Source organism: Bradysia coprophila, chromosome III (genome assembly GCF_014529535.1).
Source record: "Bradysia coprophila strain Holo2 chromosome III, BU_Bcop_v1, whole genome shotgun sequence".
Lineage (NCBI taxonomy): Eukaryota > Metazoa > Arthropoda > Insecta > Diptera > Sciaridae > Bradysia > Bradysia coprophila.
In genome coordinates this window covers 4,629,269-4,752,770 of record NC_050736.1, presented here as the reverse complement: position 1 = coordinate 4,752,770, position 123,502 = coordinate 4,629,269, and the positions used below count along the sequence as shown (strand labels likewise).

At 34.9% G+C, this 123,502-nt stretch overlaps 10 protein-coding genes and 1 long non-coding RNA gene across 16 annotated transcripts; 5 read left to right on the top strand and 6 right to left on the bottom strand.

Annotated features, from left to right (window-relative positions):
* Positions 1 to 2,150: 2,150 nt before the first annotated feature.
* Positions 2,151 to 59,434, top strand: LOC119078951 (breast cancer anti-estrogen resistance protein 1). 2 transcript variants are annotated; one of them, XM_037186699.1, is made up of 5 exons: positions 2,151 to 2,751; positions 33,549 to 33,692; positions 40,721 to 40,939; positions 57,100 to 57,650; positions 57,709 to 59,434. In XM_037186699.1, the coding sequence occupies exons 1-5, from the start codon at positions 2,680 to 2,682 to the stop codon at positions 58,742 to 58,744; spliced, it is 2,022 nt and encodes a 673-aa protein (XP_037042594.1). In that variant the 5' UTR covers positions 2,151 to 2,679; the 3' UTR covers positions 58,745 to 59,434. The 2 variants fall into 2 exon arrangements, with proteins under 2 accessions (XP_037042594.1, XP_037042602.1); XM_037186707.1 differs by lacking the exon at positions 2,151 to 2,751 and adding an exon at positions 31,972 to 32,798.
* Positions 23,932 to 26,378, bottom strand: LOC119078964 (glycine receptor subunit alpha-4). The gene is made up of 8 exons (XM_037186717.1): positions 25,663 to 26,378; positions 25,317 to 25,503; positions 25,152 to 25,261; positions 24,982 to 25,098; positions 24,836 to 24,918; positions 24,463 to 24,774; positions 24,209 to 24,405; positions 23,932 to 24,147 (listed from the first exon to the last, which is right to left on the bottom strand). Exons 1-8 carry the CDS (start codon positions 25,830 to 25,832, stop codon positions 23,998 to 24,000), a joined length of 1,326 nt encoding a protein of 441 aa, XP_037042612.1. The 5' UTR covers positions 25,833 to 26,378; the 3' UTR covers positions 23,932 to 23,997.
* Positions 51,079 to 52,061, top strand: LOC119078974 (uncharacterized oxidoreductase TM_0325-like). Its single transcript, XM_037186729.1, has one exon. It carries the CDS (start codon positions 51,160 to 51,162, stop codon positions 51,964 to 51,966), a length of 807 nt encoding a protein of 268 aa, XP_037042624.1. The 5' UTR covers positions 51,079 to 51,159; the 3' UTR covers positions 51,967 to 52,061.
* Positions 59,435 to 61,592: 2,158 nt separating the features above from the next.
* LOC119078939 (insulin-like growth factor-binding protein complex acid labile subunit) lies at positions 61,593 to 63,955 on the bottom strand. The gene is made up of 3 exons (XM_037186689.1): positions 63,672 to 63,955; positions 63,195 to 63,610; positions 61,593 to 62,583 (listed from the first exon to the last, which is right to left on the bottom strand). Exons 1-3 carry the CDS (start codon positions 63,901 to 63,903, stop codon positions 61,594 to 61,596), a joined length of 1,638 nt encoding a protein of 545 aa, XP_037042584.1. The 5' UTR covers positions 63,904 to 63,955; the 3' UTR covers position 61,593.
* A 734-nt stretch (positions 63,956 to 64,689) lies between these two features.
* On the bottom strand, positions 64,690 to 68,593 carry LOC119078931 (E3 ubiquitin-protein ligase ZNF598). Its single transcript, XM_037186676.1, has 9 exons — positions 68,139 to 68,593; positions 67,915 to 68,060; positions 67,783 to 67,844; positions 67,617 to 67,654; positions 67,473 to 67,559; positions 67,263 to 67,387; positions 67,087 to 67,199; positions 65,199 to 67,024; positions 64,690 to 65,116 (listed from the first exon to the last, which is right to left on the bottom strand). The coding sequence occupies exons 1-9, from the start codon at positions 68,343 to 68,345 to the stop codon at positions 64,892 to 64,894; spliced, it is 2,829 nt and encodes a 942-aa protein (XP_037042571.1). The 5' UTR covers positions 68,346 to 68,593; the 3' UTR covers positions 64,690 to 64,891.
* A 5,688-nt stretch (positions 68,594 to 74,281) lies between these two features.
* Positions 74,282 to 89,941, top strand: LOC119078897 (protein trapped in endoderm-1-like). Its single transcript, XM_037186629.1, has 6 exons — positions 74,282 to 74,693; positions 87,419 to 87,543; positions 87,684 to 87,829; positions 88,603 to 88,703; positions 88,763 to 88,865; positions 88,930 to 89,941. Exons 2-6 carry the CDS (start codon positions 87,459 to 87,461, stop codon positions 89,566 to 89,568), a joined length of 1,074 nt encoding a protein of 357 aa, XP_037042524.1. The 5' UTR covers positions 74,282 to 74,693; positions 87,419 to 87,458; the 3' UTR covers positions 89,569 to 89,941.
* LOC119078925 lies at positions 81,180 to 93,915 on the bottom strand. Its single transcript, XR_005088086.1, has 3 exons — positions 93,797 to 93,915; positions 85,331 to 85,342; positions 81,180 to 81,190 (listed from the first exon to the last, which is right to left on the bottom strand). It is a non-coding gene; the product is annotated as an uncharacterized LOC119078925 (long non-coding RNA).
* Positions 93,309 to 95,306, top strand: LOC119078907 (calcium and integrin-binding protein 1-like). 3 transcript variants are annotated; one of them, XM_037186648.1, is made up of 7 exons: positions 93,309 to 93,452; positions 93,513 to 93,604; positions 93,669 to 93,774; positions 93,837 to 93,959; positions 94,033 to 94,057; positions 94,118 to 94,227; positions 95,130 to 95,306. In XM_037186648.1, exons 2-7 carry the CDS (start codon positions 93,519 to 93,521, stop codon positions 95,238 to 95,240), a joined length of 561 nt encoding a protein of 186 aa, XP_037042543.1. In that variant the 5' UTR covers positions 93,309 to 93,452; positions 93,513 to 93,518; the 3' UTR covers positions 95,241 to 95,306. The 3 variants fall into 3 exon arrangements, with proteins under 3 accessions (XP_037042543.1, XP_037042551.1, XP_037042535.1); XM_037186656.1 differs by having other exon boundaries at positions 93,315 to 93,439; XM_037186640.1 differs by having other exon boundaries at positions 93,397 to 93,604.
* Positions 95,307 to 97,524: 2,218 nt separating this feature from the next.
* On the top strand, positions 97,525 to 101,180 carry LOC119078884. Of its 2 annotated transcripts, XM_037186619.1 has the most exons (6): positions 97,525 to 97,679; positions 97,747 to 98,109; positions 98,175 to 98,213; positions 98,284 to 100,157; positions 100,248 to 100,436; positions 100,508 to 100,671. In XM_037186619.1, the coding sequence occupies exons 1-6, from the start codon at positions 97,638 to 97,640 to the stop codon at positions 100,518 to 100,520; spliced, it is 2,520 nt and encodes an 839-aa protein (XP_037042514.1). In that variant the 5' UTR covers positions 97,525 to 97,637; the 3' UTR covers positions 100,521 to 100,671. The 2 variants fall into 2 exon arrangements, with proteins under 2 accessions (XP_037042514.1, XP_037042504.1); XM_037186609.1 differs by having other exon boundaries at positions 100,248 to 101,180.
* A 3,753-nt stretch (positions 101,181 to 104,933) lies between these two features.
* On the bottom strand, positions 104,934 to 112,949 carry LOC119078870. Of its 2 annotated transcripts, XM_037186597.1 has the most exons (7): positions 112,751 to 112,932; positions 112,384 to 112,460; positions 111,102 to 112,285; positions 110,400 to 110,470; positions 110,021 to 110,337; positions 105,730 to 106,037; positions 104,934 to 105,661 (listed from the first exon to the last, which is right to left on the bottom strand). In XM_037186597.1, exons 2-7 carry the CDS (start codon positions 112,447 to 112,449, stop codon positions 105,088 to 105,090), a joined length of 2,520 nt encoding a protein of 839 aa, XP_037042492.1. In that variant the 5' UTR covers positions 112,450 to 112,460; positions 112,751 to 112,932; the 3' UTR covers positions 104,934 to 105,087. The 2 variants fall into 2 exon arrangements, with proteins under 2 accessions (XP_037042492.1, XP_037042484.1); XM_037186589.1 differs by lacking the exons at positions 104,934 to 105,661; positions 105,730 to 106,037 and adding an exon at positions 108,917 to 109,644 and having other exon boundaries at positions 109,713 to 110,337; positions 112,751 to 112,949.
* A 2,865-nt stretch (positions 112,950 to 115,814) lies between these two features.
* Positions 115,815 to 118,433, bottom strand: LOC119078861. Its single transcript, XM_037186577.1, has 4 exons — positions 118,250 to 118,433; positions 117,154 to 118,129; positions 116,858 to 117,094; positions 115,815 to 116,706 (listed from the first exon to the last, which is right to left on the bottom strand). Exons 1-4 carry the CDS (start codon positions 118,299 to 118,301, stop codon positions 116,136 to 116,138), a joined length of 1,836 nt encoding a protein of 611 aa, XP_037042472.1. The 5' UTR covers positions 118,302 to 118,433; the 3' UTR covers positions 115,815 to 116,135.
* Between the last annotated feature and the right edge of the window lie 5,069 nt (positions 118,434 to 123,502).

The window sequence follows — 123,502 nt, the reverse complement described above, 5'->3', positions numbered from 1 at the left end:
GGGATTTTCCAAGCGATCTGCGGTCAATCATTTTATATACGGACGAAAAATGGCGTTAAAAATTAAGATAATTATTTGACGACTTTTAACAATGTAAAAATATCAATAATTAATGGACTTTTGGAGTCCTTCGGGGATTTTTAATCATAATTTGATCTACAATCAGAACAAATAGTGACGAATTTGTTTTTTTTTAAACACTTTTTTGGAAAAACTGCGCATGATATACTCGTCATGGTCTTTGTTTTCATTACGATATTACATACGACGTCAGGTGTTAATCATCACTATTGTCAATATTTGAGAATTCCGATTCAAAGTCAATAGATCTGCAATATAGTCTCTTCGATAGTCTTTTAAATTACAAGGATCGAAAAACGACTATTATAAATTCGAGGTGTATTTGTGAAAGGAGGTTTGCAATTTATTTTACATGCTACATGCGTGGAATGCCATACTTTTCATGTTTCAAGCACTTCCTTCCCTCAGTATACAAAATCCATTTCCTAACTGATGTTAAAATATCGCGACTTCGTCGCATATTTCCCTCCGTCGTTTAGGAAAAACGTTGTTCCTAACTTATGCTGAAAGGCTTTTTTAGCGAATGAGAAGTTTCCAGCACGAGCCGGAGGCGAGCATGTGTTAGGGAAATAACTATTACATAATTTAGACACTCGGCATGAAAAGTACAGATGCGTACATAACTATTTCAGTTAGCCTCGAACTAAAAAAAAATGAATTTGTTTCTTTGGTTAGTGTGCGAGCGTGTAACGTTTAGGCATATTTTAGATATGCGAATTCGATTTAAAGTCATAGTTTCGATCTAAGACGAATGTATTTTTTACATTTTTTGTTCTTCAGTGATAACTATCGCTGCAGAAATACGTGTGTTAAACAGTCTTTTATTCGCAAATCAATAACATTAATTAAATCGTAGTTCAAATTCGCGGTAAAATTGGACGCACCACTGAAAATATTAACGAACTCACTAAGTAAATTATTCGATTCACAGCAAAATTGTTACTCAACTTTTGGCACTGAATTTTGTCACAAATTTAGTCTGTTACCTATTGATTTACAGTAATTATTTGACTTTATAAGAAAGAGCTTGTTATTTGTAACAGATGAATTGTTTGTTGGGTGCTTGTAAGTTTACAAGGTTTGGTCTTCTTTTACTTTTCAGAATTATAATTCACAGACAGACAGATACCCTACCAGTCGAGGGGCACAAATTTATAGAAAATCCGTTAAAAAGAAAAGTTCCAAAATTTTACGAAAATAACTTAATTTCGAAGAAAATCCATAAAAATCCTCAAGAAAATCCACAAAATCATAGAAAATCCTTTAACGAGCTCAAGAAAATCAGATACAAAAAGAAAATTCTTGAAAATTGAAAATCCTCTGAAAATTCATTTAAAATAAATAAAAAATCCTCTGAAAATCCTTGGAAAACGATAGGAGAATCCTTGAAAATTCTCAGAGGATTGCTTTTTTGAAAATCCTTTGTCAACGAAATTTACAAATATCCGTCACTCACTACCAGATACAATTATCAAATCTGCCATGCATCCTTCTTCTGACCATATTGATAGTGCAAGTATTTCCCCATATTCAAACGAAACCATTCACCCGTCGTTTTTTAGCTTTCACAAAACTGTTAAGCACGCAAAGCATGAGCCATCAGGCATCCGTGGATCATTAGAATCAGGTTCATTAAGAGTCCCGACATAGAGCCATACGGCGAAGAGTTCTTTCGAACGATTGTACAACAATTGTACCAGAAATTTCATTGTAAATCCAAACAAAATCATCGCACATGTCCGTTAACAAAAGAGAACAATAGAATTGTACAAGCCGTACATATTGATCAAAGAAAAAGTCCTAAAAGCTGCTATGTATATAAAGTTCAACATGTTTACAACAATTACAAAAGATGGAGCAACGAACGATTCGAATTCGAAATTTCAGAGAGCGCTGGATGATTTGAGAGAGAAAATGAAACGGAAAGTTCTCAGAGATGGTTCACGTGAACGAGATCAATTTGCTCCAAGCCAATCAAACTATAGTATTTGGCATACGTGAGCGAAAAATAGCAAAATAGAGGGGCTCTCTGCAAACTTTCTATTTCAGTATAGAGCTTCGTTATATGAAGAATAAACAGTCTTGAATTGATTGCACCTTTTAACACTGTTTTTTTTTCGCTACCAGTAAAACATTTCGCCGGTATTTACAAACATCAAAAAAAAAATGTAAGAAGAGAAAACCATTTAGGTACTTTTGTTGAGTTTTGTGTGAGGTTATTCGTACCTTTGTGTAACGCAAAAAAAATAAATTGTTATCGTGGCAAAATAAACGTTATCAGAATCTTTGTTCGTCTACGACAACAAAATGAAATGGATGTTGTATTGTTGTATGCTGGTGAAGTGAACCATTCTATTATTGTCGGTGTCGTGAATTTTTAAACAAACACGGTGTATAAATATGTGCATTTTTAACGATATATATTACCTGTGTCTCACGTAAGAAATGATTGATAGCGTTATCAAATATTAATAGATAAAGTTTGTGACGATCGTGTTGTTGTTTTCCTGAAAGCATTGGAAATTTCATAATTAATTTTGAGTGAAAAAGGGGTTTGGTGATTTTTACAAAATATAACAAGCACAGTGTTACGATAAGATGCCGCAGTTAATTAGAGATTTGTCATTAGATGGAAGACTAAATGGAGGAAAGCCAACCAGTCAACAGCAGGTAATGTGAAATGATGCCCTACAGCTATAATAAAACAAATATGCTAGAAGTGTGATAGACGTAAAATTATAGAAGTTAAGAACATCTGAAAACGTTCTCAACACCAATTTGTTGTAATAAAAGAAGCAATCCAATTAAAAAGTTTCTTTTATCCCAGTGAGACCATAAATATTTGAAAAGGATATGTAAATGTAAAAGTATAATGACACTGTCAAGTACATACACCATTGCAGGTCTGACGGTGAATTAAGCATTTGAGGTGGAAAAAAATTTATAAAGGAAATGTTGAGGTTGGGGTTGACGGAGATAAGATAATTGCAGGAATTCGTGACATAATTGACATTAATGATCACGGCTTATCATAATCGTTGAATGCCTAGAGAAAACTTCTCAATTTGGTATGTTGTAGTCCGAGCAGAGCGAGAATTTCATGCCAAATTATCTCAAACAGATACGTTATTAAGTTGCGCGTGTCGAGAGACGAAAATGCGAAGTAAACTTTAGAATACCCTCAGTTTCGCCCCTTGCTCACTAACATTTTTGTAGTTTCAGCTTTAGCTTGTTGTATTTGTCAGATTCTCATCGTTTCATTGAATCCAGTTACCGAACATAATTTTTGCATTCAGCGGACAAGGACTCGATGGTACAACTTTTTCGGTATGAAACGACCGTAGCAAAGCTATGTGCGATTAAATAGTCTGTAGTCTGCACCGGTCGGCCGGGTCTAACAAAATCATTTAGGCATTAAAATTTTACGCTTTGTCAGCGGAAAAATGTCACATTCTTAATTATTCATGCCTTTCGGATAGAAGGGATTTTGGATTCGCGAAACTTTTTATTGTTTCCATTTTCAATTCTTTTATTTTTGTTGCAAGGATGAACTATATTAACAATTACCAATATCATGATACCGTTCATACAATATTCAGTAAATCGTTTTGAATTATAAATCGTTCGTATTAACATATAATTAATCACGACCACGACTGGAGTGACCTCTTTATATTAATAAAAAAGAATTTATTTCTGATCTTGATTAGCAATATATATAGAGTAAAAAATCGTGTGTTTGCGAAACAATAAATAAATTACGCCAAGAGAAAATGTAAAGTTGTTTGTACATTTAGTTCTGAATGTGACCATACGGTCTTCACAGACATTGTTTGATCAGCTTTAAAGAATAAAATATCGCAAAAGTTTCTGTTCTATGGCTTCTCCATCTTTTGCTACTGAAATTAGATTTTTTCATATGTTAAGATAGGCTTTACATGCGGTTACTTCTACCTCTATTTGAATTTTTATAATTCCGCTCATTTGACTCATTTATTGAGCATTTTAAATGACCATACGACCGTTACAGGGTGACGGTATCTTAAAGAATGTTCGATTTACTCTCACATTTATTTACTCGTGCAAACCTGATACAACCGTATCACCTCTAGCTGTACGTGTACAATGTCAACATTCCCGACATTCTCCCATAAAACCAACTGAAAACTTAATCGAATTTCTGACGAAAAAAATATTCTAAGATGCTTATACAGTTCTACCAGTGGAATGATTTTTTACCTGTACCGCAGCGCTGAACTGGTATATCTCTTCTGTGAACCACAAAAAAATCATTATAAAAATAGAGAACTCTAATTTACACGAGATCGCTAAACAGATATCATTTTGAAGAAGCTCAAACGCGACTGTTTACGCTATTATATATTATATTCCAGTCGGTTATCTGTTATGTGTGTTTTGTAATTAACTGAAACGTCCTTGAGTGTTAAGTATACACAAGTTCGTTGATTGTATGCTATACCGATTGAGGTTTCTTATATCTTAAGCGATGCAAATGTATGAAGATGTGTTGTATACTTAAAGTAAAGCATAAAAAAGCGATTTTAACGTTGAAGGTTTCAGATAAGAGAAGAGATTTTTTGCTTTTAATTTAGTTTCAATAGCGGCACTTCAATTTAAAGAATTCAAAAAAAAAATGTCGGAGAAAAAGCACTCCACATTGATGCATGTGTTCGATATACTCAACAGTGTGGAATTGTACTGGATGCAAAATCAATTTTTATCGCGAACATACAACCAATTTTTCGTTCTGGCTTATGTGAAGCGAATTTATAATTTTGCAATTAATTCATTTGCCATTTACATGCAGCATGTAGTTCTTTTAAGATAAATTAACTGATAACAAAATAATTAAAAGAAACACAATCTGTTGCGCTATAGTTATACCTGTAATACATATTGTATGATCGCCAGAACCTACCTGTTAAATATACATTGACCCAATATGACTCAATAAGTAAATAAGTGCTCGAATATGAATGAGTTTTAATGTTTTTCACGGGCCACGAAATGGCCATATCACGCATTCAGATATTGTTATGTGATGTCTTACTCACAAAAATTTTGTTTTTTTTTTTATTTCTTTCGTGAATAAACCACGAAAACAAATTTCCCAACGCAGATCCGCATAGTTTGTCGATGGAATATGTAAAAAAATGAATTTGAATAATCCTTGATTTATGTGACACAATAATTATATTAGACTTGACGTTCCTCTAATTCAAATTCATTCAACCAAAATGAATAAAAATAGAAAAACAAATCGAACGAGAATGACCCATGTAAAACATCTCACTATGTTAAATACCTACCTATTACATAGAGCCACTTAACTCATTCCAAATTATGACATTTCAATGTTCAATTTAATTAGATAATAAAAGAGATCTTTATTCCATTTTAATAAAAAAAGAGAAAGAAAATGAAGAAAAACGAGAATAGTCTAAACATTACTGCCTTCCACTGTGTAATAAATTAAATACAAAATCGAACGAAAACAAACCGAAAGATCAATGCATCTGTGAATCGAAAAGAAATATTTATTAAACATTCCAGGCGACTAAACTATGATATATACAGATTGACTGGCGCGCCAACGCCAAACGAGATGATGAGCGTCTATGCTATTTATTTAATTAAACCGAATGATATGGACTTGTCTGTGAAACATAAACTAAATTACTATGTTCTTCCACCAATATTCTCATAATGAATTGATTCAAAAACCAAAAGGAAAGTGCCTTTTAAACGAATTGGAGCATCACCAGAGATCGAGATTTGTTTTATTAGATTTGTGTAATCAAAATGATTTAAAAAAAAAAGAATTTCGAATATTCTTGCTCGATTGTGGGCTGCTGCGCTATTTGATCTTTCCTATTGATGAATTTTATTAAAAGGTTATGAACCCATAAGTTATTATGATTGAGCTGGTTAATCTTTTTATTGGTGAAATCGTGAGTTAATGTTGTTGATAAAGAGATGAGCGGAAGAAAACAAACGGAAATCTATTTACGACAGTGAGTTTTTTTTTGAAACCTAATCACTTGCAGTGATTTAGAATTAAATATTTTATCGTGAGACCTTCGGAACTTTACTTTTATTTCGTCAGGGAAATTCTCTGGTAATAAATTCCTTCTCTGACAATAAATTCCGTGCAACATTAGTTTACGAAACTGTGAGATACATAATAAGAGCACAGTCCAGAACAAAGGTGAAATATCTGAATTTTGCATATGATCCCCAGTTGCACAGGTGAAGTTTAAACTGATTTTCCTAGTTGATGTACGGGTAGCTTTATAAATGTTTGTACATAATTCAGTAGTTCAATGTTCAATGGAAATTGGATCGTATTACGAGGAGAGTATGCAGACTCCGTATTACGGAGTGCATTATCAGATTAAGTTCGTATTTTTGAAGATACTATTAGATGATTTCTTCATATTCTTCGACTATAGTCATCGACCTGGTCTGGTTTACAGAAATTAACACTAAAGATGTCTTGGCACCAAAACAATAGGCGTCTGTTATTGTGAAAAGTTTCGAAGAAGTTTTATACCTTTATTTGTTCTCGTCGGTAAATTGTATTTATTTTTATGACACAACTTGACCATTTCAGTTTTCTTTTAAGAAATACCTAAATTGACTCGAAAAAATAATTTAAATTAAACAAACAATGCACTCAATTGTTTCGTAAGAGAAATGTCCATTCGATGATGTTTTGTACCATTTTTAAAATAAGAAAAAACAAAATTGAAGATCAGACAAGAAAACCGAGGCATTGACACGCAATATTTGCGTAACCGTTGTTTGAAGTTATTTGTACAGTTTGTCAATATAACTTTATTGGTTTGTAAATAGCCCAAGAATTTTGTTCGGTTTCAGTAATTATATCTTGACAAGAACAACGCATTAGGCGAAGAATTTTTTGTAAACGTTTTGTTTACTTAAAGTAAAAGTTTCTTGAGTGAGATGGGGCAATTGGATGGGGGCAAGGCCAACAGAATTTCAACAATTATTCGAAACGAGTACTTGCATACAAACAGTACAACATGTTCATTATTCATCCGATCTATTTATTGAAAGGATCATGTTTATATTCGTCTGTGGAATTAATTAAGTCAATATAAGTACAGATGGTGCAGACTGTCATAAAATTTATTGCCTTGCACGTGCTATCAACACTCCAGTTAATACGTTCACGTATTCCGCATAAATTAGTCATTTTCAAAATATTTTATTGGTAAAGTATATTAAGGTAGGTAGTACGAACAACGAGGAGATTAATGATTCCCCTGAAATGAAACGGTTTTATTTGCATAATATGGCGGTATGATCATTAAACGTTTCACCTGTGGAATTAGCTTCTTTTCTTTCACTACAAGCATTAGATACATTAAACAATAGCTTTGTTTCCAAGCAGAAGACTTATCACAATTTAGTTGTTGGTGGTGAAAGGCTTTCATAATTTTTCCAAACTTTTAGGTAATTTGCATACTTCTATTAAATACTCTCAATCGCATAAGAACGAAAATTGCGCTGTGTTGTGTCCTTATAGCCAACCCATCTCAAATTATTCAAGCGTTTGTATAGTTTCTGTACATAAAATCGGGATACTTAATTTACATGACAAATTTTCTTAACTCCACCCAGGGGGTGCTAGTAACAAGCTCTTTTCTAGTACTTCTCTTGGTACTAAAAAATGGTTTTGTCGTAACATGGTAACATTGAATATAATTATTAACATCTAATTCTACAGCGTAGGCTTGTGTTTTCTCGGAGATCTGTTGTTTTGATTAAGTGGTAACATTCCTCATTTTACTCACATGAACTAATTGCTTATCGAAAACTTCAGCCAAGCAAGCAATAATTTTTCAAAGTTTGGATAATTTAAAACATTATCTTTCACTTTGTCTACATCCCTTTTCAAATTGCAACATTTCTTAAGATAGTTGTTTATCAGATTCAAATTTATTAATCCAATCAATGGAACCCTTCTTGTGTAACTCTACAAATATCGTCGTAATCGTATTGTTATATCGGTTTTAAGGCCTATTTAATGTTCATTATTTTGTACGGGTCCCTGCAATAAATTACAGGATATCTGAAAAGGTTATTTACAAATCATTGTAAAGTCACGAAAATCCTTTTAGGATATTTGTTAAGTGGAATTGTGTTGCCGTAGACTTTCAATATTTATTTGTTTCGATGCATGTGTGACCTTTCTGGTACATAATCATTATCTTTAAATAAAAAAATAAATTTTAAGTGAGGTATTAGAATCGACAATTTATTTATATAAATTTGTTGTTTTCTCAATTTATTTATACCACAGCCTAATTTAGTCTTCGACTTCGACAGAAAAGAAATATATATTGAACAGGTTGAATGGAACATGTATCACCAAGGTGGTTACTCTACAATTATTTCATTTGAGACATACGAAAAGGCAGCGTATAAAAAGCACTTTTTTATTGAACTCACCATAAAAGGAAAAAATTATATGGTGGAAAGAAGGTCTTTTGGAGTCGTGTATTGCTAAATTTTAGAGTTTTATGGAAATTTCTGCTTTAGATACAAATCAATTGCGTTGAAATAATACACAATATCATTTGCATTAAAACTATACATTTATTATGAATGTTTTTGAGGTCTGTTTTTGTCGATAGAAGCACATACGTTAGCATTTTGAAAGTCATTTCGTTCGTTTTCAGTTGACGTTCTCTTGAGACGAGAAACGACAAGGAAAAAAAGTTGTGTTTGTGTATAGTAACAGTTTGAATCAGAATTTATATCGATGTCGTTCTTTAGGTTTAAAGAAGTCAATATCACACCCAACACTCTCTTGCGATGTTGGGATACATTTTTTTTTGAATGATTGGTTCACATTTTAGTCAAGAACAATCAAATATCATCGGTGGGAACAGCAATTGGTAGTACGGTATAATCATCGAATCTGTTACTTCTTTCGCTCAAAGCTTAGTGTTTCATACAAAATCTTTTACTTTAATCGTTTGTACGCCCAGTACATACAGTTGGGTGTAAAAACGTATGAAATAAAATATTTTGTATCTAACACTAAGCTTTGAAAAAAAGAAGTAATAGATTCGATGATTATATGAGACCATATTGGAGGTCATGTGTCACTTTCGTCACTGCGGTCTGCAACAGGTGAATAGTAGTTTTTAGGAAGGATTATACATACATATATCATCAATTATATGTCCTACTCATACAGGTCATATAACAATAATACCTGCATCCGAAAGGACTTTGTCGTTAGCCGAAATTAGATTAAAAAAAAATTATTTTGTGACATTCCCGTACAGTTTCTGTTATCGTGAAAAAATTCAAATGCCATTGAAATCTTTATAATCCGTACTCATTCTTCTCTAAAAATACTTGACTGTTCAACGCTTAAAACTGTTCATACACTGTCAATCAAAGGTCTTCTATAATTTATACAGTTCTTCAAGAGAGAATCGATATCTTTTAGACGTCTCCTTTTCTCTAAAATGTAATCGAAAAGACAGACTTCGAAAACAGCAATATCAGAACAATCAATTTCCACATTCCACAAGCATTTCCTACCAACGTAATTCAACGTTCAAACAAATGGTTGATCTGCAATAGTTACCGGAAGTGTTCGTTTGTACGCATGTATATTGAAGTTCCGTTTGTTATATTTATTTTGTCACGAGACTTTCTCGAAGCGCTGTTTTTTGCTGTATTTCTTTTTTAGTACAAAAACAATGTGGTCACAAGTTGTGAAATGAATGAATCACAATCACCGCATCGTCGCATTTGTTTATTTATTAGTCATGTTGTCATGTTATCGCAAAAAGTATGATTAAAGGTAAATTTTGTGGTTAAGGTGCCATAAATGTTTGTTTAGCTGAAATCAAACAATGGCAAAACAAACAACATGGAATGCCTAGCAAAATTTACAAAAATAGGAATGATATTGTTGTTGTGTCGTATAGAACATTCCACGATCAGAGTTGTATGTAGTTATACATTTAGGGTCGAAAACCGTACTTTAAGAGTGTGAACTTCATTCGACGCATCTAACACGTGAGTTCCGTTTTCATGTGCTTGTTGACGTCAGCTTTGCGGCAGGATCCGGTTCCTATTTATGAGGTCGTTCAAAGTAGGGCCTGATTCATGAAAAGTACGGTTTTCAACGCATAGAGCATGTAAGTAAAGACCATAACTCATCTTCCAGTGTTATCATAAAAATTGTTTGTCTTTCGACTTCGGTTATTAAAACTATGGTGAGTAACATAATTTTATTGTGTTTAAATCTACAGCTTTTGGACTGTTGTTTCGATATATTTAGCTTAAATGCTAACATTTGTCCTACTCTTATTGGTTCGAAGAAAGTAATTTTATCAAAGTGGAACAGAGGTTTTTTAAGTAGTTCATTTCGTAGCGTTACAACGATAAAATGAAAGATTTTCTAGTTTTGTTTTCATACAGACGAGACTTATAATTTATTTAAAATTTAACTCAAAATGTCATCTATCCAGCCACCACACCACAGACATGAACACAAGTATCTCGTTTTCTCTCTATGTAATAGAAACGTGTCGGTGGAAATGAAAATGGCTGTTGATAATAGCAATAAAATGAAATCGGTTCAAGTTACATATAAGGTGTTGAATGTCATATCGCCACACAAAGAGACCTGAAAATAACCACATAATCGTTTTTTAACATTTTATTTGAACCGAAACCAAATATCAAACTTTATTATCAAAACAAAATGATTTCGACGAACTCGGATTTTGGCACCGAAGCTCCATTTAAATCTTGAAACCACAAAATTGTCTCGCAAGACGAGATAAACCTCAATGTTATTTCATTTGAATGATTTTATTACGTTTGTTATGCGATTTATATGGTGAAAAGATTTTTGTTTTGGTTGCATTGGTGGTAAAAGTTAGGGGGTTTTCGGAATTGATTTTAATAAACTTTATTAGTTTGCCAATTAAATAACATTGGCGTCATTTAACGTAATGGGGATAGCTGTCTGGATTTAAGCTGTAACAGATACTGCAATCATTAAATTGAGCAAAATCAAGGTTTATTTCATTGAATATTTTGATAATCTTAAATCGAGTCGGTATAATTTCATGCAGTAAAACGAAAAAGCCATCAACATCTTTATATATATGTCTCACAAATTTGCGAGATAATGTTAATGTAAAGTTAATACTTCTGTAACTGGAACGATATATATTTCGCTTGTTAACTACTAATAAAGCCGCATGCACCATTCAATGTTATAGATATACCACCTGTCGGTTCCTTTGTACTTTTCGCTTTATTACAGCCATCATGCCACCAAAACATTCTGACAATATAGTGACAATTCATATTTTTGTTTGTTTATTTTATTTCTGCGTGTGGTCTCTTCAACTTCTTTTGTACGTAATGTTTAGACAACGTTTGAAAAGCAACGATAATTTTCTATTTTATCGCATGAACAAGTGGCTGATCTAGAGCCGAGAAACATTTTATTTGAAAATAATAAAAATGTTTCAACGAATTTTATTCCATTGGAATAATAAAGACTGAGTGTTAAAACTGAACACAAATCACACCCACTACACAAAAATGACAATGGGTTGTTATATGAATTTCAAAAGTTTTATATATTTACGTTCCTATTTTTCCATTCAATATGTGGGGTTTTATTTTTAAAGAAAATATTTATTTCACATTTATACATGTTATGCATTTTTAATCATTTTTTCTCTCCTCATATAAATACATTTTGGTTCAGAAAAGAAACAACAAAATTAGAATAAAAATTCATGATATTGTGATAAGGGTACCGACGCATATTTTATATTCGATTTATATGAATATAAACGGGTTGAACGCGAGCTACAAAATATCAACTAAAGAATTAATAATCCGAAATTACCATTTCAATTGTGTATTTAAATACCCCATTAAGTTCGAAGACCGAAAGAATTAATGCCTTGTAGAAATGGCTAGTCATCTCTTGCGGTGAATTCTAGCTTGGGGGCTACTTATGTATCTAAAAGCAAACATAGTAACAGATTTTTTCAAATCTTGTTAAGCTTTGTATTACGATTAAAAACATGCATTAAGCTCAAATGATGCTCTTAACACACTGACAACACTCCCGACTCCCGACACTCCCGACAACACAAACATTCCTAACCATGTTGACACTCCAAAACAACACTGACACTCCTAACAATACTTACACTCCTAACACCACTGATACTCCTAACCCCACTGACACTCCCAGTCACACCGGCACTTCCAACCAATCTGACACTTCCAAATACACTGACATTCCTAATCACACTGACACTACTAACGAAACTGACACTCCTAACCACACTGATTCTCCAAGCCATTCGTATACTCCAAACACTGACACTGACACTGACACTGACTAATCGTAGTTCCTACGGAATGGTTGTTCCGACGTAATCGTAATTCCTAGGGTATTGTAGTTCCTGAGGAAACATAATTCTTAGAGAATCTTAACTTCAACTGAATTGCAATTCCTAGATAATCGTAATTCCAGGGAATCGGAATTCTACTGAATCGGAATTCCTAGGAAATCGAGATTTCTACCGAATCGAATTCCAGAAAATAGCAATTCCAATTGAATTGTAATTCCTAGGCAATTACTATTGAATTACCTAAAGAATTACTTGGGAAACGGAATTCATATTCCACGTCAACCCAAATGAAGCTTTGATCTGATCGCCGCTTCCCAAAGATTAAACAAAAAACAAATATGAGCGGACAATCTGAAGAGTCTTCGCCCTCAACGACCGAGTTGAACATAGCAATAACAAAGGACCATAATTTTTTTTAATTGACCTAAAAATTAATAGTCGTACCTACAGACTAATGTATAGATTTCTCTGTTTCAATTATGATATTTTCCGAGTTATAAATGAATGTTCAATTGCAACGTGATACGACCATTTTGTCTACATCATTTCTTATTTTACAATTACCACGATAAAAATATTAATTCATGCTAATCAATATTAATTTATGGAACGAATATACCCTCCGGTTATCTTCGCTTTTGTTTCTTGCATGTTGTTTGTGTTTACGATATTGTATTGCTTTGCATTACGATTAAAAACATGAATAAATTATTTGAACACGTATCATTAAGTGGAGTTTTTTTTCTTCTTCTTACGAGAAAGGATGGATGCACATTAAAAACAATCCAGATTTATAGTTGAGACTCGAATGATCAGAAAAAAAAGTTATTTGATTGAGAATTATACAAAAATATTAATAAATTGATCTGGGGCCACTTTCTTCGTTCGTTGTGCAGGTGTAAAATAAATGAGTTTCGTTTAATTGCTATCTCATATCGAATTTAAGTTTTAACGCTGACATATTCTCTGTGATTATGACAACCAGTGAACTAGCAAAGTGACTGTTTTCAAATTATCGGTTAATTTTCACAGAATCTATTATTCTTTACTGTAAGACGAGAACAAAAAAGGAGTGTCCCATAAAATGTAGTCAAAGAACATTTTTGTTTGTTTCGTCGAAATGCATCTATCATTCACATATATAAACGTAATGCTATGCTTACACAGACGTTGCATATGTACCGACGTTTGATATATTATATTGCAACAGAAAACGTCAAGAGGAGTAACTGATCTTTTTGTAATTTTACCGACGACACTAAAACAACCGATGAGTGTCTTCATATTGCTTCGAATGCAACATAACCAATATTTTTTCTTCAGTTAAACATTTTTCGTTTTATTTGATGCGTGTACTTGAACGGATAGTATTGAATTTGTGAATGACGGTAAATCTAAGAAGATATGGTTTTATGGCTTAACGAATTTATTTGATTTGTCACATTCAGAACTTAAGATTTATTTGGTTTTCGTGTTCCAAAAGAGATAAAGGAACACAGTATACGATAAACGTCTAGCTTATCGTCACATAAAATTTAAATTGATTGAATGTGTACAAGAAACGTTTTAAAGAAAGATATTGATCATCTTATACGTAAATGATAACGAAGCAGTACAAGGTTGAACACGGCTAAATTTGCACGATGTTGATAAAAGATTTATTTTTAATTTAACATTTTCATTAGACTGTTCCAAGAAATTTATCTCTTTCATAAGTACATCGTTTATTTTCACAGTCTCCTTAACCCACAGATGTTATCCACTTACACTCTCGGAATTTTGAAAACCGACACATTTTCTGTTTTGTGGTTTATTGGTTTTTTGTGAATTTTGCATGTATTTTCATATGGAGAAATCAGAAACTCAAGTAAAACACATGAACAGAAAATGTGTCGGTTTTCAAAATTCCGTGCTTGTAATAGGTAATGGCTTAGAAGTACTAGATTTATATGTATGCAACGCATCATGTACTAGTTGTTTAAAGTAAATACTCAAGTCTGGTACTTCGAAGTATAAGAAACGCAAGTAGGTTGAATTGAAGGGTTAAACAAATTTTCAAATTAATTTAGTTAGTTGAAGGATTTCTTAGTATCTAGTTTCTACTTAGAGTACACCAGATCTCATTCACGCCTAATCTAATCCAATTTTAGCTTAACTAATTCTTGCAATCCTAAAAACATACAGAAACGATTAATCATATTGAATACCCTTTTCAAAGTTAACTGATCGTAAATCAGGCAGTTACCGCACAATAGATATGTGATATATGTATAATTAAGACGTAACATTAAGCGTACACGCTGTATATCGCACAGACTGTTCCACAGCTAACGATTACCAAAATCCACTTGTACTTTACCAAAACCACCATTCGGGTAAACATAAACATGCTATTGTAGAAACATGAGAACCAAGAACCATATACAACTTGAAGACGATAATTATTTTTAGTTCTGTTATTTTCGTATCACATCCAATTTATCGTTGAGGTGTTAAAATTCCACAGAAAAGAAACTTTCGCTTTTTTATGTTTACCACAATGACCACCCTTCTTTCCGTAAACATCTATTACATGAACATTTTCAGTTTAAATATTTGCCTAACAATAAAGTCTTTTTAATTCTGTTTTTTTTTTTTCTATCTTCATTCCTCTCCGGAATGCCTCTCCACGAAATGCGATACTTTTACAAGCAAAGAAAATAAATGGTTCTTAATGTTAACCATGTTTTAAACTAATTCCATTTCGTTTTTTTTTGTTTGTTTCCATTATGTTTCTTGTAAATTATGTCTCACCGAAAATAACCAAGATTTATGAATGCACTTTTTTGAAAATAAAAGGAGAAAAAGACAAAAAATAACTGAAAATAATAGGAATTTCAAAAATCTTTTTGTTATTTTAATTTAAGCTTGGCCATTCTTAATGTCGGTAGCCTAAACTGTGCACATTTTATAATTGTTATTTCCTTTTCCAATTCATATTCCCGAACACCGACCAAATTCTACGCATTTCAGTGTGTAAAAACAACAAACGAATTTATTTTCGTATCTTATGGCCAGCTCATAAATAAGTTGGTAACATAACCCAGTTTCACTGTTGTGACCATTCCATATACGTCGTAGCATTGATTTAAATCGGATCGTGTATGTTATTAGCTATCGGATCTTTATTCAATGGTCAACATCTTTGATTTGCATTTATTAGCTATATAAAGTAGTGCTAAGTAAAATTTATAGAAGTAGATGAGGCGCCGCTATCACACGAACATTTTGTAGATACGTAACTTTCCACAAGAAAAATGAAACAGTAAAACTGAAATTGTATAGCCAAGCTTCACAGACTCTTTTCACATCTTAATTTGAAAATTTTATTATAATTTGTTCGGGAATAAAAATGTGTTTATACCCCGTTCTATACATTGTTGTATACCATTTTGTATAATTTTATGATTGTTTTCCAAATCGGAAAATGGGAATATGAAACGGGAAGTGCTCGGGTACATGTATGTAAATTTTATATATGAATTCCCAGTATAAGTAAAACACGACGCCGCCAAGCATTATGAATGCAAAGTGGGTTCCAATGGAAGCACTAAACGTAAAAGAGTGAACACTTAACACTGATCCATTATAATTTCCATAACGAAATTAAATTTCGTTAAATTACATTTTATTATTTCGAAGCATTGAAACGCTGGAGAACGGAGAAAAGTTTATAACTGGTTGCTCTTCAAGCATCTCGAAAATTGCTTCATTTTTCAAATCGTCAATTATTGCTTAATGGATTTTGAAATTTTGTTGTTTTCGCCCAAGCATCGTAAACATTTTCATTATTTTAGCATAGGCTTAATGGTACTGAATGGTATGAAAATGTTGAGTGTTTAATACATAAAACACAATACATTAGATAGAAGTGTGTCGTATGAACATAAAAACTTGTCTAAAATTTTCGTTTATTCTGAAAGGGAGCTGGATCGTAGAAATATATTGCCAAAGGTTAAGTACAAACAGTATTTTTGTTACAAAATATTAATCTTTCAACAGAAAAGATTTAGCTTGTTCATGTGCTGAGAAATCTCTTCTCGAGAAGCACTTACGTATATCCGAAATTACAAATTAATGCGTTCAGTACCTACTCAAATTTGAGAACCACACCACACACACCCTCTTAACACAACGAACACAAAAAACCACTCTACGAATTTTCAAAATCCTCTTGCTATGTGCAGATTTTTATCTATATCTGCTTAACATCACATCGAGTCTCGAAACCAGACCATTTTGTATGGAAATATATCACTTAAGTAACAAGTTTTGAGTTCAAAGTACTTGGAAATCGAGTCGCAAATTCCTCCATCAAATTGACCTATTTCGTTTGCTGAAACTATTCACCGTATTCAACTTTAATTATATTTACATTTAAAACTGCAATGCATCTGCATTACTCACTTCAGCTCAAATGAGATTTGGATGAATCAAAGGATATATTTAGTCAGGGAAAGAAGCGAATTCCAAATTATAACTTTTTATATTCCGTTGAGTGTTGCTGTGTGGGGTACTTTAAAAACAATTCCATCCATCACTAATGTAATCCATTCCACTTAAGTGTATACAGCGTAAAAAAACCTATTTCTCGTTAAAAACCCCTCATCAAAAATAAAATCATGGACATACATTGTGGTACAAAACTATATTTTCATTCAAAATTACCATCAACATTCAGCACTCAACCAATTCAACACAGCATCCATACCATACACAGATTGGTACTTCCACATATATATAATGTATCCGTAGCATACATTCGAGTCGAGTATAATGTACACATAACACGAAAAAAAGGGAATTTTTATCCTAAGCCATTTAAATTAGTCTTTGGTACACTTTCAACATTTTATTTTCGTTTTGCTGCTGTGCATAAATGGTTTTTAATTAAAAACAATTGCACTTAATCTGCATACAGGATTGGCCGGATGATTGTTTGATAAATAGCTTTATACCTATAACGTTGCTGAAAAGCACGAGGTATACGTTGAGTGAGCTGGATAGTGTTTGTTTTTGGTTTGCATGAAGTTGCAATTTTTAAGGTCGCTTTGAAAATGTTTGCACTGATGTTCGTGTATATAATACTATGGTTTGGTTATACAGCACACAGAATGTGTTCGTTCATTTTCGACTGCGTATTTATTCTTTTAGCACGCAAATCGCAATTCTATTGGGGTGTCGCGTAAGCAATTACAAAAAGTGTAAAATCAAAGTTGGTAGGACAATGCAAGAGTGATTATGGGACCGTTAGACCTAGCAAATGAGTCTCAGATGGTCCGGGTTAGAGTGTTTTATACAGTCCGTTTCTTTGTCAATAAAAATGGTTTTTGTTCCATCAACAACACCTCTAACATAAAATAACCTTCAATAACAAAGTATACTGCCAAAGATGCCTGTCATCTCATGGATAATAATTTATATTCAATTTTTAATAAATATCTAAACATTTTTCCATTACTGCATTATAGTGCCATGTTTGCTTGCTGGTATAGACATACTTCAGGAAATACCTACCACGTAACGGTGTTACGTTGATGATCTCGTTAATTATGTCGTTGATGCAAGTTGTAGGTTAATTTCCTATTGATATACACAAGGTACATAAGTATGATTTAAGCACTAAGAAATCGTGCTTCACTACTTATGTTTTGGTCGTCGGCTTTTATTTACCCACAATGTCAATGATGAATGTTCGTTGAATTAACAAACAAAAAAAACCATGCATAAATGGCACAAAGTGTAAAATATTGCTTTTTAAATACTTCCATTTAACATACGATAGAGTCAGAGCATAACTCGTTTATAATTAGAATACAGTTTTGGTTGGATTCACTCGCAATCATCATTTTTGGATTTAGAATTAGTCACATATTTTCAAAATTAAAAAATATTCAGAAATGTTTAACCAAAATATGATAGCAATAAATTCGGTTTTGTGTTAAAATATGTGCAATCAGAACTTTCTTTCAAATAATATTTTTCAATTTTTTATTTCGTTTGTATCGTTATGCTGATGAGTTCGCTCGTTCGCTGAGAGCTCAGATTAGAGTATAATTATTCTGTAAGATTTAATTTAAAAAACAGCAATGCAGGACTGCGGGTTGTGTTTTTAGAGAGCCATTCTGACACTAGCCACCATTGTTTTTACAGTTTAATTGTAATCTAATGATTCCACTGCCACATAGGGTGATAAAATGAACTCATTAATTGAGTTAATTGAAAAATGCGATATAAAATATTGTTAGCGCATCTATGCTACTTATCATCCACGTACAATATTCACGATATCTACTAAAAAGCAACATAAAATTTATATGAAAGCAATAAAATTACGAATTTCCTCGGAACTCATTTATCTTATCATAAAAATAATCTCGAGTATTACTTCGTCTATATTTTACTTCAAAACGTTGAACTACGGTCATGGTGTGTACTCATGTACATTTTCAATTTTAAAAGTCGAAGTATAAATTAGAGAAAAAAATCATTTCAATATATCCTGACAGGGCATATTTTTGGATAATTCATTTTCTAAATTTGTGGAAAAAAATTTGCGTTGCTACTGGAAACATTTTGGAAAGATTTTAGCCCATTTTTTGAAATTCATATTACTCAATTAGTAATACTCATATTACTAAGTGACATACGTTTGGCCGCGACATTCTTCAAATCCACTTTTCCTAACTAGTGTTAATATATCGCGACTTCGTCGCTTATTTCCAACGTCGTTTAGGAAAAGCTTTGTTCCTAACTTATGCTAAGAGGTTTTTTTTAGCGAATTCAATTCAAGCACTCGCCTCCGGCTCGAGCTGGAAACTTCTCGTTCGTTAAAAAAACATTTTAGCATGCGTTAGGAAAATAACTATTTTACCTTGAAACCTTTGGTGGAAACGTAAACAAATGTAGATTATATTGTCTTCCACCTTTTTGACATTTGCACGAAAATGAGTCATAAAGGCTAAATCATGGTAAAAAAATGTCTCATCCGAAAATATATTACTAAGTTCCATCGGTCTTTTACCAAATTATGAAAAATAAATCTCGCAAAAATAGGCTCTGCATCCAGCGGTTTCTGGTTTCTGTCCAAAAATTTGTCGACAATTAATCGACCTATAATGCGTGTTGAGGAAGAGAGTACACAAATGTGTCAGAGTGTCTGTACAGTTTTAAGTAAACATTCCAATACTGTGAGCATTCATTTCTTATTTTAATGTTTAAATTCAATGTCAAATAAACGAGAGATCGTAACCATAAAGGTTTGTTTTATTAAGCAAATCGATAAACTGTTTGAGCATAATATTCTATTCAAATTTATATATGGAGTGTATGGTCCGAGTAAAGTTTGTTTTCTTTACCGAGAAATACATTTATTTGCAATCAACATTTACTTAACAGAGTCCAAGAAAATAGTAAAAATTTCTGAAGTGGTCTGACGATCATCGCAAAGTTACACTAATTGCATAAGAAAATCGAATTCAAATCCAACGATTTGTTAGGAAGGTGTAACGATAGACGTAGAGTACATTGTGGTTTGATTTCTCCAGTTGATAAATAAAGAAAATAAATCTTTCGTTTCCTTCATTTAGAAATCACACAATCAATCTGAATTGTAATAGTGAACGAACATAACGACGTAACGCATTTATCTCAAATCTAACGCCTTAAAACTAAAAGGTATTTAATCGATATTAATCAACGACTATAAATAAAAATACATTTCTGCATGTGAAACCGAGAGCAAACACCATTATTAAGTGTATGAAAATCGATTTATTACTTCCGAATCCTCGTATATTTCATAGGTTATGGTTGAACAGTGTTTGCACGCCTTCAGGCAGATCATAATAAATAAGTAAACGCTTTCTCAGCTCACATTATAATGCAGCATTACTTGTGTAGTGTGTAACAGTCATAAATCAAGTGAAATTGATTATTCTGGTTCGTATGATGTGCTCCTATAATGTATAACTATTGTGATGATAAGGAGTGTATATTGATTCGGTGTCAGACCTAACTATTGGCTTGCATCGGAGAACTAACTCTTTATTTGAATTGGCTACGAAAATGATTGTTAGAAAAATTGCTTTCATATTTCCATGCACATTATGATCGTAAGGGATTCCACATTCTCTAACATAAAATTTTACGACGTGTGTGGTTTCGAAAATCAATCATCGCCCTCAACTCTTCCTTCTTCATTAAACACATGAAAATAAGTATTTCTTCGACTAGAAAATCCTTTTCTGTTTTGTTGTGTTTATGCTATCCACATTGTGATGCATCGTAAAGCAAACTGTTCTAAAAATGTATTAATTCTAGATGAGCAGTCCTCAGCATTTAATATTTTCAAACAATTCTAATTTTGATACAAAAAAAAATTAATTAGATACGAGCCGCATATTTTATATCTTGCACCCCTTGAAAAATATCACTTTTAGCATTTTTATTTGTTCAACATTTTGAGTAACAAAAATGTGTTCAACTTCTAATGGTTAATGATATACAATAACATGACATAACACAACAACCGCACGCACTATCAAAAACAACATCGCCAGAAATACTTCTCTCATTTAACGAGGGGAGAATTAATTTTTCTTTAAATTAAAAAATGTTAAATTGTGATTAATGATTTTGAAAATGGAAACCTTTTTTTGAGGAAAAATTTCATGTTGACCGAATTTTTATCATCTAAAGCATCTGTTCTACTCAACCATTTCTTTGTTATTATAATTGCAACTTTACAGCGACTCGGGTTCTGCTATTAATTATTCTTTAGGTTTTGTAAAATTGTTGTTCAAATTAACATTTTTTCGTTTGCTTTATAAACACTGGTTTCAGGTGTTCCACACTGATATTTTCAATTTCGACGCATTATTCAATATTGCGTTTTAAAATAAAATCTCTTTCATTAAAGATGAATTCTTCATGGCTGAATACCCGAATATAATACGTGGTAACGAATACCAAATATGAACCCTCATATTTCTACATGAAAAACTAATTAAAACGACAGCGTATGTTTCAATTAAAATACGTACGCATTCGATAACGTACATACGTTGATTGCTAGACGCTAGATAGATATATTCCACAAAGAATGATAACGTATGTAATGACGAAGTGAAACATCACTTAACCGTTGAATTAATTACAATTTCGAAGCGCTCCGAATTAAATTAAAAGTGTTTTAATGCGGCGTGCACAAAGCGAGTACACACACGTTTCATCGTCTTATTGGCATTTTAGCGATTTTATTGTATGTTTAAAAAAAAAACTCGAGATGCTATTTTTAGCTCATAGTAAATTTTACGTTACGGTACGGATATGCTTCTGAGTTTTTAATCAATTTGGCTAATGAACCTTGCATTACGTATAGGTATTCGTGTGGGCTTCTTGTTCATTCATAAAAAATGTTAATAAAAACAGAACAAAACGATATACAAACGCCGCCGCATGTAAAACGATGGATGGAATAATAAAGGGCGAAATTGCTTTTTATACTGTATAAGCTTGTTATTAAGCTTGCTTCATTGGCTCTGTCAGTAGCTACCGGGTATAATGCTACTTTGTACTCACATTTTTTATTTCATTAAAAAATTTGTGAAATGAATCAAACAAAATAAAAAAAAATTGTTTGTTTAATGCAAATTCATTTTACCCTTTCACGGACAGAAACAATCAAATTTTAGTTGAATTGATTGTTCTTTGAAATCAATTGGATGTTTGTTTCTTTTGTCTTACTGTTCCGATACAGTGAAAACCAATCAACGAAATAAACAAAAGCGAATCAGTTAGGGTCGATTTCCATTAAAAATCGATATTTTTCATGATTTCAGTTGGAGACAATTTAAAATACATTTTAAATGTAATGTTACACCCAAATTCATCTCAAAAACATATGCTGCGCTCCCTCGCCGAGAACAACACAAATCATTTAACCATTATGCGAAGACAGGCCTATTAAATCTCCTCGAGAATCGTTTTTAAAAGAACTAAATCCACTTGAAAACTCATTTTCATTTTTCAAAATTGAGTTATAATTATTATTACCAAGCTAAGCCCGAATTGCAACCCCTATATGAATCGTTTGTACAGCATTGTAAGTTCTTCATGCACAGCATAACAAGCCTCGAGTGAACGAAATTATTTTCTTTCTAAACAGAAATGCAAAGAAACCGTCATCGTCACCCCTATTTGTTTTTATTTAAGAACGCTAGACTTTAATATACCAAATGACACGTGACTTTCGAGGGCTAATAAAAAAATAAATATGCTCTGTCAGGATGCTGGGGTTTATACATTCGAATGTAAGATTATATATACACAGCAGAAAAATCGAAAATGGAGATCAGCTGCATTTTATGCGTCTATGAAAACCAAATGCCTCTTTTACGAGTTTATGGAATTTCACTTAAAACATATTTTTCGTATGGAATTCTAAGTATTTAGGGAAGGGTGCGAAGTGTATTAACAATACTTTAATCATGTAGAATATGAGCAGAAAACCAGACGACTCATTATGTAAACAATTTGTGAGCTATATAAGATAAATGACGTTAAAGTTTTACAAAATGTTAATTGAGAAGAGAAGTGTCAATTTAATTATTTGGTTTAGTGTGACTCAATTTACTTACATTCAGTGTTGAATATTAACTAAATAACCATTTAGCTATGAACAGAATTGCTCTGCATTATCAGAGACTCAAGCTGGATTTTACTATATTGCATTTTCAATTATGAGAATCGTCAGCGTGCAAAAAGTTTACTTAAATCGGTTCAAGGGTCAATGTAATTAAAGCGAAAGCTGCAATTTCAAATATAGCCTGGTTCGCATCAGACAATCGTAGCCCCGAGTCAATAGATATTACCATAATGGTTCACAATTTTGCCTTCAAGTTTTTCTTGACTCTATTAGAAAAGTTGGGTTTTCAGTTGCTTGTCGGCTCTTATATTCACGTCTGTTGTACACCAGCCAATAACGTCATTTATTTTTCATACAAGTAATTTCTTTTACGTTCCATAAATACCGCATTGTCACTTTAACACCTCGGTAAAATCATTTAAAAATGTATTTGTCGAGTACGTGAGTTTAAAACAACAAGTTCTCAATATTAACATATAATTACAATGCGAGACAAACAAGTGTTTTAATGCATTGTGTGGTGCCTTGTTTTACTCTATTTCTTTAGATACAACGAGATCGATCGTGGTCGGGTTAAGAAACTGGAGGTGTCATTATACTGGTAGTTTTTTTTTTTACATTCGCTGGCTACTTGCAGTTCCACTTTTCACTCATCGTATGCAAATTGATACGTTTTTCTAAAAGAACTGAATCAAGATATGAAGAACAGGTCGAAGTTGTTCATTTAATGCTTTCGTCATACAAACTAGCTTCACGTTTTGAAATTTATAAAAATGTTGTCCAATATGCAACATTCAAAATACAAAATGACAATGGGAAAAAAAATCGTGAACACTTGTCGATGTACAGTGCGGTCTCTCGTCCATTGCAAAACGTATCGTATTGGGGTGCCACCGATGGCCTATGATCTCCACTCTGCATTGAAATAAAAAGATTAATTTCAGTGCTAAACAAATAATGACCCTGTCAAAGCTACCTTGTTAGCTTCGTTTAAGTTTTCGTCCGAATATCCTTTCATCACCTTCGTAGCAACTGGACCCATATAATTGTTTACCACTGCAAATTCCATGAGTGATAGAAAGACGAATACCGAGCATGATGACATCCAAATATCAACAGCTTTCACGTATGAAACTGGTGGTAAGGATTTTTGCGACTGCGTGTTCTGGGTGGCTTTTTAAATGATTTGATATGAGCAAAATCGTTTAATTTAAACCTAAGCATTCTCACCTAATGTTAGAAGAGAAGTTACGCCTAAAGTAACACGAGCCGGAATTGCTTCTGGTTTTATCCAAAACGATATCCATGACATCACCACAATCAATGCAGACGGAATGTAGGTGTGGAATAAGTGATAGCCGAGACGTCGTCGCAAATTGAAAACAATTGCAAGACAGGTAAAATTACCTGTGGAGTATTCAATTGTGCAATCCGTCGTATAATTGCTCGATATGTCCTGTTGCGGCAGTTCGATATCTTCGTTCACAACCAGTGCGTCAGTCATATTCCAAATGAAAACAAGATCTTTCACCGTATGTGACACTGTCGATGGTACAATAAAGTTAGTAACAGCAGCTGGTATAAATAACTGTTAGTTACGAACAGCTCTCAATCATCATGGAACAGACTTGAGTATCGTGAGGATATGACTCGAATTTCATGGCACATGATAGAACTAGTGTCAATCTAAAATGAAAAAGGTAGTCAACAGTCTACCTGAATCTTGGTAACTCGTAATTTTCCAGTTACTTTGACATGTATAATAACGATTTGTCCTGATACAGCCACAGATAATGGTTCGGTATGCTCATTTCATGGAACGTAACTTTTTTGGCATTTTTAAAAAAACAATCTGGTCTCCAAATGCTGAAGTGAAAATTGATAAATTCAGTTTCACAAATCTAATAATACATTTTTACCTGTGCAACCACTCCACATCCAATATTCGGTACTCTTCACTCATATTTTCCGGTAATCGTAAGCGCGGATCACGCCATGTTTGAGCCAGAAATATGTCAGTTACATAAGTCTAAACGTTGTAGAATTAATATCATTGCAAATAACTATCGAGCAGTCAACATTACCATCGATTCTTCATTTATTGAATCCAAAGATAGGACTGTAACGTGAAAATATACAACTGTCGGTTGACCCAATAATTTAGGGGCTCGATTTTTGTCGTATTGACGAGATGGTTTAGGCAAAATGTCACTTAGTGATAAACTGGCTTCAAAACGTTGGACGAGTTCTCCATAGCCCGTCGTTTCATTGCTTAAATAGAGAAGCAAGTCGGTAGGCATTACTAGTTGTTTCTAAATGAAAATCATCTAAGCTGAAATCACTCATAAATAGCATAATACAACTGGCAGTTTAATATAAAGATGTGGTTAGTAAAAAGAAAAAAAAACTAGGGCGATATACTGTCCGAACCTGTAAACATGCGATGTATATCCCATTGTGATTGAGTCGAATACGAAACACAGCAAAATACTTAGAAATTTTGCTGAGTATTTCATTATATAACCAAATACGATCCGGACGATTGTTATTTTCCTGAATGAGTTTCTGGATTTTATAACACGATCGTCAATCCATATCATAACTTTTTATGGTTGCATGCGGCTTAATAATATTTTTTTTAAATTTTACTTATCGTGAAATACTTTTACGCGACCTGTCCGTTGTAACGTTTAGAAAATTTGACACAGTTTAAATTTGAATTAATTCAAAGTTGACTTCATTTCGATAGTTTCGATAGTAGAAGAAAAATGAATTTAAATTGGCTACTAATTCAATTACAGAAAAGCAATAAAATCAAGAATAAAATGCCAACATAAAATAATCTTTTTTTGCTAATGCACCCTCGTTTAATGACATTAATTCGTTTTTATTCACTTTGCCGTATATTTTATTCGGTTCTTGTGTCACGAACAAATTTTTAGTAACTCCAACACAACGATATCCGTTTCCATGTTTGTAACGTTGACGAAAATTATTTAGGCCCGCTTATTGTCTAGCATAAAGATCAATTTTACGAATTTTCATAGTTTCAGACATCCGTTAAAAAACCGAAAAATGTGCAATTTGCATCACAGATTGCAGCGCGACAAAATATTTTACAACGACTGAAATTTTCACATGCACTAATTTAATTTTCCAATCGCAAAGAGAGAAAGTATTGGAAAACCGCTTGGTAATTCCGTTTGGAAAAGGTACCGGCACAACTACCGACTATTAAAGTCCAAAAGGCTTTAAACTTTTTAGTTATCGCACATTAGTCCTGCACGAATTTGAATATAAATTTAATATTTGAGAATGATATTAAAATTATAGGATTTTGAGGCGAATTGTTGTTGAAGTAGAAACCTTATGAAACCCGTGAAAGTATCATTAAAACTATTTCCTCTCTTGTTTAACGTGTCACTTAGCTTTTGATTCAAAATCTATTACTTCATTTATTTTAACGCACAGTTTATTGTAATAAGACAACACAAACCGGAGGTCAGAGGCCTTCGCTGTCAGAAACACTTCACTAGCCGTTTCTGAAAGACGCGAATAACAATTCCACAATGACTTAAAAATTGTAAATCGAAACGTAGAGATTCCCAGGTACACATTTTCTAAAATGGGCACTCTATGGCTTCGTCTTGTAGCATACAAGTTTTAAAAAAGAATTTATTGGTCATTTGTGTCAATTTTACATTAATACAACCTTTTAAACATATCCAATTGCATTGTTTTAATTCTAGTGTTGGTTTGAAGAAAAAAAAAATTCTGTTACAACAGTGTTAATTGTGGCAGAAGTTCATGAATACCTTTGAACGGAAAGGTTTATTGACAAGAGGGTATATGGCTTAGCATTGATAGTGTACGTACTTGTTCAGTAGTCTTAGGTAAAGGAACGCGGAGAAAATTTTACCTATTTTTAACTGGTGGAATGAATAGAATCTCAACGATTGTTTTACTAATTAGAAAAGTCTGCTAAATACATTCATGAATCTCGCAACATCACTACATTAAAACACGATTTCAACCATTTGAATCTGTAATCCAGTAAATCCACGTAGTGTGACTAAATATTTCATTTTGTTTTGCATATTGGTTTCCAATATTATTACATAGAATAAGAATATTAAATAATTTGCGTAACATATCCGCACCATTCATGGAATATTTATTCCGGCTACCAAAGCAAAATTTGAATATTTTAATTGCAATTTGAGCCCCAGAAAATGTGTTATGGAATATTTTAACCGAAAAAAAAGTTATTTAATTACTATGCATTTTCAGTCGGACTGTTATGGACATTTACAATTTTTAAAATGAATTTAATTTTTGATATGCGGTTGAAACCTAATTATTTAAAGTACTTGATGTATTTAATAATGATGGTTTCAGGTTGATGGGCGGGATGTTGATTACAAAAGAAATTACGTTACCGAGCAATTTAGAGTAAATTTGAAATAATATTTTCACATATTTTCCTGACGGTGGCTATCACCTAAGCGCCAGCCAATATTAGGAATTTTAAATTAACACACATTCCACTTTTTCCACACATTCCATTTCTTGGCAGTTGTCAAGCAGTAGTAGATTAATTCCTCTGTCGTAATTTGCATAAGAAAGAAATTCTGATCGAAAACACATAAAAAACTACCTGTCGAAAAATGACAACGAATTATTTGGATAGTAAACAACTTTTATATGACTCCAATATGTTATATATCTTATGCAAATTATTTGTAAGAAAAGTTTGTTTTGCAAATTATTAATTTGTATCTTTGTCAATTAGTTTCTTAGAAAATTAAAAATTCCTAAAAACAAGGCATCAGAACAGTCGGAGCGTTTGCTGCGACTTAGCCCCGTACAACCCGTAATCCTATTTCGTCCGCAACCATTATACGTCCGTAGCCCTAATAAGCCCGGAACCCTAATACGTCTACAACCCTCTAATGCGTCTGTTACCAAAATGCAAGTCAAGTTGCGCATTGTCAAATTTACTGAAACCGTTCATTTTTAAAATTGCGCATAGCGCAATTGCGAAAGCCCGTACGAAGTACCTTTCAAATAAAACCAACAATTTACGATATTATTTTAGAAACCCAAAATTTTTTGCCAACTTTCCATAGGGTATTCAATTACCTCTCAAATGAAACAAAAACTATCAAAATCGGTTGAGATTTACTCGATTTATGTGCAAAAAGCACTTAGGGCCGAGTAGCGGCCTTAGTGCAAGGGCCCAAATTTGAAACTTTTTTTGCCATCATTCTATTCGGCATTCAATTATCTCTCAAATGAAACAAAAACTAGCAAAATCGGATGAGATTTACTCGATTTATGTGCAAAAAACACTTAGGGCCGAGTAGCGGCCTTAGTCCAAGGGCCCAAATTTGAAACTTTTTTCGCCACGTTCTTTTCGGTATTCAATTACCTTCCATAAAAAACTAAATCTAGCAAAATCGGATGAGATTTACTCGATTTATGTGCAAAAAACACTTAGGGCCGAGTAGCGGCCTTAGTCCAAGGGCCCAAATTTGAAACTTTTTTCGCCATCATTCTATTCGGCATTCAATTATCTCTCAAATGAAACAAAAACTAGCAAAATCGGATGAGATTTACTCGATTTATGTGCAAAAAACACTTAGGGCCGAGTAGCGGCCTTAGTCCAAGGGCCCTAATTTGAAACTTTTTTCGCCACGTTCTTTTCGGTATTCAATTACCTTCCATAAAAAACTAAAACTAGCAAAATCGGATGAGATTTACTCGATTTATGTGCAAAAAACACTTAGGGCCGAGTAACGACCTTTGAGTCCTCCCAACAAGCCCACGTTGCATCTTACCCAAAAACAATGTTCAGCAACTTTGTTCTACTCGTCAATACCTTTCATTTGATATATCACAAGCAGCTATTGCGTGCGTATTTCGGTAGATATCGTCGAAAGACTGAAAAACACCTATAGGGCCCTAGCTCTGGAAGGGCCGACCCTACCATGCCCATTTTCGAACTTGACCTTACTTTTGTCGATACCAATCGGGGAAAAAAAGAATTTTGAAAAAAGGTTGTGATTTACTCTAGCTAGAGGGGTCACGGACGGACGGACGGACGGACGGACGGACGGACGGACGGACGGACGGACGGACATTTTTTTTATTGCGGATTCGTCATCTATGAACATAACCAAATGCTTTGCCCTTACTGTCTGCTTCCAATTCGACGTGTTACAAACGGCATATTAATCTTATAAGCCCCCAGTACTTCGTACGGGGCTAAAAATAAATGGAAATGCAGCGTTAAGTGTTTCTTTTGCAAATTACGGCAGTCCTGGGCGGTACTTTGTTAAATACCAAACTAATTTGTTTCAAGTTGTTTATACAAACTTGGTAAGGTTCAAATTTTAAATTTTACCCAAAAATTGAATTGTCTTTTCATTCTTCGACTACAGACTCCAAGTTAATGGGTAATAGGTTAACACTTGCTTGCACAATGTAAATATGTATTTGTAAAAAATCTAGTGATATGCAACAATGATATGAACATAAAAGGGAGAGGGTAGTAGTTCCGATCACCTTTTTTTCAGAATATTCTGAGATTACTTTGCTCTCTACTCTACACAAATTTACTGATTTACTGGATTTACTGCGATTTGCTGACTGCGAAGTGAGCCCCCTCGGCAGAAGGTTACATTTTAAACTGTTACAGACAGCAAGCATATGACCAGTATTGTTATCGGGTCTATTACTTCCATTGATCAAAGTATTTTTAATCGATTATAACATTTGAATGTTTCGTCTTTTACTTGCTCCCCGTTTTAAATCCTGTACCCAGAGCTTGTCATTATTTTTGTCGTCTTTATCGATAACAGATGAATAGCCGTATTTGAATAATGTATTGTGTTATGCTTTCATTGCGTAAAATAGAACTTTCTTCAATCCTATAAATATCACAATTATACCCATTAACTTGGAGTCTGTAGTCGGAGAATGAGCCAATTCAGTTTTTGGACAAAATTTAAAATTTGATCCATTTCAAGTTTGGACAAAAATAATGGAATGTGTGTTAATTTCTAACTAACAGTGGCTGGTTCTTAGGTAAAAAATGTGTTTGGGAAAATTTCGAAATATTTCAGGAAGTTCAGGAAAATGTGAGAAAATTTGGGAAAAGATGAAAAAATGTTTTTCCGAAAATAGTCCCTGAATAGTAGCCACATAATTTTCACGTTTATTAAGTGTAAAAGCATACACCATTTCCAATAAACTCATGCATAATTCATCTATCACACATATTCCTTTGCCAACACATTAGCTAGCGTTAGTGCACAATTTAGTACTGTTGACTCTCGAGCTAATAACACCAAGACTATAACGAAAACTATTATATAGATCCAGCAACTGTTCATATCTAAAGTATGTCATACAATTAGATCAGCTCTTGAAAACAAATGTGAATATTAAATTAAATTATGGAAGTTAGCACAATGGCAAAGCAATGGATAGCAGAATTATTCTCTTATTCAGTCCTTACTTATCTGACATTTTTGTCTGAATGCCTGTGTCGATGTCTTACTAGATGACAAGTTGTTTCAATGCAATTATTATTATGCACAGAAACAGTAAGCATAATAACATTGAACGAGTTGTGTTAATTTGCTGAAACGAAAGCAGTAGCTTACACAAATGATTTATTAACAAAGATTGTTATCTAAATAGATGATATGACTGACAAGTACACAGTTGAGTTAGGATGGTTTTTACAACATGATGTTCTCGAATTCAATTATATTTTACAGCGCCGTTGTTTTGTCTGTAAACTTAAATGCCGTGTTGTGTAAATGCTATCTGATGGAATATTATCTACAAGTTTTATTAAAATATCAAGTTGTGAGGAGAATACAAATTAGGCGGTCTCGTGGAAATGAATAATTTTTAATTTTTAAGTAACTTCGATAATCTTTGCTATCTACAAATCACTCAGAATTATTATTTTGTAAATAAATTTCCTTTAAAATGCATATAATTGTGAACATTATATGCTACGCCGTCACTATCTTGGAAAGATATAAATTAAAGAGTCGGAAGAGTCACATCAAACGATTGAATATTTTCTGACTCGACTTATCCCAATCCAAATATTGACTGTCCTAACTCCAGATAGGTAAATAGATTTCAGTTATTTTTTATCTCTGGTAACGAGATTAGTTACGAAAGCAACTCAATTTTCAATCAGACATGAAATTCGATTGAGTTATCGATCAACCATCCAACACTGAAAACTAGACATCAAGAAATTGTAATAACAAGAAACAAGACCGTCCCAACATATTCGAATCGCTCCAAAATAACAGAATTCATAATGCATCGTCATCATCACACGTCAAAATAATAAGAAACGGCCTCTACTCGTCTTACGTTCAAGTCAAGGTCTGACCGATTGTTATAAACGAATATATATACAAGCTCATCGATCATCTGGACCAAAAATGCAAGTAATGCAAATATGCAGCATGCTAAACACAGTCGTACATACACAAACGTAACCTCTCAACGATTTGTAAAACGTAAAAACTCTCCAACACCCGGCTCTTGTATCTGCAGTTCAGTTCATTATAGACATTGTGAACATACATTTTATGCTCTTTAGACACGTATATATTATACACTAGCGGCAAGCATAGTTTTTTTTGTTGTTGGAGAATATCTCTTTCAATATTTTCGTAACTTGACTTCAGTCTCAATCGAGCCATTGTCGTGTAATGTTTGTTGATGGATTAAACGGAATTTGTTATTTAATTCACGTATTAAAAATTGCATCGAAAAATTAATGCATTTATTATATGACCAAAATGGACCATTATACCGTGCTAATGTAAATTAAAGTGCATTTCTACATTAAAAAAAAATCATTTAAACAACCAGTTTTAATGTTGTGTCCGTTCGTGATTACGGATAGCCAATATATTAAAATTTTTGAAAAAAGAAATTATTACCCGTACTAGTTGCGGTATTCAGCGTATATTGGTTCATTCAATTTAACTTAATTATTTCATCTCTGGGGTATAATAAAGAGTGAAATATATGGTTTGAGATAGCCATTCGGATTTAATGTGGTATACATGAGAAGAGTGGCTTTTTGTGTCTGCCCATTGTGAAAGAAATAATCGGCAGAACACCGAAGAAAAGACATTTTGATAAAGTGTAATGGAAATGTAAAGAAATGAAATTCGGATTTAATTTTTATATTTAAATGCATGATGAACGGTTATTATTGTAGGAAAGGTGAAAAGGTTTTATGCTATGTGCAAAAAAAGTAAAAGAAATAAATTTTCTTTCAAATCTGTGTTATTGTGTCGATCAAATTATATCTGAAGCGAAATAAAACATTGTGATTGTGCATATGCTATCGGAATGTTTTATGAAATCATGAGTTAGATCTATAAATTGCAAATCTTTGTTTATGAGATATTACTATTTGTCGACTATAAAGATTTAACGACTGCTTGAACATGGTACTTAAAGATTTGAATATGTATAAGGATTACGCAGCCGTAGGGTCGCAGCAACAGCCGAAGGTAATTTGAGTAGAAAACTTTTATCTCTTTTGGAATACTGAAGTCATCAGTTTGATTAAATAGAAATATGCTGCAAAAGATAGCTAAATATGGCCTTTCAAATTCACTCGAACTAGATAAACATCTCTTATCGATTATAGCCATGGGATATAAATCCCACGAATGTCGATAGGTCATTGGATAATCTTTGTGACTTTTTGGGATAATTCTTTTTGAATGTCAAATGTGTGCAACCATCCAATAAGGTCATTCATTTTGGTATTCAATTCAAAAGTTTAGAAACTCCAACAAAGAAAAACACATTTCACAAGGCTTAAAACCGTTGTTATACAAAGTGCCTTAAGACAACATTAGTACAAATTTAATAGGATTGAAAAGATCGATTTGATTACCGTAATTTATTTTCCCAAAGGATTATTTCGGCTATATCACTTCTGTCGCACTAGATGCTTCTGTTTCGAAATCGACAAACGATATCAACTTAATGATATTGTAACAAAATGCGAAGATAAAATTTCCCAATGGAATTATCTAAAACGATTTCGGTTCATAGACGGTTCAAGACTGACAAAATTAATTATTCTTGAAAAACGTCTTTGTTATCGGGCTGCCTCATAAAATTCAGTTAAAATTTGTCTGAAACGTAGAAATATGCTCCGCTTCGCATAACAACCCATTTAGTTTCCCCATTTTAAACATATTTCCTAATTAACATCGAAATTAATTAATTCAATTTTATGTAAATTTCAGAAAATGTACGCGAAAGCAATATATGAAAATATTGCCGAGAGTCCCGATGAATTGGCATTTAAACGAGGAGACATTTTAACCATTATCGAACAGGATACGGACGGCATAGAAGGTTGGTGGCTGTGCACATTACGAGGCAGACAGGTAATAAATATTTATTTTCTTTCATTTAACGTGCTGCTATGCGTATGTGTGTTTGTCTTTTATATTGTAAAAACAGGATCGGGAGGTTTTTTTTTGTGTGTGAAACGATGTTAATGGGACATTTAAAAAATGGGATCGGAATTTCGGCCGTAAATAATGATTGCTATTTGTAAAAGAACTTATTTTGTTTCTGCATACAATGTGAATGGAATTTGATTATTGGTTGTTTTGCACATCAATACCGAATTTTGTGGGACGATTTCGTGTTTAGGTTGTTAATGTGATTTGGTACACAGAGCCGTAGTTAGATTCCAAAGTCAGGTGGGGGAGGTATTGGAAAAATTATAAAATGACTATTCCAGGCGGGCTACGGCACTGTTGTTACAGTAAGTGAGTAGTATTCATAGTTGGAGTTTTGTGCGTTTGCTGTTTTTTATTGCGACTCCTCATACTGAGTAATGAATGATAACCAGGAACGGTTTGATACCTGCTATCGACAATCGATGAATAAGCCATGAGATTTGCCTGGAGTTCTCCCTAGAGATATAGAGAAATATGTGATAAAAAATTCGAGGTGATACGTTTTGTATCAAACACTATCAAATTACTTTACACAAACGAATTAACAGATTAACTCAGTCTGTTTCGATACACTTACCATTTCTGAAGTACGGTGCTTCACGGCAGTCAATCAACCCCACAAATTTTCTTTTGTTCTGTCTAAATTACTTTCGTTATCGCGAGTGCGGCAAAGTTGGTTACAAAAAGTTCATTACACAAAATATATATCTCAAATATGACCATAAACGGTCTTTGATTTATTGGCCATTCCCGATGAAAGCGCTTTTCTTTCAGGCTTCTCCAGATTGTGTTTTTCCGAAATATAATGTCGACATCATCAATATCATAAAGTACCAAAAATATGTTTTCCCAAATCCTTTTATGTAGTGGAATGTATTGAAAATGTTTACAATCCATCATTATTAGAGAGAAAAGTCGGTGTATTTTATGGTTTGTATTCTCCAAGCGGATACAGAAAAGGCATTAAAGTAATTGGTATGGCTTTCTGATTTTTCATGTTCATCGGTCAAATAACATGAACAATATTTTTCAATAACTTTTAAGATGAAGTCAAAGGGAGCATTATGAAGCCACAGGAACTTTACAACCAGATTTACCTTTCATATCATTTTTGGCGGGGACAGAAATTCCTCTAATTTAAATCATTTCAAATTTTGTCCCATTCCAAACAATATTTTGATTTGTTCTAGAACACAATTTTCAATTATGCGTGGTCATGATCCGTAAAACAATTTGTCTGAAACCATGGTCTATTTATCAAATAGTTATTTTAGTATTTGGTTACGTATAGGGAACAATGTGTATAACAGAATAAATCAACCCCCTAGACCCATTGTCTATAATCAAATAATACTTTTTACACACACACGAAATGTATGTTTTGTAACCGCAACTAAACTCATCAGATGTGAGCGAATTGGAACCAGACGTGCACAGGGGTACTTTTTTTATAAACATTTTTATTAGATTTTTTTCTCATTTTGTTTATTGTTTACTTTTGTATAACCGGCTATGAATTCCATTCTATATAAAAAATCGTTTCTTTGCGTGTTATAGGTACTGCATAGTCGGAGACCGCTTGTTTGTTTTGAACAAAGATATAAAATATCAAATAACCAAACTTTGCACAATCGAAAATTGAATGAAAATATTGTATTGTTTAGTTGTGCAGTCAGAGAAAGGAAGTGACGATAGTTTACTCTGGCTGAATACGATGGTTTCAGTGTGTATAATACAAATTTAATGGTTAGTCATATTTGTAGCGGAATGAGTTGGAAAATTGCAACAGAAATTAATCTGTTTTTTTTTTTGGGTTTCCAGTTTCCAACGTCTTCGAAGATCTGTTTCAATACAATTTGTATTTGCGAAGTTTTTTGTACGTGCTTTGATTATGTCTTATGTCTGAGTTATTTTAATGACCGCTTGTGCAAATTACTCTCTGGCTGATTCGTAAGAAATGCGTTCAAAAGTTACGTATAAAAAATCTTTTGCGAAAAAAAAAATTGCTAAACATTGATTGTTGCGCCTTCAGATCAGTTATTTTCCAATTTTAATTTCACATAGAATGTATGAGCGTTCACGAGGTAAACATTACGTAACTCTTTTCATATTCAATTAAATTATTACCCATTTTAATGCAATTTTGTTCACTTCATGTATCAGCGAACAAAGAGCACGTTTGTCTGAATAAAAACACGTGCGCACTGTGCGCTTTTAATATTGTACGTGTGGTTCATTACTGTCTGAAGTTAGTTTTCAGACGTACAATTTTTAATGAAGTTTTCGTGCTACTGGTGTCAGCTGTTCTCTAGTGTTGTGACAGCAAAATATGTCTTGCAATGCTCTCCAAGGATGCCACACGGCTACACCATCTGTTATCGACAAAGATGACACAAATATATTATGAGCTCTACCTAACATTGTCTTATGTAGCAAAATACAAATGAAGTAATAGATTTTACTTCAGTTTGTTGAAAACTAATTAGATCAAATCAAGTAATAGATTCGATAACTGTTGTAATGACTATGCGTTAAAAGGTTAATCAGGAAATGAGTGACATAAAAACTAAATGTTTATAGACACATTACGGATACGTATAATGTAACAAACGTTAATACGTGAAGTGATCAACATTGAATGATTGATGCATTCAATTCCTTGCCATTCGGGGCACTTTTGATTCCATGTTTTTTAAAGTAGAAATCTTCCAATATCTGCAAGCGACACTTAAACGTAAACTACCACTCTCTCCCTTGTGATAGAAACCACAATTTTAATACGGTATGGACGTTTTAATTCATTTAAGTTCTCCCCACACGTCTCTATCGATACTCGCTCTTTCTTTTTAGTTGACCCTTCAATAACTGAAATTGTTTTCCATTCTACAAATTGGATAAGTTTCCAACTACCCACCATTCCGTACATATTTTACTTCTTTTAGTTAGAAGTTGAATATTCTCGACACAATTCTTATGAAATGAAAACTTTACACATAAAGTCGATATAAAACGTGCCAAAAACTTCGTGGAATGGTTTAGTATTGCTGAGCATTTTTTTTTTATTCCTGTGACATAACAGGCAGTTCATATTTGATTAAGTCGAACAGATAGACGTTTTACATTGATTTCATAATATTAGACTCGCACGACTCAGAGCTTATTGATATAAATTTAACATTGGAAATGATGTTCGTACAATCTGTTACGTAAACATTTGCATTCCCTAAATATTGGTAAATCTGATTTGGCGAGGTGTTTTACATTTGCCATTATTTATTTATCAGGTGTAGCACAAAATGGAAAGCAAAACAAAAGCGCTCTCACGAAATGCTGGTGAAAAAGTAATTACATTTTTAAGAGACGGATGTTTGATATTCGACTCTGTTCTTTTTTTACGGACTGAAAGTTCCGTTGTTAAACCTAAAGTCAACAATTTCTCGGCTGTTTGATTATTTAGCATAGAGGTGTGGCAGAATACTTTCAATAAAAAAAGACGTAAAAAGGATGTTAAATTGAATGGAATTAATGAATTCAGTTTTCTTGACAGGATGGCAGTAGGTAAATAGGTTTTTTTTTTGTATTAAACAGAGAAAAAAAACCATTCGATCGAAAAACGATAAAGTCAAACCGAATAGCTTTTCGTCCTCGTGAAAGCGCTTGTTTAGAATTTTTACCATCTCGTTTATAATCCAATCGAGAGTCATCAATAAACGTTGAAAGAATGTGGATATGTGTGTTGATAATAACGCAACGGTAATAAAGGAAAGTGGAAATCTAAAATGGTTCGTCATAAAATTTTTACAACGCCTCAAACCATTCGGTTTCATTTTGATGTAACACTCAGGATAGGAATAAAGAAAGTATAATGGCGAAGGAAAGCTGGTTTTAATAATAATGGAAGAGACATTCAAGCATTAAGTATGCACTTACATATTTCGATCTCAAGGGACTATGAAAAATATAAACGAACAATAAGATGCATAAAGTGCATCGTAAACATCGCCCCAACCTTGCTTTGTTCGAAAGGTTGCAAAAGCTGGTAACGTTTTGTCTAGTAAAATATTCATTTTCGTAAAAAAGCACTGTAACAGGAAAAGAAAAAATTCTCCAAATGCTTGGCTTGAAGGAATTTAAACGGTCTTTTAAAGTACTTTAGCAGTTTTCAACTCTTCGAAAAACTCTAATCATTTTCTTCAAATTAGTCTTTCATAGATTGCGTATCTCCACAAAATCTGTTATCTCTTTTGTTCAACATACCGTGACGTGGTTGATGACAGATCTTTTACTTCTTTAATTTTACTAAATAATAAGAAGTCGCTGGTCAGACTTCTTTTCTAATTTTTGTAGGCGTTGTCGATAGCAAATGACTCAGTCGTTCATAAAATGTTAGCTTGGTATCGAGACATCGAAACATTATTTTCTGGACGTTACCACAATGCCTCGTTTTGCGTCCATAGGAAAATCTTCTTATTGTCATTCAATGCACTGTATTATTATGAAGGATTTCGAAGTATTGTAGTTCGTACACTCACTTCCTTTCATTCTTTATTTCGTTCACAACGTTGAGTGCTGATAAGGTGATGGCCTTTGTAGTGTTAGAAAAAGTCGTATTTAATGTAAATTCAGAATTTTATGACACTCTTGAACCGGCAAGTGAAAATCTGAGAAGGACCACACCTTCCTTTGTTATGCCGTCAAAGAACGGAAGCATATTTAGGATGCTGGCGGAATATTACGTATTTGTTCAAAGGACTTTAAACGTAATAATAACTTTGCCATAACAGTAATTGTTGTTTACTATCCGCACCGTTTACCACCGTTTTGTAACCTACAAATATGTTAATTGCTTATGGGACAAATGATTGAAGTGAAGCATCCAGAATAGAATTTATTTGTAATATCCAACATTGTTCAACCAAATTGGAGCAAAATGTAACCAGTTTTGTCACTTTAAAATCATTACATATTCATATCATATTTAAGTGATTCCCTTCTGGTGAAATCCATTTTAAAGGGTGCTAAACCCATTAAACAAAACAATGGCAACTTCCAAAGGTTCTTTTAATCACACTATGGATTTATGCTTCGAATGTTTCCGTTTGAAATGGTAAGAAGTATAATTCTAGTGCTTTGTGTGGCACAAACTTATATTACGGCAGAGAAATTATGGGTGTTATGCTTTCGTTGCTTTTTCCATTTGCGGGGAAATTTAACTTCTTTTATTTCCACTCTTTTATTGTTGGTTGTTTGTCTTACACGTTATTCGACTTTGCGGCACTTAATCATACCACAATATAAAAGTGTATATGCCGACAGTTGTGTACGTACCATCATCCCTATCTTCTCGGGAAAAAGGTCAACATTTTGACAACAGTGAGGTGCTATTATATATGATTGCAGTTTGGGTCGTGAAAGAACTGGAAAATGCGGAGTAGAAGTTGTATGTTGTGTTATGTTTCGTTCTATGGAAAGTTATGGGAAAAATGGCTGCGAAGCTGTGTCAGGGATAAATCCGATGCTTTTAATGGATTATCATCGCATGGTTGTATGTGTGTTACATAAAACATGAGCATACACAATCTCAACAAAATTCATAAACAGGTACACTGGTACACAGTATAAAAGCGTCAACACATTTCTTGTTTTATAAACTGAAACAGATTAAATTATTTCACTGTTTAAATTCCTGTTCTCTCCGGCACTATGCCATTAAATTAATCTCTGACATCTGTCACAATCCCAACCTTAATCTATCTACGGAGAGCATTGTAATCGTACATGTTCCGCTTATTTTACATTCAATGAATCTGTCTAATCGAAAAATCAATGTGTTAAATACTCGTTTGATATGATTGAGGAATTAAAATCAATAGATTTATGTGCGCGAAGCGTTTTGTTGGCTCAACAAACGAAAACGGTCATGTTTTCAATGGGAAACTAAATTGTCTATTGTGTTGGTTTGATTGAGAAACCAATTGGAAATTTATTGTTTTTATGTATGATTAACAGAGACGTATGTGCTTGAAATTTGCATACAAAGTATTCTCAATTAGGAAGGAGAAATTAAGGTCATGCGGAACATTAGTTTATGTAACGTAACGATCAGAAGAGATGAATTATTTCCGATCATTTCTTTACAATAGTTAGAGTGGATTTTTTTATCCCTCAGATTCTTTGCAAAGAAATAAAGTTTCGAGGTCTTATTAATTGCATGTTACTTGTGCCACATTTTTCATATTGAAAAAGACATTTCTAAACAGCGGATGTCATCATAAACGACACGTATCTGTGAAATCTATTTCCTCTTCTGTTTTTACATCACTCTCGGGATTTTTTTTTTTCATCGCTGTCTCCGCAACTTTTCCGATACAATAATCAATTTCAATTTTAAAAAATCAATTGGAATTGTGAGCAATCAGTATCGATGCAAGGGTGTGGTTATAATGAAGAAAACCGTTGAATTGACACATTGATCAATCATTTGCTGATCAGTAAAAAAGAGTCATTTAATATTCTGTATCAAATCAAAAGGAAAGATATCATCATTACACCAGTAAGATGAGAACAGTGTGCGACGGACATGCATGCAGCAACTATATTCAGATTCGTTGGTTTTTTCTGTGATGAATTAATAATGGAAATGATCGTAAATATGAATGAAGAGGTTTACCAACGCAATCGTTAAGGTAAAGAAAATACGGAATTAAAAAAAGTCTTCTCGGTATTATGTCTTCAACGTTTCTATTTCACCATGTAATTATTGTGTTCAAGAAACTGATATCTCTCATTTTACAATTTCATTTCACCAGTGAAATACAGAGTGTATTTGCGGACGTAACGAGTAGTAACGATAGTTAACTCAATCAGTAAAAATATTCGTCTTTGACTCTTACTTTTTCAGAGTTTTTTTTATACTAAATTGAACCTTTTCTCTTTTCCTCCCACAGGGTATCTGTCCCGGTAACAGACTAAAAATCATTCCATCCTACGATCCGGGCTGTTACACACCTTCGCCAGTCTCATCACCATGTCCTTCGATTGGCAGTGCCAGTTTTTATCACAGCACATCGTTTATGATGCATTCAGATTTATATGAAAATACATCCGGCTTGATTCATGGTCAAAAACATGGAAAACGAAGATCATGGCATATAATGCCGAACAAGGTGAGTTATTATACTGACTCTGAAAGAAATGCAAAATTCGTTTTGTTTCATAGTTTTGGCTCCAACATGTTCTGTGTGTTGAAGGAATGCCATCCGTTATGTAAATTTAAGATACAAGACGACTGAACACAAAACTTCGGATTTTTTTTCGTACAAAAAAAAAACAAATCTTCATCTTGTTACTAACGTGGCTTTGAATATATTATCATAAGTGATCGTTGTATTTCGGACATATAAATTTAAGTCAAAGTTTAAAGTGACTTCGTATATACAACACATGGTCCCATCAATAAAATAGTTATTCTTCATGCAAAACAATCTCTGCATCGAATTGTTATGCACATATTCAATTCAGATAGATAGATAGAAACAGTAAAGTTTTCACCCAGTAGATGATAATATCCAAATAGCCTAAGGCATGGGTGATGTTAAACTGTAAAAACAAAAGGAAAACTTTTTATCTGGAAACATTTTCAAACTGTGAATCGTATACATTATACGAAGAAACATTATACACTGAAAGTCTAAATTTAGTGATATGCTGCTTTAATTTGGTAAATTGGTAGATGACATGGGTTTCGACATGTGTTAGAGGTTGGTAGATAAAAGATTAACCTCATTATATCACATACATTTTGTGCCTTGGATACGAAATTCAGATGTCAATATCCCGCATGGATAAATGAGGTAAATTGATGGAATGTGAACTGGTGAAAAATTACATTTTGATGCCGAACAAGCTCCAATTTGTATACATTCCAGAGGAAGTAGGAGGTGGATGCATGATTTCACAATGCGGTTTACGTTACACAACGACATGTTGAACTATGTAATTGTTTGATGTTATGTTATTAGCACTGTTTACCTGCAAATAATCAGCGAATGGAACGTCTTTTCTACATTTCAAACGCCCCCAGAAAATGTTTTTAGTCTCTTTGTAATAACAAGTAATAACCCAATCGAATATTGATATCATAAATCGTCCCTTCCTCGTCGCTATAATTACACTACGTTCCTATATCTATAAATGCCATAATTCTCAATGACTATGGCGTCTGAAATCCATTAGATCAATATTTACAACATAAATTGGACTGGCGATAAAATAAAATGTTCTTCATTGCCAACCGTCTAACGGTGTACGAATGATCCGCATTCAGCTAAAATGCGAGTAGTAGAATGACATAGCAGTTAATAAAAATACCGAAAGGAACTCCAATTTGATTCGAATATGGATAAGGGATTTGTTCTATTATTATGCGATGACATCTGTGCGGTTGAATTGAATGAATCAAAAGGTTTTAATCAATTCAATTATTTGCGCTAAACACGAATTCCCACTTTTATTACAACCATAACAATCAACATTGATTGCAAATGAGAGTTGAACAGATGTTTAATCCATTTACCGAACGACATATCATGCATGCGTGTACGACGTACACTGTAGAATGTATGTGAAACTTGAAACAGATCATTTTACGTATTAAAACGTTTTTCTACCAAACCGAATCGAAACAAGTATACTCCACATCAAGGGCGTGTGTCTGTCTAATCAAACAAAATGAAATATTGAAAACGGTTTAATAAAGACGAATTTATTTGAAAGTAAGATTTACTGTGTCGTTCTTGTACATTGTGCTTCTGTCGTTTGTTCGGTACTTACGTAATTCCATATTCATTTTAGCAAACGCCCCATTTATTAAGCGAAACATTTAAGGCGTCTGACTGATTCAATTTACTTATAAAAATCAAACAATCAATGGTATCAGCACCATCGGTATTTTAAATAACCAGAATTACCGACCTCAAAACAAGTAGCAAGCAAATGTTGAAAGCACAATTGTTCAAATAATTCGATCGATTTTCACCTTCATTACGTACCAGCGTAAATAATTCTAGAAAATATTTCATTTAAATTTAACAAAACTGTGTTGCAATATCAGTTTGAAAGCAACGAAGAAAAAAAAAAATCCATTCATTCAAACATGATAACCGATTGTACAATTTCATTGAAGAAATCTAACCCAAATTAGCATTGGCAAATATTTATTCAATGAATTGAAATCAATTTCTACGAATAAACAAATTAAATTGAGCGCAAATTGTACAACAAGTTTTATTGGAAATAATATTTTCCTTGCTGGTGACGGACAACGTCAAGCACTTCATTGAAAAGCCAATGTGCTAAAGTTTTATTGAATGCAGTACACAAGTACAAAATCACAGACTGTGTAGGATTACTTGAACAAAAGTTGGTGGCTAGCATTTGTGTCGCGTAGCTTTAAAACAACTCAGTTAAATAAACGGAATGAGAGAGGACATGATATCAGAATTAAAACTTTATACAATTTTATTGACATTATACATGAGAATTTATCACACATTTTGCAATCAGACAAACGGAGAAGAATTTCTGTTCCATTCACTTGTGAAACATGTATGAATGTTTTGGTTGTTCGGCTCAAGTGGAACGAATTTGTTTTTTTTTATATTATATGAAAAGCGATTTATGATAATTCAAGATTTATTATATTAAAATTGGAACATTGTGTCGCCATCCATATAGCGTGTATATAATAGCATTATCTTATCAATATTTTATTGATAAAAAAAAGTTTTCACCAAAAAAAGAACTTTTTTCCACAGAAAATGTGTGTCATAAATTTCTTTTAGTGAAATAAATTTATGTCTACAAACAGTACACATATAAACTCTATACAAACGGTATATTATATACTTACCAGGGGAAAAAAAGTATAAACTTTATCTGGTCATATATTTAATATTTACACCAAACAATCTGTTTGTGACGTACAAAATCTCAAGCAATCTTGGGAACGAAAACCTTTTTTTTTTATTCCGTAATCTTTCTTATTTATCATGTCTACCGTGCATTTGAATGTGGGAATATACGAGTCCCTAGTGAGTTTCGCCTAGGTGAATAAATATTCATAAAATATTGGGGTTGACAAGTCCTTAATTTTTCATTTCCAACCGCACGTTACTTTAGGCATAGATTTTAATTTCCTGATTTATGATGTTGTCGACATCTCAGCAAAATTTGTTTGAATACATGAGAAATTACAATTGAAAAAAAGTTGAATTAAATTTGGGAGCACAGCTTCAGCTAATGGTTTCCCACCAATATAACTCTCTTCCGTCTACAAAACATCCCATTGGACACCCCACAACCGAACACCTTACTTTCAATGGATATGTTTTCATCATAATTTAAACTTTCCATATTCCATAGCTAACAAAGGTCTGGTTTAATTGAGCAAAATCACAACTTCTATTGTAATTTTCCGAGGCGCACCGAAATAAATTGCAACTGCAAACAATTTTCAAACTTGTCTTTTTTCTCCTCCATACTAAAACTTAAACCAACTAATAAACCTTCCATACCCGACCAGCCCAGACAAGTTTTTCCATAATAACACCCGTTGATTATATATTTTACAAATGCAACGAATGACTCCCTGGCGAACTAATACCATTTCTGTTCGAGAAGAAGACGATTATGTTGGAAGAGAAGCAAAAAAAAACTTATTTCCAAACCCATAAATGGTGTTTCGAGTGAATGTGTACATCGCATAACGAGCATCTACATTTTAGATTTTGCTGGTACTGATAATACACATTTGTGGTTCGTTGAATTTACAATACCCAAAGCATGATGTATAAATTTCAATTCTTGTGTCGTTACATTTGGGTACAAAACTATCTTTTGAAAGAGACTTTAAATAGAAAATGTTACTCGGTATGACTATGCGATCGTAGATAAGAAAAACGAAAAGAAAAAAAAATCACAAAATAGAGTTGGGTTATCCTCAACATAATTTAGAGTGAAATACTCATACGACTGTCTGAGGTCAGTATATGGACTGATTTCATTTTTACACTTAGCTCCGAGCTCCGATAACAACAAAGTGATTCACAAATAATTGTCTGCGTTTCGAAATTTACTGCTTAAAATCCTATCGTTCGACAACTTGTTAAAAGCCATCACACCCATCCTTTACCAGTTTAATTGATCCGTACTGTCGTTACGTACAAGTATAACAAGAAAATGTATTCAAACGACACTGTTGGAAAGAGTTTATCTGAGAAAATGGTTTCAATTTGAATTAATATGTTACTGCAACTGTGAACAAAGAGTGATATCAATTATGTCTGGCCATTCTTTTTAATATGAAATTGAAATTGAGAATTTCGAGTTGTTTTCAGTAATATGTAAATGGCAAACGTGTTCTGTACTACCAAAAACTACACATGGTGCTTAATGTAAAATTATAATTTCTTTATACTAACATAATACCGTCATGATGCCGTACACGGGCGCTTTCAGTTTGGTTTCATATAAAACCAGAAAATGTTTATAATGTTTGTGTGTTATACCTAGCGCCACTATCAAAGATAAATTGTACTTTATGTCTATGAAATTTACATTAATTTCAAATTAACATTTTATGCCTATTACGTACACCATAAAGACCGTATTATATATACAATAATGTGAAATGCATAATATAGCGACTGTGGCAAATGTTAAAATAATGCAACATGCATATCAAATGCAATTATAAAATGTGAATAGACAGACATGCCTATATCTGTTTCTATTCTATGCTTTACTGGGTATAATGTAAGTTTCTTTTAATTGTGGTTTGAACTTAAATGGGTGATACTTGCTGTAAGGTTAATTTATAAGTACGTACAAAAATTCACACTTTGTTTTGTAATTAATTTTCGAAGATAATTATCGGTGTGTATACGGTGTATTGTGGTGAGACATTAAAGGAATGTTTTACTAATTATTTTACAGTGGAAATGAAAATTTTTGGCATTCTTCAGTGATATGGTCTCACATACAATGTTTGTTAACGCAAATGAAGTAAAAGATTTTGTATCAAATACTTGACGATTATTTATACAAAAGAAATATCAGTTTAAATGATTAAACCGTGGAGTTCTTTTCGCTTCTAAACGGCTAATGTGCAGAGGAAAGTTTTGAAATTCATTCTATAAATAAAGGAAGCTTGATATATACCTTATTGCATCGATATCTTTCGATGTTACATTTTCTGATTACTCAACTAAATCACCTCGTTTAAGGTATCGTAATTACCCGACAATGTAAGTGGTCAAAAAATTATCACCGACATTTCGCTTCGGAGAAATCTCATCGCCATATAAGCATTCTGTTCGAATTCATATTTGCAGACAATGAATCACGAACAAAGGCCCTGTACTGTATGCCAGCCACTGGTAAACTGTTCGGTATGCAATTAACATCTCGGTTATACCCAAGATCAATCGATAAAATGCTATTCCAATAACAAAATGATTTTTCTAAGAATCTTCGATATAACATAAAATAAATGAAACGTTACGTATCGGCGTGCATCATTTATTTATTCAAGACCATAGTTCTTCATTTCGATATTTCGGTTAAATACAAACAAAACAGCATTTCTGCATTTTATTATTAGTTTATATTTTCTCGATTGCATTCCTTTTATGTAACATTTCATTTCTTTTTACAATCATTTCTGCAGACGAACGCTCTATTCGTACAATACGATTACTTGCATTTTTTTTCTCGTTCTTCTTATTTCTTTTCAGTGTTGTGACAGGTTTGAGGCAGAACAGCGAGATATAAAAGCTATGGTTTTGTTATTCTAAAAGGAAAACGAATAATTTTTACATTTCGTATCTCATTTCTAAAATAGGAAGTTAGCGGTGCACAAAGGAATTTTATGCGTCATATATCGCGGTGTATGTGATATGATTATTGTAGGAAGAATACGCAGAATCATGCTCGTTTGTATTTAATGCAAGAATATAAACATCACGTTGATCGCATTTCGTAAATTCGGGGGCAAAAAGTAACATCTTCTAACAGAAGAAATTGTCAAGTCACGAATTATGCTTTTGGTTAATAAGCTGTGTTATATTTATAGCTCTGTCTTTTGCTGAGATCAATCTTAAAGTTAAATAGCTTGCAACAATGCCAAGCCCTTGATAGGCACATGACAATTTTCCCTACTGCTTTTTTTCAACATCTAAAAATTTCTCGCCTACGATTCTAACTAAGAAATCTCTCCTACGCAATACCTGTTGGGTAATATATAAACGGAGTTATAGCGACGGATTTGCGTAAAATATACATGAATAGAATATGAATATATTTTTCCAAAAGTAATCACCGAATTTCGAAGTAGACTTAGAATCTATACCCTTCCGGATATGAACCAACTAATGCTTTGTTTTCTCACATAATCCGAAAACGATTCGATTTATACGATCAATATAAAAATCATTGGGAAAGGAAATTTGGAGTTTGAAAATTTTACTTCATTGAGTTTTCTTCATGAGGTTTCCCAGCGGTGCCATATATTTTCTCAACAAACAAATCCCATATATTATTGAAAATCTTGTTACCTATCAGACGGGAGTGTTATTGAGATTATTCACGATCGGGGAATTGGTTTCGGTTTATTTTCTTCTTATTTTTTTTTTTTTTTATTTTATTTCTCGGTTATATATTTCCTTTAAAATACAACCGACACCGACTGAAAATCATGAATAAAATTGTAACAAGTGACGCAAAAACGAAACGACCCAGCGAATAAGGAAAAACGAAAATCTTTCTCAGAATTTAATGTATCAAAATCCGAACCAAGAACAATGGTTTTATTGTAATGAATGCCACTAAAATGAAATTAAGTTGGGCAATAAAATTTTGTGACCGATATTTTCGAGTAGAGCTGAACATTTTGCTTGTTGTTTAACAATAGCCACGAGACACACAAAAAATAATGTAAAAAAGGTATGCCATAAACACGGACAAAAGATATACCTGCGGAGAAAAGTATCGATAGACTAGGCAAAGACTGAGAGCACGCACGAATGTGTTTTTTGTGTCTTAATTACGTAGTAAATTACATGAGATATTTTACGTAGAAGTAGATACCGCAGAACCGCAGAATCAACCGTAGAGATAAAACGATGCTAAATTAATGCAAATTTTACTCGCATTTCTTGTTTTTCCATAATATTTCTATTCATCTCTTAACAGCACATCATCAAATTAGATTTTTTGTGCCATGCCTTTTAACATGTTCTACGTACAAAATGTCGGCAAAATTGCTTAACGAAACTAACGAAATTTTGCGTACGGCACATCTATCTGTCTGACTTTAACATAAATCTTCTTTTTTTCCTCTCTCTTGACACAAATTTACCCTTGCTGCACATTAAAATTTTTCAAGAATTTTTTTTTGTTGCTTCTCTGCACTCGCCTCTCAACGAAATGACATTTTGTTCCTCGAAAATATGCACATAAATTACAATTTTCGAACCTTTTATAGTGAAAAATAGCAAAAATCAGATCTAACATTATTTGTTGAAAATCTTTAACTTTTTATTCTTCTTTTTGCGCAAACAATCAATGTTATGGATAGCAGATGTGACTCCAGCCAGTCATCTGCCAGTTCAAATTAGGTGCGGAATCGGTTTATATAAAATGTGAATTACAGTGGCAAGGGCGTTCGGATTTCGAGAGTTTGTTTGATTGCAGTGTTAAGTAGCAGAGTGTCGAGGGTTGTTGAATTCAATGACCGAATTTATTTCATCTGATTTATATTCGTTTTGTGTTTCGGTCCATTCAGAGATTAATCTATTTTTTACCATTAAAACAAGCCCAACTCAACCCACCGAATTACTTTTCCAATGCTCCACGCAATATTGAATTCCAGTTTCCAGTTAAATGCAAAAAATATTCCGCGTAGGATAGATTCAATTTCAATATTATGGCAATATCCATTTCATGAATTAACTAATAGTTGAAAATAGCATTGTAGACACAGTTTAACGACTGCATGTGTAGGGTGTTTATATAGTTTTATGAATGCAACGGCATGTCAATGAATTGTTTCATGTTTGCAAAAATTTACACAAAACGGATAGTGGTAACTCTCTACATGATAAAAAAAAAATTCTAGTAGGTAGGAGTACGAGTGATACCTATTCACATGCTTACTGAAGCGTAAAATTGAGTCAGTATATTGCAAATTGAGGTTTTCATTGTCAGGTGTTGGCTGTTGTTTTACAAAGGTGTTAAGCAGAATTCTACATTTACTTTAGTCAACCGATCGAAACTTTCATGATAAAAACTAATTTGCGATGACAAAGCCATTAGTTCATTGACGGTAGCTAAATCAGTTACTCGCTGTGAATATTCACACAGCAAAGTTACAGATGGTAATTATATGCAGATGATATGCCTCTCAGCTTGATGATGAAAATATTTAATTTGAGTTTGCTGTATTGTCATGACGTTAAAAAGATTGAAATGGGGTAAAGAACTTTGGATTAATCAAGTTTCTTGCTGCTTTATATTTAAATTGAAAAGTTTCACAACTTATAGATGGGAGAGCTCTAACAAATTTTAGTCATCACAAACTAGAAAATGCCTCAAACTGAATGGTAACAGAATTAAGGTAGTTCATTTTGAACAATCTCGTTGCTTATTAATTGCGACTTTGTACGAATTGTGGTGTTCGTAATACTGTTTTCCTTAGTCTTCTTCCTGTCTCATCTGAGCTATACTTTCCATGGTTCTACTTTTATGTTGTTTCGTATTTTGTTTTCAGTTGACTACATTACCATCTATGTACATTACAATAAGCGGTAGGAAGCCATATATAAATTAAACAAAAAAAAAACTCAAGATATTGAATCCGCTGAAAACAATAAACGAAACAAATTACTTTCTGTTCACGTTCATGTCAAAATATTCGAAAGGACAAAGACTTAATCCTGAAATAACATTGTTCTTCATCGGAAGTCGCTGTACGATGTAAAACATACAAAATAAACAGATAAAAATCGATAAAGTGCACGCGATACTCGAGTCTAGAGTAATATCTGAAGCGTTTTCTGCAAAACAATATCGTGGCGAAATTATGTGATGCAATATAGCATGGGATGATATAGTATAAAGTTATGTATACTACACACTGTACAGTATAATATTAGCAATGTTAAGCTCTCCGAAAGTGAACATTTATTGAGAAAATTTTTGTTGGAAGTTGGAAGTTATTGTTTATGTCTGTATTTGCCACATTTTGGCTGTTACGAACAAGATGTTATAATTTGCTACATTTCCTTTGTTCGAATATTCTCGCTTGTCGTTTTACTGCTGTCTTTTTGTTTTATTTTTGTCGAGTAAATTTTGTTGAATCAACAAAATAAGTTCAATATTTGCGAGCGTAATGTTATTGATGGTATCATTGTTACATAAAATCAGCCACTTTTATTTTGCCATGTTTTGATGTTGTTTCGTTGATATCTGATCGAAAATACAGAAACATGAAATTACGCAATCTGTTCGTACTGAAGAAAGTGCTCAATGTTTCAAAGTAGATTAAATTTGAAGAAAAATTCAATCTGAACTTGTTCGACGATTCAAAGAATGCTATCGCACAAGTGAAATGTTTTCTACTTCTTGGAAACATTGATAGGTGCTGCTTTATGATAACTAAAAAAAACTAGTTTACGTAAGGCCGAAAATACGCGAGAAGTTTTGCGTTGTTTGGATAGACAATTATGCTGTGTTTTCCATTGTTTAGACTGTTAATATCTGATTACAATGGAAAACTCAGCATAATTGTCGATTCCATCAACGCGAAATTGCTCGTGAGTTTTCGGCCTAAACGTTTTTCATGCAAAATTTCACATTTTCTCTCGACACCAAGCCAATTTTCTAGATTCAATTTACTAGTGGAAGTAGAGTTTACTCAGTCGCTGTCTTTTTACTGATAACAATTTCACAATTGAAAAAGAACTAAAAGCAGTAATAGCATCAGTAAAAATACTAAATTCTTTTAATGTCGACAGCTGATTGACCTTATCGATGCCCTCAACTTTCAAGAGTTTTAAAGTAACATTCTTAATCTACAAATAGTATCATTTTCAACACCACACCTTGCATATAATATGTACATTAGTGACTTCCTTCGATTTACTCGTCGTCGTTGTGCGCAATTTAAATTTCGCTGTATCATTGCGTTCGAACGTCTCAATGACATAATCTTTCTTCGTTCTTCTCACATTACAAGATTCTTTTCTACTTTACTTTGTTATCATCAGTCCGTTTTGTGCGTTTGACTAGTTCGAAGCGAAACTGTCTACTGTCTAGCTGTTCAGAAATTATGTCATTTCATGGTAAAGTGGTTTTAATAACCGGAGCGAGTTCGGGTATAGGCGCTGCTTGTGCAGAATATTTCGCTAAGGAAGGGGCTCTGCTCGCTTTAGTCGGACGGAATGCAGAACGATCCGCACGAGTAGCCGAAAAGATTAAACAGTGTGGAGTTAAGGTCGCGCCATTGGTCATTTTGGCAGACATTTCTGTTGACTCAAAACGCATAATCAACGAAACCATAGCCAAATATGGTCGGTTGGATATTTTGATTAATAATGCTGGATTTTCAATTCCCGGAACCATTGAAAACACAACCGCCGAAGATTTCGATTCTGTTATGGGTACGAACGTTCGTGGCACATTTCTTCTAACACAATTGGCCGTTCCATATTTGATTGCAACTAAAGGCAATATCGTTAACGTTTCGAGTGTTGTGGGCTTGCGCGCATTTGAAGGAATTTTGGCGTATGCTACGTCCAAGGCGGCTTTAGATCAGTTCTCACGCTGCATTGCACTTGAATTAGCTAGCAAGGGCGTTCGGGTGAACACAGTTAATCCGGCAGTAATCGATACAAATTTTCATACGATTGAATTCGGTTTTGCCCGTAGTACATCAGAGTTTGTGGCTACGAGACAATCACATGCTGAGATGCATCCCATCGGTCGCTACGGACAAACGGAAGAGGTTGTTGCTGCTATTGCATTTTTGGCGAATGAAAGTGCTGGATTTGTGACTGGTGTCAATCTACCGATCGATGGTGGATTCTCAATTAAATCGCCATTGGGTGGAGATCCAACTAAATTGTGGAAATCATAGTTTTGTAAGACAGTTTTCATTAAAAATTTGTTGTTATCTTCCTAATAATTCGTTGTTCACATAAAACGTAACAATAAAAGTTGATTGTCTGAAACCATTGTTATTTTACTGTTTGTACAAGGCATCGTGGGTATATACATTGCATGTTAGCTTCCACCATCGATACCGGTAATTAAGTGCCTCAAAATCACAAGAAATGCTATTGGAGGGATTCTTTTGAAAAACAGCCTACCGAAATCGGACGCATTTTCTATTGGAATTTTTTATATGTGCCTAGAAAGGACTTCGACCCTAGTGGCCAAAACCACTTTCAAAAAAATTCTTCGAAGTTTGTGTGGCTGGTCAAAGGTGAGCAAAAACCGAAAAATTGCAATTTTCTTACAAAAATTGCTCCAGTTACACGAGCCGTACATGGTCGTGTGGGTAGTCATTAGAAAGGTAATCACATGTACTATTGAGCCGAATAGGGTCTTATTGGGTTTAAAATTCATCCACACTGAAATATGTGCAGATAAAGTTTTTAACCGAAGACGTACACTGTTCTTACTGAAATTTCTCGAGGTACACAAAATGTACATGGTCGTGTGGGGTATCATTTGAAAGGTAATTTTATGTGCTTTTGAGCCAAATAGAGACTAATGTGGTTTGGATGCATCTATGATGAAATATGGACACTTAAACATTTCAACTTCTTTTTCATCGCATATGTATCCAAACCACATAAGACCTATTTGGCCCTATTTGGCTCAAAAGCTCATAAAATTACCTTTCAAATGATACCCCACACGACCATGTACATTTTGTGTACCTCGAGAAATTTCAGTAAGAACAGTGTACGTCTTCGGTTAAAAACTTTATCTGCACATATTTCAGTGTGGATGAATTTTAAACCCAACAAGACCCTATTCGGCTCAATAGTACATGTGATCACCTTTCTAATGACACCCCACACGACCCTGTACGGCTCGTGTAACTGGAGCAATTTTTGTAAGAAAATTGCAACTTTTCGGTTTTTGCTCACCTTTGACCAGCCACACAAACTTCGAAGAATTTTTTTGAAAGTGGTTTTGGCCACTAGGGTCGAAGTCCTTTCTAGGCACATATAAAAAATTCCAATAGAAAATGCGTCCGATTTCGGTAGGCTGTTTTTCAAAAGAATCCCTCATTGCAGATGTAGCTATCTTTCTTCATTTCCTGACCATTATAATTTATTAACATCGGTTGATCTTGTTCAAAATGTCTACCAATAATTACGAGTTTTGCAAGACTATTAGAAATCGGAAAACGACTTCTTCGTATAATGTATGAGTTTGGTCATTTTCAGAAGCCAGCCGATATTTTCAGTTCCATTAATTTTAGATATGAGATCTGCGATGTATCGTGATTTTCTCTCCGTAAAAAAAGCAAACAAGTCGGCAATTTATTAAATTATTCTCAACCAACTTTGCACGTCGATATCAAATTAAAATTAAGTACACCAGTCATGTAACACACGACCCACCTACCGCGAAAGTAATTTTATTCGTCCAAACTATATACCAATTTGATTAATGAATATTTTCGCCTGTTTTATATTGACTTCTTTTTCTTTATTATTTTTTTTTTGCTAATAATTCGTAACATTATTTAGACACTTATAAGTCCATTAAATTTGAATTTGAGCAATTAATGGTCATAAATTGTATTACCTAACACAAACGGTTGGGTGTAGTAGGTACTGGGCTTACTACATACCAATCTAATAATCGTATATGTACTCAATAACTCGTTTGCGAATTTTAATGATTGTGATGCTGGCATATCTTTTGTAGTGCTTTCATTGGAATTAATTGCGAAATTTTCTGAAATTGATAGAATGAAATATCAAACAATGAATTTTGTTATCGATTGAATTACGATGGGATTTCATTCGTTGCCGAGAAATATAAACTGAAAATGGAAAAGATGCATTTTCACGATGGTCATGGTTTTTTGTACATTTTGTTACTGTCATCAATCATTTTATTACATTCTCTTCTTCTGTATACTTTATTGTATCAACAAGGGCACCAATGGAAATATTTGAAAGAAGAGCCATTTGTCATTTAGGATCATTCCTATGGGGATATGGGTTGCGAATTTATGTTTAAAATTGTGAAACAGTATTTTTCATGTTTGCCGTGTGATTAAGATTATTTTCTCCGCTCAAAAGGTCAAGAGAAAACCATGTTTTCTTCATGACAGTTCCACCTGTTTTGACAAGGAAGAAAATATGTATTTTCTGTCCCGAGCTGTCACCTTTGTTTTTGTTTTGAAAAATGGTGGAACAACGATTAATCCCATCTTGCACATGTGGATGTTGTTGTGTACACCTCTCGGAGAAATAAGAAAGTTCCAACTCGCTGTTGTCTGTTGTTCTCTTCGTTCTTGTTGGAATTTTCTATTTCCTTCCCTCGGTAAACAAATAACTATTATTTGAGGGAGAGTGTTGTAAAAAAATGGTATGGCTTATGTTTCCATGAACTTTTGCTACAAAAAATCTTCAATTTCCAATTTGATACTCCTAAATTTGTCTAGATATCCACCTTCATAGCTTCAAAGAAAGATGTTTACCTAGCTCGTGCATGTCAATTTGATTTCCAGATTTATTCAACACGTACTAAATCATTCATTTAATCACACCATCAGCTAGTCAATTACAACCCACAATGAAAGACCCACACAATTTTTTTTTTCTTTCTTCACCGGCTATAAATTATCGAATAAAGGAAAATACCGTGATTTTTCGATCTGATAGCAAAAATAATAATAATTTCACATCAACATGTGGGAAAAACACCTTATGTTCGATGGTAATTTCCGATTTATTAAAATGGTTTTTCGTGTGATTCCAAATAAAGACGAGCAATGCCAGTATGAAAAGCGTGCGTATATCTATACCAAAAAAAAATTCCTCACAGCAAATTTTTCACCCTAAGCAAATAACATCCGAATATCCATATAACCAAAATATCACTCCAATGCCTGTGAGGTGAGTTACCTAGCAACCTACTCACATTTGCCAAATTTATCCTTTGTGTGATACCTTGACGCCGAGTACTATCGTGTAGGATGTGTGTATACAGAAAATGTTTTATGCATATGAATGGCACTTATACCGGCTTGTTGTTTATCACCCAAATTGAATTGATAGAATAAAAGATGCCGAGTTTGTATTTATTATTCAATAATTTTTCAATGTTTATTGCGCTGGATGTTCATCCTGTAGATGAAATGGTAAATTGGTACGGAAAATCCAATTAAAATCATCATTGGAATTATTACGGTCCAACAGAGGTTGAAGACCAATCAAATAATTTGTACATTGCACTTCGGTAGAAATCTACGGAACGTGTTATTGGGAATCCATACAATAAGCATTTGTCGAAACAAATTATCTTGAAGACTTCTGATGTAAATGGTTTTGTTTTGCATATCAACCCCATTTCTATTCATGTTGTCTTACTTTAAATGGGATTATGCAACATGTAGGAGTTTCTGATGCACCTCTGATACATGCGATTTTTCGGAATAGATAGGGGGTGAGTCTGTATGTCTTGAACAAATATTTTATTTTCAACAAAAACGTCCCTTTTGAGTGGGACAAATAACCGTTTTTAATTGGAAAATGTATTTGGCTACAGATGGCAAATTTACATAAGAATGAATGTGACGGTAATTGCCATTTCGCAATAAAATACAGCAAGAAACCATGTTAGCAAAAACGTTTGAACAGTTTTGTTGAATTAATTATTTTGAACTCTAAGATTGATCAGACTTTCTGAAATGTGTGACCCATGACATGGCTCCACTATTGACTGTTTCGAGCAGCATTTGATTTCTTTACTATGGTTAAATTGGTGCATAGGAAAATCTTGTTGTGGGAGGTAATATTTCGAAGTCAATGAATTACTACCAGATCCTTGAAGACAAATGAACCCACAATTTACCACAATAAGCATCCCCACTCCTCCAATGCTGTTTTGAGGAGTGAGGTTACTCATTTCGACATTGAAGATTTCGGTTTCACGAGGGTTGACAATGTGTTTTTACGAAAATTAAACAATCTCTGCAAAGCCTCAACAAATCCGATAATTCTTGGATCTTAAAATTGTAATAATTAGTAAGATTAAACGTTAGTCTGAAGTTGAAGAATCCGTTGAATTACCTTTATTTTCGGTTGTTTTTCGTTTGATTCATAGATAATAACATCATTTCCATCTTGGTGTCTACAAACAACCCCACAGAATAGAGAGTGCATTTCGAAGAAAAGAATTGATGAGATTTATTATATTCCCGCTTTTCCATTTCCTATTCATTTTTCCTTTCTTTTACAATTGCACCCTATTTCACAGACCGCTTTTCTTCCGAAAAAAAAAACCACTCTCACCCTAACCACCAACTCACAAACGATACATGCGCATTGTAGTTCGCAACAAACTGAGTGTCTTCGTACGGTCACGTTCTATTTACCGATCTTAATCACAATGTTATTCACTTGGTTTTATTATGTGAGAGGAACCATTTTTCCAGTTTCATTTCATTGAAATTCACAACAATTTTTAATTGCTTGTCCTCTTGATTTAAAGGATTTGTTTGAATAATAAACGAACAGTCTTTTTGTTGCAATTGAAACAAAAGTTTTTCCTGTTTCTGAAGTGAGTCCTAGGGATACTGTGATTGCATTCAGTTAATGGAAATTATCGGTAAAGTGAACATTGCACGGAAACTTTTATTTGTTTTTGTTGGATGTTGAAGTGGAATTGAGAAGTTATTGTCGTTTGAATGGTTTAATTTTCGTTTCTTGAATGAATCGGTCTGTAAAGGTACTGCACTAGTATAGCATCAAGTTTTCAAGAGGTAAAATTCACTTATGCAAAACATTCTTTGTTTGAAGTCACAAGACCATTCTAATTTAAGATATTGGTCATAGTCCACGTGATGGAATGGAGTTAAATGATTCATGGAATAAAGATTTCGTTTGAATTTTTAAGCTTTTATTTAAAATGGCGTTGTTCAATTGATTCAAAAAACTCATAAAATGATGAAATATTAATCAGACCGCCGCTGGATGTTACCAAGTTTTTTCTAAAATCAAATATTTTGTTGTTTCAGGTTGTTACTCCTCAGAAATGTGGTGACGTATACCTCTACGATCTTCTACCGACACCAAATCGCAACAACAGTCCATATCAGAATTTATCAACGATGTCCGACCAAGATACGTACGATACACCAAAGCCAGCCGTGCAAATAAACTACGATTCTCCACGGTCATGGAGTCGAACTCCACCAAGAGATAATCGTTTGGATGATTCGTACGACATACCTCGTCCCTCGAATTTACTGTCACAACATAACATCACACCGAGCAGCTCCAATTCATCACTTCTAACCAGCGACAGTTTAAGTTTATCATCATCGAATCGATCGTCGTTAGCAAATATGCCGGACTATGATATACCGCGACGAAATCCACCTTCAATACGGTCGCTTACACCATCTGCTCCCGCACAAATGTCACAAGCCAACAGTTCATTTGACATACCGTTGATTCAGAATCAGGGCCCAATAATTACCACAAAGAAAGAGCTTCCACTGGAATTGTCATCAGCCCTGGACACATTGGCCAAATTACAGAATGAAGCTACATCGACTATTTCAAGGTAATGTCCTAATAATGGAAAACAACTTCAAAGTCTAACTCATTCGATCTCCTTGTAGACTTTTAGGATTTGTGTCACCTTCATGGCGCACCAAAGAGAAGCTGGAGCCTATTCTAATGGACTTAAAACTGGCTGCCGTAAGACTTCGAACAGCACTACACGATCTAGCTGAATTCGGTGATGGAGCTTTGGGCAATGCAGCAAGAGCCGATGATAAAACACTAGCATTAAAACTGAGACCACTGGTTAAGGCTCTACGCGATGCCGACAGATTAGTTCACGAAGCATCCCAAAGTTTAGACTCACAAGGCTGGACAGTTGACGCATTATCAAGACCTGAAAATTCACAAAAACAACCTGGACCACCAGACAGTTTAGACCAATTAATTGCTTGCGCTCAAACATTAACCGAGGACGTTCGTCAGTCCGCATCGTTTATTCAGGGAAATTCAACGTTGCTCTTCAAAAGAGCTACACCAGTCACATCACCACAAGACGGCGCCAACAACAACGAATGGCTAGAAGACTATGACTATGTCAGTTTAGAATCCAAAGAAAGTTCGGCAAAGAAAAATGCTGAACTACGAGATGCTCTACCCCAAGACCTGCAAACAAAGTTCGACGATGTTGTGAAGAATGCTGAGACGGCCGCAATAAATAACGACAAGCCCGGTTTGAATCAAAATGATACATCGTTAATTACGTACTATGCCACCCAAACCGTTACACATATGGGATATCTGACACAAGCAATTGATGCATTCCTTCAAACAGTCGAACGAAATCAACCACCGAAATTCTTTCTAGCTTACGGCAAATTCGTCGTACTAAGCGCCCACAATTTAGTCAACATTGGCGACATCGTCCATCGAAATGTGTCGAAGATGGAGATAAAAAAGAGCGTGCTTCAATGTGCGGATTCATTGTCGGAAGCACTAAAAACCTGTGTGGCAAAAACGAAAAAGGCGGCTCAAAACTTTCCCAGTGTTTCTGCTGTGCAGGAAATGGTTGACTCCGTGGTCGATATCAGTCATTTGGCATACGCATTAAAAGTAGCCATGTTACAGGCGACACAACCAGTTTCGAATCAGTAATTTGATGGGGACATAGATGAACACAATACACCTGGAGTTCCTACTAAATGTACGATTTGCCGATCGCTCATTAAGACTGAATAATGAACAGAACAAAACGTGTATGCACACATCGATGAGCGGTACAGAGCACGTTGAAAGAATTGATTCTTAAAGCCGTTCCGTTGATTTCTACTTTCAAGTCAATTATGACAATGTGAGAATTAAACCTGGCAAAACCGCTTCATAATCGCTTCGAATTTCTCTGAGTTCAGAGAACTGTGCAGTCGCTGTATTGTGGAGTACCGCAGTTGCAGGTCCAACAGAGTCTATGTGATATTCGTTTCGTAGAACTAACAACATTCATTCACTAACATTCATTGTGTGACAATGTTTTTTTCACATGAATTCGACGACTTCAAAGATTTGCTACCTTCGGGTAAGTTGTTCTGTTGACTTAATTTTTTTTTTGTTACATCTTCTGCACTTCCATATAAGACCTACGTTTCATTAATGGGAATGTTTTGTCGTAAAGAATTTTTTTTTTTAAATAAAATGAACTGCCAAAACACATTAGAAACGAAAAATTTGAAGAGGAACAAACGCGAATAAAAATTTACAAATTTATAACTAACAATAATCGTCAAAGAACATTAAATAGAATTTTTAAATGTGATATCGTACTCAACTTTTATAAAAACAAAACTAAAACCATATTCAAATGAAAGTAAAATCTTAATCGCTGAATAAGAAAATGTCTTTTAATAAAAGTTGTGGCTGAAGTGGTAAATAATATTTAGAGTTTAACAGAGAAAGAGTAGTCGTTGGTAGAATGCATTTTCTTTTGAATATGTGTAATTGCGATGGATTAAAACAACACCGAAAATGCTATTTAATAGAGAAGTTGAAACATACTTTCCAAAATATATAAAATTACGTCGACGAAATGTGTAGAGCTATAATAGTCAATAATGTGTAAGCTTATATTCGGTTAAATGACTTAAGTTAAGCGAGAGCGTATATTGCCATAAGATTGTCGTTTATATATTGCAATTTCTTAAAAGTAACCACTAAACCTTTCACAGACGACACAGCGCATCACACGAGTGCAATTAGAAAATCTGTTTCCATCTTTCGATCTAACAATTTCCAACATATCCTTTTTTATAAAATATGTGTGTCGCTGTCAACAAAACAGATAATTTAGTCTACTCGTCTGCAAAAGGTTAGTTATGCCAATCACAATATAGTGTTTAGTCAAACAAAATGTAATGCAATTGCGAGTGTCTATTGAAACTCGTGCAAAAAAATGAATAAAAATGTACTGCGAGTATAATTATTATAGTGCGATGATTCGTCGTTGGAAGATGTCTGATCCAATAAAATATTTGAAATAAAAACTTAAACAAAAAATGTGTTTTTTATACGTAAGACCTGCAACTTCGCTGAAGGCGAAAGGACACATCGGTTGGCCTGTAGTACTTCATTCTTTGTGCTCTATTTTTTGGTGATACAACTTCACTCTGGTAAAATATATATGTACGGTATGAGCGGTATGAACGGCAGGTTGGTTTACACAAAAAAGTGCTAACATTAGTAATTTTATGACGAAAGGTGATAGAATTATACAAAAATCTGGTACATTTAAGCGTTAGTTCTCATACAACATTTCCCTATGTTAATCATAAGATTTCCATTTCCACATGGCGTGACCGAGTCATATTCTAATAACTGAGTTGCTTATGTTAGGGCAACGCACTTCAAGCAAAAGTTCTTCGAGTGCTACTATTTTGTATGAAAAATGTTTCCAGATTTTTTTACAGTGCCAAAATTTGTGTCCCGTTTCAGAACTCTATTTATTTAGAGTACCACTCATACTTGAAGTGCGTTGGTTAGGGATTTGATTCGCGTTTAAATCGACGAGTTTGCTAATAACTGTCCTTTTTCAGTCAACCCGCTCATCTCCAGCCTTTCTAGTTGATTGAATTGTATTGTCTCTTGTAGTTAGTTAAGTCTGTCACTTGGAATTCGTATGGTGTCGGAGTCTCGGATGACCAATTTCCACAATCTAGTGAATGCAGTTGGATTACCGACTTTTTTTGCGTGACGACCCCAGTGAAAAAATAGCGGTATGTGTAATCACTATCAACCAGGTCCTATTCTCAAAACTGTGTCAATTATATTTCAAATCTAGCTTCACGGGAATAACGACATGATAAGTCGGTGAAACATATACGCTTTGAGAATTTTTATAGTTTCGACATTATCCAAGCTCCATCCATTATTTGGTGGGAAAAAAAAATTAAAAAAAAGATATCGGTGGTACAATGAGCTGAATAATATTTATAATTTAGAGTCGTATTACAGTAATCTTCTTCTTAATTTTCCGACACTGCAATGTTAGTGTTTGTTATTGTTGTCGAAATAACAACAGCGATGAAAGACTTGAAGAATCACCGTCTCTTAGATTATTTTTTAAGATATCAAAGATTGTATCCAGTTGTCGACATGATATTCCAGGATGCTAACTTTAGTTTGGAAGGTATGGCATCTAAATGACTAGTTACAAAGACTTAGAATTTCACGAATGATTAAATTTATAAAATCTAACTTTGGCAGACTTTAGAAAATGTATTTATACTAAAGGTTATTAGTTTTCACTTGACTGTAACCTGTTACAGACGACAAGTATTATTATCGGGTCTATTACTTCCATCGATCAAAGTATTTTTAATTGGTTTATTTCAAATCTTGTACTTCAATTTTTTTAACGTGCATTTTACTGTATAATCTACCATATTACCCAGAGCATATCATTATTTTTGTCGTCGTTATCCATAACAGATGATTGATAAACTCAGCGGCAATGTTCACTTCAAAGAATTTGTGTATATTTCGACAATACGAAGCTCCCTGGCTACATCAATGTCCTTAATACAATCATTGCGCGAATTCAACACACATATAGGTTTCAAACCGGCGTAGTATGGATTATCGCGTGTTCGCTTGTAATCAACTCCTTTCTGCTTCATCCAATCTATAATATCATTTAGGCACGGACATTGCCATGGATTTCCTTCCAGTGATGCTTTCACCAAATTTCTGAATTCATTGTCGACTTCAGGGAAAAAAGTCAATTTATTGTGAGCAATGTACAGTTCTTGCAGCAGAAGAGTTGTGTTAAACAGAGAAGCAGACAATTCTTCAATGTTATTGTGATCGATATGTAGTTTCTTAAGTGCTGTTAGCGGCAAAAGTAGATTGTCATCGAGTCGAACGATCGAATTGAACGACAGACTGAGGTAGTCGATATTTGGAATATGATTGAATGTGTGGGGATGAATTTCAAGCAATTTGTTATTTTTGAGGAACAGCTTGCGTAACTTCCGTGGTGACATTGAGTGACCAAACACTATTCCACTAAATGATTGCAAGGCGTTCCCTGATAAGTCCAACTCCTCCAGATTTTGCAACTCGTCAAATGTCCGTGGTTCTATGCTCGAAATGTCATTGTTCAACAAATACAATTTTCGCAGGGCATTCAGGCCATAAAATGTATTTTCCATCAAATCTTTAATGCTGTTGCCAGACAGGTTCAAAATTTGAAGAAAATTTAAATTCTGGAACGCATTTGAATCGATCTGTGAAATGTAATTCTTGCTGATATCGAGCTCCTTCAGCACGGTGGAGAATCCATCAAAAATATAATTTTGGATGTTTGTGATGGAATTTCCGGAAATATTCAACGTCCTCAGAGCTTCCAAGCCGTAGAAGCAATTTCTTTGTAGAGTTGATATAGTATTTTCAGACAACGTGAGTGTTCGGAGGCCCTTCAGCTTATGAAATCCGTTGGGAGGCAACTGGAAGTAACATGAAATGTAAATATTGAAAATGGAATCTGAATTTGTTGTGTTGAACCAGTGAAAATGACTAAGGCTATAAACTTATCGGTAGACCTAGCAACGATATAGATATATAGAGATATCTTTCTAACAGTGGAGATAAGCGTATCGTACCCATGAAAAATTCAGAAACGAACCCCTACCCAATTTTATCCCCCGTTGAATTAATATCTAAGTAAACGTAAAGTGCCTGAGTTAGTCTCCGTTTAGTTGGTACCAACAGAAATACCTCAGCCGCTCACCTCCATCTAAGCCCACCTCCATAAGCTGATAATATATGTGCAAAGTAAGTGTGTGATTTAGGAATCCCTACCCTATAAGAGCATTTTTGAAAATATTTTTTTTCATTGCTACCTTCATCGTCTAACAGATATATTTAAACAGACTGTAAGCATATCAAAAATCTATTACTTCCTGAGTTCTCAGTATTTCAAACAGATCAACAGAAAATGTTATCTTCATTGTGTCAGTATACATTGAGCTATAAAGGAATGACTTAGGCAGAGCTAATCCCTTAATTTTTTCACAAATGTCCATAACATATGTCAAAACCGACTACGAATACTTACCTCAACTAAAAAGTTCTCATCCAAATTCAAGATTTCCAGTGTAGAAAGATCGCCCAGGTCAAACAGATGTGCAATACGATTGTTGCGCAAATCGAGTATTTTCATAGATTGTAAAGAGGAAAATGCCACCATTTCAATATCTTCGATTTCATTGTGAGAAAAGTTGGCAACAGATAGCTGTGACAGTGTTCGCAAGCTATCCTGCTTTAACGAAGTTAACTGATTCCAGCTAAAATCGAGAATTTGTATATTGTTCCTTCGTGAAAACCAACTGTTTCTTAAAATCGAAGTGTGTGTGCTCGAAATATTCAATTCGATCAATTGAGAGAAGCCACGAAAACCATATTCTGCAACATCAAGACTCCCGGCTTGTGATAAATCTAATCGTTGTATGTACTCCAGACCTTGATCATTTTCTAAGGAATATATTCGAATGCTACACTTCATGTAGTGATTATTATTGCTACTATCACTGACCTGCAATCGTGAACGTATCACCGATCTTATTAATCACTTTTAAACGTCTCCAATCGAATCTAATATCTGACGATAGCTCATTCATTGAAGAAACATTTTTACACTCAACAAGATCGATCTCACGTGAATTAAAATCGTTATCAATGCGAACATAGACACACTTTTTCGCGGAAACTGTCTGTGAAGTTGCCAAGATTGCAGTAAAAATCCAAATTAATTTTGTACAAAACATCTTTCTGCATAGCGACTATTCTACTCACTGGCGAATACTTGCCTTCTTCGAATTTGCATTACGCAGAACTGGTTATATTTTTCTTAAACTAATGCTCATTTCTCTTATACACACAAGTCGACGCTCATTTGACCTCATCATCGTTGTTTTTCAAATTTAATCTCTGACACATCCCAATAAGCTTCTGAACTGTGAATATTCTCTCCCGAAAGCAGTAAATTTCAGTGATTATCTAAAAAAAAACGTTCTGATCGAATAGTCTAGTTTTCTAGTTTGTCTAGTTTTGTTGAGGCGAGCGCGATGTGAAGACGAGTTTTTAAGGATTTTACACATCATTTTTCACAACGCAGGCCAGAAAATAGTTAGTTTCTCACCTCCGCTGAATCTTTGGAAGCCTTTGTTGTGAAAAACGTTGTGAAAAACTCGGTGAATAAGTTAGAAATTGTATTTTCTCGGGTGACTTATAGCCAGAGCGTAGCGAGGAAAAACACCCTCCGAAATGCATTTTCCAACTTTTCAACGAAAGAAGTTGAACAAATATCTATTTCATCCGTGCAAATATACAATAACCATGGTAAAAACAATAGTTGAGAAAAACAACTTTTCTCACCTGCACTGTCATCAGAGATAGTGTCAACAATACGCCATATTCTGCTCGTTTTTGAGTGGAGAAAACGAGGTTATAAACTCTGCACGAACTAAAAATATTTTCAATTTGGCCTTACAATCTTAAGGGGATTAGCTGTACCCGTACCCATCCCATCGACATTAAACAAATAAAAGTTTGATTTCTGTACGAATTTTAATGAAAAAAACATTGGTTGTATGCATGTCATTTCCTTAATCTCGTTGATAACGGGTACAATAATTATTTTAATTTTCAAAAAATTTATTTTCGCGAACAGGAAAAATGTTCCTTGTCATTTCCGTTTTATTTAACAAAAAATATATTTAAACTCTGCTTCAATAAATTAGTGTAGAAATTTAGTTACTTATTCCATGCGCTGGTGCTGCTAACCGTATCTTGATTGCCAAGTTTTGGGAAATTATTTTCAAGCGAATGTGATTGCAAATGCGAGGATAAATCACTAGGAACGAGTACTTGTTTGCACGTAGCACACACTTCCAGTAATGAATTTTGATTTTTTTTCGTTGGTTTTTTGTTTTTGCTGCCAGATGCCTGCTGTTGTTGCGAATGGACTAAGTACAGCTCCTGAATGAAAAGAAATTTCAATTTAGAATTTTATTTAGAACTACACCGAGACTGGCAATCGACACCAGACAAAGCCACTCACCTGTTGCTTACTGATGTCCGGCAGTAATACTAACAATTCGGGGAAAATCACATCGAATTTATCTTTCAACGCAAATTTACAGTGTTCGTAATATGGTAACGCGTGGTACGATCCACTGATAAACATCTTCGAAATTTCTTTGAATTGTTCCACCGTTTCTGGTTGCTCGTTTTCTTGGAAATGTGCGAACAAAGCCTTGTTTCGTTTCGTTGAATTTTTCGGAGGAAGATAATGGTGCGTTGGCAAGATGGAGTAGCTTTCTCCCAATGAGCTGGTGAAGGTGAGATTATTTGTTGGCTTAACCACAGAATTTAGGGTGACGGAATTGAAACCGGGCGGAGGTTGGGTTGGCTTCTTTCTCGATTTGTCGAAACCGGGAGGAGGAGCTGTTTTTGACGAATCGGCCTCGGAAACCGGATCTTTAGCATTTTTCATTATGTCGATGAAACTGATTGCCATGTTGTTGTTGTTGTTCTCTCTATATTTTGAATCGTTTGCACTTAAAGACGGGAAATTGTTTTTAGAACTAAACGCTGGCACAATAGTTTTTGACGACTTTTCACTAGGGGTATCACTTTCTCGTTTGACGAATTGCAATTTGCTGGAGTTGGTTTGAATTGTTGGATCGTATCCATTGATCAAAGAGCGATGCTTCGCCGAGACAACATTCAAAACACTTTGTGAAGGCACACATTCGGATTCATCGGAATCACTTTTTGCAAGTGGTTTGGATTCAGTTTTCTTATTGACTTTTCCTTTCGGTACTACTTTCTTTTCCGGAACCTTTGGTTCCTCCTTCTTTTCGCTCACCTTCGGTTTTGCTTTGTCTTTTTTATCGGCTGCTTTCCCATTGCTTTTCACTTCCGTTTTACTTGTTGTTGAATTTGGTTTCGAATCAACTTTCACCGATGTTGTAGCTGTTGATGCTGTTGATAGAGGTGGCGGAGCTACCTTCGACTTTCTACTTTCGGTAACTGGTTTCTTCGTTGTAATCCACGAAGCCGAGGCCGCAACATCTGTACCATTTCCTAAGGCAGGGAAATTATCCTTAGAATTGAACTTTGGAGCATTCGCTGCTGGTTTGTTCGTTGAAGGAACAGACACGCTTTCACGAGCAACGACTCCTACTTTGGTTGCTGAAACACCAGTACCAGCCGACTCATAGGTTTGATTGACAATTGATCGATGTTTTGCGGAAACGCTGTTGTGATTCACAGGCACCAAAGGCACAAAGTCGCTATCAAGATTAGCCTTCTTGCCCAACGACGGAAAATCTTTGGCGCTTTTCGGATTAACTTCAGGTTTCTTTGTTGTTGTTGAGGTAGATGGACGATTGGATAGATGTATCATAACCTTTCCAGAGTTGGTGCCGTTCGACGCATTGCTACCGTTCTTGAACAAGGCACTGGCGTTGTAGCCATTATTGTTGTTGTTGTTGTTACTATGCTTATGAACTGGACTGACATCGGAACTGCTACCGCCAAGAGCGGGAAAGTTTTCTTTCGTTCTAGCCAGACCACCGGGTCCGAACGTTTTGGTTCGTATCGAAACGCTCGGCCGAACGCTAAACGTACTTGAACTTGTGCCAGCTAAAGATGGAAACTCTTGTTCGTTTTGCGCATCGATTGGCCGTGGTGCATGTTGAACTATTGATGAGTTTTCATTGTAATGAAATTCCTCTTCGACGGGGTTATTGTTTCGGTTGGAGCCGCGTGACGATTCACCCGTACGACTTCGAGGTGCTAGAGTGAATTCGACTTCTAAGGTACGAGCTTGTTTCGTTGCTAATTTACCAATTGACCTGCTGTGCGTACTTGCTATGTGAGCTGCAAAGTATGCAAAATGCCTTTTAGATGGTTAATTCGTTGTCATGAAATGAGTCAATTACCTCGTAAGTCAATCTCTGATCGAAATACCGATGTAAACTTTTCTTCAGCACAGCTTTCTTCTTCACAGAGATAATGATGCGACTGGAAATGTGCCTTCAGTGCGTCGTAATCACTGAGAAAAAGATTTTTTTTTAGTAAGTGTAACAATGGAATGGTGTTCCAACTGTCGACATACGCATAGTAATGATTTAGCCCATCAGCATCACAGAAATGACAATAGTAGTGCTCTCGCCTAAGATGTCTGAATAATTCATCACGATCCAAATATCTACGGTCACAGAACTCGCACATAGGATGACCCTAAGTATAAACAATCGGTCAGTGTCAGCTAATCAAGATATGCTTTGAAGCATCAATTTCTTGCGGCAGCGGCAATAGAAAATACCTTATGGGATGTGTTGTCGGTATCTCCACGGCGTCTATGCAATCCTAAATTGACTCGATTGTAACACTTCCTTTCAAATGAAAAAACCTAAGAAGACGAAGTAATGAATAGACATTTCGGAATTTTCAATTTCTTTGAACTCACTGTCAAGTTGTCCGTACATATGTCACAGTAAAATAATTCTGAAATTTAGAAGAAAAAAAAATGTTTAAACCGATGCCGATGGCTTTACAGCGAGACTATGAGTCCTTAAATTCAATGAAGCAAAACTGCAACTTCTATACAACAAAATAACAAAACAATAATTTACCATGCTCTTTCCTCATATGATCCTTCAATGCTCCAAACGTCGGAAACGGTGGAACATCGCAACTGTAACGTTTTCCCTTATCATTAATTTTATCATTCATTATAGCCACTCATTAAGTGACAATAAACTTACACAGAACACGGATTTTCAAGTAGTTTATAAAAAGCAGCTTGTGCTCGCGGTGACGTAAAACAAATGCGATACTTCGTGTCATATAATCCAGATCGATTCATAGCCGTCAACTTTATAAACGGTTTGATTTCCGTAGTGAAAATAACCTAGACGATCGTAGCGTAACATTGCGAAATAAGGAAATTAGATAGTGAAAATGTGTGCCAGATAAAGTCATATAATACCTGTGACAACTCGGCACGACATATCATACAATCGTTTTGCTTCAACAAAACTCTTAGACGCGCTGAGCATTCATAGCAAACGACATGTTCACATTCTCCAATCGAAAAGATTTCCGTATGCTTGAAACAAACTACACACGAATTTTGTGTCGTGTCCTTGCTATCAGCTTGGTCCTTTTCCGCCTTCTTATCAGATTTATAAGACATTTTTCCCAATGAACTTTTTTCTATTGCTCGAATTGAAATTATGTTTCAGAATTAACCGTATCGATGGATACAACAACAAATGTTAAACGAACAGGAATTTCTAGATTCAAATTAACACATTCAATAGGCGAATAGGTACACAGGTTGGACGAATTTTAAATGAAAGAATGATATCGAGGCCTTTTCGGATACAAATTTATACAAAGCAGTAGAGCTTAAAATTTTTGACGTTTAAGCAAATAATTTTCTCTACGTGGAGAAGGTGGAGAATAGTTTCGGTCAGAATGGGTGACATCTGTTGTTTTCGAAATGAAAACTGTCGGCACATGTGAACAGAGAGATAGGAAACCACACTACTTATAGCAGAGTGGAACAAGGTTCTGAACATTATTAGGTGTGAATTTTGAAAAACAAATTGTAACGAGTGTGAAATAGTACATTTTGTACCTAGGACTAAAAGTCTTTTTTAGCGTGTGAGCCGAAGGCGAGGTCTGGAATCGAATACGCTAAAAAAGACTTTTAGTCCGTGGTACGAACAGTATTTTTCATATTCGGATCCTAGGTATGAAAAATCTATTTTCATGTGTCGGGGCCGAAAATGAGGGAGTATCGAGATTTTTATTATTATCGCGAAATTGCCTAGAATCAAACGTCCAAAACAGATACACAAATAACTATTTACAGTTATGATTAAACCTGCGATTTAAAAAAAAAAATTAGTGGTCACGAAAAATCACCGAAGTTTGTATGGCCTACTATGGTGGAAAAAATTTTCCATACAAACTTCGACGATTTTTCGTGACCAAATATCGACAAAAATTTTTTTTCCATACAAGTAAGAATCACGCTGATATCCATATAAATCAAAAAAACCCTGAGGGTAAAAGTGACGCAAGTTCTCGTGTCAACTTACAAAATAACTGATATCGCTGAGGGTTACGCATTCTGCGAGAACCAAAAAAACTCAAAGTATAATATAGTTAAAATAGTTAAAATAGTCCTGAAATCATCTGCCACTGTGTGACGCAATGTTGTAAAGTTTGTACACGAGTCCAATGAACGTCAACACAATGTATGGTCGAATGTCAAACTTTGTATGGAGCGGAGGACATAGCGATTTCATATAAAGAAACTCACCTCCCATGAGAGGTGAGTGTGTTTATATGAAATCGCTATGTCCTCCGGTTTGTATCTGGTCCTCTGGTTTATATTTTCATTGCACGAGACCGCAGTCCGAGTTTCATAATGCGCATCGTGAGCCTAATAAAGTACTTCGCACCGAGATTCCTAGAACGTTTTATGCAACAGAGGAATCTAAAGTTCGCAATTTTCGATAATACTTATTTACATGACAAGGGATAAAAAGTTTGTTGATCCGAGGCGAAACCGAGGTCGACAATCACACGAAAACGTGACTTTGTATTTTTATTTTCTTGCCAGACGCACCTTAAATGTCAGTAAGATATTTTATGTTCTGGATTACTTAGAACCAGTACATAAATAGCTATTTTGCTATCTAGGTATGGGATTGTTTTGCGCACTATATGTGAGTTCGGCAACACATCGTAAATATTACCTATTACGTATCTTTGGTAGACGGTATATTTAAGGCAATTTTAGGCGGACGAAGTGAGGCGACAAGCAAAAGTGCCTAAAATCAAGCATCCAAAAGAAGCCGAAGGTAAATAATTCCCTTGAATGAAAGTCAAGGGTCTTACGCCTAAAAATATCCTAAAATGTTTGTAACCACTCAATGTATGAAATGTTATGAAAAACGTAATTGTTTGATTGTTTCTGTCACGACGATAACCTGAGTTTTAACCGATTTTGATGAGATTTTTTTTATCGACGAGGAATGGAATTTCTGAGGTTAAGTTCGAAGGTGGGCCATGTCAGAATAAGGATCTAGAAACTATTCCAAAAAAACAGACTTGTGTACTAAATGTCTTCTATGTTAAAATGTCTTTGTAAGTAGGTATTCATGTTACTGTTTGAGGAACGTTTATAAATTTAGTGAACTTGACTACAGAAGCAAACAGAAGTGATAAAAATGTAACGATGAGCTTTGGTCATTTTGACAGAATAATGGCTTGGACTGATATTTCTGGATAAAGACATAAAGTTCATGTGACTTTCAGAGTTCATTGGTTTCTCCCAGAAAGACCCATAGAACTTAGTAGCATATTCACTAATTTCTGATGGTCTTTGATTTGGAAAAATGTGAAACAGAATATGAACACATGCTCACTTTTACATAATTCACACCTTCAAGATACAAGATAAAATTGTGTAATAAAGTGTTCTCGACGGATTAGATCACATGAAAGGTTGATGTTTTTTTCAGCAATGCGATCGTTTATTTGGTATGGAAGGCTATGTAGATTTTGATTGAGGATATGTTAAAGTTCATTGTCTCAAAATGACTGCGTTTCTAATTGAAACACAAGCACAGATGTTTTCAGATCCAATCACCTCTATGGCATATAGTCCTATTTCACATTTACTAAAGATGGCGTGTAATTTTGTTGGTATTATGTAATCGTCGCTCGGAGAACAGTAGGCCCCGAGCTCGAATCCCGTGCCAGCCAGATTCATTTTTTTTTATTTTCAAAAAACACGTTTAGGACTTTTTATGTAAATAACATTAGGGATCATTCATATCAAAAGTTTTCTTAGATCGATAAATAAACGGTATAACACGAAAAGCTGCCATGTTCGCAACATTTTTGTTTAATTGTGTATGTCTTTGGATGGAGAACAGGAGGTCCCGAGTTCGAATCCAGCTAGGGCCAGTTTCGTTTTTTTTTATTGCAAAATTAAAAGTGAAGGAAGTCGATAACATCGCAACAAATTAAAATAAAATTTTCAAGTTTAAATCTCTTTTCTTGAAGGTATTTGAAGCTCTACAAAAGAATGCATGCAGTGACGCATTGTTGCAAACATTTTCTTTTAGTTCCGTAATTTTCGGCTGGTAAGGGATACAGAGTTCGAATCCCGCACCAGCTAGATTATTTTATTTCAAGAACATTGAGTGTACAGTATTAAAAAACTTCTTCGTTGGCTCTGGAATGTAGAGACACTCTAGACATGAGTCCATGGCCAAAACATGTCAAGTTTGCCTTACTTGGGTTCCCGGCCACAGTGGGTTCGAAGGTAATGAAACAGCAGATGAGCTTGCGAGAACAGCAGAGGCTTGCGAGAACAGCATCGAGCACTCCCCTGTATGGACCCGAACCAGGTATTCCTGTCTCGCTTTCAAGATACAAGATAAAGTTGAAAGATGAAAGTGTTCTCAACGGATTAGATTACATGAAAGCGTCGTGATGTTTTTTTCAGCAATGCTCCTTCGTAAATCAGTGGAATGCAAGGGCCCAAATTGCAAAAGTACGATTTCTCTAAAAGAATGAATAAAGAATTTCAACATTTTAGTGAACTGAACTTTCATTATTTAATGTAAACAAGCCGATCACAATTATCTTGGGACCGATTTCGTTTATCTTGGGCACCAGCGATTTCAATTGTCTTGGGCACCCGTGACACATTCGACACAGAAAATTATTGTCCATTTACCACACTGATGTCGCTTTGTTACATTTTTAATATAATTCGCTAGGACCAATTTTACCCGAGATTTGTTTAAATAGAAGTTCTAATTTACTGACCCTTATCTCTTTCAGCTATGATATGACATGTATGCTTTCTCTTTCTGATATGATGTAATATGCTCTCTCTTTCAGGTATGATATGCTCTCTCTCTTTCAGGTATGATATGCTCTCTCTCTCTTTCAGCTTAGCTTGTCTCTAGGTAGGGCTCTGTCTTTCAGGTTTAGTTGGCTTTAGGTAGGAACGTTTTTTGCGACCTAAAACAACTAAACCTATAAGAACTTTTTTCGTCATTTATTCCGTTGATTTCATGGGTCTTACGGATGATACACACCCTAAAATGGTTGTCACACAATGTTCACAACTATGATTGAAAATACATGAATGTATGACCAAAAACCTTAAATACAGAAAATGTTTGTCATATTTTGTTCATTTCTTGATAACACGATAACTTGAATAATCCTCAACGGATTTCCAAAAACCTTTTTTTTTAATGCGACTGGGAATTTAATTCCTGAGGTTAAGTTTGAAGATGGGTTACAACGAACGGGTGATCTTAGAGATCTTCCCAAAAAAAATTTGCTGTCGCTTTATAACACGATAACTCGAGTAATTCTTAACGGTTTTCCAAACCCTTTTTTTATATTTGATGGGAAATTAAATTTCTAAAGTTCAGTTCGAAGATGGGCTATTACGACGGGAGATCTCTGAGATATTCCCAAAAGAATTTTCGTCACGTCGCTTGATAACTTAAGTAATCCTCAACAGATTTAAAAAAAAAAAACAGATTATCTGTCTATTTATATTAGTCTACTTATCATTCATACGGAGTAGTTTTCGACAGCTTTCCCAAAACTTTTTTATTTGATATGTACTGAAATTACTCGGGTTAAGTTGGTTAATGGAAAGTACTGTAGTAATAATCTGTGACTTATTCCGAAATAGTACATTTCGTACCTAGGACAGAGAGGGCGAGGTAAAAAATCGAATACGCTAAAAAACACTTTTAGTCCGTTGTACGAATAGTATTTTTCATATTGGACGGAAAGAAAGTGCGGAGGTATTCTTCTGAAAAACAGAAGACCTAAATCGGACGCATTTTCTATTGGAATTTTTTACATGTTCCCAATAATGTATTCGTCCCCAGAACCCAAAAACACTTTCAGAAAAATTCTTCGAAGCTTGTGTGGCTGGTAAGAGGTCATCAAAAATTGAAAAGTTGCACTTTTCTTACAAAAATTTCACCAACCAGTTACACGAGCTATACAGGGTCGAGTGGGGTGTCATTAGAAAGGTAATTGCATATACTATTTTTCAGAAGAATCCCTCGCGACGAAGTCGCACTTTTCGGGTCCTAGGTATGAAAAGACTTCGTCGCACTTTTTCTCCGTCTAATATGAAAAATACTATTCGTACCACGGACTAAAAGTCTTTTTTGGCGTATTCGATTCCAGACCTCGCCTTCGGCTCTGTCTGGAAACTTCTCACACGCTAAATAAGACTTTTAGTCCTAGGTATGAAATGTACTATTATGTGTGATTTCTTTTGCTGTCTGTGCTAGAAAACAAAATCAATGAGTGTGAACCTCGCTTCGCTCTAACCGCAATCACACGAGTTGCATACCCTATACATGAGCAAATGGGGCCAATTTTCAGTAGACTTATTTGTTAAAAAGGTTTTATAATCTAGGAAATTTCAACGATTGTGAGCTTTGTGGCCAGAACGCAAGGGCGATTTTAATTTTTATTCAAGAGGTAGGCAAGAAATGCGTCCTGTTTACAGCGTCTTTTAGCAGACAATAATACTGAAGCATTTTTTGATTGAAAAAAAGTTCCCTTTTTATTCTGTAAATTGATTTTCAATAACAATTTATGACCAAATAAGATAAAGATCTGCTTTGAGCAAGGTCAATCTATGGTATTTTTGTTACCATTCCAAAAATCTATTGAGAAAATATCAATCAGTCAGTCAAGGGACCTGCCCCACCCAAAAGGTGGGACCTAGTGATAACTATAATGAAAATGAAACCAACTGAGGAGTTTTATTTAAAAATGAAAATGACTTGAATTCAACAAAATTTTTGTCATCTGACCGTTATTTAAAAAAAATGAAAGATTTCGAAGATATAAGCAGACCCCAGAGAGTCTGCATATTCACCTATGAAATTTGTATCCATTATAATGTTCTTGTTCTTATCTTAGCTCGAACGAATTATTTTTTGTCCGGTAACAAAAACAAAATGCACGTGCTTGCCTCTCTTTCGTTTCTCTCCCAAACAGAGATGATCATTCACAATGAGTTGGGTACATTACGCTCGCACCACTTTCATGTATTTCATTTCGATTTAAAACTTTCGTCGAATTGGTTGTGTCTATTCGATTGCGGTTAAACTTGCATTCACATACAGTTTAATTTATTTAAAATACTTTTGTGAAAGAATTTTAATGAAGTTTTAATGTGGTGCGTTAACACAGTTGACTAAATATATCTAATCCTACAAAGAAAACGAAACGAAAAGAAATTTCATGTGCAAAGTGTCAAAGAAAAGTGATTTCTGGATTTTTGTACATTTGAGATTGTGTATACACAACAGTTGTGTATTGAAAATGTGCACTTCGATGATGGATAATAACTTTTTGGGAATATAATAGAGAATGTTAGTGTAGTGGTGGTGAACAGCTTAGCTTGTGTCTTTATTTATCAACCAAACAAACAATTCGGATCATACATACATTTCTGAAGGTAAGAACAATAAAGAAAAATTGCGGCGAGTAACAACCGTATCTTTAAATTAATAGTTTAATGCAGAAACGGGCCATGTCATCTTAGCAAATTATAAGAAATATTAAATTTCATTTATTTGCGAGTTTATTTGGCTCCGTTTCAAATAGGGGGACGATGTGATTTAAAAAAACTTAAAACCAAAACATCATAAGCCTATTCGAAAAGTAGCTAATGAAATTTCATTTTCCTATAATTCGCTAATATGACAAATGACATATCCCGTTTTTGCATTTAAATATAAAAATTTCTAACTTCTACGGAGAAACTAGGTCGCAATGTAATCTTTTTAGACATGCAAACAGTAAAAGTATTACTATGAAGTGAAGTAGCACCTCAAACACCATTTTTGTCCTAGATTTATACGTTAATATATTTAAGACATTCTACGACTCTCAGTCAAGTGGCAGGCGTTTGTAATAATATATTACTTCCGTGGTTCCAAGTTGTGTATTTGATAAGTGGGGTGTTACAGCCCAACCCGAAAGGGAGGGCTGTATTACCCACTTGTCAAATAACAACTTGGAACTTCGTAAGTACAATGCTTTACGTGATTAGGCAATGTAAATGAAAATGAAACATGCCGTAACACGTAAAATAAATTGATCAATGTTGCAATAGCGAATTTTGAAGAGATTAATGGAAAATCTTCTACTTCAATAATTTACCACACCTTTTTTCAATATTAAATCCCTGTTTCTAATCGTTTATTTACGTCGTCGCTGTCTATTACATATGACGTTGCGGTAAGAGATTGAGCTAACGTTCAACCTTCAGCAAGTAATCGGGTAATTACCTTTGTACTACCTTGAGCAATTCTCTTCAAATGAACAAAGCGACGAAAAAGTTTTAGAACTTTGCACAACTCTGTATCTCTAGTATTTCCGTTTAATCTTAAAAATCAGTTCTAATTGATTGTTCATGTCGAAGATAGGATCGTGTAACCTCGATTCAGTAGTCTCAGTCTTTGGCAAAGTACACCATACATTCTTGAACGATGATGATTACAGTTATACAATGACAGTAGAGTCTTATCTAACGTTGATTTTTTGCTAACGATTTTTACGTGTGATATTTATCTTCCATTGCAAAAATTCAAAGTCAATGTAACTATTGATTTCATATCGGCGAGTTATATTTCAAACGGTGTAATAAAGTACACAAAATCAGTGCAACAAATCACTGCAAATAATCGTGGCGCGTCATAAATTTTTGTGTTCAGATTAAGCGAAACTCTGATAAGGCTTTAGCGAAAACAAATAAAAAAGGATTGACCTTCTCTCCATCTAAACGACCTTAACAAATCTTGCACACGTTTTTTCGCAGAAGTGTATTTATAACGCAACGGCGTACACGTAAAAATACTAATTGCTGATAAAGTACATAATAATGGTAAAAGTGTACACTAAATTGAGCTAAAACAAACCACTCTTTTTTTCAAGTACTTAATTGAATATCGATTACCTACCTAAATGTATTATAAACAGAAGATTATGTATAAAATACCGAAATGCTTTTGAGAACCAGCTACAGAGAGATCAGAAGTATCGCATTAAAACGAAACGAATATTAAAACTGTATTGCTAATCGCTTCGGAATATAATGAACTTAGTTTATTCGATATATTCCCGGGGTGTATCTCTTCAATTACACACAATCTGACTTGATAATAGCTAAAACACGCTTTTTAATCGGTCTTTTCTGGGAATTCTAGCCGCTCGTGTATTACGTCCAACAATTTGCGTAATATACAATAAATTTGAGCATAAATTTTTATTAAATTGCCGGAGCTAAAAATATTTTCATTTTTCCTATTTGTTTGAATATTTTTTTTTATTATTAGCGCGGGAATGATATTTGCTGAGTGATGATAATATCGTAAATAAATAATAATTTTTTTTCGGTAAATTAAATTGGATATACCTTCAAATAAATCAATAGGAAATTTAAAAGAAAATAAACATTTGGGTGGTTGTATTAACAGCGGTATTATTGAGATGATTTACAATTTGAATTCAGCTGCAACTTGCAACACAAAGTTCCATGAACCAATCGGTTTTCTTTTCTTATTTTTTTGTGTAATTATTCACTTCCTGATTAAAGCATCCATTTCAAACAAACTATATTAAAATACCCATCCAATATCAGACACATTTCGCAGAAGAAGAAAAAAAAAACGGAATAAAAAGCATAATTAATTGAAACTGTGTGTGTGCGTACGGAGATAATAAAATCATTAATAGCACAGAATTGATGAATGGATGAGTGGAAATTGTATATTTCTCAAAGTAAAATAAAAATAATAAAATTTCGATTAGCAATGTTACAATAACTGTTCCGCTACACTGCGTCAGAGAAAAATTGATAGCATTTTACTTTGCAAATGACTTCGATCCGGGTGCGAGAGATAGGTCGATCAATTAAACAATAAACTTCTTATTCGATTAAGTAAATGTTGAGGCAAAATTTCTATAGAATTGCATTCATACATAGTCACTGTGTAATTCGCATCACACCTAAATGATCCTTTAATTTCGTTTTACACAAAAACCTTTTACTAGCGACTTGTTATAGCCATATTAGTCATCAAATCTACTACTTCTTTCGACCCATGTACTTCTCAAGGTTCTGAAATTTTTATCAAGTTGACATTTCACACAGTCTGTAATGAGTGTGACATGTCCAATTTGTCAAAATTTGTGTTCCACTACCTTCGTGATCAACTCAGAAGTGTCACAACCTGTTCTTTCAGAACCTTGGTACTTCCGACGGATTCTTAAAAATATCTTACTGCAATTGGTTAACCATACAATTGACTACAACCACATTAGCCAGAGATTATCGTTTACTTTTTTGTCGCTGTCTATAGCAGATGACATTGAAGTAGCAGTCCGTAAATGGCTCGCATTTTCAATGTAATGAAAACAACAGGTCCATTGACCGATACCTAAATTTTTATATAGAAAATAATCATAATAAACAACTAAATTCAGTACATATGGCTTGGGACTATTATGTCTGAATCATTTTATTATTGATTTTGATATTAGGTTCGTGAGATTTATTAAAACAATTCTGATTGATGGACTAAATGCAAACAACACGATAAACCGACACACTTCGTTTTATTTTTTCTTCTTCAAAATGTTACTAATGGAATGTTCCAATTTGATGACTGTGCAAAGGCATGTGCATTTTAATGTTCCCATTTCGAAAATGACTTTCTTTCGATTTCAAAACCTAAAATTTAATTAAGAGTTACACTTAATTGTTAGCCAGATACATTTGGTTAACTTAGAAGGTTATTGGGGGTCATTCTAATGGGATGTTCTGCTACTTTATTAGCTTCGTTTAGAGCCAGAGAAAAAGTGTTTTATTATCAAGTGCTTTATTCATAATGGTCTTTAAATTCAACCAAGCTTTTAACCAGTTGCGGATTATATGTTCAATCTCTTTTAAAGATACAACCAACCAAATTACGTTAGAAATATTCTTCTTCTGACTGTAAATCTTCAGCAATTTGTCGGCTCCCCATTTCTAATTTCCTTAGTCTCTTTTTATTCGAAAAATGTGTTTAATTCAATTCAGTTTTTTATCAAAATTATTAAATATCTTCTAACGGTTAACATATTTAATAACAACATTAACGATCATATACGTACCATATAATTGTTTCTCCGCAGAGAGTTCCACAATATACAACAGATGGTATAACTTTAATGTTACATAAACAATTCATAAATTTTTTCGATTAACTTTTCCTTTTTAACACACTTAACGGTGTACGATATTGGACTAGTTTCATATGTGTATATACAACTGCAGCACATTCAGATTATTGAAATAAAATGAAGATGAAACGTAAAAATATCATAAAAATGACTAAGTTATTGCCAAAATATTGCTTTTTAATTTTTTTGTTAAACACTTCGACCAATTGATAATTTTAATGTTTTTTCTTAGTTTTTAAATCGAACAATTATGAGTTCTTTTTGAAGTCTTTCATTAATATTAAATATATTGACGCAGTGGTTCGTTCTTGCTTTCTAATATTCTAAATACAGAAACTGACCAACCCTCATTCCATGCTACAAAAAAAAAAATTCCAAAAATACCCCGGTTGAATTTCGTGTGTGGAAGACACTTTGTGAAAACTGAAAAATTTCTGGAAAATGAAGTTCTTACAAGGGTCACGTACTTCTTGCAGTAAATGGAATGTATTGAATAAATCTTTTGGAATTAAGTGTAAGTGTAATCCAAGAAGTGCGTCACCTCTCGAGTCATTGTTTATTTCCCAATATTTATTCGCTTATTAATATGTTAGCCTACATTCTACACCCAGTTCCGTTAATTTTCTAAGGCCGAAAACACACGAGCAATTTTGCGTTGATGAGATCGACAATGGTGCTGCATTTTCTATTGTAATCGGATATTTGCTAAACAATGTAGTATAATTGTCGATCCCATCAACGCAAAATCGCTCGTGTGTTTTCAGCTTAATAGTACGCATGCATAATATATTCGCACTTCCGGTGCAGCATTTTAAGGTGTGTTTTATTTTGCTATCAACTTTTAAAGTGACTCAATTTTAAGAGAGCAAATTTAATTTGGAAGTGGAAGTGCAAATACTTTCACTTTTTAGCTTACAATAGAAACACTCTGTCCACGGTACAATTTACGAGTTTGTATTGCCCTCCTTCTTGTGAAATTTACACCAGTAATCAAAACTAATTTTTTATGATTGTATTGTTATATTGCCGTTTCCAAGCCAAATCATTCTTTGCGTTGTTTTGGTGATTTTTACCAAATTACCTAAAAGAGGCAACTACAAGTGTGAGATTTGACTTTGCTAAAACAAACTAAAAGAAAGGTGCACAAAGATGTTATCATAACGTCTTTTTCACTGTCCACGCTACAATTTACGAGTTTTTATTTCCCTCCTTGTGAAAGCTACATTGTTGACACCAGTAATCAAAACTTATCTTTTTATGATTGAATTGTTATATTGCTGTTTCCAAGCCAAATGACTCTTTGCGTTTGTTTTGGTGATTTTTACCGAATTACCTTCAAGGGTAAACCATTTTAGACTTTCTTTTTTAAATCAAGTGTGAGATTTGATTTAGCTAAAACAAACTTAAAGAAAGGTGCACAAAGATGTTATCGTAGATGCAGCAAACTAAACCTCCTCAGTCGAATTAAAATCAACGAAAAATAAACAGAGGCGAAATATCGTAAAACTATTCCGATAAGAAAAGTAAATATTTTGAAGATGGCACTTTTTAAAGTCGTTTTTTACACTTGAATCTAAAATGATGTTTTTCTTTGTCATACCCTTCTGTTTACTCATAGTTATCTAGACTGAAAGGTTCTGAATAACGAAGAGATATTTCGTGGATTTTTTCTTCCCCATTTTTCATCATTTTCACATTTAAAGTTTAGACAAGGTTTATCTTGTTAAAGACTGATAGAAACATGTTTGTAAATATGTTTCGACTTTGAAATAAAAATTTAATTAAAAACGAAAATGTCTAACTTTGTTGCCTACAAGGTTGGTTTTCTTATAAATCATTTTCGCCCATAAATTCTTTGGTCGAAATTAGATTACGAGACGTCAGAAAGCCGTTTCAAGCCTCATATATACCGCTACTTATTCCTTTGAGAATAAGTAGAATTAAGTTATCAAAAAAAAAATTATTATTTTATAGAACGAAGAAAAAAACCCAAATTTCGTTATCATTTTCAATTGTCTCTTTTTCACCGAAAAAACCATATGCTATCTCTTCGGGGTAAAAATTTAAATTTATATGCTTCGAGTATCAGAAACGATAAATTATTCATATTTTTCGTTCGCTTCCGATAAGAGTGTGGCAGAATGAATTATGCGATGAAAGTGCTGAGACCCACACTTAATCCTAAAGAATATACAAAATGTTCCGGCCGTTAGAATTTTTAAAATATTTTTTTTAGGTGGCGTCACGAATATTTTACGTGCTGTTAGTGACCTGATCAATTAAACACAATAATCATAGATTAGAATCTGGAAAAAAACCGTAAAAACAAATAATTCGTGGATAGCATAGAACGATCATACGCACTTAGCTATTGAAATCCTAACAAACAATTCAATGACTTATGGTAATGATACTGAAAAGTACAACACAAATATATAATAAAGAGAAGAAAAAAATATCCAAACTAATAAACAATTAAAGTACAGAAAAAAATGTAGTAAAAGAAAGAGAATCCATTGAATTGTTTACATTTTTCTGTATTCAATTGCAGTATAAATTACATACGAAAATTGTTTGTTTTATTTTTAATTTTATTTTATTTCAATTTGATAAACAGACCATAACGTTTCATGTGTCCCGCTGGGATTTATGATTACAGAAGAGTTTGGTGCTACATGTTGGTTTTGCCCTTGTGTATTCAACTTCTTTTTTTTCTGGTTTCGTATACTCTACTTTCAGCAAATATTGCCGATATACTATAGTTTAAGTCTATTTGGGTTATTTATTGGCGTAAACATTTCAGAACAACCATCATAATATAGATAAATTTTCCTGAAAAAATATTTTCTCCCATTTTCACTCTCAAGCTTCTTTGCATTCGACCATGTGAGAAATATACGTCACGTCAGTTTTGCCTATTTTTGTAGAGTTTCAATCAGTGAATTACTGAAAATATTTTATTACCAAGAGTTGGAAATAAATCGGTCATGGAAACTGAATGGCCAACCTAAAAACCTCATAAAGCTGATCGTTGTTGACATTAAGCACTTGGTCGGTGAATTCAAACTGAAAGCTGGCTGACACAAAATTTATGTGGACCAAACCCCCTTAACTTATAAACGCTACAACACTGTTATTTCATCTAATTACTAACAACTGTGAATATTATTGCCCAATCAATTCTAACTGAACAATATGCGATACGTTAAACAAATAATTTTCTATTTTTATAGAATTCAATAACATAATTACTTAATTGACATCTTTAACGATCCAGCCGACTAAAAAGACATATTCTGACCATTAATTTCTTATTATATATACTGCTCCCATGGACAGTTTGTAGAAGCTGTCATTGATTAAAATTTATCGCATTCGGTATGTACTAACGAGACATGGGCCAATAATTCGGTTCATTAAAACCTCACCATTAGAGATCATTACAGTGGGGTATTGAATGCATTCAATGAATGCCAAAAATAATATGATTCGCATTCGGTCAGTATGTGATGATAGTCCGAGTGAAACTGGTGATTCATGCTGAATCCTGAATAGAAATCGTTCTGAATTCATTCGTTTGCAGAAATAATTTATTTTGCACAGTCGACGAAAAAATTATTTATTTTTCACCAGTTTTTTGTGTGAAATTAATTTTAGTTAGAGAAAGATCTAGATAACAATTTGTGCTCTACACGTCGTCGGTGCTTTCTTTTAACATTCGAAAAATGTGTCTATTTTCTATTAGTCTAGTTGATTATGCCAGAACGTTTTTCAGACAGGCTCGGCAAATCTAATGATTGGGAATTGTTTGTATTGGGGAATCAAAGAAAAAATAGGATCTGGAAGAAGAGGCAACCAATTCGACACCGCCTGCCCATCTACACTAAGATATTTTATTTTTACTAAAATCCAATATGGCGTGGCGGCTGTTGGCCATTTTGTGCGGAAGAAGATTGTCCTTCTGTCATTCCGTCTTTTTATATATAAATGAAAAATCGTGAAAATCCTGTAAAATTTACTTATTTTATGGACGAAAAATTCTTATTTGCAGTTAAGTGAAAAATCGGAAAGTTCTTTGGGAAATTGGAAACTTTGAAAAGTGGAGATTTTTTGTCTCTTCTTCTAGATCCTTTGATGCTCCCAACAATCCACAATCATTAGATTTTCCGAACCTGCTAGGTAAACGTTCCCATAGAGCGATGTTATTGACGACTAGACTATATGCTCTTTTTCGTAATTCTCATAAAATTTCCAATTTATTCACTCTCAAAATCATTTTAATTTACAAGAAAAAAATAGATCACAAAGTGAGTACACTTAATTCAAACATTAACCAAATATCTATTGGTGACGAGCCACTTTAAAATTCAAGTTTATAATGTTAAATTGCAAATGCATTAAAATCTTATTCAAAAATTAGGTTAACTAAACACTGGATGTGATGTGATTTAAATTGAATCAAACTTATGTATTCTTTCAAATTCGTTTCGCTTATACACTCTTAAACATCGGCATACTCTTACACTGGCCTGATGGTATTATGCACACAGTGTTGTTGACAACATATTTTTATTTTTCTCACGTTGTTATAATAAAGTTATATTTAAATTCAAAGAAATTAAATTAATTCTGCGTTTCAATAAATTTGAGATGAAAGATGTGCAAACAAATTAAACACTTTTCGGTGTGCAATTTTTTTAATATTTAAATTTTAGCTCGATAACCCAAACAGCTCGGGTTGCGCATGAAATCTACTAAACATCACACGATGATTTCTGCGAAAGACTTTTTTCTTGCTATGGTAGTTCCATCTCATCTAATAGCCCTTCTAATGCACGTTACTTTAATATTGTTTTGATAATTTGTAGACGTAAATTATACTCTCGAAGTTACTATGTAATCCAGCCCCACATTTACCCATGTTCGTTCATGATAAAGAATAAAAATAAAAACAAAATAAAAAAAACAAACTGGAGAAAATCAATCGAACAACATGCATCAGAAATAGAAACGATTTCTTTATAGAGGAAAAAATTCATTTAAATTTTATGTGTTAGATAGGGAAAATTGGATTGGAGTGAATATTGTTTGCATTTATTTAAATTTATCGAAAGCATTATTGATTTGGACTTACGCAAATTCACCATTTGAATTGCCAGCAAAATACGCATTTATATGTATAAATTGAATGGATTAAGATTCTTCCATTAACTATCGCTCTCATAGAATTTGCCAGAAGCAATTTGAAAAGCTAATTTCATTTTCTGACGTTTCTTGTATATCGATTGTTGCAATAATCATCAGACTGACTGGAAATAAATAAAATGAAATTATTTTAGAACGTCTCGAGAAGACGCGGGTTTATATAGTAACATGCATTTAAAAAAAATTGAAGTACAAGATTTGACATCAACCGATTAAAAATACTTTGATCGATGGATTCTGCCAGGTTAAACACCTCAACATTCATGATGAAGACCAGATTCACAAAAGTTTCAAATCCTCAGAGTCATGCTTTAAGTAAGGTAGTCGAGGAGAACTTTCATTAATATTCAAACTCAGACATTTTTGTCCTATCACTCATTGAGGGCGAGCGTAACAGAAGCCAACTTTTGTTTTTGAGCGACCCAGTATGTCGAGCATATGGCTTGGATAAGAACCGAAATTCTAATCTTTTATAAAGTGAAGATCAGAGACGTGGTTATAATTATCATATATAAACAAAGCGTTGACCGATAGACCAGTCGGTCTATATCGTTCCAGGCAGATAAATGGGTTTGTCTAAATTTATAACAATTCTTCATAAAAATTGATATATTTTCTGTTCAATTTTTAACTCCTCAGTTCCCAGCCCTAGTTTTTCCAAGGCGCCCTTGACCTTTTGGCCTATTCCGGATCTGCATTCAAAAGATTTGTGAGCATGAAAAGTTTTATGGGAATCTTCAGTAAATATTTTATTGCAAAAACATGATACACCAACGTCCGACGTCACTATCAACGAGTATCGTATTCAAACGGAAAGATGCAAACAAAACGGTTGAATAAAAATTTGCTAAGTCCATAATGTGTGTCATTTTACTTGCATAATCCCATAAATAAAGCAGCGACTACGTCTATAAATGTATAAGTGAACATATGTCTCCATTAATATATCTTTAAGTTGTTAAATTAACGCATCCTTAATATGATTAATTAGTTTCAACAGATGTAATTAAAAATCATTTCCATTCAACTATAAACACAGAGACGGTTACGATGATAGCGTGCATAAATGTAGCCTGCATCAGTTTATGAAGGAAGTCATGTACCGATTTATATGGTTAAAAATTGCGTGTAAGTACACAATGTGTACCGAATGGCCATTTACTGAGACTTTTCATATTCTTGGTTAATATTTTACTTTAAAAATGCGCCAAATGGCTGAAATTTATTGCACATGGAAAACATGCATAATACCAAAGAAGTAAACTTACGTGTAAATATACAAAGAAACCTACCTACCTGAGGGTAGCTGTGTATTGTTGTACACACAAAAATTACTTTTTTTTATTTATCCTATTGAATACATATGTTCTCAGATCTGGCTAATAACAGTAGCGTTTGGGGGTAATGTTCAAAACATTTTTATTATGAGAAGAAATAATCTATCGGTCTATCGCAGTTCAATGATTTATATAGATATATCATTTTGCAGCTGCTTTCAATTGGATTAAACAACATATAAACGAGAAATGGGGATGTCTGGTGTGATTGTTTACTCAATTCATAGAACAAACTCACCCGGCTATCGATCTATCCAGTCTTCCATCGTGTGTCACTACGTACTAAAGTAACAACAAAATATAAATTGATTGATTGTTCATTAACATTAACGAATTGCTTGTTTTAGTGATGGCTGAAAAACATTTGAAAAAGTTTTGGTCTGGTTCTCTATTCAGTTTAACAATTCAGTTTCAATAAAATTATTTTTCGTTTTTTTCTTTTCTTCATATGATGATAGAAGTCTCAGAAGTAATTTTCTCTGAAGAATAATTCTCATCAGACTGAACATATGGAGATTTTGTTTTTACAACTACACTTATGTAAGGTTCAAATACATTGCAACTAACTTAACTAATTAAAGTATTGTGTATGTTTATGCGTACTACCTTAATATAATAAATGTGTCTGATAATGTTGATTAATTGCTCGTACTTCGCTAGATCAATTATTCGAGTGCCCTTTTACAATTGCTCAACCCCATTTTCCCGCATTTCCATATAAGTACAAATATTTACATTCCAATTATTGAAAAGATATGCCAACTGAACATGTTCATCTCCCAAAGTAAAGACCGTTTGAACCTGGTGTTTACCTTTATTGTTGTTGTAACTAATTGAACTCCGAAAGATGATTAAATAATAACTAAATTTGGTGTTCAGACGGTCTTTAACGGACTTTTTTTGATGTTGCTAACGGGCACTATAAAGACATTTAATTAGAAAGGCTGGTGCTCAACAATTTTTCAAGCGACAGTAATTTCTTGTCTTCCCTGTTGTTGTTTTTAATTGTGGTGAAGGGAATAACGATAAACTGAGCATTCAACAACCTTTCAAAAACAGTTTCTAAAACGTTAAACACCAAATTTATTGATATATCTATTCGCATAAAGTGTACCATTACTTAGTATTATGACCAGCATTTCTCCAGGTGCAAAAGAAAACTAAGAATATTTACGTACACTTTCATTTTATTTTCATTGTGTTACATTTCATCTTTCACCTACGTTCCACATTACATCTTTAAGACAAGGCTAAAGCATCTATTAACGACAGCACGACTAAAGTAGAAAAAGGAATGTTAAAACAAATCAAGTAAAAGATTTTGCCTAGACACTAGTTGATACTTTGAACAAAAGAAGTAATAGATTTTATGACTGTACCACGACACCATCGCTGTTTCGGAAATGTTAAAACGGTGTGAAACTCATCATCGAAATAATACCGAAATTTAAGACGTCTACCATACGCATTACGCAAACATCAAAAAAAAGAAGAGATGACACAAGTCCCGCCGTTCAACGGCTTTTCTTGTGAAACCGTCTTTTCGGATAGGGTACAAATAGCAAATTTGCTACATTTATTGAGTTCTTCACACCCGCGTGTGATGATTGGCAACGGCGGTTATTATTTTCATCCGAATCGATAATAAACGATGCATTTGTGTTGATTACAACAATAATTCCTTTTCTTCCGCAGTCAATCAACTACTTATACATTATGTGTTGGCGGTATTATAAAATCATTTTTTGTCTATAAAATACATCGCCGAGCCGATTAATAAAAATAATTTTTCTTTTCTTTTTTGTGCTTTTTATAAATTTTTTTAATGAAAGAGTCCATTCATTCATTGCACTTGGTGTGGTATTAAGAAAGGGAAAAAAAATAAGAACACAAAAAAAAATTCATAATGCTACTCTTGAGATCTGTTAAGTGAATTTTGATATCAAAAAGAGCTCGAACGTATGGAAATTCTCCACATAGAATCATTTCGTAAATGAATTTTCTTTAAACATTTTAAAATGAGAAACGGCTCTTTGGTGTTTTAATAAATTTCTGCATCTGGTTTATCTGGTATGCTGCAAATAACATACATAACTTAAAATGGGTACCGAGAAAAAAATACAATTCGTATGTTTCACCATGATGCAGCATCGATATATTTATGATATTTTGATTCATTCAGTCAAAATTGTATTTTAAAGAGTAGCATATTATAGTAAAAGATCTCTCTCTGGTATTTATTTATAATCAATTAAAACATGTGGCTCACTTCATTTTATATTATTATTATTATTAATCGTTATTTGTTAAGCGGAGATCTGTATAATAAGAAAATTCATATTCTGTCTTCAATTTATGAAGAATTTGTTACCGAAATAAAAATAAATAATTTTAATAAATTTTCTTATTTCAGACCACAAACAAAAAAAAATCGTTGCCCAGACATCAATACGATGACATCAGTTGTTGTGTATCCACATGCTGCCACAGTATTTGCAGCAGTTTGTGCTTGCATCTTCATAGTTGTTGGAGTTTTAGGTAATGCATTGTTTACTAGCCATATGCTACACATTCTGTTTGAGCAACATTTTTCTCGGTTGAGATTATTTTTCATCATAAACACACTGTGAACATCAAAACAGAATAAAGAAAAATGGAATTTTAATTGTCATTTCCAGGAAACTTAATAACAATCGTTGCATTGTTAAGAAATTCAAAACTTCGTAGTCATGCAACCACCGCATTCGTTTTATCTTTGTGCGCTTCAGATCTACTATTCTGTACGATTAGTCTACCATTGACGGCTTCACGATATGTGCACAAGGTGAGTGATTTCTTATTGTCTACTTTTTAGAGTGAACTGTTGTTTCTCGCATCCAAGACATTTGGAAAGATTTAGCAGTTCTCCTTCACCTAAAATTAATCGAATTTGTACCATAAATTTAACCTATTGAGCTTTAATTCGAGCTTATTCGCATGACAGAAAAACTTCTTTATTACCTGGCATATGAGAAAGTTGACCATTACATATCAGTTTGCCCACTGCGAAAATAATCCATTACATCAAGAATATTTTCGGTTCATTTACCATGCTTGTCATATTCAATTTTCGCATGTGTCAGACACATACTCGACTTGCGGTAATGAGATTCTCCAATTACAACTTAAACTCAAAAGCTTTACAAAACCTTTCACTCAAGATGAAAATGTCTTGGAAAATGTTGATAGTGTCACACTTTCGCATGCGACCACAGGCAATAAACCAGAATACAGTGGGTACTGCTATGTTAATCATTAATTCGAAAACATTACTTTGTGATGCTCGCGAATTTACTCGGATGTATTTCAGCAAATTGGTTTGGTAAATGTTTTTCGACAAGAAACTTTAAACTTTAACTTTAAACCTCACCATCGGCTAGGAAGTACAAAATCTAAGCTTCTTGAAAAGACAATTACCGAAGCTGGTTACTCAATAAACACGCTAGTGAGTTTGCTTTTATAACATATCTATTACCTCATGTCAGGAATTACTCTCGCATCATCCAATGGAATCTACAATATTTGCTTCACTAACACACATCAACTTTTCTTCTTTAGGCGTGGACGTTTGGGGACGCACTATGCAAACTGTTTCCGGTTATTTTCTATTCTAACGTAGCCGTTTCATTGCTGAGCATGGTCGGTATTACAGTGAATCGGTAACTTTATAAATTTGAAATGAAAATTAGAAACGAAGTAAAAACCGACTCAATTTCAGGTTCATATTGATCGCATTCCAGAAACACTACGCAAGAATGTACCGTCCGTGGAGTATTGCACTTCAATTGTTACTTGTGTGGATTTTCTCAATTGGTATTATGGTATGGTTGGCTATCACGTACTAACTAAATCAAATAGTAAAAATGAAAAAAAAAAATGTTTCAGATACCGCCACTGTTAGAAAAATGGGGTAAGCTGGGCTTACAAGAGGCAACCTTTTCTTGCACCATTTTACCGAAAGACGGAAATTCGATCAAGAAATTCATATTTGTCGTTGGCTTTCTGATTCCTTGTGTTGTGATCATCACCTCCTATTCATGCATTTATTCCATTGTCCGGAAACAGCGTCAAAAGCTCAACAAACACAATACTGTAACCAGAAAGACGAATGGATCGTGCCGGATTCGTGATCGAGAAGATTCTCGGTTAACTGCCATGATGTTCATAATTTTCATCTGCTTTTTGGTATGCTTTTTGCCGCTGATGTTGGTGAATGTTATCATGGAAGACGATCAATATCCGTGGATTCAAATTCTGGGCTCCATTCTGGCATGGGCGTCGAGTGTTATCAATCCGTTTATTTACGCCGCTAGTAACCGTACGTATCGCGTGGCCTATTATAAATTGTTGTCGACGCTTAAATTCTGGGGACAGCCGTTGAGTCCCATGCCAAGCAAAACATTTATACCCAGCAAAGGTTCGAGGGACGGTTCACAAAATAACAATTCTGGATCGCTCAATACGACCAAGGAGAAAGTCCATACGTTGGACATTAAAAATGGAACGTCGGGAATGGCCGTGTGAACATATTGTTTGCCATGTTTCGCAGACGGATTTCTTTTTAAGTACAATGTTAGTGCCAAAGAGCTAATTAATACTAAAGTATAATGTGTAAAACAAGAACACCGACAAGAAGAAAAAAAATGCCAGAACAGCATTAGTGTATTTGGTTACGTTTTTTTTTGTGTCTCTCATTCAAAAGATTGTCTTAGTGATGTAAGGAATTCAGAAACTAGAATCTCAAAATCACATTTACTTTAATAATAAAAAATATTAGTTTTTAGTCGTAGACAGATGTTTAGTGTTTTGATAGACTCAGACTGATTTTCATATTTTAAGTTTTATTTTGTTAATGAAGCATACAATGGAAATAAAAACTTAACTTTCTTTGTAATCGAAATCGCTCGGATTGTTTGCTGATTCATCGTCTGATATGAATGATCCCTTGAATCCTCTTACGCAATCAAAATATAGAAGAAGTAAGAATACCGGCTACGAGCAGTAATTAGAAACATGATTAGTTGTGACAAGCATGACTTCATCATTAGGAAGGTACGGAAAGCAGGAAAAGTAGCAAAAACAACCAAAACACGCAGTTTTGACTCTATTCTCGCCAATAGCTACTGATCGGTCACCCAGATTTTTCTAAAATTTAAATATTGTGATTCGTCTCGTCAGCGTGTTTTGCTTGTTTTGCATGTTTTTCACTAGTTTTTTAATCATATCTCTGAATACTTTCGCTCAAAAATGGTGTTCGATATATCAAATAAAAAGTTATAAACGAGACGAAAATGTTTTTAAGAAAACTGGGTTTGCACATACTACAGTAGGTATTGGCGAGAAAACAAGAAAAAATTGTCTATTTCGACATCTCTGGTTTTCCCGCACCTCCTCGGAAGTTGGAATTCGTAACCGGAATTATTGGTTTTAAGAGACCAGTCTGAATTGCCCAGTCACAATTGCCCAGTGGGTGCAACTTCTCATGGATCAAAGTATTTTCAACTCAACTCATCTACCTTTAGTAAAATTCACCGAAAGGTAAACAATATTTACCGAAAATTTACTGAATTTACCAAGAGGTAAATTTTTGGCAAAGTTCAGTAAATTCGGTATTAGGCCATGCGACTATAACTGAAAAATCCCTAATGCTGCAATGGCTCTAACCTTTTGATACGTTAAACATAGCCACAGCTCATTGAATTGTGAACTGTGATGAAAAGAAAGATCTTTTGTCAGAGAGTGAGAGAAGGTAAGAGAGTGATTTGATTTACTTTCCACGGATCAGAAAAATTTTATCGGAAGTCTATCTTTTTGAGAAAATTCGTGAAAATTGTAACTAGAAATCACATCAGTCAGAGCTCCTTGCCGATTTTATAATGTTATTACGAAACCATTCCGATTCTAACTTGACAATACATCTGCGGTAATTTTTCATCGGTTGAGTAAGGGCCTATTATTGGTACTAATTTACCAAAAATTTCCAATATTTACTGAAAAATTACTGAATTTACCAAAAATTTGGTAAATGTTTGGTAAATTTCAGTAAATTTGGTAAATGAGTTCACTTATAATAGATCCTGAGTAATAGTAGATTATAGCAGACCTTATATAAATCATTAATATATGTGTCCGATTTTTGTTCATCATATAGCTTTAACAGTTAAAACGGAAAGACCATACATTTGGCCATGCAAATCGAGCTTCAACAGTTGAAACGGAAAAACCATACATTGGGTCATGCCGGCGTGCGAGTCGAAGGCTATAACGTCTCCTCCCGTAAAAATAAAAATTTGGACCCACGGACGTAATGTACTATAAATGTTTGTCCAGATATTCATGCCGTAAGTGTGCCTAAAATTTGAATTTCAAGTGAACGATTCGATGAAAAATTGAACTGAAAAACAATGAAAGTAAATGGATAGGTATGGCCAAACGTTCAAATTTGTTCTAGCCGGAGCACATACGGATTTGCATGGCGCCACCTCAAACGAACTCATTTCTAGTGCAAATTTCCACTAGAAATGAGTTCGTTTGAGGTGGCGCCATGCAAATCCGTATGTGCTCCGACTCGTATGGACTGGCCATACCTACTTATCTACTTTCATTGCTGAAAAATACATTTCAACGTTTTGTTGTATGAAAATGACGCTGAGTTAGAAAGACTTGCGTGAGAAGATTTTTGAATTTCGACCGCACTTACGGCGCACAGTGTTCCAAAACGTTACTGCCACATTCATAAATCTATTTTTGACATCAGTACGTCACTTTGCGACCCCTTTATGTCCGGAATTACCCTACAGTAACAGTAGACTTTCGAAAAACCAAGAAAAATTTTTGTTGGTTTTTTGGGTTTGGAGCCCATTTTCCCCGTGAGGGGTTTGTAAATTTTCCATGTTAAATATAAAAATCCTAAGGACGTTGCAACTTGCATTGAGACACCTCAAGCATACTCCTTATGGTATTTTCTATGTTCCCCTGCCTCTCGCCTTCACTTACTACTGCAGAAATGTTAGAGACAACGATTTTATTTCATGAGGCTTTTTTGAATTTTTTTGGTTATTGATGAAAATGTGGAATAAGAGATCTGTTTTACAGCGATTGGTGAGCAGGTAGGTTCGGGAACATAGAAAATACCATAAGGAGTATGCTTGAGGTGTCTCAATGCAAGTTGCAACGTCCTTAGGATTTTTATATTTAACATGGAAAATTTACAAACCCCTCACGGGGAAAATGGGCTCCAAAACCCAAAAAACCAACAAAAATTTTTCTTGGTTTTTCGAAAGTCTACTGTTACTGTAGGGTAATTCCGGACATAAAGGGGTCGCAAAGTGACGTACTGATGTCAAAAATAGATTTATGAATGTGGCAGTAACGTTTTGGAACACTGTGCGGCGTGAATTGTTATTTTGACTACTAGGATTATTATAGCCTTCTTCACACAGTCAAACTTTCATACTAGAACTATGCCAAAACGAACATTTCATTACAATTTTCCACCAATTATTCCTCATCTTCCATCTCATTCAACAAATTATACTTCGTTAAGTTGGAGGAGTAAAAATTTACTATGTAACGGCCAACACAGACTAGCATCTAGTGTCATCGGGAATACGATATTTCTATTGTTTAATTCACCTAAAATAGATAAAAACCGGTTTTTAACAATAGCAATAAATATATTCACAACTGACACTGTGTGTTGGCCTTAAGACACATCGTGAAATGTGTGACCTAACCGTTAATATAACTGAGCAGCTCGGCGAACCTATTTTAGTTTCTGTAAATACGATCAGCTTCAGCTCAAACGTGATCAATCTTAGATTTTATTGTTGTGTCAATATTATTCTCTGACTTTGCATCTGAATTTTCCTGTTACCTCGTAAGTCTTATAGAGACGACAGGCAGCTCTTTAATCATCAAATATATATTCTTCTTCTAAAGCCTATCACACTTGACTTGATGCAAAATCTTTCGCTTCAATAACAACAACAGAAACATTTGCTAAGCAAACTCTGGTTAGAACTTCTCACTTATCGTCATTTAATGTATTTATCCGTTTTCGGAATACATTTACCTATTTCTAATTCACCTTTCTGAACCTTATACCTTCTAACACTTCCATATATCGACGTGAAATTGGTATACGATCGATACGTAGAGTTGATTCATTTCAGTTGAAGGTGTCGTACTGTTTTAAAAATATTTTGTTTTCCAGTCTCACCAACAAAGAAGTCATTCATTGACAAACTCATACGTTTGTAATCTTATCATTTTCTGTCGTAAAAAAATATAATTGAAATCGACGTTATCTAAGCGATACACGTTATTAATTTGGCTATTCCTACACTTAATTGAAGGCAATTTATTAAAGCGAAATATTTGCTGTACCCGAGAGGTTATCATACAGAGTGAATCAAATACAAAATAAATCTAAAACGTCTCTAATTTGAATATATTTTCATTCAAAGACCGATATGGGTGGATCCAAAAGTATATTATCACAAGAGCAATTGGACGAATATGTTGAACTTACATATCTAACAAAATCGGAAGTTCTGTAGTACGTGTAGTGTAAGTGATATCAGTGGCTGTGAAAAATAATCGAAATTGATTTTTGTGAACAGCATTCTTCAAAAGTTCCTGAAAATTCAAAATGAGAAACAAATTCCGAATAATTTATATTATCGGCATGATATCATAGATATCACACGAGAATTTCCACAGTATGAAGTGGGTATGCAAACGTGAAGACTAAGGCCACAATAATTGTTGTTGGATCTAATGTTTTTTAGTTCAACCCATTTTGTGATCGCATTTTCCATGTGTTTTCATCTCAAAAAGACGGTCGAGTGTCTTTCGAGGATTTTCTTGATCTCTGTTCAGTTATGTCTTTAAACTGCCCACTGGCAGTGAAGGTAAACAAAAATTATTTCCCCAAATTTATAAAATCTGTTGTTGTATCCAAAATCATAATTATTTCACATGCAGGCTGCGTGGGCATTTAAGGTATTCGGTTAGTATTGTAACGCGTAAATCAATGGACAGTAATAAATTAAAATTTAATTCATCTTAGATTTTGATGACGACAACGATATAACGAAATTCGATTTAATTGACATTCTGGACAGACTGACCTTAGGCTCTGAACTCGCGGTTGATGAGAAAAGTCAGATTTGTGATATTGTAAGTATATATTCGTAAGCACTGGAGAACAAAATAGAGGGAGCAAAGCGGAAAACTTCAACTGCACATATTTCGTCGTCGATGAATTATAAAACCAATAAGTCCTTATTCGGCTCAATAGTACGTGTGATTACCTTTCTAATGATATCCCACACGACCCTGTACGGCTCGTGTAACTGGAATTTTTTTTAAAAAGAAAAGTTTTCGGTTTTTGATCACCTTTCACCAGCCACACAAGCTTCGAAGAATTTTTTTGAAAGTGGTTTCGGCTTCTAGGGCTGGAGTGAGTCCTTTTTAGGCACATATAAAAAAGTCCACTGGAAAATGCGTTCGACTTTGGTAGGCTGTTTTTCATCAGAATCCCTCTTATCGATAACGACAGTAAAGAGGAATGAGGAGCTTTTCAGCTAACATTGCCTTATACAGCAAATGAAATAATAGATTTGAAGACTGTTCAAATAATATGCTTGCCATCTGTGAAAGAACTAATTAACTTGAGGGGTTGTGCTTAACGATTAGATCATTTCGAATTTCAATAGATTGATTTGAACTTCATTAGTTACAAACGTATGTATAAAGGCTATATAAAACGACGTTTAATTGGTCACAGTAGTTATCATTTGCCGCCGAAGCCGATAACAGCCGTTTGTGAAAGGCTACCAAATTTAGCACTCTTTCTCATCTTTAATTTTTTTACTTCTATTCATCATTTGATAGTCAAAGATACATTGTTTACTGAAGCGGGTGAAGTGCTTCATAGCAATCAATTTATCTATAGATTTCGTTGTCAATAGCGGATGTTCATTTCTGTACAATAAAATGACTCACGAATTCACGATTATAAAAATATTTGATCGACGTCTACATAATCTGTGATTGATGGACTTTTGTATATTTTTCAGTTGCTTCAAGAAATCGACTTGCAACACACTGGAGGTATGAGTCAACTTGAATTTTCACATGCAATCACTAAAATGCCAGAGTTTGCGACTACATTTTCATGTCGATTGTAAAGTTTTGTTTTTGAAGTGTATTTATAATTCCAATTTCAGCCAATAAAATTCAGCCAATTTCTTTGTGAGCAAAGTTTTTCATTTCATCTTTTTGGATGAGGCGACATAACTATACGGTCAATATCGTCAGGAACGATAATATTGTTTTTTTGGACGATAGTATCCAAAAGAACGATATTATCGTCCAAAAAATTTTCATCCAGGACGATAATATTATCGTCTAAAATTATAAATTCTAAAATATTTTTAGGACGATATTATCGTTTTCTGGACGATATTATCGTTTAAAAAAACGATAATATCGTTTTTAAACGATAATATTGTTTTTTGGACGAAACTATCGTTTTTTTAGATGATACTATCGTCTAAAAAACGATATTATCGTTCAAAAAACGATAATATCGTTTTTTTGACGATAATATCGTCCTGTATGAAAATATCCGCTGGACGATATTATCGTTATTTTCTTTTTCTGAACAATTTTATCGTTATTTTGGACGATATTATCGTCCTGGGCGATAATTTTTGGGACGATAATATCGTTCTGGACGATATTATCGTACAGAAAACGAAAATATCCATTGGATTTTCTAGAACGATACCATGGTTTTTTGAACGATAATATCGTCCAGAAAACGATACTATCGTCCAGACAATATTTTAGAATTTTTCAATTTAGACGATATTATCGTCCTGGATCAACATTTTTTGGGCGATAATATCGTTTTTTTAGACGATAGTATCGTTTTTTAGACTATAGTATCGTCCAAAAAACGATAATATCGTTCCTGACGATATTGACGGTGTGGAAATGTCGCGCCACCATCTTTTTGGACTCTTGGATAATACAAACAAATACTAGTTTTAAAAAAAGCCGAAAGCAAAAGTGTTCATTAACCTGTTACAAACGGTGAGCATATGACCAGTACGGATATTATTATTGGGTCGATAGATCTCTTCGTTTGGTGAAACTGATGATGGAAACGTGAGGAATGGTGGGGAAAAGTGTGCAAACTAATGAAACTAATCGAAACCAACTTCACAATTTCACATAGTAATGAATAAGTGAGTGCGTCCAATTCTTTGAAATGAATGCAAATGAACTAAATACGGGGAATTCCCTTAGAAGCAAAGTTGGTTGTCATTAGTTTGCACACAAAACCGAACCGTCGATCGTCACGCCAGCGGTCATTTTAGTGATCTGAATGGAGTTTAGAAACTAAGTGTAAAATCTAATGCAATTTAGTACTTTTCTTCATAAAAAAACTGCTGTCACTGAATTATTTCTTCATGAACAAACTTCACTGCTGTGACATTTCATGAAAATCAATCAATGTGAAGTTGTTAAATAAAAAATAGTCCAGTGAGATTGAAGTACTATAAAAAAATGTGGCGCCTCTACAGGCCAACCGACTAGACGAATAGGAGAATGATGTTTAGAAACAACTAAGAAGAAATGTAATAGAGTTTTTCCATATTTTAGTACATTCTGTCATAAAATTACTGCTGCGCTTATTTTCAGGTGAACCAACTTCATATGGTAACATTTGTTCTGTAATGACACATGTGAATTTAGTCCACATGAAAATACTACCCTACTTTGCAAGAAAAACACATGTCTTTTATGCAATTTATTTGTTGCCATTTTTCGCCAAAAAGTTCTTTATGCGATTTTTTGAAGAAGTTTTTTTTGCAAAGTAGGGCAGAATAAGCCGCAGAGAATGAAGTACTATGAAGTACTTGTTCCATTACTCCCATCAATCAAAGTATTTTTAATCTGTTGATTTCAAATCTTGTACTTCAATTTCTTAGCCCATAGCTTGTCATGAAATGTACCTCCAAAACACTGCAGTTCTATGGTAGCTCCAATATATTGGCCATTGAAAGCCAGTGTCAATATTCATATCTAACTTCAAACACTTGTTCCTTTGTTTTGACGTGGATAGCAATCTTATTCAAACAAAAATAAAAACAAATAAGAAATTGCGAACTGCCATGAAATCGTGACATAATTATTAGATCGGCTACTTTTTTTGCTCAACGTATCGGTTAGAAGTTGATACAACTTCTTTTACTTCATCAACTTCAACATACATTTTGCTGTATGTAAGACATTAGTTGACACATTTTATCACTTCCTTTATATCGATAACAGTCGGTCGTATTTTCCGAGATCTAAATAGAAGAATTTGAATTTCGCGGCAGTTCATCTGTAGAACGCACCGCATGACATTTAAAAGGAACGACCCCGCATAAAATTGTTTGGCGCATTTTTTTATGTCAAAAACATTAAAACATTCAGAACAGCAGGTCGGTGTCTTTGTTGTTATTCACAGTCAGTGTTTTATGTCCTGCTTAAAAATTCTATTTTGATACTATTTTGTGAAGAAAAACAAAATGACAACAGTGAATCCTGTGTCCTCCCAAAACCCGGAAACGGTAACCACCAAATATTCAACTAATAAATTTACGAATTCCGTACTACGAAAACCATTTTAATTCACAGTCGCGCAAGCCGTTTAACGAATTCCACTTCAAGGTTCTCAACAGTTTCAATCTTGATGAATTTAAAAAATTCACCAATTTTCCGCAACTGCTAGCAGAAACAATCAAGAAGACATTAGGCTCTGCGCCTGATCGTTTCAGTTTCGAAAGTCGGATCGGACATCATTTTAGAAGAAGTATTTCAAACGAAGACAAGTGGCGCCTCGGTCTATTCAATGGTTTGAAATTGACCGATGAATTTTATGGGAGTGACACCGCCAAACGGATATTCAAAAAAAGTTACGGAGTAAGGAGTTGTGCAGTGCGCGTAGTTCGATTACCAGCGGAATCCCAAAGTTCTGCTGATTTGGAAGAGCGGCTCGAAGTATGACAATTTTTTCGCTTTGCACGAAGAACGTCATTTCATTTTTGCTCTCAAATTTTTTCCAGTTGTCCTCAGATGTCGACGAAGAAAATGTTGCCGCCAAGGTAAGTCCATTTTTCGGGCAGAGAAGTTTCGTTATTCGACAATTGAATTGTTTTTTCTGTCTCGTTACAGATCGATCTGACAATGTCCGATGAATCATCACCTAATATCATCGATCCACGGAATATGCGAGTCAAATATCCTCGAAAGCAAACGCAGCCCAAAAAATCGTCGCCAATATCAGGCATTGATACCTACATATCTCCGGCCAAATCTGTTGAGAGAATACCTATGCCACATTCGATGGTAGGATTCGACGACGAAACTTTCGTTGCTTCATCTGAACCCGCAACAACATCGTCAAAACGTATCTCGATAATCTCAAATGTTGTACTGGTTCCACCTACGCCATTCAGAGATGAAACGAGTCGACGACAACCCGATCGCCGTTTACATTCGTCCGGTCGTCGAGTGTTCAAACAGGAAATCGGTCCTAAATCAAAGGATCATCAACGGAAAGTTATATATGTTGAGGACGAAACGGAGATGATGCCAGTAGAAGATGCTATCAAGGAGAAACCAAAACCCAAAATTGGACCAAAGTCAAAATTGATGCCAACATATCAGACAACACAAGACTTACTACAAGATCTCACGGATACTAATCCACTGCCAACTTTAACAATTGATGAGTCACTCACAAAGGAAACTGCAGCACCACCAGAGTCTTCATCGAAGGTTACTACCCCGGCAACAAAGCCTCGTATCGGACCCAAGTGCGTGCTGCTAAATCGAAAGCAGTTACAGCTTCCGCCAAAGGAATTGTTGGAGAAATCCGTGCATACTAGCTCATCTATCGAACCGGCAGTACAAAAATCATCGAATGTTGTCTTCGCGATGCCGAAACCGAAAGCTGGTCCAAAGTCTCGAACACGTCAACTTAAAAGTTCATCGGTAGACTCGAATCGGAATGCAACAAAAGTGACAAATCCACCGAAAATGGTAACAATTACCGAGCCAGAGCCATTACAAACTGCAGTTACCGCTCATCAGTCACCGCAAAGCGATCATTCATCAAAAAGTCCAACGGTCGATGAACATTCCAGCAACAAAACGGATAAAGCGTCGCTACGGCGATCGCAGATGGTCGCAAAATGGACGGAAAATATGGATACCAGCGAGATACCATTCCAGTCATGCCATGTGCAAACTCACGAAAATACTTCATTGGTCAAATGTCGTACTACAAGCAGCGAAACGCCGACGCAACCTAGTGATTCACTAGAACTCAGTGATATAAATCGGTCGATCGAACGGGCTCAACAATATCTGCCGAAATATTTTGCCACAACAGATCGAAATGTTCGGTCGATCAAACATTTCTGGAATGACTTCCTCAAATCCGAATTTCAAGAGGAAAGCAGTGAAGCCGAAACGCAGCTGATTGCCACCCCGGACGATGTTGAATTGGAAGTCCAGTCACAGGCTGTTCTTCATCCAAATCAAATTGATGACAATGCAGAAGAAACACGGATGGAACCACAGATTGATCACACAGACGAGGAAAATGTAGATGAAGTACGGATGGAGCCACAATCATCGGATGATGAGATGAATGTGGAAAATGTGAGCAGTATAAAAGTTGAGCCACAGTCACCACAGGTTGCTCAGATAGATGTGAAAAATGTGAGTTATATACCAATAGAAGCGCCAGCATCAGTGGTTGATCCACATCTGGTTCGATGTGCGGAACACTCAGATGTCCAACAGGAAACGAAAATTAAAGTTGAATTAGTCGAATGCGATCCCAACGAAACATATTCGAGTGATGTGCAGATCATCGAAATACCACCAGAAGAAATTATTGAAATTTTGGGCGATGAGACCCAACAATTATTTGATCAATTGCAAGTGGACAGACGCGATTCTGAGGAGTTGGTATTGCCTATCGTTATACCGCTGCGAACCAGTAATACGATGTCGTCAGTAGCTAGCAGCTCGAAAGGGTAAGATAATTTTACAGCAATCATCCTGTTCGTAGGACCTGCAGTTGTTTAACAATTGATTCTCATTGTAAACTCAATTTGCTTTCACAGATTTCTGACGTCACTACCAGTCATAGCAAGCAAAAAGCGAAACTATCAACCATTGGATATCGTTGTCGAACCAGTACAAAAACATCCACCCTTGGATTTACTTGCTTTCTCCCAGCAGCACCTAACGCCTCCTTCATATGAGAACTATCAAATCGAAGAATGCACCATGTCTGAGTCGCAACACCAGCGGTACGCACTTTTAAACGATGAAAACTCAATTTTTTTGTCATCACAATTAGAACATTATGCATTCAACACAGGCAAGACTCCTGATCCTAAATCGGTCGCAGTACAAATCGACTGCACTTCACAACCATTAGCTTTAAAACGATTATCTCAAGGTGCACTGGATCGACAACCAAACAAACGGAGGCGATGTGATGAAGTCGTAAAACGCGAACTTAACTGGAAAATCATGGACATAAGAACGATAGCGTTTAAGCCACTGGGGAATAATACTTTTCATTTGGAATTTCAATTGCGTAACAACTATGACACATTCCACATTCAAGACGAACCGTCGATCAAACGAATTCTACATTTAAGCAACAATGAATGGAAACATATCGTTAGAATTTTGTCGGCTCTACGGAACGGATACCGATATGATTCTGCGATAGCTGCACGAACATCTGATCTGCCAAGCAGAGTGATGAACTGTTTCGTCCAATCCATTCCGATATTCGTTCGGTCAAACATTCAATTTAAAGACTTCATGGGACATTGTCTGGAGGTGTCTGAACAGCAACCGTTGCGAAACGAGTGTGTTGATGCTGCTGTCAATCCGCTTATTTTAAGAAAAATGGGTGAATTGAAGAGAAAATTGGATAAAGGCGGTTGATATTGTTCGTTTGGTCCATGTATCGATAATGAAGTAAAAATATTTTTGTTTTTGAAAAATAAAAATTTAAAATCAAATCGAGAAAGAAATTCGGCATTTTTTTCGAAACGAGGAATTGACAACTGGCGCCCATTACTATTCCACATGTTCCTTATAAATCCCAACCATGAACGAAAGCCTACTATCGGGTCAGGTCAGATTGTGACCTGAATGACATGTAAACTAAACTTGACATCAGACTGTGACCCGATATATTCTCAGGTTAATTTGAAACGATTTGCTATCTATTTTGGTCTTGGTATTTACTATGAAGCAAAACATTGATGCCATCGGATTTATCAAAAAGAAAAGAAAAAAAAACAGAACAATTCGGGTGAGAGCAGAGGTCAAACATAATTTCTATTTCAGATACACCTGAGGCTGACCTGTCATTACGAACTGTTAAAATAGTACATTTCGCATTTAGGACTAAAAGTCTTTCGTGTCGCAATTTGTTAAGTATTAAAAACTTCACTATCCGTTCAGGGAACGGAATCGTAGACAACAATAATAGTTTCCGAAGTCTTCCAGAGAATTGTACTCTCTTTGTGACGAAATCAACGCACTGTCTAGCGCATTGGATGGAATCCAATGATCTATCAATTTTGAAAGTTCTCGAACAGTCAACTTATGTTATAACAATCCTGGCTTTTATCATATATCCACAAAGTAATGGGGAAACGATATATAGAAGATTGCAGAACCAATTCGAATAGCACGCAATAATGAAAGATATGCCGGAGGAGACAGTTGTCAAAAAACGTGTTCAAATCAAAATAGTCATTTGTTCAACAAGGGAAGACAAGTTAGACTAGACAATGCATTCCAATGGTGTTGCTTCTCACTGACCCAACTTTTTTCCCGGGGTAGTGAGTAGAATAGTCGCTATGCAGAAAGATGTTTTGTACAAAATTAATTTGGATTTTTACTACAATCTTGGCAACTTCACAGACAGTTTCCGCGAAAAAGTGTGCCTATGTTCGCATTGATAACGATTTTAATTCACGTGCGATCGATCTTGTTGAGTGTAAAAATATTTCATCAATGAATGAGCTATCTTCTGACATTAGATTCGATTGGAGACGTTTAAAAGTGATTAATAAGATCGGTGATACGTTCACGATTGCAGGTCAGTGATAGTAGCAAAAATAGCCCCTCATAGAAGTGTAGCATTCGAATATATTCCTTAGAAAATGATCAAGGTCTGGAGTACATACAACGATTAGATTTATCACAAGCCGGGAGTCTAGATGTTGCAGAATATAGTTTTCGTGGCTTCTCTCATATGGAGTGGCAGCACCCGGTTTTTTAACGTTACGCTTTTGCAACGGACTAAATACAACACTAGAACTCACCCACAGCGCGAAGCTATTAGACTAAAAACCATTTTCATGCATAGAGTAAATGACTGAAAACACAGCACTTAACAGAGCAGATGCTCTTACCTTACCCAAAGGATTACTTGAAGTGAATTTAATTTAATAAAGCAAAGGCGCTGTTTCGACCTGGGGAGTCAGTGACGGTCCGAGGCTAGCGTGGTCTAGCCATCATCAGTTGTTTTCACTGATCCCTTCCTAAGACACAATGAAGTAAGACGAATGGCTCACGATTAGTATAATAGCGGCTATTATTATTAATAGCCTCACCATCTGCCATTTGAAATCAAATCAGGAAAGAAATTCGGCAAAATTTCAGGCCAGGTCAGATTCTCAATTAAAATTTGTAAACAAAAAATTACCTCAGACTGTGAAACGATTTGAATAACTATTTTGCTCTCGGTTCTGTACCTTTGAAGTAAAACCTTGATGCCATCGAATTTTTCACGGAAATCGAAACCATTCAGATCAGGTCAGAGGTCAAACATAATTTCTATTTCACCCGGGTGCAAATAGCATAAAATACACCATCTGCACCCAAGCCAATTGTCGCAATTGTTAGACGATTTTGTTCAAAGGAGATTCAAATTGATAGGTCAGCAAGGAAGATTTAAGTTGCCACTGTCGAAACTCCAAAACGTAACACCATTTTTTAGCCCCGTACGAAGTACGAAGGGGCTTATAGGATTACGATGCCGTGTGTAATTGATGGAATTCGAAGCAGACGGTAAGGGCAAAGTGTTTGCCTATGTTCATAGATGACGAATCCGCAATAAAAATTTGGGCCGTCTGTCCGTCTGTCCGTCACGTCGATATCTTGAGTAAATCAAATCCGATTTCAAATTTTTTTTTTTTCCCTGAAAGATAGTCAAAATAGTGAGGCTAAGTTCGAAGATGGGCATATTCGGGTCGGACCGTCGTGAGTTAGGGCCACCTAAGTAATTTAAGGTCTTTTGGTGATATTTATGGCAAAATAAACGATGGAAATGTAAATGACACGGCAAATGATAGGTATTGTCAATACCAATCCAGGAAAAAAAGTTTTTTAAAATCGGGTGAGTGGACCGTGAGTTAGGGCCTTAGAAGTGAAAAGCTACTAGGGCCCTATGTGTATTTTACATAGAACTCAAGTAAATTTAATCCGTTTTTCGTAATTTTTGTGTCATTTGGAAGGTAATCAAAGGCCGAATAGAATGTAGTTGAAAAAAAAATTAAATTTGGGTCCTCGGACTAAGGCCGCTACTAGGGCCCTATGCGTATTTTACATACAACTCGAGTAAATTTCATCCGTTTTTCGTAATTTTTGTTTCATTTGAAAGATAATCGAACACCGAATAGAATGTTGTTGAAAAAAAAAATTAAATTTGGGTCCTCGGACTTAGGCCGCTACTAGGGCCCTATGCGTATTTTACATACAACTCGAGTAAATTTCATCCGTTTTTCGTAATTTTTGTTTCATTTGAAAGATAATCGAACACCGAATAGAATGTTGTTGAAAAAAAAAATTAAATTTGGGTCCTCGGACTTAGGCCGCTACTAGGGCCCTATGCGTATTTTACATACAACTCGAGTAAATTTCATCCGCTTTTCGTAATTTTTGTTTCATTTGAAAGATAATCGAACACCGAATAGAATATTGTTGAAAAAAAAAATAAATTTGGGTCCTTGGACTAAGGCCGCTACTAGGGCCCTATGTGTATTTTACATATAACTCGAGCAAATTTCATCCGTTTTGCGTAATTTTTGTTTCATTTGGAAGGTAATCGAACACCGAATAGAATGTTGTTGAAAAAAAATTAAATTTGGGTCCTCGGACTAAGGCCGCTACTAGGGCCCTATGTGTATTTTACATATAACTCGAGCAAATTTCATCCGTTTTGCGTAATTTTTGTTTCATCTGGAAGGTCACCAAAGGCCGAATAGAATGTAGTTGAAAAAAAAAAAATTTGGATCCTCGGACTGAGGTCGATACTAGGCCCTATGTGTATTTATACTCAATAAATTAAAATTTTAGGGCTATTTGAAATTTTTGTTTTATTTGAAAGAAACGTCGTACGGGGCTTCGTAATTGCGCTATGCGCAATTTCTAAGATGTACACATTCCATAATAATTTTACTTTAACTACATTAACCGGCGCAATAGGTTTACGGTCAAAGTAGGGTGACAGACGCAATAGGGTCACGTACGCAATAGATATACGGGTTTGTACGGGGCTCAGTCGCAGCAAACGCTCCGACTGTTCTGATGGCTCGTTTACGAGTAAGATTTAAGTCACTTCTGTCGAATTACCCAATTGTTAGGCCAGTTTATGCAAGGAAAAGTAACTGTTGCAAAGTTGTATATGTAATATTTAACTTAAGTTTAAGTCTTTCTTTCTACCTTCCCGTTTACTCGTTGTGTACCGCAAGTCTATGAGGATTCAATGAAAGTGTTTTTCATTCACACAAAGTCTTTAATTCATTTAAAATTTCTGTTATAAAATATCGTTTACCATTGATATGAATCATCATTGTTTAAGAGCTCCCATTTACAGCAAATTGTTGGTGCAAAAATTGAATCCCAGACTCTTCTTCATGGTGACTATTATGCATCGAATGATATTTGCCGCTTAACATTCATGATATTAGTCCGCGAACCTCCAACGAAGTAAACCTTATCGTGATATGGACTAACATTTTTCTGGTCTTTTCCCGAAAATTCAATCAATTTTTGACCAGATTTTTGCTTCAGCTCACTCTCCCGTACATTTTCCCTTAACACACTGCCGCTGGTATTACTCTTTGACGAACTTCCGCACAATGCATAGTTTACCGTTTCCGGCATGGCACCCAAACTGTTGGTTTCGTTGAAGCAATTGTTACTTAACGAGAGATCATTTAATAAGCCTTCGGTGTTCTGTGATATGGTTGTCTGGGTGCTGAAGCTGAACGATTGCTGACTGAAATTGAACGAGTCCGTCGATGATTGAGATAGGAACAAATTCGAATTGACTTTTTGTATTGGTTTCTTCAGCTTTTCGTAGTCTTCCGGTCCTATGTAGCCCTTCAATTTAATTTTCGAAGCGGCACGAAGATTTTCTTTGCGCATTTTTTCATTTAAGTAAATTTCGTCGATTGATTTGCCTTGAACTACCCAAAATACCAGTCGATCAGCAATTCTGTAAAGAAAAATGGACGAAAGTTTAGTGCTGACCGAATGGGACAAAAAAAAACTCTGTTCGTTTACCTGATCATAGTGTCGCTAGTCGACGTGCTCTCATCTCTTGTTTCAAGGAACAATCGTTTGACAACCTTCGCCAACACACTAGCGAATGCGGTAAAGTCTTTATGTTGCGAATTGATGTTCTTCTTACGTAACGAGGTAGATACTGCCCACAGCAACTTCCTTCGATGGGACTGTGACAACTGTTGGCCATTTAGTGTCACATCGGATCTAGCTCGAAGTACCGATGATCCCGTTGCCGGTTCGTTGTTGATTGTATTATTAACACAGAAAGTTTGACTTTTAGCTAACATGGTGCGTGAAGTGCGTATATCATCAATGCCACCGATGCGCGGTAACTTTGACTGAAAAAGTGTGCCTATGTTCGCATTGATAACGATTTTAATTCACGTGCGATCGATCTTGTTGAGTGTAAAAATATTTCATCAATGAATGAGCTATCTTCTGACATTAGATTCGATTGGAGACGTTTAAAAGTGATTAATAAGATCGGTGATACGTTCACGATTGCAGGTCAGTGATAGTAGCAAAAATAGCCCCTCATAGAAGTGTAGCATTCGAATATATTCCTTAGAAAATGATCAAGGTCTGGAGTACATACAACGATTAGATTTATCACAAGCCGGGAGTCTAGATGTTGCAGAATATAGTTTTCGTGGCTTCTCTCATATGGAGTGGCAGCACCCGGTTTTTTAACGTTACGCTTTTGCAACGGACTAAATACAACACTAGAACTCACCCACAGCGCGAAGCTATTAGACTAAAAACCATTTTCATGCATAGAGTAAATGACTGAAAACACAGCACTTAACAGAGCAGATGCTCTTACCTTACCCAAAGGATTACTTGAAGTGAATTTAATTTAATAAAGCAAAGGCGCTGTTTCGACCTGGGGAGTCAGTGACGGTCCGAGGCTAGCGTGGTCTAGCCATCATCAGTTGTTTTCACTGATCCCTTCCTAAGACACAATGAAGTAAGACGAATGGCTCACGATTAGTATAATAGCGGCTATTATTATTAATAGCCTCACCATCTGCCATTTGAAATCAAATCAGGAAAGAAATTCGGCAAAATTTCAGGCCAGGTCAGATTCTCAATTAAAATTTGTAAACAAAAAATTACCTCAGACTGTGAAACGATTTGAATAACTATTTTGCTCTCGGTTCTGTACCTTTGAAGTAAAACCTTGATGCCATCGAATTTTTCACGGAAATCGAAACCATTCAGATCAGGTCAGAGGTCAAACATAATTTCTATTTCACCCGGGTGCAAATAGCATAAAATACACCATCTGCACCCAAGCCAATTGTCGCAATTGTTAGACGATTTTGTTCAAAGGAGATTCAAATTGATAGGTCAGCAAGGAAGATTTAAGTTGCCACTGTCGAAACTCCAAAACGTAACACCATTTTTTAGCCCCGTACGAAGTACGAAGGGGCTTATAGGATTACGATGCCGTGTGTAATTGATGGAATTCGAAGCAGACGGTAAGGGCAAAGTGTTTGCCTATGTTCATAGATGACGAATCCGCAATAAAAATTTGGGCCGTCTGTCCGTCTGTCCGTCACGTCGATATCTTGAGTAAATCAAATCCGATTTCAAATTTTTTTTTTTTCCCTGAAAGATAGTCAAAATAGTGAGGCTAAGTTCGAAGATGGGCATATTCGGGTCGGACCGTCGTGAGTTAGGGCCACCTAAGTAATTTAAGGTCTTTTGGTGATATTTATGGCAAAATAAACGATGGAAATGTAAATGACACGGCAAATGATAGGTATTGTCAATACCAATCCAGGAAAAAAAGTTTTTTAAAATCGGGTGAGTGGACCGTGAGTTAGGGCCTTAGAAGTGAAAAGCTACTAGGGCCCTATGTGTATTTTACATAGAACTCAAGTAAATTTAATCCGTTTTTCGTAATTTTTGTGTCATTTGGAAGGTAATCAAAGGCCGAATAGAATGTAGTTGAAAAAAAAATTAAATTTGGGTCCTCGGACTAAGGCCGCTACTAGGGCCCTATGCGTATTTTACATACAACTCGAGTAAATTTCATCCGTTTTTCGTAATTTTTGTTTCATTTGAAAGATAATCGAACACCGAATAGAATGTTGTTGAAAAAAAAAATTAAATTTGGGTCCTCGGACTTAGGCCGCTACTAGGGCCCTATGCGTATTTTACATACAACTCGAGTAAATTTCATCCGTTTTTCGTAATTTTTGTTTCATTTGAAAGATAATCGAACACCGAATAGAATGTTGTTGAAAAAAAAAATTAAATTTGGGTCCTCGGACTTAGGCCGCTACTAGGGCCCTATGCGTATTTTACATACAACTCGAGTAAATTTCATCCGCTTTTCGTAATTTTTGTTTCATTTGAAAGATAATCGAACACCGAATAGAATATTGTTGAAAAAAAAAATAAATTTGGGTCCTTGGACTAAGGCCGCTACTAGGGCCCTATGTGTATTTTACATATAACTCGAGCAAATTTCATCCGTTTTGCGTAATTTTTGTTTCATTTGGAAGGTAATCGAACACCGAATAGAATGTTGTTGAAAAAAAATTAAATTTGGGTCCTCGGACTAAGGCCGCTACTAGGGCCCTATGTGTATTTTACATATAACTCGAGCAAATTTCATCCGTTTTGCGTAATTTTTGTTTCATCTGGAAGGTCACCAAAGGCCGAATAGAATGTAGTTGAAAAAAAAAAAATTTGGATCCTCGGACTGAGGTCGATACTAGGCCCTATGTGTATTTATACTCAATAAATTAAAATTTTAGGGCTATTTGAAATTTTTGTTTTATTTGAAAGAAACGTCGTACGGGGCTTCGTAATTGCGCTATGCGCAATTTCTAAGATGTACACATTCCATAATAATTTTACTTTAACTACATTAACCGGCGCAATAGGTTTACGGTCAAAGTAGGGTGACAGACGCAATAGGGTCACGTACGCAATAGATATACGGGTTTGTACGGGGCTCAGTCGCAGCAAACGCTCCGACTGTTCTGATGGCTCGTTTACGAGTAAGATTTAAGTCACTTCTGTCGAATTACCCAATTGTTAGGCCAGTTTATGCAAGGAAAAGTAACTGTTGCAAAGTTGTATATGTAATATTTAACTTAAGTTTAAGTCTTTCTTTCTACCTTCCCGTTTACTCGTTGTGTACCGCAAGTCTATGAGGATTCAATGAAAGTGTTTTTCATTCACACAAAGTCTTTAATTCATTTAAAATTTCTGTTATAAAATATCGTTTACCATTGATATGAATCATCATTGTTTAAGAGCTCCCATTTACAGCAAATTGTTGGTGCAAAAATTGAATCCCAGACTCTTCTTCATGGTGACTATTATGCATCGAATGATATTTGCCGCTTAACATTCATGATATTAGTCCGCGAACCTCCAACGAAGTAAACCTTATCGTGATATGGACTAACATTTTTCTGGTCTTTTCCCGAAAATTCAATCAATTTTTGACCAGATTTTTGCTTCAGCTCACTCTCCCGTACATTTTCCCTTAACACACTGCCGCTGGTATTACTCTTTGACGAACTTCCGCACAATGCATAGTTTACCGTTTCCGGCATGGCACCCAAACTGTTGGTTTCGTTGAAGCAATTGTTACTTAACGAGAGATCATTTAATAAGCCTTCGGTGTTCTGTGATATGGTTGTCTGGGTGCTGAAGCTGAACGATTGCTGACTGAAATTGAACGAGTCCGTCGATGATTGAGATAGGAACAAATTCGAATTGACTTTTTGTATTGGTTTCTTCAGCTTTTCGTAGTCTTCCGGTCCTATGTAGCCCTTCAATTTAATTTTCGAAGCGGCACGAAGATTTTCTTTGCGCATTTTTTCATTTAAGTAAATTTCGTCGATTGATTTGCCTTGAACTACCCAAAATACCAGTCGATCAGCAATTCTGTAAAGAAAAATGGACGAAAGTTTAGTGCTGACCGAATGGGACAAAAAAAAACTCTGTTCGTTTACCTGATCATAGTGTCGCTAGTCGACGTGCTCTCATCTCTTGTTTCAAGGAACAATCGTTTGACAACCTTCGCCAACACACTAGCGAATGCGGTAAAGTCTTTATGTTGCGAATTGATGTTCTTCTTACGTAACGAGGTAGATACTGCCCACAGCAACTTCCTTCGATGGGACTGTGACAACTGTTGGCCATTTAGTGTCACATCGGATCTAGCTCGAAGTACCGATGATCCCGTTGCCGGTTCGTTGTTGATTGTATTATTAACACAGAAAGTTTGACTTTTAGCTAACATGGTGCGTGAAGTGCGTATATCATCAATGCCACCGATGCGCGGTAACTTTGACTGATTACCCAGTAGACCGTCCTCGTCTCTCCTGCGCTTTCCAATCGGTTGACTGAAACTGTTCGACGGTTTGGCATCACGTTCGTCGGTGGACGGTGAAAATAACATCCGTTTCGACTTGTCGACGCGTCGGGCTACGTCTTCCGGAATCGTTGGCTTTACACATTTTGGTTTCTGTTGCGGCGGACTTTGGAACAGAGCCCGTTTTGATGTTTCACGCGTCGGAGCCATAGACTTAGTTGATAGTGTTGCACGTTTCCGTGCCGAGCCAGGTGTTTTGCGGCCTATAAGAGAAATGAAATGATTGTTTGGTTGTTGTGATAGGGTGGAATCGATTAGTTATTACCTGGAGTCTTTTTCTTAGCAGGTGTACGACGCTTGGGTGTTGCGGCCTTCCGTCGTCTACCGCAATTTTTCCTATTAAAAAGAGAAAAATGCGTCACGACTGTTCAAAACTCAGATCACAAGTGAGGTTGGTTCGTACTACGCTCAGCTAAAATTCAAAAATGAGCATCAAAAAATCGAACGACTATTGGAGAAGTCATAAACCATCATTAGGTAAAGTTGTTGGTATTTCCAAATGTACAGTTTCAACCGTGCAGGTCATAGAAACACTACACTCGAGCGGTGGTAAAACATTTAACACAGTGTAGTGAGAATGAATGGTTTTGTTTCCATATTTCACCGCACTAATGAGTTTATTACGGTCACAATTGCTTACAGTCGTCGACTTCGAAATACGAGACACATTTTGTTTCAGTTGTAGTGGTAAGATGGTTTAAAGACTTAAAAACACTTTCGTTTGTATGAGGGGATCAGTCGAAACACCGTTGTGACAAAATGCAGCACTTATTTCGAAGTCGCCGACTTTATCGAATTCTTTAAATAAATGATTTTCGAACAGCCCAACAAGACGTGAATTTTTGAAATTTTGGAATACATTTCCGTTGGATGGAATAGTTTCAAAAATCAACTGTCGATGATTCATCTGAACTCTAGGGTGGTCCGAAATGATAACGAAAAAAAAAAAATCAAAAAGTAAACTTACTGCACATCTATCATCAGCTGCTTGCTGCCCAGCTTCGACGAATCAGATCCACATTGTTTCGACAATAGATTCGCCGCTGACAGGCCCCTCTTTCGACCAACCAAATGACTTAACCGCGTTCCCGGCGATTGACTCAGCATCTTCATGCGCAGTTTGTTAGCGCTAGGCCGATAGGTGTGCGTAAACGATGAGCTCGTCTCCACTCCAACGCAACGTTCGACATACTTCATGCCCAGCAGCTCAATTTCCTCGCTGTCAGTCGTTCGATTGTACAGCAGACCGTGACATTTTATGCCCATGTTCATGTCATTCCATCCGATGGTTTTTACCTCGTCCACAGTGTGGGTGGGTTTGAATAACGATTCGGTGTGTTTCGATTCGCTTCCGTCACAACCGGACATTTTGGTCAGATTTTCGTTGTAAATGTCCAACAGTTCAGTGCTGTTGTACTGGATTATTGTCTTGGATGGCGGTGGCAGAACACCCGACAACGAGGCTTGGATGCGTTTCAACAATGATTTCTCCCATTCACTTTCCTTTCCTTTTTCCGACAGTACCGAGTGTTCCAACACCGCGTCGTTGTTATCGGAAATGTTGTTGTTTTCAGAATCGGAAAAGTCATCGAATAAGTCCGGTGATTGCGGACGAGGTTTTATTGGGGTTTTTCTTGTTCCCATCGTTCGCGTACTGATCGTCGATGGGGCGATTGTCTTCGTTCGGCGACTGTTGCTACCGATGTCTAACTTAAATGTTAAGTTTTTGTCATATTTGTGGGCGCTGTTTCTCTTTGCAATTTTATTGTCCGTCGCATTACAGCTGTTTTCCATGTTATAAATGATGGACGGCGATTTGTCAATATTACGATCACAGTAGTTTTGTTGCAACGTACACTGATGCGGCGATTGATGGGAGGTGAGCGATTTCAGTATTTTCGTAAGCTTTATTTCACCGAGCTCCTTGTAAACTCTCTCATTTTGGTCCGATATTTCGGCCGAACTGAACGTATTTGAATATTGGGTCTGTTCCGAATCATATTCGAATTCGGTTGCTGAAACTCTGCAATTGTCGGATCCGTTTTCCACGACATTCAATGCATTAATGCGATCAACAGCAAATAATTCAGGTAAACTGAGTGGTGGTGTTACTGCCGATGCACTTTCCGATGTATTTGCTTCGTTTATTGACTGGAAAATTTTCGTATCGAGTTAGTTACAAGTTATTGGCCTCAATTGCAATTTGTCAAAACAAATAACAAATTGCTGATATTTGGAATTTCACTTACACCATTGCTTGATGACTGCTCGGATTCATAACTGTTGTTCAATTTGTGTCCCAATGGGTTCATCATGTTCAATTGCACTGCAAAGGTTCAAAGCATAATATTCAAATATTTGTTTACAACATACGAAATCAAGCGTCGAAACGGCAAAATTTATGGAACCTAATTTCAGTTTCAATGCGAATAGTGTTCGTTGGTCTTGAACCCTTCTTATCAATGCGATCACATGCACATTTTTCTAGATTTTGCGCAAAAAATTTGTCAAAATAGGGAAAAAAAATTCCCACCAAAACAGAAATTAAATTTTCAACGTCACCAAGACAATGGACAAAAAAAAACTGCATCGGAATTTCGATTGCAATGGATTTACCTCTTCTGCATTTATCGAAACGATTCGGTATTTTATTCGAAATTATGTGGATAATGCAAACCGAATCTTTCACTCAAACACTGCGAAATTAAATTAACTTAAACTATCAAAATTCATATTTCAAGCACAAACTTTTTATTGTCGCAGATGCTTGAACGAAGTTTTTTGAACTGATGAAAAATTTCTACAATTCTACAGTACTAACTCTACACCTTCAAATACAGAAACTGTCGTACCGACCGTTTCGAAACGAAAATTTAAATCAGCTGTCGCTGTCAGATGATAGTCCGGGTGTTGATGTAGAAAATAACATTTTTACCAAATGATTTTTCTCATAAAATTCTAGAAATGAGACTAGATAGATTAATATAAACCCTTGTAGTGCATCCTAATTTTTACATTTTTTCGGCGTTATAACAAATTCTCGTAGCGTTCGTTCACAAGAAATAAGTTTTGTGGGGGTAGGGTAATCTCGCACACCACACAAATTCATGGTGTGCGAGATTCACCTCTAAGTGGTGAATCTCGCACAGTCATGACTTTTCGTTACATGTCGTAAAAGGACGCATACTATGATCGCGTGTGCGAGATTCCCCGACACCGTTTTGTGAGATCTATAGCTTTTATAGTCTTTGTAATTTTCCTTCTATTGGTTTCGTCATAGAGTTATTATACTTGAGAGTTGGTGGCTTTTTGTCGTTTTATCATGTGCATCATGTAACAGCAGCAAAAACAACGGCCCAACAACCCCCCAAAATGCTGGTTTCCTCTTTCAACTAGTGTTGTCATTTTAAAGTGCCATCTTGCCAACTCTCGAGTATAATTCTATGGGTTTCGTACTATAATTTTTGAACTTTTTTTTACAGTTTTATCGCCAAAAGTTTTTAAACTATCTGGAGATATAGATCAAGCCAGAGTAACTGTAAACCCGAACACTGACAGCTATACCGTTATCTATAGAGAACCCGAACCTCGACTCTGTAAAAAAATTGAGCTGCCGTTTAATTTTATGTTTTCTCCGGATCAACCAAAACGTTCAATTTAATGTGATGTGAAATTTGAACCAAACATTCAATAAATATTCAATTCCATTCAAACATTTGTTTCTACGTTCAAACGTGAACAAAGTGTCTGCTCATTTGCACTGCACATATGTTCATATTAGGTTCTCTGTACTACAGAGTCTGTAGATAATTTTTGACATTGCGAATAACCTTGGACTGTTGGATCTATTGGTATTGTGACTTAATAACATTACTGTTTAGCAAAGGATTTATTTGTAGTCCTGCTAGATCAAGATCATCAAATATGTTAACACGTTTTTTGACGAAAATTAGCTATTTGTTAAGTGTTTCGCACATTTTTTTTTTAATTTCACTTCATTTAATGAAGTTCATTATCGTTCTTTTTTCTAAGTGTGGAAAACAATCAGTAGGAAACTGTAAAAAACAGTTTGCCAAACAATATTACATAAAAAACAAAAATAATCTAATTGAATTTAGAAAAATTAAATGAATCATTCACAGATCAATAAAAGCATTCCAAATCAGTTCAAAAAGTAGAAAGGAGACCTACGAATTCATCACAGTCCTTCATCACTTCAATCCTTAGCTTTTCTCTAAAGGATTCATCTGTTATCGATAACGACGACAAAAACAATGACAAGCTCTGTGTAATATGGTTCTTCATAATAGTAAAATGCATGTTTTAAAAATTGAAGTACAAGATTCGAAATCAACAGATTAAAAATACTTTGATCGATGGAAGTAATAGACCCAATAACAATACTTGTCAAATGACTGCCGTCTGTAACAGGTTAATTAATTTAAAATAGCTATTTTGCTAACTAGTTAGTAAATAGGATGTTAAGCACTATTTTCATCACACTGCAATCAAAAAAATTGAATAAAGTTACATCTAAATGTACTTGATCGATTAAAAACACATTTCGTTGATAACCTAACGTAACAGCCTCAGCTGTGCGTAAACTATTCCAACTTCATAGTCTTCCAGTTCAGTTTATAACAAGTTATAACAATATTATGGTCCGTAGCCTCAACTGTGCAAAAACGTAACTATGTGTTCGAACTGGTATACTCTATGAAAACAATTTGTATCAGCAGCCAATTTGTGCCAACTGTTCGAAAACTATGCTAACTGTTCGAAATAAATAGCCTCAATACGAACAACACACACTCTACGGATAATAGCGGCAGAGTCGAAATTTTGCTTTCTGTAGAGTGTGTGTTGTTCGTATTGAGGCTATTTAGTTCGAAACGTAACACTATACAAAACCAGATATTCACTATACACTCCTTGCATGTGTTAACCTTGATTGGCGGTAATACTTTTCATGTTTCTAGCACTACTTTAGACGCCCTCAGCATGTAACATCAACCAAATTCAGACGAAAACTCGACTTTTCATATTTTTATCCCTATTACGTATTTGTTGTAAACGGTATATTTTAGGCAATTTCGCGAGTTGTAGCCCGATCGCAGTGTGAATAAATTAACCATCCACAACAGATGCGTATACAACTTTTCATGCTGAGGGCCTAGATTACGAGAAAAATTCCGAAATGTATGCCCAAGGCACGAAGTAGTACATTACTTTACCAGTGAAGGAATTTGATATCTAAAGCATTCTTTTACTCATCGTGATACGAAATATCAAATTATTTCACGTGTATAGTACCGCGTTTTACTTTACGATCGAGGATAAGACTTTTGTGTAAATGAACATTATGTGAGCGGTGCCGTTTCTGTTATATTAATTTATTCAAAAACGTGAGGTAAAGTTAACTTACTGCACGGATCCAAAACTCTACCTCAAGTTTTTGAATAAAATACCTTATTTGGCAATGTAAATTATGGAAATTGTACTTCTTGTGTGTTTACCGACCTTGGCTAAGCCTCGATCGGCAAAATTCACACAAGTACCATTTCCATCATTTGTCCCATTGGTAAGTAATGTACTATTACCTCGTCATTTGCTACGATTCAACAGATTAAACATAACTCTACGTGGACCTTGGAGAACTTAACTGAAACAATAATGTAGAAATTTCGCATTTTTTTTTATTTCTAAACGTCAAATTCTATAAAATTTGGATTCTTAGTGTAACGTACAAAAATTATAATCGAAATGGTTGAAAAGGCATTCGTGTCGGACGTATTGCTGTTTCATAAACGCTTAATCTTAACTTAACACTAAAATATTATCGGAAATGTTACGTTTCATTTTACACTTAAAAACGAGGGACTTTCTCGTTCAAAACTTTTTTTTTTGCCTACACATGAAAAACATTTACAAAATGAGAATCGTACTGAGATTCATTGAAATTTTACGAGTTCAAAAATTGGAATTAATTTGGAATGTGATTCTAAAAAACTATTTTGATGGCTACGCTCAATAAAACCAACCAGGTCACATACTTGTGCGCAGTCGAAGAACTCTTATAAAAGTCCCAATCAAAGATTTTGATAAAATTTTCGGTTTGTCGCCACGGATTCTCACCGTCGTCAAAATGCATGGGACACTGGTCCCGTTCTCTCTCATACTCTGTCATATCGAGTGCTACCACTGCACCCTCCGTAAAATTGGACGAAGTCACATCCTGTTTGATGTGACAAAAGGCACCAACGGCTTGCGACATCAGCACACGATTCAAATCGGCTCTCTGGTACACCCAACATCTGTACTTTGACAGCGGATCCAGGTCATCGTAGGTGATCAAATAGGATCGCAGATTTTCCTTCCAAAAACCGATGCACTTCATAATGTAATCGGGATCGTGATAGATGTCGACCGGTCGACCCAAATGGTCCACACTCAGACAATAGTTTTCGTCGATGGCCATCTCTTTCTGATCGGTATCGCATACAGACAGATCGGAAATATTTTGTTTGCATCTAATGTCGGGTCGGGGACTGAGGGTAACACCTCCAAGAATTCTGGAAAGAGAAACGAAAAGAAATTAGCGATGCGCACACACTTTCAGATGGAGAAACCAAACAATCCCTATCCCTCATCGAGTCTCTCGAAACAGTCAAACTAGCAATACGATCTGAGCACGACCAAATATAGAAATTAAAGTAAACGAACCTTGTTTTGAAGGGATGTTCGCCGTGTTGGGTGAAATTGAATTTTCCAGCAACCGGACATCTTACTGGGACCGGATTTTTCGCTAGATATAAGTCGTAACGCCATTCCTCTTTATTGGGGAACTGTACCCATGAACATACGTGACTGAAGTCGTCCTTGATCACAGCCAAACCTTTACGATAACGAATGATGTTGTGATGTCGTGGTACAAAGTCGAAGCAAACGTAATCTTTCTGACTATAAGAAACAGCATGGCATTAGGATGGATTCGATACGAATCATCAGCAAACACTTACCATCCATCGACTGTTAAACGGGCCATCATAATTCGAGTATCACGTTGTTCGCGACATACGTAGATCGATCTGCGCCATCGAGCTCTATCCGGATGATACGTTTCAATGATATGAGTCTCGTTGATGAAAACGTCTGCGTCAATATTGGCCGTATTAACCCATTCACCGCTGAAATTCTGCGGCAGTCGACATCCGGGAACGACAACTTCAGCCTTTACCGGTGTAACTCGCATTCTTTCCGGTGACTTTTCAACCGTCTTCAGTGTATTACATTCGGCCGTTATGGACACACCAATGTAAAAGTCATCGTCACGATTCTTCAGGAAGCAACGATACTTCTCGTCCTTACGACTTTCCTTTGTGTTGGCCACGGCGAAGTAGTGATTCTTACCGACGAACCAATCGCCCAGACAGCTGTATTCGACTACACCGGAAAACGTTCCCGACATACCCTGGCATTGCTTGTAGGTGATGTTGAACTTTTGATTGGTGATTAAGAATTGCGTTCCTGCCGTTTGACAAGATTGAATTCGAGCTTCAGGATTATCGCACTCGCCAGTGAAACGGAACCGATTCTGGTAAGCAAACTGCCATACACCTTCTAGCGACGATCGGCAATTGATCGGCACATAATTTTCGTTGAACAACGTTATCAACTGTTGATCGTCCCGGATTCCAATACAAACACGTTCTATTGTTGGCTCCTCGTTTGGTAGTAAGGTAACGCACGGACTTTCGATTTTCTCGAAAACATTCAACGTTCTTGTGTAAGCTTTGACACAGTGATAGCAGTTGTTTCCGAGTCCCTTGAAGATGAATGTGTAATCGGCTCCGTCTTTTAGAAATGTCACACATTCGCCTCTTTGAGACATTGTTGTTGCATCGATTACAGTTTGTGTGGGTCGTCCAGTTTCCCATGAAAACCATGTCCCTCTTAATATTTGGGGCATAGAACAGTCACCAGCAGCATAATTGCCTGGAAATTAACATAGACTAATCAGCATACCTGAAGCTTAAATATTAATCGAAACAGGAGAGGGGCGTGGTTATCCAGTTTCATTGTTTAACGTTGCAACAATTCGACGATCATACTTACACCAACTAATTAGAGCTAGAAATAAAAATAAATTCCGTTTTGTGTTGTCCATAATCAGCAGCAGTATGTACAACTTGTTTATATTGACAAAATTAGCAAAACGTTTCAACGAATAGCATTTTTCTCTAAACTCAGTCAAGAATACGATTACCAACTGTCATTATCGTGTGTCATAAAGTTGTTCATTTTTGTAGAGAATGTAGCAGGTCACGTTCGCTTTTTCAACTGTTTATTAATCGGTTGCGGTGACATTTTTGAATCTGCCGCGGTTTTACAATTTTTAATTTAAAATAAATCGTGTAATCAAAGCACCTAGCAGGGCAATGAGGGATTCTTTTGAAAAACAGCCTACCGAAATCGGACGCATTTTCTAGTGGAACTTTTTATAGGTACCTAGAAAGGACTTCGACCCTACAAGCGAAAACCACTCTCAAAAAAATTCTTCGAAGCTTTTATGGCTGGTGAAAGGTGATCGAAAGCCGAAAATTTGCACTTTTCTTACCAACATTTCTCCAGGTACACGAGCCATACAGGGTCGTGTGGGGTGTCATTAGAAAGGTAATCACATGTACTTTTGAGCCGAATAGAGACTGATTGGTTTTAAAATTAATCCGCACTGAAATATGTGCAGTTGAAGTTTTCAACCGAAAACTTGCACTTTTCTTACCAATATTTCTCTAGTTACACGAGCCGTAGATGGTGGTGTGGGGTATCATTTGAAAGGTAATTTTATGTGCTTTTGGGCCAAATAGGGTCTTAATAGGGTCTAAAGTAGTAAAAACTTCTATTACCCTGCTAGGTGCTTTGGTGTAATGCTTAGTTTCCTCTTACCAAAAAAGTACTCCGTGTGAGAGACAAAATTGAATTTTTCAATTTTTCCTTTGTTTATTTGACAGCTCGCTCTCTCACGGCTCTCTCACGGAGTACTTTTTGTCGAGTGGAATGGATACATAAGAATTTATGTTACAAGGCACCAAGAAATCATGACTCCTACCTTTACGAGAAAATTCAACTCCTATTTTGATTCCATAAGCCTCGAATATTTCTTGTGTTCCTGCTAGAAGCAGAGCTGTGTACGAGTCTATTAACAGTTATTGTACTTGCTCTCTGTCTGTAAGATTGAAGCCACTTTCGATCTGAATGGGGATGGCTCTATGGAATCGTTAGACTGTCCTAAAAATTTTGTAGAACAATTTTTTTTGTGGTTAAAAGTAATTTGTAAACTCAAAATTTAATAACTTCGTAAATAACCAGTCGATTTATTTGGAAGTGTAAGGGTAAGTAGGTCTAACAAAAAAGGCGTTGCGATAAATATCTGAAAGAGGTTGAATGGTCCTTGTATGGACGTGCTAGATATCTAAAATCAGTATTGGATTTTCGACTTCAGAACCTCTTACACAGCGACTCAACCAAACAAATTTGACATCGAATATTGAAGAGAGGTCTGACAGCAGTCCAACAATACAACGGTAGCCGTTTGTCGTTGCTGTCCAAGGCGGTGACAAGAAATTGAAAAAAATTTATTACGTCGGAGAACGTGAAAAATTGTTAGGCACATTCAAAATAATTGCGGCTAGTCAACTTTCGGCGCCCTGGACTCTACTTAAATAGTAAAGGAATACCTCTAAATAAATTTCTAAAAATCTAGAATTCAATTTTGCATTTTTAGTAATTTAATAGAAAGTCTTACGATTCTATAGTGCCATCGGTCATTCAGATAGGAAGTGAACTTCTTTAAGGCAAAGCAAGTAATTAAAGAGTATTCTGGTTTGAGATCCTTTACGTTTACTTCATTTGTTTCAGCAACCATTTACTGAATTATAAGAGAAGGGAACGATGAGTAGATCAAGTCTCTTATTTTCGACTTTGTTTTCGATAATAGATAATATAGAGACGAGCCTAACCCATACCAAATTAAATTTTTGAAACCGCATAACCCAAAGGCCCGGTAAAATTAAATCACATCGGTCTGAGCTTTTTTTTTACCGAGTTCGGGTAGTTCATTTTTGCTTTGCCAACGCACTTCAAGGATGAGTGGTACTCTAAATAGGGTACTGAAACTGGACAGTGTGTCGAACAAATTTGGCAGCTGTCATTAACAGCTCTTTTGCTTGAAGTGCTTTGGCTTTGCCCATTTGTCCATTTTAAAAGTATTTGTATTTTTAGTCAAGTACTAACTTTGTACGTCGGTAAGCATGGATAAACTGTACTACATACTACAAACACTCACACAATTGAACATTATAATACCTAGTTTATGTTAAATGCCAGAAGTTTAAAATTTCAAAATAAAAATTCAAATTATATTCGGAGCAGAACTTAACTCTACATACGAAAGATATGTTATCGATTACTGAAACATTCGATTTGGATTAAATTTATTTAGCGGAACTACAGTTTTACTACTATTATTTAAATTATGATATTACATGAAAACTTCTACATCAAAACAGATGATAGCATAATAATGACTTATTCTCAATCTGTTCGTTCGAACAGCAATGATACTTCTATCAATTTTTATACTCAATATAGTAAATTTGCATATTTTCTTAAAGCTATCATGCTAAAGGACACTTCCATGCGACGAAGAAAAAGACCATTTATGTTCAACCAATTTATGTTCAATAAAATCCAGCTGACCGACAACGACACGACATCGTATTTCCATAAATTTTTGAAAGTAAAAGTTCTTATTGTTTACACGGGTGTATCAATTTACCATAAAAATTGTCGTAAAATACCATCGATTGCCGCAGACAATTAAAAGTTACTATAACAGAAAATCGTTGTTGCCGAAAACTATAACATTCAGAAAATTAAAAAACGAGTCGATCATTTTGAACGACATTCAACAGGGCTGGTACAAAAATCAAAAATGTTCTAAGCAGCGACAATAAAAGTTGTTCTAAGTTACACCCCTGTGGTGTTTACGTGTTCTTAAGTTTAGCAATAAATATGTTGTGTATAGTGTATACGTAACTGTATTGTAGTTTGGTCGAAAGTAAACTCTGACGAATGATTTCAAACATTTTTATGGTTAATGGACCGACATAACTTTTTTTTTTGTATATGAAGAGGTGAGGTTTGACCATAAAAAATATAGGATTTTATTGTTAGATAATGCGATAAAATAAATTTGGTGCTCTACTTCCTGAATGAATCGATATTTTGTAATAAAAATTGGATACATAGTTAACCGGTACAGCTGAGAAGCACTATATTTAATTCGGTAAGAAGGGATACTTTGGGATAACCATTTTGAAGGATTTTACTGTGTTTAATTTCTTATCTTCATATAAACACGAACTTACAGAGGTAAATAAATAAAAGAAATTAAAAATAAATCAGACGAAGTTGCCCAAATGATTTGACATTTTAGAAATGGCAAAAGTTTCGTGTTTTAACTATTATTAATCTGTTACTTCTTTTGTTAAAAACACTTCCATAATGAGTCTGTTACATCACTGGCTGTAACTTAGATTTGTTTATATAAGCGAGCACAAGCCAGATTAAATTCTTCATTTTCGAGGGGGAAACCACTGGACAAAAGGGTGGCAAATCAACATCTAATTCCTTTTAATTCCTTCAATTACCGGATTAACTTCTAGTTACCGGATTTATTGCGTTTTGACGGGTTTGCACTTTAATTCCTATTATTTCCTATAAATAATTCCTATTAATTTCTAATAATTCCACGATATTTTATGTTACTATCCTATTCATTGTCCACCTCTCAGAAACAATTTTCTAGAGACTTTCTTTATTTCGATAATTTCCTAAGATTTCCTTGAAATTTAAAAAGAAAACGAACGAAAACCGTCGACTGCAGTTTTGTAGTTGCCGTAGTATCCTGTAATTAATAGGAATTGAAGGAAATACTAGAATTTGATGGAATTACAAGGAATTGAAGAAATTACGAGGAATTGACTGGAAATACGAGAAATTGAGAGATATTGAAAATAAATGAATGGGCACAATCAGCAAACCGAATAGCCCTCGAAATAGCCAAGAGAGACTGGAAAGTGGTCATTTTTTGCATTCGTTTAGTTCTTTCGTTCATAATACTTATCCGTATTTCCTTTCATTTACGTTCAATTCCTCGTATTTCCAGTCAATTCCTTTAATTCCTATTAATTACCGGATGCTATGGCAATTCCTTCGAGGGTGAGTAATTAACCCGAGTAGTTTGCCCCTCGCTTATATTTGTCGATGTTGTCGTAAACAGATGGCTCTATAACAAAAATTTTCGACACTTGCGGCTTGCTAGGGAACCTCGAATATAAAAAATGTCAATTCGAGTATTTTCTTTTAAATTTTGTGTTCTGGCTAGCGCTTCCTTGTCCTTATTTATGATCCTATTCCTACAGATCACAATTTAATCAGTTCACGAAAATTCTAGCGTATGCAGGTTAACGAATCCTTTTATACAGTTAAATTGAATGTCTTACCAGATGGTGTCAAGTAGGTAATCTAAGCAATTAAGCAGATTGGAAACTGGGATCCATTTCATGCAGTTATGAATTTCGAACAATTACCCGTTAACCTGTTACAGACGTCTGTCATCTGTTATCGACAACGACACCAATAATAAACGACAACCTCTGACTAATGAAGTTTTATATAGCAGAATGCATGTTCGATCAAATGAAGTAATAGTTTGAACAGTAAAGCTGTTAATAATTTCTCTTTCATATTATTAACCTACTTCTATTCATCTGGTATTTGGTAAAATTATGACTTTTGGCTTGTATTCTCTTGTAGTGAAATGTCATGTTAAAGCAAATTAGGCGACGACGTGAGAGGTAGATTTTATTATAGCCCAATGCAGAATGTTCCACGGTGCCCGATCGAAGTACCCCACATATATTTTATAGTGATGTTTATCAGCCGCAATGCTTTTGATAGTTTTCTTGATCAAGAACGAAATATGTTGATGGTTCTTTTGATCAATTTTTCGATCCAAAGATGTAAACAAAAAACACGAAAAAAAGTTTTTGTTTTTCGTGTTTTTGTTTACATTTATTGAATCGAAAAATTGAGCAAAAGAACCATCAACATATTTTATAGTACCAAGAAGGTAATGGGATGTTTGAAGTGTATTCTCTTGTTGGTGCTTTCCATTACTTCACAGCCTCAACCTATTGAAAAACGAAAGTCTCAAATGTTCGAAATACGTAGTCTCACGGTCTCATCTCTATTGTCTTTTGAGACGTGAGACTACGTTTTTTGAACTTTTATTTTCACCCGGGC

What these genes read in the sequence shown, in the direction of transcription:
- LOC119078884 (XM_037186609.1), top strand. Translation starts at nt 97,638, where the DNA reads ATGACAACAGTGAATCCTGTGTCCTCCCAAAACCCGGAAACG. An exon ending in CCTCCCAAAACCCGGAAACG is followed by an intron (nt 97,680 to 97,746) that starts GTAACCACCAAA and finishes TTTAATTCACAG; the next exon opens with TCGCGCAAGCCGTTTAACGA. An exon ending in GTAGCTAGCAGCTCGAAAGG is followed by an intron (nt 100,158 to 100,247) that starts GTAAGATAATTT and finishes TTGCTTTCACAG; the next exon opens with ATTTCTGACGTCACTACCAG.
- LOC119078897 (XM_037186629.1), top strand. Translation starts at nt 87,459, where the DNA reads ATGACATCAGTTGTTGTGTATCCACATGCTGCCACAGTATTTGCAGCA. An exon ending in CTTCACGATATGTGCACAAG is followed by an intron (nt 87,830 to 88,602) that starts GTGAGTGATTTC and finishes TTTCTTCTTTAG; the next exon opens with GCGTGGACGTTTGGGGACGC. An exon ending in TTTTCTCAATTGGTATTATG is followed by an intron (nt 88,866 to 88,929) that starts GTATGGTTGGCT and finishes AAAATGTTTCAG; the next exon opens with ATACCGCCACTGTTAGAAAA.
- LOC119078964 (XM_037186717.1), bottom strand. Translation starts at nt 25,832, where the DNA reads ATGATATGGATTGACGATCGTGTTATAAAATCCAGAAACTCATTCAGG. An exon ending in TATACATCGCATGTTTACAG is followed by an intron (nt 25,504 to 25,662) that starts GTTCGGACAGTA and finishes TCTCTATTTAAG; the next exon opens with CAATGAAACGACGGGCTATG. An exon ending in TTCCATGATGATTGAGAGCT is followed by an intron (nt 24,775 to 24,835) that starts GTTCGTAACTAA and finishes TACCATCGACAG; the next exon opens with TGTCACATACGGTGAAAGAT.
- LOC119078861 (XM_037186577.1), bottom strand. Translation starts at nt 118,301, where the DNA reads ATGGACAACACAAAACGGAATTTATTTTTATTTCTAGCTCTAATTAGT. An exon ending in CGTTTAACAGTCGATGGATG is followed by an intron (nt 117,095 to 117,153) that starts GTAAGTGTTTGC and finishes TGTTTCTTATAG; the next exon opens with TCAGAAAGATTACGTTTGCT. An exon ending in GAACATCCCTTCAAAACAAG is followed by an intron (nt 116,707 to 116,857) that starts GTTCGTTTACTT and finishes TTCTCTTTCCAG; the next exon opens with AATTCTTGGAGGTGTTACCC.
- LOC119078870 (XM_037186589.1), bottom strand. Translation starts at nt 112,449, where the DNA reads ATGATGAACCCATTGGGACACAAATTGAACAACAGTTATGAATCCGAG. An exon ending in TGCTAAGAAAAAGACTCCAG is followed by an intron (nt 110,338 to 110,399) that starts GTAATAACTAAT and finishes TTTCTCTTATAG; the next exon opens with GCCGCAAAACACCTGGCTCG. An exon ending in ACTAGCGACACTATGATCAG is followed by an intron (nt 109,645 to 109,712) that starts GTAAACGAACAG and finishes TTTTCTTTACAG; the next exon opens with AATTGCTGATCGACTGGTAT.
- LOC119078907 (XM_037186648.1), top strand. Translation starts at nt 93,519, where the DNA reads ATGGGTGGATCCAAAAGTATATTATCACAAGAGCAATTGGACGAATAT. An exon ending in GAGAATTTCCACAGTATGAA is followed by an intron (nt 93,775 to 93,836) that starts GTGGGTATGCAA and finishes AATGTTTTTTAG; the next exon opens with TTCAACCCATTTTGTGATCG. An exon ending in GTGGGCATTTAAGGTATTCG is followed by an intron (nt 94,058 to 94,117) that starts GTTAGTATTGTA and finishes AATTCATCTTAG; the next exon opens with ATTTTGATGACGACAACGAT.
- LOC119078931 (XM_037186676.1), bottom strand. Translation starts at nt 68,345, where the DNA reads ATGTCTTATAAATCTGATAAGAAGGCGGAAAAGGACCAAGCTGATAGC. An exon ending in CTTGAAAATCCGTGTTCTGT is followed by an intron (nt 67,845 to 67,914) that starts GTAAGTTTATTG and finishes AAAACGTTACAG; the next exon opens with TTGCGATGTTCCACCGTTTC. An exon ending in TATGTACGGACAACTTGACA is followed by an intron (nt 67,560 to 67,616) that starts GTGAGTTCAAAG and finishes TCGTCTTCTTAG; the next exon opens with GTTTTTTCATTTGAAAGGAA.
- LOC119078974 (XM_037186729.1), top strand. Translation starts at nt 51,160, where the DNA reads ATGTCATTTCATGGTAAAGTGGTTTTAATAACCGGAGCGAGTTCGGGT.
- LOC119078951 (XM_037186699.1), top strand. Translation starts at nt 2,680, where the DNA reads ATGCCGCAGTTAATTAGAGATTTGTCATTAGATGGAAGACTAAATGGA. An exon ending in AGCCAACCAGTCAACAGCAG is followed by an intron (nt 2,752 to 33,548) that starts GTAATGTGAAAT and finishes TGTAAATTTCAG; the next exon opens with AAAATGTACGCGAAAGCAAT. An exon ending in GCTACATCGACTATTTCAAG is followed by an intron (nt 57,651 to 57,708) that starts GTAATGTCCTAA and finishes ATCTCCTTGTAG; the next exon opens with ACTTTTAGGATTTGTGTCAC.
- LOC119078939 (XM_037186689.1), bottom strand. Translation starts at nt 63,903, where the DNA reads ATGTTTTGTACAAAATTAATTTGGATTTTTACTGCAATCTTGGCAACT. An exon ending in TGATACGTTCACGATTGCAG is followed by an intron (nt 63,611 to 63,671) that starts GTCAGTGATAGT and finishes TATATTCCTTAG; the next exon opens with AAAATGATCAAGGTCTGGAG. An exon ending in ATGAGAACTTTTTAGTTGAG is followed by an intron (nt 62,584 to 63,194) that starts GTAAGTATTCGT and finishes TGTTACTTCCAG; the next exon opens with TTGCCTCCCAACGGATTTCA.